Source organism: Stegodyphus dumicola, chromosome 2, assembly GCF_044657685.1.
Source record: "Stegodyphus dumicola isolate Sdum_Otavi_A_Nest chromosome 2, ASM4465768v1".
Lineage (NCBI taxonomy): Eukaryota > Metazoa > Arthropoda > Arachnida > Araneae > Eresidae > Stegodyphus > Stegodyphus dumicola.
The window spans coordinates 103,546,992-103,691,170 of NC_140769.1; the positions used below are offsets into that span (position 1 = coordinate 103,546,992).

At 33.9% G+C, this 144,179-nt stretch overlaps 1 protein-coding gene and 1 long non-coding RNA gene across 2 annotated transcripts; one reads left to right on the forward strand and one right to left on the reverse strand.

Annotated features, from left to right (window-relative positions):
* Window positions 1-22,965: 22,965 nt before the first annotated feature.
* Window positions 22,966-28,747, reverse strand: LOC118183643 (histone H2B-like). Its single transcript, XM_035353238.2, has 2 exons — window positions 28,590-28,747; window positions 22,966-23,396 (listed from the first exon to the last, which is right to left on the reverse strand). The coding sequence occupies exons 1-2, from the start codon at window positions 28,703-28,705 to the stop codon at window positions 23,129-23,131; spliced, it is 384 nt and encodes a 127-aa protein (XP_035209129.1). The 5' UTR covers window positions 28,706-28,747; the 3' UTR covers window positions 22,966-23,128.
* Window positions 28,748-41,089: 12,342 nt separating this feature from the next.
* LOC146998532 (uncharacterized) lies at window positions 41,090-82,133 on the forward strand. Its single transcript, XR_015039320.1, has 5 exons — window positions 41,090-41,198; window positions 61,911-61,957; window positions 65,286-65,345; window positions 72,385-72,423; window positions 81,931-82,133. It is a non-coding gene; the product is annotated as an uncharacterized LOC146998532 (long non-coding RNA).
* The last annotated feature ends 62,046 nt before the right edge of the window (window positions 82,134-144,179 follow it).

The window sequence follows — 144,179 nt, forward strand, 5'->3', positions numbered from 1 at the left end:
TTTGTTTCAAACAGAGTTGAGTGAGAGAAATTAGCTCATCAATTTCGATGCAAGAGAAATGAAATTCGCGAAGTCTGGTTTCTAGACGTCTTAATGCACCCTCCACTGGGACATTGGTGAATAATGATTTTACATCAAAAGAAACCATGAGTAAATTACGAGGAGAAATGTTTTTAACCTTTTTTACAAACTCTATTGAATTTTTTATGGTGTAAATGTTATTGTCTAATAGAGTGGAAAATCTAGAAACTAAATATTTAGCTAATGGATACGAGGCAGTACCTAAATTTGATACAATAGGGCGGAAAGGAATACCACTTTTATGAATTTTGGGAAGAGCATATAATCTGGCACAATTCGCAACAGATGGGATAAGTGAATGTTTTAAGTTGCTTGAAATGATTTGCGAAGATTTGATCGCAGTTTTTATTTTGGATAAGTCCGAAGGTGCAGGATCTTTAGGGATAGGATTATATGGTCCTTCGTTTAAGAGTTTAGTGACACCATCGATGTAAGTGTTCTTATCCATGACGACTATCTGGCCACCTTTGTCGGCCTTTGAAATGACAATATCCGGGTTAGAATGAATCTCGCGCATTGTAGCTCTTTCTCTCGCAGTTAGATTTGGTTTCAAAGGTTTATTATTGAATTTCACATTATGAGCGATAAGATGCCTAATCATTTCTTTCTGTGAATCTGAAACTTTACTGAACTTGAAAGCTTTTTCGATAGGAGCCAAAATCTTTGGAATCGAGGGTTTACAGGTTTGTGAGAAGTTAAAATTATATTTTAGATTTCTCTCTTGTTCTTCTGAAAGACTAACATTAGAAATATTAACTATTGGCTTGATGTTTACAATGGGAAGATTTTTTGAACTACTTGAACAGGAAGACTGTAAAAGAAGTTTTTCGAATTTAACTGCAAGGATGTTTTTATGACGGTTAACTGCATTCTCCGTTCTAGACCAAGACTTTTGTTCAAGGGCAGTGAATTTTGGATATGTTTTAGCGATGAGCAATAATAAAGTACACACAAAATAGCAGAAAAATCCCTCACTGAAATGAATAGAAAACAAAATGTTTGTAAGCAAAATGCATGAAATCAGACATGCAAAGCACAATATCCAAATGTACAAAACATAAACATAACTTGAAAATTGCAAAAAATGTACTCACCGAAACTCCTACAATCACAAAATGGCGGCCCTAACATATCCAAAATTCGCTAAAACATATCCAAAATTCACTGCCCTTGAACAAAAGTCTTGGTCTAGAACGGAGAATGCAGTTAACCGTCATAAAAACACCCTTGCAGTTAAATTCGAAAAACTTCTTTTACAGTCTTCCAGTTCAAGTAGTTCAAAAAATCTTCCCATTGTAAACATCAAGCCAATAGTTAATATTTCTAATGTTAGTCCTTCAGAAGGACAAGAGAGAATTCTAAAATATAATTTTAACTTCTCACAAACCTGTAAACCCTCGATTCCAAAGATTTTGGCTCCTATCGAAAAAGCTTTCAAGTTCAGTAAAGTTTCAGATTCACAGAAAGAAATGATTAGGCATCTTATCGCTCATAATGTGAAATTCAATAATAAACCTTTGAAACCAAATCTAACTGCGAGAGAAAGAGCTACAATGCGCGAGATTCATTCTAACCCGGATATTGTCATTTCAAAGGCCGACAAAGGTGGCCAGATAGTCGTCATGGATAAGAACACTTACATCGATGGTGTCACTAAACTCTTAAACGAAGGACCATATAATCCTATCCCTAAAGATCCTGCACCTTCGGACTTATCCAAAATAAAAACTGCGATCAAATCTTCGCAAATCATTTCAAGCAACTTAAAACATTCACTTATCCCATCTGTTGCGAATTGTGCCAGATTATATGCTCTTCCCAAAATTCATAAAAGTGGTATTCCTTTCCGCCCTATTGTATCAAATTTAGGTACTGCCTCGTATCCATTAGCTAAATATTTAGTTTCTAGATTTTCCACTCTATCAGACAATAACATTTACACCATAAAAAATTCAATAGAGTTTGTAAAAAAGGTTAAAAACATTTCTCCTCGTAATTTACTCATGGTTTCTTTCGATGTAAAATCATTATTCACCAATGTCCCAGTGGAGGGTGCATTAAGATGTCTAGAAACCAGACTTCGCGAATTTCATTTCTCTTGCATCGAAATTGATGAGCTAATTTCTCTCACTCAACTCTGTTTGAAACAAACACATTTTGTTTTCCAAAATAAATATTACAAGCAAACTGAGGGATTAGCCATGGGAAGCCCCCTCAGTCCCATCCTGGCTGATATCTACATGCATTATTATGAATCAAAATTGTTTGAAACTTTAAAATTCCCGGCATGGTTCCGCTACGTAGACGATACTTTTACCCTGTTTGAAGGTAATAAAGATGATTTGAATAAAGTTCTTTCAACAATGAATTCTATTGATCCTGCTATTCAGTTCACTTTTGAACTTGAGACTTGCAATTCTCTTCCGTTTCTCGACATTCTGGTCACACGTAACATATCCAGCTTCAGTACTACAGTTTACCGTAAACCTTCATCGGTTTGCCTTCCACCACACTTTAAATCATGTCATCCGACTAAACAAAAGTTAGCTTCATTTTATTCCTATGTTTTCCGTGCTCTTCAAGTTTGCTCCTCCAAACTAGCCCTTGATGAAGAACTAAATTATTTAAAAGCAATAGCTATTGACAGGGGCTTTTCACCCAACATTATTAATCAAGCAGTTAAAAAATTCTCATCTCAACACACTAAAAGCCACACTCTTATTTTAGGAGATTATAAAAATTCTGTTTTCATTCCCTTCTTTCCATCAATTAGCTATAAAGTTGCACATATTTTGCAGAAATTTAACTTTCGGTTTATTTACTCTCCCATCAATAAAATTCCAACTTCTATACTCAAGGACCCCATTCCGGATATGAATTCCTGGGGTATTTATAGGATTCCTTGCCAGTGTGGTTTAATTTACATTGGCCAAACTAAGAGAGCCTTAAAATTTCGCGTCAAAGAACATGAGGCATATGTTAGAAAAAAGGAAACACAGAAGTCTTCTGTTGCTCAGCATTGTTGGTCCGAAAATCACACTTTCAATTTTCCTGCTGCCAAAATTATTCAAAAAACATCTTCCATTGGAGAACTGGATTTTCTAGAGGCATTTCACATTCATAAAAATCTTTCTGTTCTAGTTAACGATCCTAATTCCAATCCAAATTTGCCTTCGGCTTTTAGAGAAATTATGTTTTAGTTCTGGTTTCGCCAACAGATGGCGCCACTTGCTTATTCTTGTCCAGGCTTTCTTATCTTATCTAAACATTATTTCCTATCTTGTTCATTTGCGGTTTTGCAGCTGAAGATGATGGTTCGGTAAAACCATCGAAACTAGTCCTGTGAAAATTTTTTAAATATAACGCTGATTTTTGTTGTTTGACTTCTGAATTAGTATTTATTCGGCGTGTTATTGTGTCTTAATTATAGAAGCCCCAAACAGGCTTACATTTTGCTTTCTTTTTTGCACGTGGTGTGGCCGCCATTTTGTGATTGTAGGAGTTTCGGTGAGTACATTTTTTGCAATTTTCAAGTTATGTTTATGTTTTGTACATTTGGATATTGTGCTTTGCATGTCTGATTTCTTGCATTTTGCTTACAAACATTTTGTTTTCTATTCATTTCAGTGAGGGATTTTTCTGCTATTTTGTGTGTACTTTATTATTGCTCAGTTAATTTAGTTTGATTTTCTGCACTGTTTATCATGCCTTCATCCGTTAATCGTTTCACTAAATTACGCCTGAAACGGCAAAAATTCCTGAATCATCTTGACTTTTTACTTAAATGTAAATGTAAAAAATTGATCCCCAATTTTATTCAAATCAAATCTAATCAAAAACCTTCGAGTCGCGTTTCAAGAATTCTGTTAAATTGCAAACTTGCCTTACTTCGGTCCGTGATAAGGGATACACGTCAACAATTGTCCAAAATTGAACATGAACTCTATAAGCTTCATCTGGAACTCGCTAAAACATATCCAAAATTCACTGCCCTTGAACAAAAGTCTTGGTCTAGAACGGAGAATGCAGTTAACCGTCATAAAAACACCCTTGCAGTTAAATTCGAAAAACTTCTTTTACAGTCTTCCAGTTCAAGTAGTTCAAAAAATCTTCCCATTGTAAACATCAAGCCAATAGTTAATATTTCTAATGTTAGTCTTTCAGAAGAACAAGAGAGAATTCTAAAATATAATTTTAACTTCTCACAAACCTGTAAACCCTCGATTCCAAAGATTTTGGCTCCTATCGAAAAAGCTTTCAAGTTCAGTAAAGTTTCAGATTCACAGAAAGAAATGATTAGGCATCTTATCGCTCATAATGTGAAATTCAATAATAAACCTTTGAAACCAAATCTAACTGCGAGAGAAAGAGCTACAATGCGCGAGATTCATTCTAACCCGGATATTGTCATTTGAAAGGCCGACAAAGGTGGCCAGATAGTCGTCATGGATAAGAACACTTACATCGATTGTGTCACTAAACTCTTAAACGAAGGACCATATAATCCTATCCCTCAAGATCCTGCACCTTCGGACTTATCCAAAATAAAAACTGCGATCAAATCTTCGCAAATCATTTCAAGCAACTTAAAACATTCACTTATCCCATCTGTTGCGAATTGTGCCAGATTATATGCTCTTCCCAAAATTCATAAAAGTGGTATTTCTTTCCGCCCTATTGTATCAAATTTAGGTACCGCCTCGTATCCATTAGCTAAATATTTAGTTTCTAGATTTTCCACTCTATTAGACAATAACATTTACACCATAAAAAATTCAATAGAGTTTGTAAAAAAGGTTAAAAACATTTCTCCTCGTAATTTACTTATGGTTTCTTTTGATGTAAAATCATTATTCACCAATGTCCCAGTGGAGGGTGCATTAAGATGTCTAGAAACCAGACTTCGCGAATTTCATTTCTCTTGCATCGAAATTGATGAGCTAATTTCTCTCACTCAACTCTGTTTGAAACAAACACATTTTGTTTTCCAAAATAAATATTACAAGCAAACTGAGGGATTAGCCATGGGAAGCCCCCTCAGTCCCATCCTGGCTGATATCTACATGCATTATTATGAATCAAAATTGTTTGAAACTTTAAAATTCCCGGCATGGTTCCGCTACGTAGACGATACTTTTACCCTGTTTGAAGGTAATAAAGATGATTTGAATAAAGTTCTTTCAACAATGAATTCTATTGATCCTGCTATTCAGTTCACTTTTGAACTTGAGACTTGCAATTCTCTTCCGTTTCTCGACATTCTGGTCACACGTAACATATCCAACTTCAGTACTACAGTTTACCGTAAACCTTCATCGGTTTGCCTTCCACCACACTTTAAATCATGTCATCCGACTAAACAAAAGTTAGCTTCATTTTATTCCTATGTTTTCCGTGCTCTTCAAGTTTGCTCCTCCAAACTAGCCCTTGATGAAGAACTAAATTATTTAAAAGCAATAGCTATTGACAGGGGCTTTTCACCCAACATTATTAATCAAGCAGTTAAAAAATTCTCATCTCAACACACTAAAAGCCACACTCTTATTTTAGGAGATTATAAAAATTCTGTTTTCATTCCCTTCTTTCCATCAATTAGCTATAAAGTTGCACATATTTTGCAGAAATTTAACTTTCGGTTTATTTACTCTCCCATCAATAAAATTCCAACTTCTATACTCAAGGACCCCATTCCGGATATGAATTCCTGGGGTATTTATAGGATTCCTTGCCAGTGTGGTTTAATTTACATTGGCCAAACTAAGAGAGCCTTAAAATTTCGCGTCAAAGAACATGAGGCATATGTTAGAAAAAAGGAAACACAGAAGTCTTCTGTTGCTCAGCATTGTTGGTCCGAAAATCACACTTTCAATTTTTCTGCTGCCAAAATTATTCAAAAAACATCTTCCATTGGAGAACTGGATTTTCTAGAGGCATTTCACATTCATAAAAATCTTTCTGTTCTAGTTAACGATCCTAATTCCAATCCAAATTTGCCTTCGGCTTTTAGAGAAATTATGTTTTAGTTCTGGTTTCGCCAACAGATGGCGCCACTTGCTTATTCTTGTCCAGGCTTTCTTATCTTATCTAAACATTATTTCCTATCTTGTTCATTTGCGGTTTTGCAGCTGAAGATGATGGTTCGGTAAAACCATCGAAACTAGTCCTGTGAAAATTTTTTAAATATAACGCTGATTTTTGTTGTTTGACTTCTGAATTAGTATTTATTCGGCGTGTTATTGTGTCTTAATTATAGAAGCCCCAAACAGGCTTACATTTTGCTTTCTTTTTTGCACGTGGTGTGGCCGCCATTTTGTGATTGTAGGAGTTTCGGTGAGTACATTTTTTGCAATTTTCAAGTTATGTTTATGTTTTGTACATTTGGATATTGTGCTTTGCATGTCTGATTTCTTGCATTTTGCTTACAAACATTTTGTTTTCTATTCATTTCAGTGAGGGATTTTTCTGCTATTTTGTGTGTACTTTATTATTGCTCAGTTAATTTAGTTTGATTTTCTGCACTGTTTATCATGCCTTCATCCGTTAATCGTTTCACTAAATTACGCCTGAAACGGCAAAAATTCCTGAATCATCTTGACTTTTTACTTAAATGTAAATGTAAAAAATTGATCCCCAATTTTATTCAAATCAAATCTAATCAAAAACCTTCGAGTCGCGTTTCAAGAATTCTGTTAAATTGCAAACTTGCCTTACTTCGGTCCGTGATAAGGGATACACGTCAACAATTGTCCAAAATTGAACATGAACTCTATAAGCTTCATCTGGAACTCGCTAAAACATATCCAAAATTCACTGCCCTTGAACAAAAGTCTTGGTCTAGAACGGAGAATGCAGTTAACCGTCATAAAAACACCCTTGCAGTTAAATTCGAAAAACTTCTTTTACAGTCTTCCAGTTCAAGTAGTTCAAAAAATCTTCCCATTGTAAACATCAAGCCAATAGTTAATATTTCTAATGTTAGTCTTTCAGAAGAACAAGAGAGAATTCTAAAATATAATTTTAACTTCTCACAAACCTGTAAACCCTCGATTCCAAAGATTTTGGCTCCTATCGAAAAAGCTTTCAAGTTCAGTAAAGTTTCAGATTCACAGAAAGAAATGATTAGGCATCTTATCGCTCATAATGTGAAATTCAATAATAAACCTTTGAAACCAAATCTAACTGCGAGAGAAAGAGCTACAATGCGCGAGATTCATTCTAACCCGGATATTGTCATTTGAAAGGCCGACAAAGGTGGCCAGATAGTCGTCATGGATAAGAACACTTACATCGATTGTGTCACTAAACTCTTAAACGAAGGACCATATAATCCTATCCCTCAAGATCCTGCACCTTCGGACTTATCCAAAATAAAAACTGCGATCAAATCTTCGCAAATCATTTCAAGCAACTTAAAACATTCACTTATCCCATCTGTTGCGAATTGTGCCAGATTATATGCTCTTCCCAAAATTCATAAAAGTGGTATTTCTTTCCGCCCTATTGTATCAAATTTAGGTACCGCCTCGTATCCATTAGCTAAATATTTAGTTTCTAGATTTTCCACTCTATTAGACAATAACATTTACACCATAAAAAATTCAATAGAGTTTGTAAAAAAGGTTAAAAACATTTCTCCTCGTAATTTACTTATGGTTTCTTTTGATGTAAAATCATTATTCACCAATGTCCCAGTGGAGGGTGCATTAAGATGTCTAGAAACCAGACTTCGCGAATTTCATTTCTCTTGCATCGAAATTGATGAGCTAATTTCTCTCACTCAACTCTGTTTGAAACAAACACATTTTGTTTTCCAAAATAAATATTACAAGCAAACTGAGGGATTAGCCATGGGAAGCCCCCTCAGTCCCATCCTGGCTGATATCTACATGCATTATTATGAATCAAAATTGTTTGAAACTTTAAAATTCCCGGCATGGTTCCGCTACGTAGACGATACTTTTACCCTGTTTGAAGGTAATAAAGATGATTTGAATAAAGTTCTTTCAACAATGAATTCTATTGATCCTGCTATTCAGTTCACTTTTGAACTTGAGACTTGCAATTCTCTTCCGTTTCTCGACATTCTGGTCACACGTAACATATCCAACTTCAGTACTACAGTTTACCGTAAACCTTCATCGGTTTGCCTTCCACCACACTTTAAATCATGTCATCCGACTAAACAAAAGTTAGCTTCATTTTATTCCTATGTTTTCCGTGCTCTTCAAGTTTGCTCCTCCAAACTAGCCCTTGATGAAGAACTAAATTATTTAAAAGCAATAGCTATCGACAGGGGCTTTTCACCCAACATTATTAATCAAGCAGTTAAAAAATTCTCATCTCAACACACTAAAAGCCACACTCTTATTTTAGGAGATTATAAAAATTCTGTTTTCATTCCCTTCTTTCCATCAATTAGCTATAAAGTTGCACATATTTTGCAGAAATTTAACTTTCGGTTTATTTACTCTCCCATCAATAAAATTCCAACTTCTATACTCAAGGACCCCATTCCGGATATGAATTCCTGGGGTATTTATAGGATTCCTTGCCAGTGTGGTTTAATTTACATTGGCCAAACTAAGAGAGCCTTAAAATTTCGCGTCAAAGAACATGAGGCATATGTTAGAAAAAAGGAAACACAGAAGTCTTCTGTTGCTCAGCATTGTTGGTCCGAAAATCACACTTTCAATTTTTCTGCTGCCAAAATTATTCAAAAAACATCTTCCATTGGAGAACTGGATTTTCTAGAGGCATTTCACATTCATAAAAATCTTTCTGTTCTAGTTAACGATCCTAATTCCAATCCAAATTTGCCTTCGGCTTTTAGAGAAATTATGTTTTAGTTCTGGTTTCGCCAACAGATGGCGCCACTTGCTTATTCTTGTCCAGGCTTTCTTATCTTATCTAAACATTATTTCCTATCTTGTTCATTTGCGGTTTTGCAGCTGAAGATGATGGTTCGGTAAAACCATCGAAACTAGTCCTGTGAAAATTTTTTAAATATAACGCTGATTTTTGTTGTTTGACTTCTGAATTAGTATTTATTCGGCGTGTTATTGTGTCTTAATTATAGAAGCCCCAAACAGGCTTACATTTTGCTTTCTTTTTTGCACGTGGTGTGGCCGCCATTTTGTGATTGTAGGAGTTTCGGTGAGTACATTTTTTGCAATTTTCAAGTTATGTTTATGTTTTGTACATTTGGATATTGTGCTTTGCATGTCTGATTTCTTGCATTTTGCTTACAAACATTTTGTTTTCTATTCATTTCAGTGAGGGATTTTTCTGCTATTTTGTGTGTACTTTATTATTGCTCAGTTAATTTAGTTTGATTTTCTGCATTGTTTATCATGCCTTCATCCGTTAATCGTTTCACTAAATTACGCCTGAAACGGCAAAAATTCCTGAATCATCTTGACTTTTTACTTAAATGTAAATGTAAAAAATTGATCCCCAATTTTATTCAAATCAAATCTAATCAAAAACCTTCGAGTCGCGTTTCAAGAATTCTGTTAAATTGCAAACTTGCCTTACTTCGGTCCGTCATAAGGGATACACGTCAACAATTGTCCAAAATTGAACATGAACTCTATAAGCTTCATCTGGAACTCGCTAAAACATATCCAAAATTCACTGCCCTTGAACAAAAGTCTTGGTCTAGAACGGAGAATGCAGTTAACCGTCATAAAAACACCCTTGCAGTTAAATTCGAAAAACTTCTTTTACAGTCTTCCAGTTCAAGTAGTTCAAAAAATCTTCCCATTGTAAACATCAAGCCAATAGTTAATATTTCTAATGTTAGTCTTTCAGAAGAACAAGAGAGAATTCTAAAATATAATTTTAACTTCTCACAAACCTGTAAACCCTCGATTCCAAAGATTTTGGCTCCTATCGAAAAAGCTTTCAAGTTCAGTAAAGTTTCAGATTCACAGAAAGAAATGATTAGGCATCTTATCGCTCATAATGTGAAATTCAATAATAAACCTTTGAAACCAAATCTAACTGCGAGAGAAAGAGCTACAATGCGCGAGATTCATTCTAACCCGGATATTGTCATTTGAAAGGCCGACAAAGGTGGCCAGATAGTCGTCATGGATAAGAACACTTACATCGATTGTGTCACTAAACTCTTAAACGAAGGACCATATAATCCTATCCCTCAAGATCCTGCACCTTCGGACTTATCCAAAATAAAAACTGCGATCAAATCTTCGCAAATCATTTCAAGCAACTTAAAACATTAACTTATCCCATCTGTTGCGAATTGTGCCAGATTATATGCTCTTCCCAAAATTCATAAAAGTGGTATTTCTTTCCGCCCTATTGTATCAAATTTAGGTACCGCCTCGTATCCATTAGCTAACTATTTAGTTTCTAGATTTTCCACTCTATTAGACAATAACATTTACACCATAAAAAATTCAATAGAGTTTGTAAAAAAGGTTAAAAACATTTCTCCTCGTAATTTACTTATGGTTTCTTTTGATGTAAAATCATTATTCACCAATGTCCCAGTGGAGGGTGCATTAAGATGTCTAGAAACCAGACTTCGCGAATTTCATTTCTCTTGCATCGAAATTGATGAGCTAATTTCTCTCACTCAACTCTGTTTGAAACAAACACATTTTGTTTTCCAAAATAAATATTACAAGCAAACTGAGGGATTAGCCATGGAAAGCCCCCTCAGTCCCATCCTGGCTGATATCTACATGCATTATTATGAATCAAAATTGTTTGAAACTTTAAAATTCCCGGCATGGTTCCGCTACGTAGACGATACTTTTACCCTGTTTGAAGGTAATAAAGATGATTTGAATAAAGTTCTTTCAACAATGAATTCTATTGATCCTGCTATTCAGTTCACTTTTGAACTTGAGACTTGCAATTCTCTTCCGTTTCTCGACATTCTGGTCACACGTAACATATCCAACTTCAGTACTACAGTTTACCGTAAACCTTCATCGGTTTGCCTTCCACCACACTTTAAATCATGTCATCCGACTAAACAAAAGTTAGCTTCATTTTATTCCTATGTTTTCCGTGCTCTTCAAGTTTGCTCCTCCAAACTAGCCCTTGATGAAGAACTAAATTATTTAAAAGCAATAGCTATTGACAGGGGCTTTTCACCCAACATTATTAATCAAGCAGTTAAAAAATTCTCATCTCAACACACTAAAAGCCACACTCTTATTTTAGGAGATTATAAAAATTCTGTTTTCATTCCCTTCTTTCCATCAATTAGCTATAAAGTTGCACATATTTTGCAGAAATTTAACTTTCGGTTTATTTACTCTCCCATCAATAAAATTCCAACTTCTATACTCAAGGACCCCATTCCGGATATGAATTCCTGGGGTATTTATAGGATTCCTTGCCAGTGTGGTTTAATTTACATTGGCCAAACTAAGAGAGCCTTAAAATTTCGCGTCAAAGAACATGAGGCATATGTTAGAAAAAAGGAAACACAGAAGTCTTCTGTTGCTCAGCATTGTTGGTCCGAAAATCACACTTTCAATTTTTCTGCTGCCAAAATTATTCAAAAAACATCTTCCATTGGAGAACTGGATTTTCTAGAGGCATTTCACATTCATAAAAATCTTTCTGTTCTAGTTAACGATCCTAATTCCAATCCAAATTTGCCTTCGGCTTTTAGAGAAATTATGTTTTAGTTCTGGTTTCGCCAACAGATGGCGCCACTTGCTTATTCTTGTCCAGGCTTTCTTATCTTATCTAAACATTATTTCCTATCTTGTTCATTTGCGGTTTTGCAGCTGAAGATGATGGTTCGGTAAAACCATCGAAACTAGTCCTGTGAAAATTTTTTAAATATAACGCTGATTTTTGTTGTTTGACTTCTGAATTAGTATTTATTCGGCGTGTTATTGTGTCTTAATTATAGAAGCCCCAAACAGGCTTACATTTTGCTTTCTTTTTTGCACGTGGTGTGGCCGCCATTTTGTGATTGTAGGAGTTTCGGTGAGTACATTTTTTTGCAATTTTCAAGTTATGTTTATGTTTTGTACATTTGGATATTGTGCTTTGCATGTCTGATTTCTTGCATTTTGCGTACAAACATTTTGTTTTCTATTCATTTCAGTGAGGGATTTTTCTGCTATTTTGTGTGTACTTTATTATTGCTCAGTTAATTTAGTTTGATTTTCTGCATTGTTTATCATGCCTTCATCCGTTAATCGTTTCACTAAATTACGCCTGAAACGGCAAAAATTCCTGAATCATCTTGACTTTTTACTTAAATGTAAATGTAAAAAATTGATCCCCAATTTTATTCAAATCAAATCTAATCAAAAACCTTCGAGTCGCGTTTCAAGAATTCTGTTAAATTGCAAACTTGCCTTACTTCGGTCCGTCATAAGGGATACACGTCAACAATTGTCCAAAATTGAACATGAACTCTATAAGCTTCATCTGGAACTCGCTAAAACATATCCAAAATTCACTGCCCTTGAACAAAAGTCTTGGTCTAGAACGGAGAATGCAGTTAACCGTCATAAAAACACCCTTGCAGTTAAATTCGAAAAACTTCTTTTACAGTCTTCCAGTTCAAGTAGTTCAAAAAATCTTCCCATTGTAAACATCAAGCCAATAGTTAATATTTCTAATGTTAGTCTTTCAGAAGAACAAGAGAGAATTCTAAAATATAATTTTAACTTCTCACAAACCTGTAAACCCTCGATTCCAAAGATTTTGGCTCCTATCGAAAAAGCTTTCAAGTTCAGTAAAGTTTCAGATTCACAGAAAGAAATGATTAGGCATCTTATCGCTCATAATGTGAAATTCAATAATAAACCTTTGAAACCAAATCTAACTGCGAGAGAAAGAGCTACAATGCGCGAGATTCATTCTAACCCGGATATTGTCATTTCAAAGGCCGACAAAGGTGGCCAGATAGTCGTCATGGATAAGAACACTTACATCGATTGTGTCACTAAACTCTAAAACGAAGGACCATATAATCCTATCCCTCAAGATCCTGCACCTTCGGACTTATCCAAAATAAAAACTGCGATCAAATCTTCGCAAATCATTTCAAGCAACTTAAAACATTCACTTATCCCATCTGTTGCGAATTGTGCCAGATTATATGCTCTTCCCAAAATTCATAAAAGTGGTATTTCTTTCCGCCCTATTGTATCAAATTTAGGTACCGCCTCGTATCCATTAGCTAAATATTTAGTTTCTAGATTTTCCACTCTATTAGACAATAACATTTACACCATAAAAAATTCAATAGAGTTTGTAAAAAAGGTTAAAAACATTTCTCCTCGTAATTTACTTATGGTTTCTTTTGATGTAAAATCATTATTCACCAATGTCCCAGTGGAGGGTGCATTAAGATGTCTAGAAACCAGACTTCGCGAATTTCATTTCTCTTGCATCGAAATTGATGAGCTAATTTCTCTCACTCAACTCTGTTTGAAACAAACACATTTTGTTTTCCAAAATAAATATTACAAGCAAACTGAGGGATTAGCCATGGGAAGCCCCCTCAGTCCCATCCTGGCTGATATCTACATGCATTATTATGAATCAAAATTGTTTGAAACTTTAAAATTCCCGGCATGGTTCCGCTACGTAGACGATACTTTTACCCTGTTTGAAGGTAATAAAGATGATTTGAATAAAGTTCTTTCAACAATGAATTCTATTGATCCTGCTATTCAGTTCACTTTTGAACTTGAGACTTGCAATTCTCTTCCGTTTCTCGACATTCTGGTCACACGTAACATATCCAACTTCAGTACTACAGTTTACCGTAAACCTTCATCGGTTTGCCTTCCACCACACTTTAAATCATGTCATCCGACTAAACAAAAGTTAGCTTCATTTTATTCCTATGTTTTCCGTGCTCTTCAAGTTTGCTCCTCCAAACTAGCCCTTGATGAAGAACTAAATTATTTAAAAGCAATAGCTATTGACAGGGGCTTTTCACCCAACATTATTAATCAAGCAGTTAAAAAATTCTCATCTCAACACACTAAAAGCCACACTCTTATTTTAGGAGATTATAAAAATTCTGTTTTCATTCCCTTCTTTCCATCAATTAGCTATAAAGTTGCACATATTTTGCAGAAATTTAACTTTCGGTTTATTTACTCTCCCATCAATAAAATTCCAACTTCTATACTCAAGGACCCCATTTCGGATATGAATTCCTGGGGTATTTATAGGATTCCTTGCCAGTGTGGTTTAATTTACATTGGCCAAACTAAGAGAGCCTTAAAATTTCGCGTCAAAGAACATGAGGCATATGTTAGAAAAAAGGAAACACAGAAGTCTTCTGTTGCTCAGCATTGTTGGTCCGAAAATCACACTTTCAATTTTCCTGCTGCCAAAATTATTCAAAAAACATCTTCCATTGGAGAACTGGATTTTCTAGAGGCATTTCACATTCATAAAAATCTTTCTGTTCTAGTTAACGATCCTAATTCCAATCCAAATTTGCCTTCGGCTTTTAGAGAAATTATGTTTTAGTTCTGGTTTTGCCAACAGATGGCGCCACTTGCTTATTCTTGTCCAGGCTTTCTTATCTTATCTAAACATTATTTCCTATCTTGTTCATTTGCGGTTTTGCAGCTGAAGATGATGGTTCGGTAAAACCATCGAAACTAGTCCTGTGAAAATTTTTTAAATATAACGCTGATTTTTGTTGTTTGACTTCTGAATTAGTATTTATTAGGCGTGTTATTGTGTCTTAATTAAGGTTTGTTCTTGTTAATTAAATACGTTTTATTTGTTTATTTATTTTTTTTTTTGTCTACAGGAATTTATTGCTGCTTTAAATTCAATAGCTTTCTTTTGAAGCCTAAAATCCACTAAAATTTTTTTAAAGTTTACATAAATGCAGATTATAATTTTAATGAAGAACAGCTTTTTATAAAAAATTGATATTTTTAGAAATAAACACTGCACAAAATTGCAGGAAATTCTCTCTCTCGTTTAGAGGTACATAATTTAAAAAATGTTGGATTGCCAAATCAATGTGAATAAAAAATTAAGAATACACAAGTCGACCTATATTTCGCAATGTACTGCTATTTTAAAGATTTCATGAAATTTTAAAATTTCGTTAGAAAATTCCATATTGGCTATTAAATTCATCAGAAAATCAAACTATCTCATATTTTACAATCTGTTTTGGTTCTTAGCTGATTCATTTAATTTTATCCATTTAACAGTAGATTAATACACACATATAAGAAAAATGAGAGTTTAAGGGTGGAAAATGTTTTTCCTTGTCAGTCATTTAAGCTTAAGATTTACGACATCGCATTTTCACTACAGCATGGCTTGAGAGACCGATTGTGTAACTTGCATGGGCACTGAGTTTGTATCTTAATACAGCTAATTTTTTACTAATGATAAATTTATTTTTATATAACCTGACCTTAAGATGCTGAAAACGTAAAATGTAGGCCATGTTTAAAAAAACACAGTTGTATAGGTTTAAAGACATAAAGGTTAAAGCATTACATATAACACGGATAGTAAATTTTTTTGTCCGAAACGGAAGAGTCATTTGAGATGGTTGCGAAAATATATGATAGACTTAAAACTGTAATAGATTCTTTTTGTCAAGTGATTTTAAATGATAGTAATGACTCCGAAACTCCATATCAAGTGCACTTCTGGCCCACCAATGGCCGAGCGGTAAAGTCGCTGAACACTGGTAGTTCGGTCCGAAGTTTGAATCTCGCGAACGGGCTGGCTGAATGGGCGTTTTCGTGGTTTTCCCCATGTGTAACGTGTATACGAGCCAGTTTCCCTTAGAAAGTCCTTCACGAAGGCATCGCTCCCCTTAGGCAAATAGCCCTAGTGTGCTTTGCCATAATTAAATAAACCAAATCAAACGCACTTATGAAATGTAATGTATAAGAATGAACTGAAGATTTGGTGCCACTTTGCATTTCACTGTACCACCTATTTCAAGAGCCATGATAGCTTGCTATACCTACACTTTTTTTAAGGTTATCTTGCTTAGATAACTATGGGCAACTGCAGCTAAGCTCTATAGCTGCAATTGCCCAAACATGCTTTGAACACGGGGCTTAACAGTATACGCTGGAATCTTTACTAGATAATTCTATATCATTTCCATCACTAATATTTTGTACCACAACAGAGGATTAATGATTTAGTTAATTGCATAACATATATATTACTCTACTTGTCAGTAGTCAAATACGGCCGTACTCTATATCATACAACTGAAACAACTATTCTTAGATACTGAGTCTACTAGCACTCAGCAAGGAAAAAAGTTCCTGCTCTTTCCAGTTCATGATCATGTCCCGAATTGGGCCAAACTCGTGTTGAAATCCGCAAATAGAATTCTCCAGATAAGACAAATATCAGGGGAGAAAGTATAGATGCACTTTGCATCTGGGTTGTAAACGCGGGTACTCACTGAATATACACTATGACCTCTTAAAATTGTTTACAAAATTAAAGTTCATGCGTAGGAACTTAAGAGTCACTCAGTTATACCGTTAGAGTAAAAGAAGTGGGCGGAAAGTTGGGGCAAACTCTTATCTTCCTCGAATATTTCGTATCTTAGAATGTTAGCAAAGTTGGCTGGGTTGCATTGAAGTGCTCTGTTAACGAACGTTTCGTTGAGGCGGGTAATAAAGTCTTTAATCGACCCCAGCCAGAGGTCCGCATGGAGGCTTCTATTACGTATAAACCAAGGGGCTCCCGTTATTATCCGACAAAACCTAGTTTTGCAAAACCTGGAGTTTTTCAGATCTTTGTCAGTGACATTAGCCCAAGCAGGTGAAGCGCACGTCATAATTGGTCGGAGACACTCTAAGTTCAGAGCAAGTTGTTCACTTTTTAAGAGAGGAAAAAGTTTAATAGTTACACCAAACGCTTTACCGCGCATCTTGGTCATGTGACCTGCCAAGGTAAAATTCTGGTGGAGCGTGATTCCAAGATATTGCACGTTATTTACTCTGAGAACCGGGGTGCCGAAAAGCTTAACAGTGCTTTTAATTTCATCTTTCTTGCGGTATCTCCTGATAAGTAGGATTTTGCGGCCTGGACACTAATCTTCCATTGGCTGCACCAACGTTCAGTGGTAGAGATCTTATACCGAAGCTCGTCTATAGCGTGATTAGATCGCCGAGCTTTGCAGATTATTTCTATGTGATCAGCGTAGCTGGCGAGGAGTGCATTAATGTTATCAGTAAAATATGGAAAGTCATTGACATAGAGTATATAAAATAAAAATGAGCCGCCTGGGGAGATCCAGTTTTATGAGCTCGTACAAGAATCCTCGGTGGCAGAAGCGGTCAAACGCTTTGGTCATGCCTAGCACTAGGATTGCGGTGTTCATCTTATTGTGAAGTGCTGAGGAGATAAACTTTGTGAGTTCTACATGCTGGGAGGTGAGGTGGAAAGACCTTTACGAATTCCGTGTTGATGGTGTGCTAGGCAACTGAGACAGTCAAGCATCTGATTGCAGATCAGTCGTTCCAGAATTTTATTCTAATATAACAGATTGATCGGTATATAGTTAAAGAGGTTGAATTGCGGTTTCCCAAGCTTGGAAATCAGGAACATATTCGCGTGCTTCCAAGCTTGCAGAAAATAATGAATTTGAAGACAAGCTTTAAGAATGCTAGTAAGCCTACAGATGGTATCGAATGGCAAATTCTTTAACATGTAGTTACCTATATCATCACATCCCTCAGATTTTCTGATTTGTAATTTTCTGAAGAATGCAATTCACCTCGTGTGGGGAAGCAAAGCAACGTTTCTGCTTAGTAGCAACCGAACAGTAAGAGGGCTGAAAGCTTAAAATTTGAACCCTGGTAAAGCTACTGACGAATGGGCTGGCTGCTTGAGAGCTTTCGTGGTCCCCCCCCCCATGTATCGAGGGAACACATTCCACAGTTTCCCTCAAACAGTTCTCCACAAAGTCATCTTTCTCCTTAGGCAGATAAAGCCAATGTACTTTGCTGTAATTAAATAATGCAGTTCAAGCAGCATACACTGCCGTACGACATGCATTATGTCCGTTAAGTATATGCCTCATTGCACAATGACCTTGTGAAAATAGATGTATTGTGTTTACAGTCCGTAGCTGAAAATATTAATGTGGGCAAGATATTATGCTCTGTTCTGGAGTTTTAAACATCTGCGAAAATGGCCACTTTGCACCTAATGTTTTTTATACTCATTGAGCCCCCTTAAAAATTTCTTGTCAACAGTTGTTTTCCCTTATAAGTACTAAAAATGGAGGTGTTATGGAGCCTTGTTACATCAAGCTAACTTTGATCAAGTTTCTGACGGAATCTGGGCCGTATATATATCACACGTTAAAAAATTGCGATGCTGTTACCCAGTTTAAGCACAGCAAAATATACCTAAGATGAATTGTTCCTGTTTCTTAATCTAACTATTTGACGACTGGTCTTTCGCATCGTTAAAAACAGTAAAGTTTACCGACATGTTTCCAAAGTGTGCACTTTACGTATTTAGAACGCATATAATAAACGATTTCAGTAAAAATATTAAGGACGTATCATTTTCTCAATAATATTCCGCAGAGTATCTTGTCATTTTACCTTTATCCGCAGTATCATAAGTGTTTATATTGTAGTTTTCACAGAAATACTGAAATTAATTTCGTCAAAGCCAATAACTGAGAGGATAAGACCGTTGAGCACTGGTCGTTCGACTCGCATTCAATAATAGGTGAACGAGTATGGGAGGTTTCATCGTTTGTAACCTGAATGCAAGTCAGGTTTGCCTCATGCCTCAGAAAGTTCTCCACGAAAGCATTCATTCTTTTAGGCAGATATCGGGAGCATAGTTTGCCATAATTGAAGAACTCCAACTAAATGTCGTTATAAAAAAAATCCAAATCCAGTCATTTAGTTAACAGGGACGGTTGTTTAAGACCAAGGGAAAAAAGAGGATATTCAAATACGCTCATATTTCAGCTCGACTTCCTTTTAATTCGGTAGATTATTCCTTTCAATTTACTTTTATTTCATGATAATTTATGAATCTATATGCTATGTCAAGTGAAATTTATAAATTTCACAGGTCAGATATGCAAGCCTTTTTCTCAGCTTTCTCTTCTGTTAAAAGGCCTTTTCTTAGTTGCTTACAGTACCAAAGTTCTTTTTTGGTTAGAAAAACTTGTTTTCGAAAACAATAACTGCGTTTTCTATTTTATGAAAAAATGAAATTCTAATTCTATAAAATGGATATTTTTCTATGAAAAAAATTTTTGGATCTTTATACTTGTGATCAGTTTTATGGATAGTGATCAAGTTCATTAGAAATGTATTATTTTATCAAAAAGAGCTTAGAAGTTCTGACACATAGCTATATTTTCCATTAAAACCATTTCCTAAACTTGCTAGAATATAAAATTTTAAAAACGGTGACAAAGTCAACATATCTTTTGTCATTGCTTGGTAAATGAATTACTTGAGATATTTCTAAAAATAGTAACAATTATATCAAGATGTCATGTATGGCTAATGAATGTTATTAATAAATAAATAGTTCTTGAGCATGTTTAGCAATTTTAACACATTTTAAAATATGCATGTCGTTTCTACAGTAAAGGTGAAGAATTGTTAAAGGATATTTTAGAAATAAAGAGTTTAGAAAGAAAGCAGAAGATTTTGCAATTGTTTTTGAAATTTTAATTGAAGTTGATTTAAACGACTGCAGTATTGCTCTAAAATAACTAACAAACGTTTCTCAGTTCCAGCATTAAATCGTAATTTATAATACGTAAAATAAGAACAAAAAAACAGGTGCTTTTTAATTAACTTGTAATAACAAAAATTCGCAGACAGTTTTAAACGGCTGCGTTTTGCAATTATAATTTGCTTTCACTTCATGTAATCATGCAAATTTCTTGTCAACAGTTGTCATGTCTTGTCATTCATTCATTATTTAGAGATAAAAGTTTTAAACCTATCAGATTATATAAAGCTATTTATTGTTTTACGAGAAGACAACTAAATTTAATTATCTGTATTTTTAATAAACATACAAAAATCGGAAAAATAAGTCCCTTGTCATTGAGAGCCCATCAGAAACCAAGCGCTGAACACTGGCCGCGTTTCAAATCCTGGCAAACGGGCTGGCCTGTATGGACATTTTCGTGGTTCTCCCCATGTTTTACGTATATACAAGCCCTTTTGGCAGATACCCTCGAGTGCTTTTCCATAATTGACTAAACCAAACTGTTGTCGCTCAGATAAAAGGAAAGCAAAAACTATATGAAAAATATACGAAAGCTCTGGGCTATTTTGGAAATTTAGTTCTTGCATGATTAGCAACTAGAGTTACTCACCATTTAGCAATTTTGAGCTAAGCGAATGAAGTTAATTGAAAAGAGCGACTAATAGTTACTGTAAATTCTAATGTGATTTTTAGACTAATATTTTAAAAGATGCCTGCCTTGTTAAGGGATTCAGTTTCTACAATTATATTCTATGTATTTCACCACACATTTTCATTAGTTTCACTAATAAAAATGTACAGTTAGTGAATAAAGTCTGCGTACATCAAGAAAAGTAATATAAAATCCAAATTTTAAGGTGCGAAAAGGGTAGTTTCTTAAAGTTTTATTTTTTAAATATTTAGTTTCAATAAGGGACTTTGAAATTATTTAACTGTAATATTTTCATATTTAATAATTTATGCACACTAATTTTTAAAAGATAAGTGGTCAGAAATCAAAGCCAACGCGAAGGAGGCGGGGGATTTCTTATCTAACTTTCAAATTTCAAACTTCAGAATGCAAAGAAGGTTACACTTTCAAGGTCATTGACTTCCGAAGCAAATTTCACGTTGATTGGAAGTTGCTATTTCTATTTTCTTTGACGAAAATGACAACCAATAAAGAAATTCCTTTAGTTACGAGACAACTCATTATCAAATTGAGAGATGGAGGTAAGACTCTTCGCTATATTGGTAAAACCATTTTCTAGTGTGCAAAGAGTAATTCAAAACTATCTTGACACTGGTAGTCTTGCTGTAAAACCAAGATGTGGGAGACCGAAGAAGCTAAAGCAGAGAGAAGGAAGAATTCTTTTACGAATTAAACAAAATCCTAAACTTTCTTCTGCAAGCATTGCAAAAGACATTTTTTTTAGCTAGCAACAAGGAAATTTCTTCTGAAACTGTACGAAAAGTGCTGCGAAAAGTTCGATTATCATGGACGCAAACCTAGGTCTAAGCCATACGTTTCCGAGACAAATAGAAAGAAAAGAATTGCTTTTGCCAAAACATATTTAAACTCTTCGCAGGACTTCTGGAACAATGTAATTTGGTCAGATGAAAGTAAATTTACAATATTTAAAGTTAATGGCCACCCTTTTATATGGAGAAAACCAGGAACAGAACTGAATCTGAGAAATTTAAATCCAACTGTCAAACATGGAGTTGGCGGTGTGATGGTATGGGGGTGTATGTCGTCGAAAGGAGTTGGAAATTTTCACATTATTGATAAAGTCATGGATAAGTAGGTTCATCTGGATATTCTGAAGAAAAATCTATGAGACAGTGCCCGAAATTTAAACCTTTCTAATACCTTTATTTTCCAACAAGACAACGACCCGAAACATACAGCTAAAATTGTGAAGGAATATCTCCTCTATCACACTCCAAGACAGTTGTGTACTCCTCCACAATCACCAGACCTCAATCCAATCGAACATTTGTGGGCAAAATTGGAGAAACGAATTCGAAAACACATTACGTCGCGAAATAAGCTAATTAGTAAATTGCAGGAAGAATGGGCGAAATTTACGTCGGATGACACTGAAAAACTAGTTCAGTCAATGCCCAGACGTCTGCAAGCTGTTTTGAAGAATAAAGGATATCCTACAAAATAGTGAAGTAATGTAAAAAACTTATTTTGCTTTATTTTTGAAAGTGTACGCAGATTTAGTGGAGAGAATTTCTGAGTTTTTTTGACAAAATTTATTTTTGAAAAATGTAGATACTATTACACTGATATTATTTACATTTTATTTAAGCTTACAATTTTAGCTAATAGAAGAAAAAAATGCAATGATTAAAATACATTTTTCTATGCTTTAAGTGTTTTTTTAATTTAAAATTTAGTCTGTACGCAGACTTTTGTGACTAACTGTATATTGTTTTGTATTTTATTTTATAGTTTTGCTTTGAATTTTTGTTCTTATTTCTTTGGCCTTGTTAATCTACACAATTTTTTACATAGCTACACCTTTTTGATATATAATTTTTGCAATGTTCCGGTTCTTACTTTTGAGTATTTAATATATATACGAGACGTATATACAGACTTTCTGTTGAAACTTGGATAATTATTTCTTTGTTTAGTTGCCTTTCATGAGGCATATGTTTGTAACATAACAATGTGATGTCAGAGGCTAACTGAAATTTAAATATCAGGAAAATTTAACCTTAAGAGGTATCAACAAAACTTAAATGAAAATCTCGATATCAGAAAACATTACGAAATGCATCGCTATAAACACCAAGAATTCATAGTGCCATAAATGTGGAATAGTCATAAGAGGGTGAAAATAGCATTCTCACGATAAAACTCAATAAAATGAAGGGAATTCAGATGTAAAATGTAGGTTGTAACAATAAATCACCTTGTAATTAATATAATGGGTAAATAATGAATGAAGTGATACTTTCTTGTAAAGTTTACGAATCTCTTCTTGAAAGTAAGATAACAAAAGTTCTTGGTAAAGAAAGATGACATTTCTTGTTAAATGCTAGCCAAGCTTCACCTTTGTTTTCTCTGTTCAGAGATTAAAGTTGGTGTGCGAATAAAAATATGTATACCAGTTCCATTATTCTGTTAACAATGGAAAACATTTAGGAACGATGGGAAAGAATATTCAAGCATTTTATTAACAATAATAACAGTTCCGTTATCCTTATTAACAATGGAAATCTGAAGTATCAAAAGAGTATAGGAACATTCAGATTGTCAGCAACTCTTACCGATCGGTTAACAATATGCCTGTACAACAAGCGAATTCTGTACAAAAAACTATGCAGATGCGCATGTGTATTTTGACACTGCTTTTGTGCCCTCACTGATGGCATGTTTGGCAAGTTCTCCTGGTAGCAGAAGCCTTACGGCCGTTTGAATCTCTCGACTGCTGATCGTGCTCCGCTTGTTATAGTTCGTCAAGCGACTTGCTTCGGCAGCCAGACGTTCAAATATATCATTTACGAAGTTATTCATTATAATCATAGCCTTGCTTGAAATACCAATATCCGGATGAACTTGCTTCAAAACTTTGTAAATATAGGTACTGAAAGAAAGAAAAAACGTGCAATGAAATAACTTTAGTAAATTCAACTAAATTTTAAAATTAAGCTTAGAATATAGTTTATGTACAAATAATTCCTTTTAACCGCTCATGTGAGCTTTGATCTACAAAGGGTTAAGCATTGTAAGTTATTTTTCAAAGGCTCTAAAAGTAGGAAAAATATTTGTTGCAAATATGCATAAACTGAATCCTATTTTAACTAATTAGTACTTAATGCAGGTTTTATCTGCTCTGAAACACACACTAAAGAGCAACATTTAAGGATAATCGATGAGGGTCCACCAGTGGCTGAGCGTATAAGATGGCTGAATACCTATAGTTTGGGCAGAGCTGAAATTTCTTCGAAAGGGCACGTTACATGAGCATGCTTTTGCATAATGAGAGTTCTGAAGAGAACGTTTCTAAGCAAACTGCTTCACATTGCTGTGATGTAAGAGTTGATACTTGAGTCAGTTTCTTTTAGAAAGCCGCTCTAGGAAGTTATTAATCCCTTTAGGCAGTTAGCTGTAGTATTCTATGCCGTAATTTAATGAATTCAATCCAAATCTTGAAAGGAAATGTACGTAGCATCTACGAAATACAGAAGTTTGTATAGCATCGAATCGAATGTTACACGAACAACGATTATTTAGTGGATAGTGGAGGTAAACACACCGAGAGCTATTTGCCAGAGAGGAATATATTCGTACAAGGCTTTCTAATGTAATTTCATATTCATGCAACACATGACAAAATTACATTTAGAACTAAATAACTGAATGGTATTAGTAAAAGAAACCTACGTGTTCGCTATTTAGCTGCCTGTAATTTACTGTACCACAAGATTAGCAATATATTCTACGAAAAATTAAGAATCACGTTTACTGTTGTAAATTAAATTCGAAAAATAAAACTTTAATTAGAAACATTTGTCAAATGCCAGTTACATTGGCCGTTAGGCCATTAAACTCCTTGCTTGCCAATAGCGCTGAAATCTACAAGAAAAATCTGTCAGTGCTTTATACTCGTCCAAATGTTCCGCCGCCCACTATCACATAAAACACACAACGGCGAATCAGCTAGTCCAATGCGAAATAAACGATTCTGTAGACAGTCATGTCCCGTCAATAGTCTAAAAGATGCAAGCGCAACTGTTCGCGGGTGGTCAGGAACAAAAGCTGGGTTTGATGAAAAACACTCCAAGGCTTGCCCTCACTAGCCCGAGTGGCAAAATCTCTAAAAGAAATTAGAAATATAGATAAATCATAATTTCGTTCCGAATAAATAACTTCAGACCCTATTTGATTAAATTCCATACTCAGCACTTGCTGGTTTTCAAGCCCCCAACCAGTGGCCGAGTGAGTATGAACGCTGAGAATTAAACCGAGGGTTCAAACCCAGGTGAATGTAATATTCTAATCATTTCTGCATATTCTGCGCTGTATTTTCTCATCGGTAACGTGAATAAGTATTGGGTTTCTTTGTAAAGTCTTCTGTGAAAATATCATGTCCCCTAGGCATCCCGTCATTGCGTGGTTTGCCGCATTGGAATAATCTAACGTAACCTTTTTTTGTGCCTCACACAAATCAAAAGCGTTCACTTTTCTATTTAAGACAAAGTTTCCAGTTTTGTATATCGACATTTCTGACAAAATACTCTGAATATTTGAAAGAATTAAAATGAATTTTTTTCAGGTGAGAGCGAGCCATTGGGGGGGGGGGGGCTAAATTTTTAAAAGCTTTAGCTTTGTGCTTAAGCAGTTTATCTTACAGAAACCAAATCACCACGTGTTTCTCGGCCATCCGTGCATAGTATAACTAAAGATCGAATGAAGGCAAAGTGAATAAAGTCACAAACACCAGGAGATAGACATGAATAGGTTATCTGGATGGGCGTTTTCTCGTGTAAAACGTGAATAGAAACATTTTTCTTTGAAAGCTCCCAAGGAAACACTTATTCCCTTAGCTAGTCCTCTCGTATTAAATAGCTTAAATAAGAAACATGGTTTAAATTACGCTCACTATATACTGATTCATAGGTTCCTCATCTCTAAAGTTCGATATATATAATGTTTGCCTTTATTATGAAAAAAATTATTAATCGATACAAAAGTTCTACTATAAAGTTGCCGTTATGACAGTTTCTCAATAAATTTGATCAAAAAAACGCTTACGGATAATTTTCATGTACCATGCTTAATGAGTATTCAGTAAAATAAACAAAAAGCTACATTAAAAAGCAAATAAAAATTAAAATTTTATTATAATTATGTTTTGTAGACGTATCTCATTTGATTTAAATAGACAAGAGTCTTGCATTTAGGCACACTTCACATTAAGAAGACACTTTAATGTGATCTCCCAAAAAGGTACTGAGTTTTGGTGGGTTTTTAATTATGGCAAAACATTTGAAGTCTATCTACGAGTATCTAACGGAAAGGAGGGGCCGAGTGGTAAACTCTGATTATTATTAGTTCAGTCCGGGGTTCGAATCCTGGCAAACGTGATGGTTGCATGCGCGTTTTCGTGATTACCCCCCCCCCCATGTGTAACGTGTATACGAGACAGTGTTTTAGCAAGATCCTCCACGAAGGCCTACCTGTCATTAGGCAGATAGCCCTCGAGAGCTTTGCTTTAATCTAACAAAAAAGGTAAAGGGAGTATTACGCATTGTTAGAAAGAGTCTCATTTTCTTTGCTTTTAAGAAATTAGCACTTTTAATTAAAACCTAGCTAATTATTTCACTTGCTTCAGCTAAAAGATCAAGATTGTAAAAGGATTATTAGACTCATGTGGGTACAAACTAAATTGATATTTTTGTGAGGCTGTGTCTGGTAATCAGTGCAGAAATTTATAACTATTTAAGCAAATATATTTTGAATAAAAATCCAAGGATCTCCATGTTACTGTATAAAATAATTTGCATTTGAAGAACCATTAAACTTTTAAGGACATGACTCTTAGAAATGAACGACTCGATGAAACTCGTAGATATAACATTAAAGGAAAGCAGACAGTAATTCTTCGTTTATAAAAATGATCGATTTTGGAAATTACTTATGGCAACATTTAAAAAGGCCTTTGCATGTTATGTCTTAGTTCGTAAGTTCTAATCTTGTCGGGCAAGATTTGAGAATCAAAATACCGCAGAATATTTAAATGTAAAATAAAATCAAATTGACTTAATTATCGAATGAGAAGAAGAAACTGATTATAAAATAAGGAAATGAAGGAGAAACGAAACCAAAACAAAATACCTTGAACAATTAAATATTTAGTTTCGCAAATGTGCTTCTAGGTGAAAGTAGACCGCTACATATTTCTGCAATTTCTTTTTTTTATGAAACTCATAAAAACCAGGGCTCACCAGCGGCCGAGCGCTAAAGACACTGAACACTAGAAATTCGGTTCAGGATTCGAACGCCGATAAAGGGACTCGCCTGTAGGAGCGTTTTCGTGGTTCCCCCCCTCATGTGTAACGTGTATATGACCAAGTTTCCGTTAGCAATTCCTCCTCGAAAGCTTTGTTGTAATCAAATAAACTATAAAAACCAGCACTTTTAGAGATACGGATTATGAAATTACACATATGGACCTTAATGAGTTAGTTAGCAAAATTAGGTCTCCCAGAACACATAACGAGTCGTGAACGGTCAAGAAAGTATGGAGATTATCGTCTCTTGTACTACATGTATGCCACTGAGATGGAAAGCGACGAGAGACTAACGTCAGGCCGCAAAAGAAAACAAGCAAACATCGGGAATCAAAACTAGGTTACAAAGTTGAGGTCTAAGCTTGCGAGTTGGAAGTGGTCTGATCAACTTATCTGCGCACTTTCAGAGAATGTTCGCAAACATTCTTATGCTGAAGGCAGAAGAAGTAGACAGTTCTGCAGGAAAAATTCTCAGTAAAGCTAGCATAAATGAAAGTACAGTTTCGATTTCACTTTCTCGGTTAAAATATACACTACACTATTATTAAACTTGCGAAAATGAAAGTGTTTTTCCTAATCGATGCAAGGAGAAAGAACATCATTATAAAACCTGAAATTATTCATTTGCAAACAAAGAGTACATTCCGATGATCAGAACCCTCGTATCCAACATTCGGCAGAGTTGCCGTGTTTTTGGTGTATTTTCAAGTACACATGCAAGAATAGCCAACCCAAGCAAGCGCATATTATGTACGTGTTTGTACCGAACATACATATTTTAGGCTTGAAATATAACCGTCGCTTCTGTGAATATTTTGCACCAAGTTTAAAAGTGTAATTATCTACCATAAAAATTTCTTAATCCTAATAAAACGATTTTTTTAATTATTTATGAACAGAATCGTACAGTTGGGGAAAATGTTTGCCCAAGTCAATGAAAATGCGAATAATCAGAATATACTAAAGAAAAGAAATTACTAAGACCATTTAACTAGATTTTTGATTAGGAGGTATATTATCGATGTATAATAGTTAAAACAATTATTTTAGCGCACAAAAAAGACTTTCAAAAAATTCGCAGAGAGGTGGTGGGGTAAGTAGCAGAAATTCGAGAAACCAAGCGTGGGCTGGAATTTATACTTAAACATTTCGATGTCGAAAATTCGCACACACGACTCGGGAAAGCGGATGTTTATTTGAAACAAATCTAACACTAGATAACCATCAAGTACTTAAAACGTTGTATAATGCATATTTTAACTGAAATTTGCTTTTATAAACCAATCAGTCATTCTATAAATACTCATCACCATTTAGTTAGAACAACATTACTATTTAATATTTATCTTAATATAAAATCTAAAAGCTTTCAGATTTTTTTTTTAAATCCTTAACTTCAGATTATTTATTATTTCTCAGAAGGTGACGCTGTACAAATTAGATTAGGATGTTTTCATAACGGCTTATTAAAAGAAAATATTTTCAGCAAATTATTTATTCTCACCAAATAATAAGCTAAGTAAATTTTATTAAAGGGACGCATTTGTGAATATTTAACATCAAATGCAGAAAAAAGTAATAGATTTCTGTACTCATGCTGAATGTTTATGAATAAATAAAATTCCTTTCTATCTAACGGAGTAACTTTTTTATTTAAACATGATTGAAGCTCGGTTTTAATTTGCTCCATTAGTAATATTATAAAGTAAAGCTGAAGAAAACTTAAAATTTTAAATAAAAATTTAAGATTCCTGTCACCTTACCTGTAAGATTCTTTTCTTTTGTTCCTCCTAATTTTCTTGGTTTGGGTGACAGTATGATCATACTTCTTCGAAATCCTAGGTTTCTTTTCGCTTTTGGTACTTGAAACGGCAGACATTTTCACATAACTTGGAAGAACACCGCAAAACTCTTTAAATGTAATTCATCATGCTGGAAGCACTAAAATTTAGCCAATGAACACCCGTAACGTTAAACTGAATACAATTTGAATAAAAAGGCTTGAAATACTGAGCAAAGCGTAATGTAAATGCAACTTGGGCGTATTTTAATAGTTTAATATTATTCACAAGACGGGAAAAGAACATTTCATTGGCTTAGGTCTACAAACGTCACATTACGTTGAATATTTCCTGCTTCTTTCTCTGATGCCTTTGAAAGATTTCTCGAACCACCAGTGTCAGACCATTTGCCCCCCCCCCTCCTCTATGGCGGGCCCAAACCGTCCACAGACTTTGGCCACTACAAAGGTGGTAGCCAGAAGGTTGGCCACTTTATTATGGAGGCACCCAATAGGTGGGCCACCTTTGCCTCATATGGGGGGACGGACAAATACAACTATGCCTTCTCCAAGATTCTAAATCGGGCCCTTTGGTACCACATCGACTCCCCTAACCACTATACCGTCTAGGCGGCCGATAAAAGAGTTTGTTTCTCAGCCTGCGCTTGTTATTGTCTTGTTCACAGTACATGGAATAATGTCTGCCAGAGAATACTCCGAAAAGAGGTTGGGCTTCTATTTTTCAGCCCCCAATTTTGAGGTAGAGCACTCTTGGGGGATTCGGGGGTCTCTCATCCCTCTCCTACCAATCCATACGAGAGAACTTTCGGCTCGCCGCATATTTAGAGCGGTGCTATGTCAATGTATAGTGCCGCACCGACACTATACATTTACAAACCTCCATATCTTCTCCGGGATTCGAACCGGGCCTTTCGGTACCGTAGTAGGCTCCCCTATCCACCATACTGTCTGGGAGACAGCCTGGTTTTTCATGTGTTAGTATAAAAGAACTGCAGCTGTGAATGGTTAGCAAAGGTTGACTGCTTGTCCGAAATCAAGAGATGGGTCTCGAATGTCTTTGTTGTTTTCGTATGTCTGTTCCCTTTCTTATGGGCTTAGTGAGCTGTGCAATGTTCTCCATGATTAAATACTAAATGACTGATGGATTCGCTCATTCTAACCAAATGTTTGAGAAGCAAATGTCCGCCATTTGAAAGGAAAGCATGAAAAATTACAGTCATTGCACAAACGTTTTACGATTATTAATATTTTCAAATTTCCGTTTTTAATATTTTCGAATCTAATATCTTATCTTTCGAATTTAATATCTGTCATTTAAAAACTGGAAATGAAAAATTTTTAACATGAAAACTTTTTATTAACATATATCTCCGTGTATCTATCTATTTTAGAGAATGAAATGAATGAAACTGAATATATTTAGGAAATAAGTACTCGCAAATAAAATCTGTTAGTGAGGGATTTTTACATTTTACTTCTGAATTTATTCAAATACAAATTTCCTGAATACTGTTTAATACATGCATGCAGCAAAATCGTAAAAGAATCTGAATTTTTCAGAATTTGCAGATGTTTTCGTGTTGAAAGTAAAACTGAATGATTAAACTTCTATTATACTATTCACCGTTTAGTTTGTTGTATTTTTTCAGACAAACTTAAAGAAACTAAAAACTAATTAAGGAAGAGCACAAAATAGATGCTTTTGCTATCGTAAACCTTATGTAAAATAAGAAACCTTTTAAGAAGCATGGTTGAAATAATAGCCGGTACGTTTTTCTGACTTTGAGGGCCAATGGTGACAGTTCGTAGGGGTAACATCTAAAGACACTTTCACCATAGCCTTACTCGTAGTAGCTAAAGGGACTATTTAAGATTCATACGGAGTAGTATCGCATGCTTATTCACAAAGCCTAGAGATCGTTTCTGCTGCTGTTTGCGCCGATTGGTTAAAACGGGAAACGTAGGGTTACAGAATCTAGTGCTTGGCGACTTTTGGTTCATCGTCTTCACAATTTGTATATGAGCGTCGTGTACGAAAAGGTGTGCATAACCTACCGGAGAAACGGCAGCTCAGCGATAACGAGGGCGAGAAAATTTCTCAGACTTCTAGGTCGCCGGTTCTATCCCTGCTCGTAGCTTTGATTAACTCTGTTCTGCACGGATTTATTTTTATTTTAACTTTATTGAATGACTTTGTCATTATTTGTCTTTTCGCCTTCGGGTGCGGTGTTAAAAATTAAACGCCTTTATTTTTTCTATTTTTGTTAATGTTAATTTTACTTATTTTTATTTACTGTTTTGTACTCTTCGTAGCAGATACCAGTAGCAAGATTACGATCCAAAATCCCGAAAAGCGTTTCAATAGAAATAGCGCATGATGGAATAAAATACAATTTTAGTTATACTTACTCATAATTTATATAAAAAGAATAGGTATCCTACGCCCTTAAATGTTTACTGAATGTTTTCATTTGGTTAATTTTTTAATATTCCTTTATTTGTATAAATTAATGCCCTATGGAAATTTACACAACAGACTCTTTCTAGCAGAAATGACGAAAAAGTGCATATGCTACCTCCATGTACACAACTTTTTCTTCTAAAACAGTTACGTACTTTTAAAAGTTTAAATTCAAATACAAATAAACTATTAATAAGATCAGTAGGTTACTTAAAATATATTCCACACAATTGCTCTAAGCTTTCATTCATAAACTAAAAAAAATATCGAATGAAATAAATGCTGTTAAGGCGATAACTCGCCATTCCAAATATGACCGCCAAGCAGATGTTTCCTCCAATGAGAGCAGCCCGTAGAGAAATGGTCTGTAGGCTTTGTGAATATGCGTATGGCATTTACTTGTCGTTGATAATAACAACCATTAAATGGCCTACGCAGAACACCGTTGCTAGGAAAGCAGATCTCGTTTCATCATCGAATGTCTGCATAGTCATGTTATTATAGAGACGAGTCAGAAAGCAATTGCAAATTCATGTAACACTTTTTCTTTAGAGTAAGTATGAATTACTGAACATTTTAATTTCCTACGTGATTTTCCCCTCTTCTGAAAGGTCCACTAGTTTCTTTATTCGGTTTCCAAAGCCAGTTTCTCAGAGACATGTTGTTTTTGTTGTGACTTATCTCACTTGTCTGACAGTGACATCAGAATAAGCAAACGAAATTCAGCGTGGCAAGAAGTGGCATATGGTGCTCAAGACAAAAGACAGATTGCGCCTGTCTTTAACGCAATCTGTCTTTGGTCTTGAGCACCATATAAGTGACAGTACATCCCCTCTCTTCTCCTACCACCAATCTCTCGACAGGACATTCGGCTCACCGCATATTTAGAATGCCCACATGAACCACGAACACTATGCATTTACAAATATCCACGCCTTCTCCGAGATTCGAACCTGGGTCCTTTGGTACCGCAGTAGGCTTCTCTAACCGCTATACCATCTGGGCGGCTCGCACAAACATTATGCAGCACAGTAAGCGGAATGGGAACCACACTGCCGAAACTTTGCAGTACCTCAAATCATTATGCACTCTCTCTGCTCTGAACTCCGTGAGGAGAAAAGGTTTACTTTTACGTTTAAGCTGATATTATGCACTACCCCTTCTGAAAATATATATCTGAATTTTTAGCCAGTTCTAAGAATTTTGTTTAAAGATTTTATGTCTAAAAGATATGCCTTTTGAATGAAGTTTTTGTGAGGAGTACTGACAGCTGATCATTGATAAAAGTTGATTTTAAAAGTTGATGATTTTGTTAGTTACTCTTGTTCTACTAATTTGTAAACATTTCTTTCAGTAACTGTGTTTACTTCCTACTGAAATGGAATGCAGTGATAAATTTACACAGCTTTTATTTTCTCTGTCTACTAATGAATGAAACTGAATGAAACTTTTCTCCTTTGTTCGTGCAGCTTTGAAGAGAAGAGTCCATAGCAATGGATTTTTGAATTTGACAATTGCTTTCATACGATGTGCACTTTTAAGAACACCAAATAATGAGTTTCCTTTGTACTTCTATCGTATTTTTAAATTCCTACTATTAGCTCACACTCTCCCTTATCTTGTTCAAATTTTCAATCGTTAATAAAATACTATTATCGTTAATAAAATATTATTATTTATCCACTCAAGTTCAAATACATTTTTTAAACTTGCAGTGGATGACACTTGATGTTAATGCAGTTTTTTTTTAATTTAAAAAAATTAAAAATTTTTAACATGTGAAATTTTAATATGTCACATGTTAATATGTTTAATATGTCACATATTAAAAATAAAAATTTTTTAAATTTTTAATTAAAATTATTTTTATCTGTATTTAAATTTTTTAAAAAATATTTAACAAATTTTTCTTTTTTGATTTAAGTAGGAAATAAATTAATTTTTTTTGTATTACCTGTTTATAAAAAAAAATTAAATAACAAATAATTTTTGACTCTAAAATTCGGTCACGGATTCTGAGGAGTACACACTTTCAGGCTTAAGAATCTCTAGTCTATAGAACTGTTCTCATTGATACCAACTACTCAATTAGACGCTGAAGAGCTCTGTATGGATAGTCATTGAAAATTTTCTCTTGCGAGCGGGTTACAATAGCCGGCCTTCTCCTTTTTAGAGTTGCAACGTATTTTAAAAATTAACTTTACTTTCTTATTCCCTTAATTCATTTGATTTAAACGTTTTCAGGCTGACATATTCAACACGCCTTGGCTTGGAAACGATGAAAGAAAATAAGAGGGTATAAACGAAATAAAACCAGTGATCATTAGAGGAAAACGTGATTTCCTTCTCTGCGTCTGTGAAACTATGTTTTAAGGCATGACAGGCTGAGGAAACGTGTCATTTTAACGAAAGAATCTCGGAAATCTTGTTTAATTTTTATTGTATTAAAAATACACAGAAATTTAGAATTTAGTGTGTTGAAACTCGTTCGCCCTGATATAGAATTCACGAAGAATTTAGGCATAATAAATACACGTAAGGGTAGCCATCATTAGCGACTGAGGCTTAGAAAGTAAATTCCATTGCAATTTATTCTACTGATTCGAAATATAGTCTAAGTCTAACAGATTCACCATAGTCAAGAGGAAGAGATGCCTGTCATTGACTAAGACCCTGAATTCCTTTTGGCAGCAAAAAGATTTTTATTACCTCTTGCTAAAGATATTTACAAACAATTTTCTCCAAGATTCGAATTCGAGCTTTTTGATATGGCAATCGATTTCTCTAAACCAGCATACCTGACAGGGGGAAATTTTACTCTCCATGCACAATACTTAGTGTTCACTTCTTGTTTAGGTCAATATTAATGGAAACTGCGTAAATTATTAGCAGCACAGTTAAACACTTAGATTATATTATTCAAATTAACTCCTTTCATGCAAGTGAAAATCTACAAACAGATCGAATATAAATAGATCAATATATTCATAAATATATAAATTCATAAATAGATCGAATATATTCGGACAATGGAAAATATTGCCTAAGAATTGCACAAAATTCTCGGAAAATATTATTATGCGATCGCATAAAAATGATTTGTATTCCAGCACGTTTTCTCGTAAAATTTCGAATTCAAAATAGCAACCATACACTTGTAAATCGCCATTAAATACTTAAAAAAATTTGCTGCCAGAGATAAAGTTCATTAAATGTACAAAATGTGAATTGACGAATTAAAAAGGAGTCAGAGAAAACTGTTTTTAATTATCAATTAATCTTATCCTTGTTGATTTATAACCGAGATTTTAAATAAATTACTCCTAAAAGCGTTAAATTAGGCGGAACTCTAATGATAAAAAGGTTCATACTCGTTTCGGGATGATCACGTAATTTCCTTTCGAGTAACAAAATAAATTATTTTACGTAGTTTTAATAATGATGTGAAAAACACAAACATATTTAAAGTCAATTAAGTATTTTTTTAACTAAGCAGACAATTAAAAGAAAATCGCAATTCACTTGTGATGAATTAACGAAATTTAGTTATAAACTGAAGTCGATGAAAACCCAAGAAAGCGCAGAAATTTAAATTATAAGATAATTAGAATATTTAAAAAAACTCACTGGATAAAAGTTTCGTTTTTGTTTATGCCTCAGTCTTAATATTATTTAAAACTTTTAAGACATTTTTATTTATGTTCTTTAGTAACAAAAACCTTCAGTTCAAAATACCTGGGTTTCAATGGAGATATCCATTAAAGCCCAGATTAATATATATGCTTAATCAAGATAAAAATATTACATAGCCCTAAAATTGAATAAAAGTTTATAGAGAAAACGAAAACGGGATATCAGCTAATTAAGGAAAACAGAAAATAATGCCACGTGAAAGATACTTTTGTTTTGCTTTTCTATTTAGTTTTACAAGCGTGAAAATATAAAATTCAATTATGACTATTTTTGTTTCATAATCTTTCATACTAGCTGCATATATCGCATAGTAAGTAAATTTCTGAGGTTGCCACATCCTTGGTTTTGTTTAGTTGATTATGGCAAAGCACACTAGGGCTATATACCTAAGTGGAGGTAGGTCTTCGTAGATGACTTTATAAGGAATATCAGGGTTTGAAATTTCTTGTATGAAGTATGTGCACTAACATCTAGATCTCGGACCTTTTCTTTAGTAGCTGCATTTATCGACTGAATTATTCGGACACGGAATTAATTGCAAACTTCGAGTTATTTCTAAATTAATTTCAGCGATTTGATTTTGAATTACTAATCTGATCATGATGAGATGCAGTGAATGATGGCCCTTCACTACTTAGGGTAGAATGTATTTAATCCAAGTTCAACGTTACTGTCGCAGGTTGGTTAACCAGTTACGAATCTTATATCTACTGGCCTAGCAATGGCCAAGATGAAAAGGCAGCTGAATATTGGTTGTTCGATATGGTTTGAAATCTCGGCAAACAGGCTTGCTGCACGGAAGGTCATGTACGAGCTAGTTTCCTTGGTACTTACGCTTGCAACCACCTTATTGAAGTCACCAAATTTCAGAATACACCAAACTGTGGCAAACATTTTTAAGATAACTATGCTGATAATATTTTTCAATCAAATTTCTGGTAATTTTTCTGAGGTAAAATTTCTGGGGGGAATATAATATTTTGTAACAAAATTATTAAAAGGAGCAGTTTGGAATCTGTTTTTAAAAATGAAATGTCGCGAATATCCCCAACATGTATCTAATAAATAAATTTTACTTTTCCATCCGTAAAAAATCAAACTGTTCCAAGGTACGCACCTACCAACTTAATAAGTAAGTTGCGTCTCCTTTAGGATCTCTTTAAAAAATGGCGTTCTCAGATTTCTCTGTCATAATCAGTTAATTTAACTTGATCTAATTTAGTCTTAGCTTTACTGTACCGTTTAATTATGATCAAAAGTTATACAGTCCAAAGTGCAATGCCCAATTTCATTTGAGGGAAAGCATATTTAATTCTCATTTTGTAGTAAATTATCTTGATCTTTTATTTACGTTCTGCATCATTATGTAATAAACTGGCAGTAGCTGTGGCAAAAAATAATTCGCTTAACTAACATTTAATTAGCAGCTGTACATCTGCATTGGTATTTATAAGAAGTACTGGAGATGGGAATGCAGAAAAAAATTACTATAACTGTTTTTCACATGCTCAATAAATAAACTTTTAATACTGTGAATTATTTGATTCCTAGAATTCAATGGAATTTGCTTTATAATAAATATTTGTTGATAAAAACTTCTTAAAAATTTTATTTTGTAGGTATAAAATAGCTGTTTCATTTTAAGAGATACTTCCGTTACAGGCTAAATGAAATTAGAAATAATGATAATATAGCAAAATCTGGTTTTTAGATTTAAGGTAGCCCGAGAAAAGTTACCATATTTCTGTTAAGATAAAAAAAAAAGTTCTTCACATATCATTAGTTCAAAGTTCTCAGCGATCTCAAGAAATTAGTTGCGATTAGTGATTTAGCCCAGCAGTGTTGCTTGAAATTTTATAAAATGTGACATTGAAATATACGGATGGAAGTCCGTTTTTGAAGTATAGATAGTAAGTATTATCTAGTCTCTTTTTATAACAAAATCATACAAGCTGCCTCCCTTTTAGTTCTTATACGCTTCACTTGGAATTTCCCAGCTTCACCCTACTTGTCTTTTAGAAACAAACCATAGATTTCTTTTCGTCATTCACGATTATTCCTCAAATGAATACATGCACGTATGTATACAGGGTGAGCATAAAAGAAGCTTTCCAGTATGAACCCCTTGCAGACTAATCGCTCAAACAGTCGAGATGAAATTTTAGGTGTTGTTATTTGAAGGTATGTGCTCGAGATTGTGATGCTTCAAATCAATAGAGCTCGCACGTTTACGGTTACAGTGAAAATATTTTGAAATTTTCGAATATCAATGCCCACTTTTTCCTACATAAAGCGCATTGAAAACCCGAAAATAGTGTTGGAACGATACACGTATGATAGTAATTGCTGCTTAAAGCATTTGCAAAGAAAATCATTGTAAAGAACCAGTGATAGACAAGACAAGAAAGGAGAGAGAAAAGAAGTTTTACTGGAATTACAAGTTTTCAACATGTACACCTTCGCAGACAATAACGCATTGCATGCGGGAGATTGTTCATAATAATGACGAACGAACCATCGCAGGAGGAATTTGTATAATTTCATACCTTATGGCATGTTTCAAGTCCGACAAATCTCTTGGATTTTATACGAACACCTCAGATTTCAGATAACCCCAGAACCAGAAATTCATGGGGTTCATTTGGAGAACTGCGGTGGCCATGAAACTGCGAAACTGAAAGATAGAGACGACTGTATCTTGGAACCTTGTACACGTTAAAAACTTCGAATTCCAATAAAGTCCAAAACAATTTTTCAATTGAATAATTTAACTGACGATGTGTCATTGAGACTGAAAAGATTGAAATAAAATAAGGCAAAAAGAAGTTATTTTTTTATAAATAAGCTTTGATTTAAAATTCATAAAAGTAATTAATGAACCAAAAGAAGAAAAAATAATAAATCAATCAAACAGTTTTATCGGAACAATAGATTAAAAAAATTTCTTTACAGAATTCATCTACAATTCAGATCACGAATGATAAAAACGTGAGTACTTAAAGCAATTAATTCTAACCATCGAATTATTTTACTAAATAATATATTATATTTATAAATTTATCAACGTTGCCCTACTTTATTATTTTTCATGATATAAAATTGTAGGTGGATTCTGTAAAGGCGATTATTTAATGTCTTGTTCCCACGTAACAGTATGATACATTTTCGTTTTGTTCATTATTTAATAAAGAAAAATTTGTTAATATTTTTTGATTTTAAGCAGCATTAATATTTGTAGAAACAAGCCATTAAAATAGAACTACGAAGATTATGAAGAAATACAGGAAAACAATTATAAATCAAATCAGATTATTAAGGTATAGGTTTTAGCTTTAAAAATAATCATAACAATATAAATAGTAATAATTAAAATAATCCATGCGAATTTATCGGCATTGAGATTTTTCTGAGAGCTGAAACCATCTTATCTCTAAGGCGCATGTAAAGCAAGATTATATCGCTAAATTTAGGTGACAGGTAATTTATTGTTATTATATAGGCAAGACCTAGTTTCTTTGAAGTTGTGTTTGTTCCCCGATGCTTTATAGCAAATTAGTATTATAAAAAATAACATCGTTATCTTTTTATAAAACAGAGCATAAATCTGTAGTGCACTTATCTTTTATATGCTCTGTTTAAATTCTATCTGTAGTTAGGAGCAGGGACCATAAGTTAAAAAAAAGTCTACATTTTTATTCTGAAAAAAATGTAAACTATTTTGCGAATGAAAATATTTTTATTGAAAAACGAGTGAAATATTTTATGCAGAAATAATATTTTGTCATCATGGTTAATATAAAATAGTACTGATATTTCTAAAAGCACGACATTCATATAAAATTCTAGAAAACGTGTGGCTTTCTAATATATTTTGTTAGCCTAGAAGGACTATTAATTTCGTTTTGGAATTTTGTGTTGATTCACCTTTCAGACTGTTGCCACCAACTATAACAACCCTATATTATATTTAAGGAAATTAAATAATGAAAAATCTACGTAAATGTATTTATGTTTCTCGCATTGTGATAAAAATAACCATCAAATTTTGAATAACGTAATCCTCCAGGGAACATGGACATTCGGAAGCAGTAATTTGGAATTTAGAATTCGTTTTATTATATATTTCATATTTTGTCAGACATTAAAGAATTTTTAATTAAGAAACACAACGATTTCAAAGCATGGAATGGCAACACTGTACGAAATAAAAAGTATTTTTATATCTAGGGCGTGAGACTGTGTATCGGAAATTCTAAAGATATGCTCATTTTAAAATTATTTTGCGATATTGCTGTTGAACTGAATTCTATGATTTAAGTGCAAAAATATATTTGATAAATAAAGGTGACACACAAAACGTTAAAAAAAAACGCCCCTTTGCTCGTAGTGTAAAATCTGAAAGCTTTCAGATTTTTTTTTTTTACAAATTAATTTGTAAATGACTTTTCTGTTAAAACCTAATAGTGGATCGGGAAAAAGAAAGGAGTGGTTATTTATGTAGAGGCTGTTTATATGAAACTGATCAAAACGAACTCTTTAATTCATTTGTGTTCCAGCAGATTAGCAATAAATGAGACGTGACAATCATTTGTAATATTTTGTCACTTACTGGATGTCATTAGCCATTATGTAATTAACAATATGCCAATCGATAAGGAATGTTTTGGATTTGATATGTTTTAAAAGTTTTTCCGAAAAATTTAGTTGCATTTAAAATTTTGCTAAATATTCTCTCTTTGTATTCTTGGCCAAAAAATAATTATTCCCTTTACTGCCAAATTAATAACTACAGCTTTGATTAGTATGGTAATTATCAATACAGGCCGTTGTATAGTTTGGTACTGATTTGAGCTCCGGATAAAGCATAGATGTTTGTAAAAGTGTAATACTTTTGCGGCATAAGGACACTTAAGAACTGACGAGACGAAATGTCTCTAGAGAAGTTAGTGGTAAGAAAAAGAGAATACGAGACATTCATATTTTGTCCCTAAGGATATTCTCTATTACAGTGGTATGAAGCATGCAGGGAAGCATCATATCCAGCTGAATATCTAAGAAATTTACTTGTATAAGTACTGTTTATTTGTATTTAATCTAGTTTTCGGATGTGACAAAATTAATGACCTGGCGAGCTTATTCTCAGTTTTTGTTTCTGTGTTTCTATAGTTTATACAGCAAGCGCTATAAAAGAACTTATAGTTGCTTCTTTAGAAGCACATTCAGAATTACACCTCTTAATATATAACGACTAAAACATTTGGTACTTACGTATTATTGCAGCCACCTTACTAGAAGTCACAAAATTTTCAGAGTGGGCCAAACTTTGGCGTCGCCATTTTAGTACGCATTCTTCTTGTTGTTCTCCAAGTTCCAATGATTTTTGTAGACAAATCGTGGTACTCTTCGCCTTAAACTCAGTTTTAAAGTATGCGTTTGGGGAATTTGGCAGAGAAAAAGAAACTGTTGTAAAATTTCTGTAGAAATGCAGCATTTTGCAGCAAAATGGCTAAAGAAGCACAAAGTAAAGAGGTTGCTTTCGATGCCAAGTTTGTGCAAATCTCTCCTGCATTTTATGTGAAAATAAATTGATGTGTACACGGGTAGAAGAATAGCGGAAAATATTATAAAAGATAGTAACGTGCACAAATTCGCAGATTTAGCAGATTTTTATATATTTAATAAGCATATTTTTATATATTTAATAATTAAAATATTTATTTTAACTTTCTAGGGCCTATTTCCTTTTGCTGTGTTGGTACTGTTTGTCGAATTACAATAAATATGAGAGCTTGTGAATCCTTTTTAAAAATGTCGCAAAAAATCGCCAAACTTCGCCAAGGTGGTTGTGTGATATATAATTACAAAATATATAATTTTTACACTAAAAAATTTAAAATATCAATTGTTTAATTATCTAATTATTTTATAAACGTTAAGGATTAAGTAAGAATTAAAAAAATAGGTTTACCAAAAGGACGATAAACTTCATCAATGAATTTGTTTTTCTCCCTCTCCCTTGCTTTTCATGTACACAGTTCCGATTTCAGTATCCTGCACCAGCTACTAAATGATATGAAGCTATGCATTTACATCTAGTACTTGCTGCTAAAAACGACATACAACCAAAACAAATTCAGAAACAAATAATTTTTTTCTTTTGAGCGAAAATTTAAGTAGTTGGTTTTGACCGAAAATTATGGGTTGCGAGCTCTGTGTTTACTACTACATTTCCCCTTTAATCAGAAACCCGCATTCACAAGATGTCAAGAGATAGCAAGGTCTTCAGAAGTGTGCATCATATAAATTCAGTCGGAAAACAATCGTTTCTCAGAAACGAAAGCACACTGAACATTGAAGGTGTCAAAATGAGGTATATCTTGGTTATTATAATTGCTGTGGCAATAACTTGTTTCAGAGGTAAGACCTATTTTTGGTGTTATAAGAATATCATCTATTTCAATAATCCTCAAAATTTGTCGTTTTAGAGAATCCATAAAATTAAAATTTTTCCCTTTTGCTGAATCCTTACTCTCCGCAAAAGATAAATATTAAAAAATTAATAAAATTCTCTCAATGATGCTCAATTTTCGTGTGGAAATGGAAAGGAAAGTATTGTTGCATTATAACTTAACTCATGAAGAATTATTTGCTTCGTATTATTTTGAAAGAACAGGAAATGAAATTAAAAAGAACTGATGAGTTATTTTAGAAATTAAAGCGGCTCACGCGCTATTAAAAAACTCTTCCAAATTTAAATTTTGACGTTTGGAAGTGTAATTTTGTATTCGAAAAATTATTTATGAAAATCATATTTAAAAATGTTAGTAAATAATTTGAAAGAAAGTATTTTAAATTTAAATATTGTATTTAACAATAAGAATGAAACATTTATTAAAATCTTAAAAGGTAGATTAAGTTTGATCTTTGACTAAGTATGTTTCTTTTACAGAATAAAACTCCTGGCTATATATAATTCAAAACAAGAATGAAAATTAAATTAATTAAGTCGTTGGTGACTTAATTGAAAACAAAGTTTAAATTTCTTATTGTTGGAAACGCGATTTTTATCAGTCTTTTAAATGACAGTTCTTGATATTCGTCAGTTTGATGCAGAGAGCGAATTAAATAAAAGTGGAAATTGGGAAGTAAAATGTTGTTTATACTATATATAATCTATTTTTCTGCTTTTAAAAATAAGGTATGACTGTCTATTCACAGTATTTGTAATAAAAATGTAATATGCTGTTTTAAAGAATACACTATTTTTATTGTGAAATGTTCCTTATGAATAATTTTCTAGAAATTTGCAAAATTCATGTATGTGAAATTTTGTATAGTACGTGAAATTTTATAAAGAAAATTTCCTCAACACTGCTGTTACACAGTACACAGTACCAGTACCTGAAACACAGTACCTGAAACACAAAATTGCTTCCTTACATAATACCGGGCATTCTTGAATACACCTTTTGGTTACTACACGCGTAATAAGTAAGTAAAATTCTTTGGTATTTATCGTGTTGTGCATAGTATATTTGGATTTATTTTAAGCATTTTGCTTTTACTTTACTTAAGAGTAAGACAAATGGTGAGATATAATATCGTTACGAAATGTCCAGGTGCGGTAAGACAGCTTCCCCGAAAAGCAGGTTTAGGGTTTCCAAAAAATGGCAAGGGAAGGTAGTGTTGCCACATTTCTCTAGGACTCGCCCATTTGGCGACAAAATTGGAGATATGCCATGGACGGATGGAGAACCTTCTGGAACGAATTCATACCAGTTTAGCCCAGAATGTTCTCGAACACAAGCCAAAAACTATATATAAACCCTGCTGGTACGCAAAGAGTTAGTCAGTTAATACATAGTTAGTTAGTATGTGCGGAGTCGATCGAGTTGACAGTCGGTGAGCGAGTGGGTCGTCGAGTGCACCGAAAGAGTCTCTTAGTGTATCGCGATTAGTGCATAGTCGAGAGAATGTGTTGAGCTTCGGGAACGACTTAACCGAGGAGTCGGGAGATGTACTCTAGTGCATTGCGAGCTGTAGCGGAGAGAGTCTCGAGAGTACGTGGTGTTCCAACAACGACCGAGCAGAGTCAGGAACTGTGCTCTGGTGCTTTGCCATGAAGCTGTCGTCAACGTAGCCTGATAGCCTGAAGGCTGTGTCGCTTACTCTTCCAGCGTGTTTATAGTAGTTCTTCGACGACTGTAAACATGCTGTCCTGATTAATATTGGTTAAATAAAGTATAATTATAGAATAAAGTAAATAAGCATATACTTCATCAAGTAGTGTAGTCGTAATTCACTCCAAATCCGCACGAACCCCGTACTTAACGTCAAGAGGAAGGAAATAATAAAAAAGGTAACAATATGTTTAATATTCAATTCTAATCCTGATTTTTTAATCCTGACTTCAACATGTTCATGATTTTTTAATCCTGACTTCAACATGAATTCAACATGTCCATGAAAGTCCTTACGAGGTCTTTATTTTCAAAACCATTGTTTATAGACCTATATTTCAAATTTAAAATGGTTTAAATGATGCAAATTTGACTGTCTTTAAAATTCTGCGTGTTTTGTGAAAATCAAATAAATCAAAGTAAACTAATATCTTATCTGTCAAAATAACAATCCCGGGACTGATTTAAAAATTGAAAACTTACAGTACAATTAATGTTGTTTCAATAATTCTTCAAGCTCCAAATTCATATTAGGGAATATAAAAAATCGAATGCATTCAGTCATTTGATTTATCTAGGAAAATTAGATAAAATATATAAATTTTATTGACTAGAAAAATTATAATCGAAGAAAAACATTCTATAGATATTTTTGACACATTTATTTACATTTAAATGAAATTAATTCTAAATCTCGTCCACCAAAGGTCCAATAAAAAAGAATCTTGCAAATAGTATTTCGGCCTTCCAACGAGCGAGCTGACTGCATGGATGGGCTTGTGAGTTTTCTATATGTAACTTAAGTTGGAACCAGTGTCCCTTATGAAGTCCTTTGAGAAATATCCTTTCCTTATCTAAAAAAAATAAAAGGAACATTTGCTGTGATCTCGCTTTATTGGATAGACTGGACTGTTGGAAATATGGCAAAGCACTTTACGCTCTTTGCCTGAGGAATGACTTTAAGGAGATTTTTCTAATGGAAACTGTCTCGTATTGACGTTACACATGAGTAAAACCACGGAAGCATCCATGCATTCAGGCCATTTGCCAGTGTATAAATCTGCATGAAACTACCGGTACTTAATGGTCTTTAACGCTCGATTGCTGATGGGGCATCCTATCGTCGGAAATAGAGCCATTGAAGAAATTAAAAATAATTAGATATCTCTGCAGCTAAATCGCAACTTTCTGAGGTAAAACTAATTAAACTTTTATAAAATGCTGAATTAGGAATTTTGGGTTTAGTTAAATAAATACATAGAAGGGCTGAATGCACTTTTAAATGAATTCAAGTTCCTGAAATTTTGTGTTAAAGAATTTATAATGCTCTAAATAAATAAACTTTATTACCTGGGGCACATATTTAATCCGTTTCAACGCTATTTCCAAGGATAACTAAATCTTGCATTTAAGTCATTTTAATGGTCTAAATATAGCAAATTAATTCCAACTGATTTGCTGAATTCCCTTTCCTAGCGTCTGGTGAAGAGCTCTGTTTCTATCTAGGCATTTTACAATTCTTTATTTGCTAAGACAAATCAACGGATGGCTTAAGATTTGGAATACCAACTATAAATTTAAGAACATTTTTATTGCTTATAAAAGTTAAACTATCTTCCGCGAAGTGCAGAAAATATCTGAAATGTTTATCTTATGGTTATTTGGAAATAGAATTCGATTTCTTGAACTCCCGGGATGGTGATAAAATTAAAAGTTCCTTTCGAAAATATTCAGTCAAGCGAATTATTAAATTTTTGAAGCAGAACTGTTTGCTTTTAGATGACTAAGAGAGAAAAGAAGATATTTTTAAGCTCACTATAAACTACCAGAACTGCAAAATGGGGAAATTGGAAAAACATCTATGATTCCTTCCTTATTTACAATTTACAAAAAGGTTCAGGAAACTTTTAGCACATAGTAACTCTTCTATAAATATATCCAGATTTACGGAATATTTTGAAAAAAAAAAAAAAAAAAAAAAAAAAAAAAAAAAAAAAAAAAAGGGGGAATGTAAATAATATAAAGATACATAGGAATGAAGTAATTAGTATATGAAATTATATGTATACAGAAAACTGTATGCATTAAATTATGAAAAAATGAAATCAAATTTTCTTTTTAATTTCTCTGCATGCCAAAACAAATATCAAATTTTATTTTTGTGCTTAAGCGTTCTCAGACATCATTCTAATGATATTATCAACTTTGTATTATCACCTTTTTAGGGAATTTAAAAGGTCCATGTAATTAAAAACTAATTAATAGATCATGAAAAACATATACATCATTAAATTTGAAGAGATTATAACCACTATTTTTATATGATATAAAGCATATAAAAATGTTTCATGGAACAAATATCCATGAAGAACTATATGTGTTACTACCATCAACCGTTCATTATGTGTAAGATTCAGAAGGCATAATAAATTTAGAGGCCTTTATTATACAATTTATTAATCACTAGAAATTCAAAACCTGTATAGCATTGATAAAACTCGTTTTGTATGAAACGTTGGTTAACTGATAAGTTACAAAGCTTATTTTTTAAATCTTTCCAAGCCTCAAATTTCAAAAATGATTGCTTTTCAATTCTACGTTCAGTATCTCCAGTGAAACATAAGAATATGTATAAATTTAAAAATTGATAAAACTGCCTTTGGTAATGGTACCAGCAGATTGACTGATAGCTGGAATTTGAGAGAAGAAATTCCTCTTGACGGACCGTGGTTTGGTGAGGCATTTGAGAGTTAACTATCAGAGAACGGTTGATTGCCTCCATGGAAGCTTTTCTTACAAGAGAAGCTATCCGACTTCCTGACGATAATCACCACAAATCGTTCCGGGGATCATGAACACAGCCGCTGCAAAGTGTGGCATTTAGAAGTCCTTAGCAGCTATAGAATAGGGCGTATAAAGTGGCATAAGTGAGCAATATTTGTAATCGCAGATGCATCCTGCTGTATTTGTGAGTTTCAAATCGTTGTGGGATAAACTGCAGCCCTGGGAAGTGGCAAGCGTGTCATACGGCAGTGATTCATATTTGAGTCATGAGATACAGAGCACGAGCGTGTTCGACCATTAACTCTTTAGAACACTAAGTGTCTTCAAGTAATAACTATGTTATAAGAATAGCCAGGTTTGGGTTATTTGGGATAAGGTAAGTTACACAAGATAAATAATACAATTGATAAGAAGACATTGTGGATGAAGTTTTAAGGAAAATCGACTTGTATTCATATTATACATAGCGAAAACTAGAAAAACGTACTTGCAACCAGCCTATTTGCCGGGATTTGAACTTAGACTGAAATAGAGTGTTCAGTGATCCTACCGGTAGCCCACTCATGAGTGCGTACGATAAGCTAATTATCATGCTGTGGTATAAATATTAGTAACAATGATGATATAGAAATAGTAACAGATTACACGTTTTCAACGTACACTGACAAGTGCTTTGTATCGGAGTTGTTTACCTTGAACAAAACAAAATTCTTAATATGCTCGAAATTAGAAAGCAACACGAAATAAAGTGAGGATCTTAAGAGAATTGATAGAATCTGAGTGATACGGTGACAAAGCGACGCAATGCTAGAATGTAACAAAATTCGACACGAATTATCTAGCATATGCACTTAAGAAAGCACATAAAACCGGACTCGTTGATGATTCATTGTCTCAAACCTCATATGTAATATTACATTTGTCACTCTATAGCTGCAAATACTGAGACGGTTCATGCCGTTTTATTCTCCCTGTTTGAGCTCCTGGGGAATTTCGAAATCCCATACTTTGAACCAGTTGTTTTGTTAACTTGCTTACTTCACACCCCATGAAACTGTTCGTAACAGGAAGTTCGACAGCAGCTCTGTTTATGAGTGAAATAAATGTTAAATATGGAGGAAAGTATAAAAATGTCATAACGTAGGTAGTTCTGTCGTCAAAACGGAACCAGAGGCAATTAGCGCTAAGGCAATTGATGATCATGAGCAGGCGATTAGTGATCTAGACAAAGACTACTTGAATTTGATATTTGTTATGTATTCAAATTAAAGTTTTCGGTTTAGATTACTAAATGATGGCAGTACATATGATATTGCAAAGTTTCAATTAATGAGGGCAAGAAATTAAAGGATATTTTACCGTTCTTTGACTATCACCATTCTTTTCTTATAGAGATGTTTTAAATAACTTAAACTCAAATAATACATAATAATAAAAACGCCCATTCAAATCCAAGCTCATCCTATCCTCTTTGGTATGATTTCTTTAATCTAAAAGAGGAAACAACATAAAGCTTTAATTTAAAAGGGGAAAGCACATATAGTAGCTGTCTGTCTAAATTGGGCTATATTAAAATCTAGGTGAATACACAGTTTGGCTAAAGAGTTTTAGAAAGGAGCTCATAAAAAGTGTGTTAAAAATTTATTTTACCAATTATTCTAGACTTAATCGTTATGAAGTTGTACATCGGTTGGCACGATCCACAAATCGTTCCATAGCGTGATGGAATGCCTCTTAGCTCCCTTGTAACGTTTTGTTGGATCGTCTTCATATCATCGAATCGATGGCCTTCCAGGTTTAATTTCAGTTTTGGAAGCATAAAGTAATCTGGTGGTGATAAGAATGGCGAACAGGAGGGGGGGGGAATGTTAGTACAGCTACTTTTGTTTTCCCCAAACACACGAATAACAGCTGGACTGTAGTGCGGCGCGTTGTCGTGCAGTACGAGAGAGTTTTCGTTTGCATGAAAGACCGTACGCACACGTGCGATGCATTTCAGTAGCCAATCCAAAACACACATGTAAAACACCGCATTCACTGTCTTCCCTTTAAGAACGAATTCCTAGTGCATTAATCCCCTACAGGGTAAAAAAACCACTAACAATAGTCTTCAGTGTTGATTTCTGGAAACTCACTTTCTTTAGCTTTGGCAAGTTTTGGCCAACCCACTCTGTCTTTTCGTTTCTGAATCGTCGGCGGAGCAGCACGATTCATCACTATGATGACGTTTTTTTTAAAAAAAAGTCTGAATCGCGTTTCTATTGTCAAGAAGATCCTGACAAACCGCCACTCGACCATTCTTTTGTTCTGTTGTTAATGAATGCGGAACAAAACGTGCATACAATTTTTTTTCCGTAAATCCTCACCAATTGTTGTACAGACAGTTTCTTTATCACTGTTTAAATGCTCTGCTAGCGTTCTAATCGTTAATCGACGATCTTAATTTAACGCAGCACAGAAAGCTTCCATGGTTCTGCTTGTACCAGCATGTCCCATTTTCGTCATCTCTACCTCCTCGAAAATCTACCAAATCACAAAAATACGTTAGACTGCGACAACTATTCTTCACTGTAAGCGTTCTGAATCATTTGATAAGTTTGCTAGCAATTTTGCCACTTTTGAAACAATATTTTATCGCATATCTTTGTTCTAAATACTATTCCATTACAAACACAACTGAAATTCAAACTCAAGCGATAATCTTCATCTTAACAACTCAGCTTATCCTAATGCGATTAGCAGTATAGAATCAAAAGGTTTTTTACTCCACAGTTCCGTTTATTGCAAGCAGATAGCGCTATTCAGACAGTCAATATTCAAACAGTCTAAAAACAGTCTAAAACTTTTTAAGCAGACCTTTTAGGCTGGGTACAAAGTTGAAATGTTTTTCTCATGTGGTGAGTGAATAAAAGGCATTTTCATTTAAAATGATCATCCAAGAAATCCATCCGGTTCCTTAGACTGAAAGTGCTTGCATGTTTTTCCATAACACAATTGAGTTTATTAGAAATTCAATTCCCACGAATTTCTAATAGAAAATGGTGTTTAGTCACGTTTCACATGAGAGGTAACAATGAAAACTGCCACATGCAATCAAGCCATTTACTAAGATTTGATCCTGGGTCGAACTACTAGTATTCAGTGATCTTAAGCACATGTCCACTAGAATAAATAAAGATATAGATCGCATTTAAATAACTTGAATTAAGATACAATCATAATAATGCAACCATGAATAATCCTCAAGAATAGAAATACATGGCTTTCAACAAAACCAAAGTAATCATACTTTAATCCTAATATTTTTTTTTTCAATGGGCGGGCGCTTTATTTAATAGCCATTAGCTTTGCGCCACTACAAGGACCGGAAATAGTAGTTTTTTTATTATGGAGGTACCTAATAAATAGCTACCGTTGCGTTCAATGAAGGGACGGACAGTTGCAACCCTGTCTTCTCCGAGATTTGAACCCGGACTCATTGCTGCAGCAGCACGGGTCACTAACCACTATTCCGGCTTGGCGGTTTAATGCCAATATTAATTTGTACAATAGGACTTTATTATTATGGGGAGGAAAAGGTCTGTGAAGCATATATGGAGACTTTTCAATTAAGAGGTTGCAGACGTTATTATTTACATACCTGATCACTTGACTTTATAAATGCTTGCAGAGTTAAAGTAATCTAAAACACTGAGAATTGCAAAAGTTTTGATATAATTGTTATCATATTTTGATCCGTGTGGTCTTATGTATTAAAAGCAACGCTGCTATGTAATATGCACCTTATGAAGGCTTTCAACATGAAACTTTAAATAAGCTGCATATCATCACGTAAAAATCATGCCTCCCACTGCTCGATAACAACGATGTCAAATGCCTTAACATTGGGCTCGAGTTTGAATTTCCGAGGGCGCGCAGTTGTTTGTAAACGTAGAGTGTCTTTTCATAATGAAGACACTTAAAATACTCTTTGAGCTGGATAGGATTACGATAAAGCACGCGAGGCTGTCTGGCTAAGGCAAAATATGCTTTCGACGATGGAGTTTAGAGGGAAATGAATCGCATTCAATTTGACATGGGTAATCACAAAATTTCCTACGTAACAAACACAAGAACCATGGCCACACTTAGTTCTGTTATTGAATTGTCATAAAAATTCACGTGATTTCGGAGTTTATGAATAAAATAAATTTAGTATGTGGAGTTACTCGGTTATAGCGCTGCAGGACGCGAAAAACGTGCAGTGCCCTTGCCGGGATTCGAACAACTGGCCTCCTGAATGCAGGTTGAGTATGCTTCCAGTTGCATCATGAAGGCAATTGGAAAGGAGGGAGAATATAACTTGTAAATTTATTCCTGTATATTATAATTATTCTGCAGTTTTACATTCTGGAATTATTTCTAAGCAATCACATTTTCGTACAATGGAAGAAATTATGTTTGAATTTACTCGTTTTCTGGAACTGTTCACCTATATGAATCACAAAAATTCATGGAAATTAACATATATTTAATACTTGAAACATTAAATCTAGATTGAACATTATTGTAACAAAGAAATACTAAGGAAACATTTTCTGAGAATTTTGTTTTAATATTGCTACGGCTTGTGAAAATGGCATCAGGCTTGTGAAAATGGCATCACTGAAAACGTTGTTTCGAGAAAGCTACAAATAAAAAAATAAAATATAAAATGAAGGACAAGTATTTTATTCATTCTTCTAGCATATGTCAGCTTAAGAAATTAATTGAAAATTAAAAACTATGCAGAATTCCTTATTGAAAATATGTAAATAAGATGCAATATATTAAAATTCAACCAATCAACATGCAGCTAAAACTAAAAAAATCCAGGAGGATGATATCAAAGCTCTCTGCAGGACAATATAATAATAGGGGCATTTCTTAAATTCTTAGAGCATTTTTATTAAAGCTTGGCGCCTGTGAGGAAATTAATTGCTATTCTGCTCTTTCATTTACCTGTGCCATAAAACCGTGTTTAAAGATCGGTTTTAGAACCTCTTCGGATGAGTTCTTACGACTTTAAATCTACGTTCTAAATTCTTACGAGACGTTCTAAATTCTTGTGATATTGGTTTTGAATAACTGATTTCAAATATGTAATAGAAGTAAATATAGTTAAAATTACGGAAGATTTAACCATTCATTAAAATTTATTAGTTTTATTATTTGAAATGATGCATCTCACCATATTAAATACGCAAAATAAAAGCAAGAAATTTAGGAGCTTTCAAACATAATTTTTTCTAAAATTAATTCTAAAATTGCGGTAACGAGGTAAGGTTAGCCTAAACTAAAATACTGGTCCAAACGAATTTTTATCTTTATATTACTACTGTATTACTGTAGGCTTTACAATGCATAGTTAGAAAAACGTATGTTATTCCCCACAAGACCAACAAAACATAACAGAACAGAAGCAGTCATTCATGCTATACAAATGGTTAAAAAAAAATTGATTAAAGCAAAGATCATGAGGCTATCTGTGTAAGTGGGAGGGTTTTCTAAGGAAATTGCATAATTTAAGTCAGGCAAAGCACACAAAAGTTATTTGTGAAGGCACAAAATTATACTAGGCTATAGCACAGTGAGAAATGTTTCCGTCTAATACGTTTTAAGGGAACTTGGCTCATATTCGCATTGGAAAGATCCAGGAAACAACCCATGCAGTCATACTGTTTGCCAGGACTTTCGCTATTAAGAATATTCCCACGCTTAATCGAATATTATTTTTTCTTGTTTTTTTATGATGCATTACAAAGGATTTAAAAACAAAATTACGCATTTAAAACCAAGTAATATTCTAAGTTTTCCTCACTAATTAAAATATTAATTTTTAATATTCCTTATATATCTCAATGCGTGACATTTCTAGGTCACAGATGAAGTTTGTTACAATGACTGTCGCATACAAAATATTGTGATATGAATTAAAATGGATAGGGTATTTTTCTTCCTTCGGTTTATTTCTTTAATATAAGTAAACAGGATGTATTAGCTGTTTCTTTAAAAAATATTTTTGCGAAATAACAAAGCTATGTTGAAATCTATTTAAATTCATGTATTCGAAAGACAGAAAAAATAATAATACAGAAAAAGTCTAGGAAATAGCCTAGACTTTTTCTGTATTATTATTTTTTCTCTCTTTCGAATACACCAAGCAAAGAGCCAAACAGTCGCCATTTTTCAGTCATACCCTATTAAATTTAAGTAGCAGAGTATTCTAACAATAGGACTTTTGCAAGTGAATCTAAATTAGATGCTTTGTTTAATGTTAAGGATTACCATCAAGCACTGAATGCTTGGATTCTTTTTTGCCTCATCTATCAGCGATTTATTTGAAATAAATAACTCCGCAAAGGAGTCTGACCATAAAATGAAATAAAATAAAAATAAAAGAAAAAGAAAAGAAAAGTCTTCAGCTGCAATTTGTCGTTTGTTGACTTAGTTATATCAAAAGGAATGTTTCGACTGGCAAAAAAATCTAAGAACTTTAAGTTGATCTTGTTTAACCAATGTTGGATGCGAAGGTATGTATGATTGTTAGCAAAGAGGTGTAAACTACAGCTCATAACAATTCATATTTGAAAATTGTTATTTTATTTTATAGATCTGAATATCTACATTACAGCCTTAACGTAAAAGAGCCTGAAATCGAAACTTTAGTATATAATATTTCTTATAATGCACAAAACCACTGTACCACCGAAAAAAAAAAAAAAAAAAAAAAAAAAAATCTGATTCTAGAATACAGTTACGGAACATCTGACTTAGGGCCGCTCAACCGGTATTGTGGTTAGTGACGCTGACTGCCGTAGAGATGGGCCCTGGTTCAAATCTCGGAGAAGTCAAGATTTAACTTCCATCCCTCATAGGAGGCAACGGTGGCCACCTGTTAGGTGCTTCCATAATGAAATGGCCACCTATCAGGTGCTTCCATAATGAAATGGCCACCTATCAGGTGCTTTTATAATGAAATGGCCACCTATCAGGTGCTTCCATAATGAAATGATGGCCACCTATCAGGTGCTTCCATAATGAAATGGCTACTACTTCCGACCCTTGTAATGGCGCAAGGCTGTTAAATAAAGCGGCCGGACATTAAAAAAGATCCGACTTAGGGTGCAAAACATAATTAATATGGTACACGTCACTGGGTTTTTAGATGATTATTAAACAACAATTTGTAAAGAATGCCTGTTTTAATAAATAAATATATACGGATAGGCGTCAGAATAACAGTAATTCCAGCAATGAGCCCAGTGTATACACGAACTTGCAAAATATTCCATTCCCTTTTCCTCTGTTATATTGGACTTAGCCTGCATGTCTTTGCAGGCTTTTTGCCAGTTGTCATCTGCTATGAGATCCTGAAAGTAAATACCTTTTTAAAGATGTCCTAGAGACAAGATGTGAAATTTAAGAGAAGGTGGCTCATTGCTACCGAAGAAATAAGTCATCGTGGGGTGGAGTGCATTACAAATCAGTATGTACCATGAACGATATTCTTGGTTAATTAATATAAAAATATTTATATAAATTCAATGAAGTAGAGAAATAAACATAGTTTGGTGGCCATGTGATTTTTCACAGTCCTCCATTGGCATTGATAGTAGTATATCAGAGTTAAGACGGCACATAAAAAGGTGTTTTGATAATTCAATTTTCCATGAAAGTTAAAGTCCTGTGCGAGGAGAAATTCTAGGTTAAATAGAAAAATATATGCATTATTTACATAGTCACAAACTATTTCTAAATTTAATTTTGAAGTCACGTCACGTGATATGAGTGAAGTCATTTCATTGACTTTGATCGAAAAGCATGAGAAAACGCTAATATTAAAATAAATACACTTCTAAAATGAACTTTCAAAATAGAAGCGAAGAGTTTTTTCAATAGTCCCGCAGAGTCGGGATTCTTCGCGCGCATGCGCTAGAGAGAACACGCGCGCGAGAGAGAGTGGTCAGGCTGTAGCGTCAGCGTCAATGTTGAAGAAATGTGGTGAGAAGATGTTGGCAGCCTACAGCTGATGACTGAAGTAGCAATTCTTCTCGAAACGACTGATTCAAACTTTCTTCAATCATTAAGTGCATGCCAGAATAACCAACAAAGTATCATCTTCAATCATTAAAGGCATTTGTAGCTACTTCTTTTACAAAACAGTGGCTATTTTAATAATGATGGTGGAGGGAAATGTTGTCTAGCACGGGAGCAATGGTAGTCAGATCCGGACGGGAGCAGTGGTAGTCAGATCAGATTATTCCGTATAAAGTAGAAAAGTTTCAAACTCGCTTTTAGATAATCTTTAATGGCCGCCCAGACGGTATAGTGGTTAGAGAAGCCTGGCTGCGATACCGAAGGGCTTGGGTTCGAATCCCAGAGAAGGCATGGTTGTAACTGTCCGTCCCTTCATAGGAGGCGATGGTGGCCTACCTATTAGGTGCCTCCATAATAATAAAGAGACCACCACATCTGGCCTTGTATAGATTAATGGACTGTGTTACACTGTAAAATGTTCACAATTTGCCATTGGGAAAAAAAAATTAATGTGTTTCATAAATTAGTAGAAAAATTTAGAAATGTTGATAAATACCAAAACTTGATAAGGCCGGCAAGAATAATTAATGCTCTCAGTCATCCCCGACATTGTGAGCCAAATCACGCATGGAACTGATTTTACCATTCCATCTCCAAGTTTCACTCTGACCTCGAGACAATCGGAATGGTGTACTTAGGTATGAGTTCTCTACGCCTAAGCTTTCCTAAAAGTTTATAAATCGGTACAAATGGATTCATTGCTGAATAACGTATATTTTATGTTGCGCACTGTTCCAAATTTTTTTCTTACACTGTCAGAAACAGAGCATTTAACATGGGTGTCGATTATCGATGAATTTGCTATTGCAAGACAGTGAGTATTAACATAGTGAAGCTTTCGTAAAAATGGAGATTAATGACTCGTACTTCAGGAGAATTAAATTCTGTCATAATCTGAATGTTCGTTTTACGTATATTTTTAATATTCTAATATCCGTCTCGGTTAATTTCTTCTTACCTCCCCAATAACTTCAACTGTACAAAAGTTTTCACTTTTCTAGACAGAAACCCAGATACGATGGCGCTCGATACATTACAACCATATCTGTCTCAGTAACGACAAATCAGTCAGGGCAGCAACTACAGTTTGCTTTCATTTATAACCCATTTTTGATCTACAGGTTTCAGTGTTTGAAGTCAGGATTTCTAGTACTGCTAACGGTCAAACTTCATCCTTTTCTGCTGTTGATAATATTCAGACTCCTTCAGGTTTGGGTATCTAGCCTGAAGTGTGCATAATAGCTTGAAATGTGGACTGCAATATTTGACAAATGCTAAACTGTTTGTAACTAAAGAAGAGATTTTATGCCAGTATATTACCAAGATTGATACCTTATTCTAAACATGCGTAATTTTGAATTAGTTTGGCCTAATCTCATCACACAGGTGTACCCAAGACTTTAGGGAGTATTGCAACAAAAGATAGAAATACTTTAAAAACGAAACGACAGGTATTTTATAAAGTTCAGAGCAATGAAATGTGCTACAAACTTGTTTGTTTTCATCGTGTTTTGTGAAGTTTAATATAAGCAAAAGTACAGATTATTTTTAAGTTTTAAGTTTAACAAAACATTATTCGCGCAAACATTAAACGAATTTTCTTTCAACGTTTTAACAAACTTAAAAATAGCATACGGATGCATTTTAATCAGTTATTAACTTGCCTTTTGCTTCATTCTAAATTTCATTTGGCTAGTCTACCTGAGCATCAGTTTACATGAGGTGTATGAGGTGAAAATAAAGATCCTGCAATATCGATTACAGGATCCATGCTAGAAAATCATGTTAATTGGAATCATGGAAACAAATACAGGAACTCACTTTGTATTCAGATTATAATGATGTTGCACATTATTCATAGTATAATGATGTCATTTAAATGAATACATTACCATACATCAACGCTATCAAAGTAAAATTATGTTGCTAGCAATATGAAAGTTGTTGTCAGCTCTTTTCTTAACCAGACAATTAATTTTCAGTCTATCCTATTCGCTGAGCAGTTCCCAGAATGTAAAAGCGATACTTAGTGTTCTATAACCAGCTTCTAGTCTTGCCGCAATCTCAGCAGGGCAAAGCCGACGTTCCTTAGTTATCCAAATACGTAAAGTACTGCTTGAGTGTCCAGCCTACAAGAGGCCTACTCTGTGCTGCATGCCGGATCACTCTGGTATTCTGGGAAATGAGTTGGCAGATATCACAACGAAGAATGCGACCAAAGATTTATCTCTTCTGAAGCATCCCGTTTCCAGTCGCCTTTGTGATATAGTCCACCCTCAAGTACCTTCGAGGGCAGTGATAGGAACGATGGAACTCAGCGGCGACAAGCAGACTCACCCATCAGTTGATGCAAAAGTTAGACAGAACTGCAAATCTGTAAAGCACCTCTCACTCAATTTCTAAGAGGTCAAGTCCCCTTTCTGTCCTATCAAAGGCGACTCCAGTATAGTGTCACGAACATCTATGACTGTGGCCGGCTCAGGAATCCCGACTACTAAATGTTTTACTATCCCTTTATTAGGGACCATCATTTCAAACTGGCGGCACCTGAACTCTGAACGGTTTGGGTGCTACTTTGGTAGACGGTTGCACGGATTTTGGCGATTTGCCTTTTGGCGAGTAATACAACTTATGGTAAACCCATTGCTGGATAAGTTATTTATGGTAACCGATACTTTGTTGTCATTTTATTAAAAAAATAATGCGTTTTATTATGCATAACTTCCGTGTTTTAAATATTATTTATGGCTTCTAAATATTAAAAATCAATTTAATTTTACATTTTTATTTGAAATAAAAGTTTTGTTATTTATAATATTTTATATAATTTTATGTTGTGGATGATGACGTCACCTTACTTAAAAAGTAATTGGTTTTATTAATGTCTATAAATTTAATCTAATGTTTTAAACATTATTTATGGCTGTTAAATATTAAAATAAAATTTAATTTTCCATTGGTTTTAAAAATGATTTTATTATGAATGATTATTTAAATAATTTTAATTCTATGCGTGATGTAATCAGCTCCCTGATTGGTTACAGAATATTTGTGCATTACCGCGCCATTTTAAAATTTTATTATTCATCTCTTCGAATTCCTCGGATTTCAAATGGAATGGATATCTCCGTTTCGAAGACGAATGTTGTTATTGGTAATTACCAAGAATTATTGGTATTGGAATAAAAAAATTGCCCTTTGAGACTTTATTTTGGCCAACCTGTCTTTCTTAATCAAAGATATATTTATAAATTGTTAATAGCGTCAGAGGAAATTTTGGAGGAAACCTCGCTAATTGCTTCTTCAATGAAGTGCGAGATATTTGGATAACAGATGAAGATGGTTAAAAGATCCGATTCAATTATGATTTCGATTTTTTGTGGTACTTATCAATAAACAAGAGGTTAAATTAGTCCAAAAAAATGTAAGTACATATGTTTCTTTTATTTTAAGTTTTATTATGTCAAAGTTAAATGTGGAGATATTATTCTAAATGGAATCGTAGACACGGGAGCACAAATTTCAGTAGTCCGTGAGAAATTAGTTGACAACATACCTTGCGAAGGAGAAAGTAAAATCGAGATATCTTCTGCTTTTGGTGAAAACGAAATTACTCCACTAAAGATTTTCCAGATGAAAATTGACGATGATTTTCACGGTAGAGTGTCCGTTACGTGTGCTGTTTCAAAAAAGCTAGTTACCGACTTGCTATTGAGTTCTTCAGCTTATGAAACACTCTGTGGAAATATCGAACTGTGGAATTGTGATCGTCATTGGGATGCACCCCCCTTAGAGTACAAAGAGACAGATGATAAACCCTCACCAGTTGAAGACAATACTACAAATTTGGCTGTTGTTAATCAGATTTCCCAAGAAAACATAGAGTCTCTGAAAACAACGAACAGAGTAAGACTAGAATTCAAGACACATCAAGAACAAGACGAAACTCTGAAAAAATGCTTTGAATGGGCAAATAAAAATCAAAATTCATATACTTTCGATGATAGCATATTACTTCATTCCGAATATATCTGTGGTGAAAACATTAAGCAAGTTGTGTTACCTTTAGAAAAAAGAAGGGAAGTCCTAAGAATGGCACACGAAATCCCTCTTGCCGGCCACCTCGGTGAGAAAAAGACAATTCAATGAATCAAGTACTCATTCTTTTGGCCTACTATTAAGCAAGATGTTAAAAAATTCTGTGAAAGTTGTAAAGAATGCCAATTGAGGAGAACAGTTACGTACAAAGATCGAATCCCAATTCAACCTATTGTTAGACCGGAAACACCCTTTGAAGTATGGAGCGTGGATTGTATCGGGCCATTAGAACCTCCATCCAGGAGAGGTCATCGGTTTGTGATATGTGCAGTTGACCTATGCACCAGATGGGCAGAAGCCACCCTCGTCAAAGACATAAGTGTGAAAACAACATGCAACGTTTTGATGAGGCTTTTTACTCAAACTGGATTTCCAAAAGTGATTTGTTCCGACCAGGGAACTAATTTCACAGCCAAACTCACCCGAGCATTTGAGAACATACTTGGTGTGTCTCCACGATTCTCCACTCCAGGACACCCCGAGAGTATGGGTGGTGTCGAGCGTTGGAATAAAACCTTAAAAGAGGTGATGAAGAAAAATATCCAAGAACACGGCAGAAACTGGGATTTGAATCTTCCCTAGCTCCTGTTTGCCTACAGAGAAGTGCCACATAGCACCACTGATTTGTCTCCCTTCCAGATGGTATATGGAAGAATACCACCAGGACCATTATCTTTGCTGAAAGAGATATGGACTGGTGAACGTAGCATTCCTGTTACAGCTTCCCGTTCAATTGAAAATTATCTACAAGATCTTTTAGAAAAATTAAGAAAAGCTCATGACATTGCATCAGAAAATTCCAAAATATCTCAAGAAGAGTACACTTCAAGATACAATTTACGTTCTCAAGAAAAGACTTTCAATGTTGGGGACAAAGTCCTTGTGTTAATGCCATCATCATCACATAAATTGCTCAACACGTGACAAGGACCAGCTATCGTGATCAAACTTACCAGGCCACACTCTGCCAAAATCGAAATGGAAAACGGAAGTATTAGAGAACTCTATATAAATAAGTTAAGGCCTTATATTGCTCGTGTAGATCACGTTGGTATCATTTTTGACCAAGATGAAGAGTTTGGAGATATCCACTATGCACCAGCAGATCTTATGAATAAATCTGCTGATGATATCTGGACCCATTTACAAAATTTGAAAGGCGACATAAAATATTACCAACTGGAAGGACTATTTAAAGTATTAAAATCTTATGTAGATGTTTTCAGTAGCAAACCTGGTCAAGCCAATGTTGATGGTCATGACATCAAAGTTACAGAAGAATGTAATCCAAAAAGATTGAGGCCCAACCGTGTTCCTGTTTCACTTCAAGAGGAAGTCGATCGTCAAGTTAAAGAACTGTTAGAATGGGATCTTATAGAACCCAGTGACAGTGACTGGCACATCCTATAGTATGTGTTGCAAAAAAGAATGGCGGCGTTAGACTGTGCATAGACTTCAGGCTTTTAAATAGCTTCACAATTCCGGACGCCTATCCGATGAAGATTGCTAAAGATTTACTATTCAAAATAGGGAAAGCCAAATTCATAACAGTTCTCGATTTAACCAAGGGATATTGGCAAATTCCTATGAAAGAAGAAGCTAAACCCTACACAGCATTTATCACTCATTCCGGCCATTACCAATGGAAAGTTCTCCCTTTCGGTTTGAAAAATGCTGGAAGTACCTTCCAAAAGTCGATGGATAAGGTGCTTGCAAACCATAAGAACTACTGCCGTTCATATATTGATGATGTGGCAATATTTTCTGAAATTTGGGATGGCCACCTCTATCACATCGACCAAGTGTTTCAGACACTGAGAAACGCAGGTCTAACCGCAAATCTAGAAAAGTGTGATTTCGGAAAGAGTCACTTGAAGTTTCTAGGACATGTAATAGGTTCTGGCACTCACTCTCCAGATCCTGAGAAGGTAGAAGTCATCAGAAATCTGTCTAAGCCTACCACTAAAAAAGAAGTCAGAAGTCTTTTAGGGCTAGCAAGCTACTATAGGGATTATATCCCAAATTTTTCTGAGATTGTTTTACCTCTAACAAACCTTACAAAGAAGAGTGTTCCAAATAATATTCCATGGGACTCTAAAAAAGAAGCAGCTTTCAACAAACTTAAAGAAGAGTTGATTAAAATGCCATCTCTGCATACTCCGGACATAAGCAAGCCCTTTCAACTCTATACGGATGCATCTGCTTTCGCAATTGGAGCGTGTTTAGCTCAAAACGATGAGCATGGCAAAGAAAGGCCTATAGCATTTTTCAGCAAGAAATTAACGCCCTGTCAACAACGATGGTCAACCATCGAGCGAGAAGCATTTTGTGTCATCGAAGCCTTGAAAAAATTTGACACATGGATTTTCGGTGCCAAAGTGCAGATTATGTCTGATCACAATCCCCTCACCTACTTGACCCAAAGCGCCCCTCATGGTGCTAAACTGTCTCGTTGGGCCTTAGCGTTACAAAAGTATAACATGACTGTGACATAACGCAAAGGAAGTTCACATGGGAATGCTAATGCTTTGTCAAGGTTAGCTGTTAACTCTCTCTCTCAATGAACTCTGAGCAGCATTGTCTCTACGGTGACGAATGTGCTTCTTGTGGGGGGGGGACTTGTAAAGATCGTGACTTATAAAGATCATGACGTGTAAAGATCGTGACTTGTAAAGATGATGACTTGTGAAGATCGTGACTTAAAGAGAACGTGAAATATAAATAATAGGACAAGAACTTGCATTTTACGGTGTGGCAACAAGAAGAGGATTCGGAAGATTTTTATATATTTTGTTTAGAGAGTTTAAGATTTTAGTATTTTAATAGTTGTAAGAGTTTTAACTGTAGTAGTTAAGAGTTTAAAAAATTTTAATACTTAAGAGCTGCTGCAATTATTTTTTTTTGGTTCTGTTCTAAAATTCAAATAAAAGTATTTTGGTCATTCTGAAAATTTAGCTTTGTTTTTCCTACAAGTTTCAATATCCATTATATTGAAATAAGGAAAGGATTTTTACTATTATTATTTTTTTGTTTTATATACCTTTATGTGTGTAGTTTATACAACTTTATATGCATGTACTTTGTATACTTCATTATGTACTTTATGTAATTTCCATATTTTGAGTTTTTATATAGGCACTGTGCGTAAAATGTGTTTCTAATGCGCAATTGTATATATTTGGTGTTAGGTAAATATCAATAACAGATATGATAATGGTCTATTTAAAAATATGCGTTATAGTATGAACTAGTATTACGTATATAGACAAACAAAACTAATGATATTGATAAAGACGATTATGTTTAGTTTGTAATACCGTTGTTGTGAAACACTTCAAAATCTATGCACGTAACGTTTTATACTCTTTTATTATTTTTCTTGTTTTGTTTTTATATCTCCCCCCCCCACACCCGAAAAAAAAAAAAAAAGAAATTCCACGGTGGTGACATTCAGATACGCATAGCTTGACATAGGACGGATGCCATCTTGGCCGTGTACTATCTATATCGAAAAACATGATCAATGTGCCTGAAGCAAGAGATATAGAAATGTTGGGGACATTATTAAAAGTGAGTATTCTATTGAAGGAACGGAGGCTAAAAATCAAACTTAGTTCAAAACTATTTGGTAATTCGCATAACAAGACTAGTTTTGAAAGAAACAGTACAAACATACATGAGAGAAGTCAGAAAACCTTTTCTAATATTAAGGTATATAATAGAATTATTTCCTAATGTAATTATTTCGCTATGTAAACATTCACATTGAAAAAGAACAACTAGAGTAATATTCTGATGTAATTTTTAATTTTGTTTGAATAATAGTGTTAATTTTTTGTTGCAGTTGTTCGAAAGAAAAACAAATATCCTTATAAAATGTTAATTTAAATTTAATTAGCGTATAGAAACTTCCATTTAAGCAAAATGAATATATTTCTATGTTTTTTAGAGACGAATGGATCAGATGAAGCAAATTCAGCAGCTGATCCATTAGCTGTAAGTATAAATTTATTTTCGTATTATTTCGTATAGTATTTATTATTTTACGTATTTTCTTAAAATTATTTTATTTATTTAAAGATTGAAAATGTAATAACGAATATGACTGGAAGCAATAACATATAATAATAATACGAACAACAATTAATGACGTACATGATAGCAAAAAAAAAAAAAAAAAAAAAAAAAAAAAAATGATGATGAAGTTCAAAATACCAATTGGCACTGAAATAAAAAGTTGTATCGCTGAGTGGAGTTTCTTTAGAGCTTAGTCAGCATTTATGAAAGCGTTCGTATTGCGGTGGCGAACGTAAACGTTGTAGTGCTTTTAATCGAGTTGAGAAAAGTGATGCTTGAAATAGGTTTATTTCGCCTCTGACAGGAACGGAGTGGAAACTGCAGTATTAATAAATTGCACTGAAGAAAAACTTCGGAACATTCTAAGAAATCTAAAATAAGAACAGAAATAATGCTAGCAGTAATTATCTTATACATATAAAATTTCTGCTTTTTGTTTCAACAACGAAAAGTTACTGATTATGTTATCATCTCTTTCTGTTTAATATACAGTATATGTTTCCTTATTTTGAAATACAAAATACTTCGGATTTTTCCTACATGCGGAAAATCCCATTAGCAGGGGATCGCCCCTCGAATGAAGGTCTAACATTCAGTCTTCTACAGCTGCGGGCTTGAACTTATTAAGGCAGGTTTTTAAACCTGCCTTAATAAGTTCAAGTTTAAGAAATACGAAAATTATACTGTTTGAAGCAATTAGTTAGTAAAGTGCTGAGTAAAGAATAAAAAGTTTACTAGTACTAATTGTTATTCTGATTTTTTTTACATTTAATATTATTAACCTTCAAATTGCAGACTTGTTCATTTCAATATGTCTCGTTACATCTTGAGTATGGGCTATATAAACTTGGAGCTACACGAACGTGAAACTATATTTACACGAATTTTTAAAAGGAAAACATATCTCATGGGAAAGTTTTGTCCTTCTGAAATATGTATATACAATCTGAAAATTATAATGCAATGTTTTGGCACATATAGGATACCTGACCTTCTTCCTTCAGGTAGTGAGAATATTAAAACATGGTTCTGTAGAATGGCGCTTAGTTATGTGCTGGAGGATTCCCATTTTTGATTAGGCTTACTACAGTTTAGTGATATATCAAAAACATGATGCCATAAACTTATTCTGAAGTGTTAGCTTTATCCAAGGCATGGGTAGATTCGTGACAGTGTGAGTGTGTTCTGATAAAGCTTTTTACCCTACTTCATTGTATCTGCAAAGTTGCTTAAGTTCCTAGTGTTTCCAAAAGTGCTAATGGATGATTTAAGGCTTGTTCCTCGGTAAGAAAAGTCAGATCCTAATGTCCCAATCATATTATGTTTTTCATTACGAGGGACTAGACGTCGAAAGAGACAATTCTCGAAACCTGAACATTTCCAGAAAACCCACGTACCTAGGTTACCATTTTCACTTACTACAAAGACTTGAACGTTAAGCAGTAATCGATTATCGTTTAGATTGGGTTCACGTGATCCTTTAGAAGCAGAACTTTCGTCTGATTGGTTGATCTCTACGCGGCAGAGAGCTCTAGCCGAAGCATTTTCGGCAAGGTGTCAAAAAGTAGCCGGTACATCGTTTCCGTAGTTAGGCGGTACTTCGCTTCCAGCGGTGCTCTTTTTTAAGGAACCCTCTCGTTCAAACCAGTGCTACCAGAATCTCGTTTTTTAGATAAGTCCCGTCTAGCAGGGACCGTCGCTAGATGACATAACCTCTTAAGACAGAACTTTTAGCAGGGTTGCAAAAGTTTTGGATTTCAATTCCGCTGGTAATATATTATACAATGGAATGAATGTCTTATCACGTGCAGTTATCTTTCATACCAAGGAAAGCGCCGATTTGCTTTTAGGAAAGTGAAATTAATATTGTGGTCATTGAGTTTATAAAAAAAAAAAAAAAAACCCGTGAAGCAAGTATTAAACGTACCTTTTGTATTCGCTTTCCTAGCTAGAAACAAATAAGATACACTTTTTTAATTTTAGGAAGCATTTTGTATAGATTAGCTGCTGAGTGGATTGCTGACGCCGATGTTATGACTGAATAACAGCTGCACCAGAATGCAAGGAAAGTCTCTGTTTTCCATCCTGGCGTCAACCAAAGACAAAACAAATGCATATTCTTTCTTTAAGCGTATTTGTTGACTAAAGAGAAAAAGGCGATGTTAAAGAAAGTATATTGTAAAATAAAGAAATTCTTTAGTTTTGGGAGTGCGAATATTGTGAGGGTCACCTTTATTTTATATAAATATTATCTGTAAAGTTGGGGTGCGGACATTATACGAGCGTATACGGTATTAGGTAACGAGCTGTTATTTCAGTGGAAGAAAATTAAGGAAAATTTAAAATTATTTCTAGAAATAAAAAGTAAAATTTCCCCGAAATAAAATAAAATGATTCAGCTTTCATATTGAAATTACATTTTATTTATATGGTTTAACAAGTATTAATCAACACTGTTAGAATTTCCTTCGGCGGCCGAGCGGTTAAAGCCTTTGAACACTGGTAGTTCTGTCCAGGTTTCGAGTCTTGTAGAGTAGGTTAGAGCATGGGGGCTTTCATTTATTTACCCATGTGTATCGTGCATACCAGCCAGTTTCCCTTAGAAAGTCCTCCCCGAGGCATCCCTCCCTTTCCGTGTAGTGCCTAATAGCGGAGCACGAAATGAAAAAAAAAATGTTTAGCTTTAAAATTAAAACGCATTTAAAAGTCTATTGCACGATTTTGTCTATTTGCTGTGTAATAAAAGTAAAATGTAGCAAGATATTGTCAAGAAATTCAGAATGATTAGATTAAAAAGAAAAAAGTGTTCAGTGTTTATGTTTAAAATTGGTTTCATAAAAGAGGAGAAAATCGCAGTTTAAAACCACAACGTACAGAAAATCGGACAGCAAAGATCGAAGAAAAAGAATCTTTTTCTAGTTGCTTTATTATTTTAAATATTTAACGACCTCAATTTCTAAAAAAAATATATCAAAGACATAAAAATATCTAAGTAAGAAAAATGAATGCGAGAATAAAATCAAAACGCTTGCTAAATGAGGCCATAAAGATGTTACTTTTTATACTCTCTGTGGGTTTTGAGTTTTTTACAGTAACGGGCGAATCTAAATATTTTTTTATTCGAGTTTGATTAGAGGATAAAACATTAAATGAACTACGTTAGTTAAAAAGAAGGAAAAAGATAAATTGAATAAAATTCGAGAAGTCGGAATAAACTTAAGTTTTTCTTTAAACGTCTCTTTTATAGGAAGATTGCAGACAGCAGTTGAACTCATGCTTGGATCAAGTAGAAGATAGAGTTCCTGGGGTATGTTATGTAATTGAATACGTTATCATTTTTGCTATAATTATTGTTATACAATTTGTTTTGTGATGCTTCTTTGGAGAAATGAAGCAACTCCAATGATGGAACACAGCAATAACTTTTATTTAACACTAAAAAAATGGCGACATACAAACAAGAAGAGAAAACATATTCTAACATTTAAAAAAAAAATTACATTCTTCGTGCGAGAGTCGCACGAGGCAGTCGAGTCTGGTTTCAAATATTGCCATTCACAAATACCTTAATGTTCATCTATTTAAATTATTTAAACTACAAGATTTTAATATTATTTAAAGCTGTTACAACCTCTACCCCAACGGAGAGACTTTTTCCGAAGGGAAAAGTTCTGTAAAATTTGACAGTTTAATAAGCTCGACTTGCTCAACTGCTTAAAGAGAAAAGGTAACTTCTCTGATAAATTTCCAAACTTCAGGCCAAAATTTTTAAGTTTTAAACAAATATTTTTACACCACATTTAAATAGGAAGAAAAAAAATGGAGAACGTTCAAATACATGAGTTGAGTATACATTAAATAAATAAATAAATCCTGAACGTGGTTACATACACTAAGAGTTATTACATTACTTAATTCTACTCAGAACATCTACGTTATCGTGCAAAGATCCTTTGCGATGAATGACCTTAAAATTATAAGGTTGTAATGAAAGTGCCCAGCGCATCAATCTAGAGTTACATTTGGCGTTGGATTGTAGCCAGACTAAAGGATTATGATCAGTTTGAATCAAGAATTCTTGTTGACCATCCAGATAAAAATGCAGTTTCTTGATAGCGTAGATGATAGCAGCGCACTCCTTTTCAGTAGTACAATAATTCTTTTCAAACTTAGTAAATTTTTTGCTTATATACAAGATAGGATGTTCACGTTGTTCATCATCTAATTGGCATAGTACTATACCCATGCCATTGTCTGAGGCATCGGTTTGTATAATAAACCTTTTATCAAAGTCGGGAGCATACAGAATTGGTTTCTTGCATAGCAACTCTTTTAAATTTTTGAAAGCTTTGTCACATATTTCAGACCATTGTATATTTCCTTTTTTTGTTACCCCCTTCAAAGCGTCCGTGAGGGGTGAAGCAATTTCCGAAAATCTCGGTATGTACTGGCGATAATACCCTACCAGTCCTAAGAAAGCACGTACTTCTGTTTTAGTTTTAGGCGTAGGTTACTCCTTTACAGCCAGGATCTTTACTTCATCCGGGGTTTGTTGTCCTTGTCCCACAACATGGCCTAGGTATCTCACTTGATCTTGTGCAAATTTACATTTTGATGGTTTTAGTCGTAAATTTGCTTTCTGTATTCTCTCTAGAACAGAAGTTAAGTTTTTAAGGTGCTCTTCCCAGTTTTCTGAGTAAATGGCAATGTCATCCAGGTATGGTACAGCGAAACCTTCGCATCCAGCCAGGACTTTAGTCATAACTTTGCTAAAAAAATATGGGGCATTTTTTAATCCAAAGGGTAAACGTAGAGGCCTGAAACTTCCAAAACTAGTTACAAATGTTGCATATCTTTGGGCTCTTTCTGTTAACGGAATTTGCCAGTAGCCTCTAGATAAATCTAATAGGGTAATATATTTTGCTTTTGCTACAGTTTCGATACGTTCTTCAATATTAGGCAAAGGATAGTATTCAGTTTTAGTAACAGCATTGAGTTTACGATAATCAATACAAGGCCGAGGATCTTTTGATGAAGATTCTATCAAAATCATGGGAGATGTATAGTCCGATTCTCCCGGCTCTATAATTTTAAGATCGAGCATTTTCTGTATTTCCCTTTTGAGAATTTCAGTCTGTCGGGGTGACAGTCTGTATGGCTTTATTTGTATTGGTTCGTTATTTAATAGCTCAATATCGTGACAAACTAAGTTTGTTAGTCCAGGATTATTTGAAAAACAACCAGAATATTTCCATAAAATCTTTCGTAAATCTTCTATTTGCTCGGATTTCAACCTTTTCTCGAGTTCATTCTCCTCTATGATGTCCGAAAAATTTAATATACTTGGATTGGAAGGTAAACGAGGAATGTCCATTTCTAAGTCTCCTTCCACTTCAGTTATCATATTAATCATTTCTGGTCTTTTGTAATATGGTTTAAGCATGTTAATGTGATATACTTGATTTGGCTCATTTTGTTCCTCGAAGCTTACAATATAATTGGTTTCTGAAATTTTCTGCGCTATTTTTCCAGGTCCTTTCCACTGTACTTCTAGTCTATTTTGACGATTCGTTTATAAAACAAGAACTAAATCTTCTCTAGCAAATTCTCTTTTCACTGCGTTTCGATCGTACCATATTTTCCTCCGTTGTTGAGCTTCTTTCGTGTTTTCTACGGCAAGTTCTTGGCATTTCTTCATTCGATTAATAAGTTCGAAAACGTAACTGACAACATTATTACTTTCTTCAATCGGTTCTAGCCACTGCTCATAAAGTAAAGTGACTGGCGTTCGTAGGTTTTTGCCATGAACTAATTCTGCTGGTGTAAAACCAGTGCTTTCGTGTGTGACTGTTCTGAGAGCAAAAAGAACTGATGGTAGATAATTCTCCCAATCCGAAGTCGCTCCTATACATACGACTCTTAACACCCTTTTTAGCGTTCTGTGGAATCGCTCAACGGGATTACTCTGCGGATGATACACAGAGCTTCTTACATGTTTAATGCCGAAACGCTCCAAAAATTCCTCTGTCAAAGCACTGACGAAAGAGGTCCCCTGATCTGTTTGGATCACTTTTGGAAAACCCATACGACTGAAAATCTGTAAGAAAGCATCAATCACAGATGGCGAAGAAATGTCTGTCACCGCAACAGCATCTGGATATTTGGACGACATGCACAGAGCTGTAATAATATATTTTTTCCCAGTCTTTGAAATAGGTAGCGGACCAACGGCATCGACATTTATTTTAGTGAATATTTCGGAAATTACTGGTACTAATGTCATTGGAGCCTTCTTTTTGTCATTTCCTTTTCCAGCGCGCTGACAAGCATCACAGGTTCTTACAAAATCTTCAGTTTCTTTGTAACACCTCGTCCAGTAAAAATATCTAGCAAGTCTGTCTTTGGTCTTTTTGACACCTAAATGTCCAGAAGTTCCTTCGTGGCACATCTTTATAATTGACGGCTTGAGTTTTTCACGTATAACGACAAGCTGTCTCTCAAAGCCCATTTTATCCGTCGTTTTTTTAACTAAAAGTTCTTTTCCTGTCAGACTATAGTTCTCATTTTTGCATGTACCTTTTTTAACTTCTTGGATGATTTTAGACAGTTCCTTATCAGCGAGCTGAAGTTGTGCAATTTCCTCTGAGTCAATGTTTACCAGTTTCATGAGAGTTTCATCTTCCGAATTTAGCTCCGGTAAATTATCTTCTTCTTCAAAAACATCTCTGGATGCTTTATTTTCTTCCTTCATCGGTTCCAAGATCTTCTCTTTGGCTATTTCTCTTTTCTTTTGAGCTTTGAATAAATACCTTCCTTTGTCGAGTTCATTTCTAATAATGGCAGCCTTAGTTATTACTCGCCCAAGATCGCAATTTAGTTCGATCTCAGCCAATGGTAAACAGGTTGGATTCAAATATAATGGCTGTTGCACCCACACATTTTCACCTGTCAGCATTTCTGGCGTGATGTATTTGCGACAAACTATATCAATATTAGCACCTGAATCCCTTAATATAGGAATTTTATGACCATTTACGTAACCCATACTAGTATAAGGTAATAGAAATTTATCCTCTGGTTTTGCACTAATTCTGTTAAGATTAGCAGGAGATTCAGTACTATTCTTAAGTTTTGGACATTGGGGCCTTAAATGTTGATAGGACCCACACTGATAGCATTGTGGCGTTTTTCGTTTTTCATATTTATCATCTGGACGTGGACTTCTAGGTCTATGAAACCAGCTTTGCGAATTAAATCCTGATGACAATTTTTTTTCAGTTTTATTTTTATTATCTGAACTCAATTTACCTTGAGTTAGTGCATTGAATCTTTCTTTCTGCCTATCCACTACAGGCCTTTTTTGAAAGTTTCCACAAACGTTTTCATAGGCATCAAGTTTTTCAGCTAATTTTTTAGATGAAATCATCTCTACCCATTCATCAAGAAAATGATCTCGAATTTCAGGAGGAACTCGACGTTTAAGTTGGTCAAGCACCATCAAATCTAGCAACTGATCAAAAGTCTTAACTCCTAGACCAGTCACCCATTCTTTGCAATAATTTTCTATTTCATAATTGAAATCCACCCATGTGGATTCGGTACTTTTTTGATGTTTCATAAATTTCTGCCTAAACTTTTCCGGGCTTAGTTTAAACCGTCTTAACAATAAATTTTTCACGTGTTCATAGTCTTTAGCTTTATCGGAGGGTTCTCTAGCTATTAACTGGGTTACTTCGTAAGGAAGTAGTCCTAGTAAATGAGATACAAATTCTTCTTTATCAATTTTAGCCCATTCTGCTTGCCTTTCAAACAATAGCAAATATAGACTGATATCTCCTTTCTTGTTATCGAATTTCTGCATAAGGTGACGCAGCTCCGTTTTCGGCCGGATCTGTCCGGTATTTTGAGACTTTGTCTCTGCTTCAAGTCTTAATCTCTCTAATTCATACTGTTCGTTCCTTCTCCGCTCTTCTGCTTCTTCCTGTCTCCTACGTTCTTCTCTTTCCTCTCTCTCTTTTTCTCTTTTCTCCCTCTCTTTCCGTTCTTCTATTATTGTGTCTAAGACTCATTTGAAGAATACCTCATCATAATCTCTACTTTCAACAATTTTCTGTTTTAAATCGACTATTTTCAAATCTGCAGTCACATGAACTCCCAGTTCAGCCGCGAGATTTTGCAAATCTTCCTTACGAGCTCTTCCCAAGTAAGACATTGTTTCTATGTTTAAAATTAACGAACACTGTGTTCTTTATATTTCCTCAAAATAGCTCAAATTAATTACTTTAATTAATTAATGCAGTCAGGAATCACGAAATTAAATGCACTCTGTTAAATACGTATACCTCAAAAATGAAATATTTAAATTATATGAAGTTCATTCTCTCTACCACATTAATGGTGACTAAAATAAGAATAACAATAGAGCAAAATATATATCTACTGTCTGGACAACTAAAATGAATATTAAAAATAATATCCAATACGTTAATAAAATAAGACAATTCAATATTAAAAGGAAGTAATAATCTGGTATCACTAATATTGCGTTCAGTGATGAACTAATAACATAAAGCAATTCTATATAAACATTAAGTAATAATCTGGTATCACTAATATTATGTTCAGTGATGAACTAATAAAATAAAAATACGCACGATTATTCGATCTCGGTCAGTGCCTCCAAAATAATTATGACTGTGATGCTTCTTTGGCGAAATGAATCAACTGCAATGATGGAACACAGCAATAACTTTTATTTAATACTAAAAAATGGCGACATACAAACAAGAAGAGAAAACATATTCTAACATTTTAAAAAAAAAATTACATTCTTCGTGCGAGAGTCGCACGAGGCAGTCGAGTCTGGTTTCAAATATTGCCATTCACAAATACCTTAATGTTCATCTATTTAAATTATTTAAACTACAAGATTTTAATATTATTTAAAGCTGTTACAGTTTACAATATGTCTTGTTAGAAAATGAATTTTTAATCACTAATAGTTTTATTGGTGGTAATAAAAACTAGAATAATTTTATTTAAAATATTATGCTGGTTATTTATAATGAATATTATAGTAGTGTGCTATATGCATCCCATAATCCTTATTCGACGCATGATTTTAACTGAGATGCTAATTGTTTGTAGTCAATCTAAAACGTTTGAAGACTAAATTCGTATAAATTTAAAAGTTGAACTAAAAGATATTCTTACTGCTTAATCTTCAAATACAAAATCTTTGTACCCCGTGTTGTAAAAATATACATTTCTTCGTACATTAATGCAGCCGTTTTAAAGCTATGGTTACGTTTTTCTGAATATTTTAGATGCTATTAAAATAATAAGCTTTGAGTAATACTTAAATTCAGGGGTGGGAAAGTTGTTTGTAGGTGCAAAATCTGGTGAGTAAGGGGGATGGTATCGAAATGTGCTAATTTTCTTTGCTAGAAACTCCTTGACGACAACTAAACTTTGTGGCAACTAATTTTCATGCAAGTGAATACAGTAATTCGATTCAGCATTTTTTCAGACATTATGCTCTTAGCCTTCTTCAAATTTCTGTAGTAGAAGTAATGCACAGAAATTTAAGCAAAGGGTTAAGCCATCCTTTCATTTTACAGTTCATATGTTTCTAAAATAAGCTGACTGATGATGTTAATAAATGACAACACCTAATGCAATTTATGTAAAAAAAAGCAACAATTTGACTATCTTTTGACAAATGTGCAAAGCAAATATTCTTCCAACCATCAAATCCACTATGTATACATTAAAAGCTCAAACTCAGTGCAAAAAATGTATTTTACAAAATTAAAGCTTTTAAAAGGAATTCTATATTTCTAAGTATCTTTTTAGGTTCTTCGGAATGAATGGATATATTTAGAAATCTTTTGGAGAGTGGTTAGTAAAATAATGTATTTTATTGCACTTTTCATTTAATTCATTGGTTAGTTTTTATTTAAAGTTGCACTTAATGAAACATTTTCGTAATTATAAAAATATCTAAAAAAATAACATGCACGTTTTGTTAGATTAAGCGTGTATGAACGAAGAACAATTTTTGTGCGGTATTAAATATTCTTTAATGGATTTAAAATTTAAAAAAAAAATAGTATATATCCTTTCTAAGAAATTTTTGTAATTTGACGGCTGATAGAAATAGCTTAAATAATATATTTTATTAGCTTAAATAACATATTTTCGGTAGCTTATTTTAAATAATAAGCTAAAAAAAGGTCTAAATTTGTTTTTAAAGTCCATTAATTTTAATGACTGTTTAATACATTATATAAGTAATTTTTAGAAAGGGAGAAGTATATGAAAACTTTTTTATTTTACTTTTACAGGCTTTTGATATGGATTCTTGCTGTGACGAATATAAAAAAGTAAGTTTAAAAACTTTTACTCAGAAGATTTCTGCGGAAAATGTCTTTCTAGCGTATGTGGAAGTTACTTTTCTCTATGTTTTTTACTACATTCAAGAATTGATGAATTTTCTTTATATCAAAGGACTGTTGAAAGATTTAAATTTCCTCGACAAATTTAAATGCAAATTTTCTAAGAAATATTCACGTATCAGCTTTGTAATGCGAAAAACTGTTTGTACACTGTTAGTTAACAACAATGTGGTTAAATGCCATATAACCCTCAAGTAAAGTCTACCATTTTGCTATTCAAAAATTGCAGTGTAAATTTCCATTTGCAGACGTTACCCAGTAATGCATATACTTTCTAAGCTTGATTATTAGTACTTATGCTTCCACTTTAAGTCAACATATTTGGGGATCAAAGCTTCTATAAAAAAGACACCTTAAAATGCAATAATTAAATGTCTTTAATTATCATCAAATAAAATATTTCTGTCTACATAGTAACACGACTTTCAGTTTTTTCTTCAATATACATGTAGGCATGTAGGACATGCATTCAAAACAGGCCCTTATTTTTAAACACATCATCTAAAACCGATTTTACTCTCTAATATCTTCACAAAATATTGTTTACCAAATGTATGATAGCAGGTCTTGTTTTCCAACCACTCACAATTTGACAAGTTATTAGTTTCGTCGTCTTCTCGTTATTTTGTTTGCTGTCACAGCAAAAAAATCTTTCTTCAGATTTATCCGTTGAATTTGAGAAGTTCATTATTTATTTCCATTTATTACTAAAACAGAAGTTTTAACGAATGTTGCCTGGGTCACATTTTCTCCGACTGATAATTGCTACGAATTATTCCCAGTCTACAAGAAAATCGTAGTCCATCCACCTCTCATGCAGTAATTTCAGGTGATAATATTTTCTTTATGCATGTAATAGGTTTGGTGTTAAATCGAATGTTAGCGCAATTATTTATAAACAAAGCATTGTACCCTTTATTTTGTATGGATGTAGAGCTTGGGGATTGTCTCTAAAAAAGAAAATTAACTCTAAACGCCTGCTTCGAGTTCAAAGACGAATTTGCTGCGAGTTATAAGCGGTTACCAAACTATTAGTTACAATGCTGTTTTCTCTCTTGCCGGATTTCCACCCCTGGATTTGTTTATTCTGACCTTTATAGATTACAAGAATAGCCTTGCAAATTACTCCAATTCTCACTTTGATCGTTTATTGCCCTTGTCTGTTCTACCACATCCTTCTGTAAGACAACTAGTACAGATTCTGGATAGTATGGACACTGATGTAAATTCATTCTCATTTGTGTTGTATACGGATGGTAGTCGGATTGATGATAAAGTTGGTTTTGCTTATCTTATTTTTGAAGATGATATTGAAATTGAGTGTCACCAATTTCGCATTAGAAATGAATGTACTGTATATATTTCTGAGCTTCTGTGTATTAATTTTGCAATCAAGTGGATAATTAGCCAGGATGGACATGGTTCCAGCTACTTAATCTGTACGGATTCACTCTCTTACCTGGAATCTCTTAAAAATACCTCTTTATGTAATGATATTATTGTTAATATACAGCAGTCTCTCGGAGATCTGGAGAAGAAGGGTATTTCAGTGTTTTTTACATTTGTCCGTGGTCATTCGGGTAATTATGGAAACGAGAGAGCTGATTGGCTTGCTAGGAATGCAACTAAAAATGATATTAATGTTGATGTAAATATTCCAAAATCTTATTTAAAAAAACATTCAAAGCTAAAATGATTGAGCGGTGGAACTGTGATTATATCTCTTCTGATAAGGGATCTGTTACAAAAACATTCTTCCCAACTATTTTTGAAAGACTGAAAAGTAAGGACTTGTTGCTCAATTTTAAAGTTACGCAATTTTTGTCTGCACATGGTAAGTTTAATGTTTATCTTGAACGATTTAAGCTGACATCTTCCAATTTGTGTAATTGCAATCTTAGCGTTCAGCAAAGTGTTTTCCACCTGCTTTTTGACTGCCCATTGCTTGATAAAGCAAGAAATCGTTTGAAATGTAGATTAAAATTAGTTGGAATTCATTGGCCGCCGAAATATTATGATTTTGTATCTTCGACTTCGGCCTACCGAGCTTTCAACGATTTTGTTGACTTTTATTTTAAAAATTGATAATGATTTCTTTATACATTTTTATACTTTTGTATTTACTTGTTTTTTTTTTTTTTTTTTTTTTTTTTTTTTTTTTAAATCCTTGTGTATGATTTCATTGTATTGTTGAAAACTGATGATATTACTTACAATTTTGCCTTTTTTACTTACGATTTGTAAGTCTCGTGTGATACTTTGTGGTGCACGAGGATTTCTTTTCTTTAAATAAAAAAAAATATTTTCGTTACATAATGTTAGTGAAAACATTAAACGGACGAGTTTTTTTCTTTTACATTCCTTGATTAAAATCTAGATGCAAGCATTACATATGTAATAGTTGCGTAATATTATTGATTTCGCTTGATACAAAGTGTTATTGATCAAACATTGACACTGACATCAAGGTGATTTAGTAATAAATGGAAATATTTGTTTCGAATTTCAAATAGAGAAAAAATACTCTATTGTTGACTCTAAATCATATAGCTTCCATTTAACTTAGACAGCTTCGTAACGTCTGAGGTGCTCTAGTTGACGGCCATCTTTGGATAATACCTACTATAACTAATCACAGCATTCAGAACGAATTATCGATTGAATTTTGATGCAGATGATGTCTGGACTTGGACATTATCGAAGATCGACTCCGATTTGTCGAATCGCGCCTTTTATAAAAAATGTGATGCGGTCAGCACTTGACTTCCTTGTACGGAATATTACGTTATACGCATTTTTTGCTGTATTTCATTTAAACTTATTTCCTCGAATTTCATTAGAATAGATTTCTCATTCAATGAATTCAGTTATCACTTCACGGCAAGGAAAAATTACATAAAATCTCAAAACACCTTCGTTAAGAACTGAAAGCTGTAGAAAAACATAAAACATCAAATACATTTAAAACAATTAAAAAAAACAATTTTTACAAGTAAAATTAAAAGTTTCTACGCAAAAGCAAACAATTTGGCCAGCAGGCAAAATGGCAGATATTTCGGAGCACGAAACTAAGAGTTTCCTTTTCATCCCACTCGGCAAAAATACACTGAAGATGCAGAAACTGGCTTAATTCACCATTCTGTTAAATTTCAAATGCAAACAAATATTTCCATGGTAAAACGAAATAGGCTTAAACAAATTTTAAACTATTGATAATTATACAAATATAGCATACAGATTTACTAAAGGCATAAAAACCTTACCCGGAAGATAAGAACAACATAATTGAATCTTTTTCAAAGGGAAATAATGCACAATTTACCAACATATAAGAATAAAAAAAATCTGAGCTCAGTGATCCGAGTAACAGAGTGCGTATATGTTTATATACTTTTGGTGCGGCTGACTGCAGCCACAAGGTGAGGTAAACAACTACATGTTATAGCAGTCCTATATATAAAACTCCAACATTCTGAGATACGTACGTACAGACGGTACGAATTAAAACTCTTTTCTGAATCCATTTTAAGTCAGTTTTATAATTAGTTTGGTTAAAATGTGTCCTTTATTCTATCTTTGTCATGTAAAAACGTCGTTACAATGCATTCGATGGCGATCAAAATGGATATTTTCGTTGAAATATGGTACCCGGAATAATACTTCTTTTTCTTCGTAGAAGGAAGTAGAAAGGCTGCATTAAAGTATCGAATCTGCAGAGAGATTACAATTTCTGCTAACACAACTTCATAATCATTCATACGAAATTTTTTCTGTGACTAGATCTAAATGCTATCTGCCGATTCAAAATAACACTGGTCACTGTGGAATTATAAACGACACAATTGCTGCACATCCCGATTAGGGAACACTGGAAGCAATAATTTAAATTGCTTTTGAAAGCTTTCTAGCATATTATCTGTTCATAAAAATCTCTCCAAAACAGATTCTTGAAATTGTTTATGTTACTTTGATTACATGTATATTTAATTAAAATGAATTTAATATTCTAACTGAATTGCTTTTCTGGGACCCTCGTTAGGAATTCATTGACTCCTGCTGATTGCTATTATTCACATGTAGTTGACCCATCAGAAGGGAATATTATTTATGAAACTTCAATGGTCAGACAGAGCTAAGAAATTTACTTGAACAATTTGTAACCTCTCCCCAAGATTTCCTCCGAAATTTATCAGAAACAAATTACCAGCTTTTACCAAATTCCTTCTCGCACATTTCCTTAAGCAAAATCTATTTTAAGTGCATCAGCCTATCATTCTGCAGACAACTGGTAATGTCCTGAAGCATCATTGTTATCCTTCTTGTCTGCTTAACCGATCAATATCTAATCCAAATGAAGGAGGCTCAAGACGTGTTTTCAAATCAAACGGAGTGATGCTTCATACTTAGCAGTGAAACTTCTCTATTAAAAGCTTTACTGGTAAATCGTAATAATATTTCATCACATACTTTAAGAGAAAATCTGCTGTACAGTTTTTGAAACATTGCTGGGCGTTTTGTACAAGTGCATATGTAATGACAAACTAGAAATTTTGTCCAGAATTATTTGATGTATTTTAAGGCGCATATTTTGTTGATCACATCTGTAATTTTCTTATAATGTTTAACAGAATTCCTTCTGGAAACGACGTAATTACTAGTGTCGATATTTTAACGAATAAATAGTAGAATGCGCTTGAGGATTATTTTAATGATAAAGTTAATGTATGTCAAACTGACATAAATATAAGGATTAAAAGCCGATAGTTTTAAAATTTAAATTACATTAAATGCAGATCGTTTTCATGAATATTATAAAGTATTTTTTCCCTCCTTTCCGCATGTCTTTGTGATGCAACTGAATGCCCCCTCGTAGCGATTCGGGAGGTCTGGAATTCGAATACCGGCAAGGGCACTGTAATAATCCAGGATCCATCATTCAAAATCTCCTAATGGCTTTACAAGTAGCACCCCAACTAAAAGGTAACGGAAGTTAATTCGTCACCACCAGGATTTGGCGATTAAGTTGTAGAGACATTCGGATTTTTTTTTTTTTTTTTTGAAGTAGGAGACTTGAAAAGTGAGCAATGCCCTCGCCGGAACTCGAACCGCGGACCTCTCGAATACACGCCGAGTGTGCTGGCCATTACACCATGAAGGCATGCTAAGAAGGCGGGAGAAATACTTTACATACTCTCCCTTAAAAAGGCGACTGGGGATTACGGGACCCAATCGTCAAATCCTGGCGGTGGAGAATAATCATCCAATCATCCACCAACGTTCTTTAGTTCGGGCGCCACTGTAGAGACATTAGGTTTACCAGTAAAGCAGTAAACGTGAAAAATGAGCAATCCTCTCGTCGGTTTTTGAAACCACAGACCTCTCAAATACGCACCGAGTGTGCTGGCCATTACACCACGAAGATATGTTAAAAAGGCGGGAGAAATACTTTATAGGGTATGCTCACCCCCAGTCTTCCTTTAAAAAGGGAAGTACATAAGATATTTTCTCCCGCTTTTCCACATCTCTTCGCTAAGTAACTGAAAGCACACTCGACGCGTATTCAGAAAGTCCAGATTTCGAATCCTGCTAAGGGCATTACACAATATTTCACGTCTCCAGCATCAAAAATCCTAATCACTGTACAATATATATAATGTTCAGTTACAATATATTCTAAGATGTATATTCAGCTATCAAGATATTTCTGTACTATTAACTACAGTTTTGTAAAGCTCTTCAGGGAACTAACTCATCGTTATTAGTTTAAAATGCATTATGAAATGGGTGAGTAATTGCTTATTGTTTGTATGGGTGAGTAAACCCAATCAAGCAATAAGCAATTGTGAGACAAGATATTCATTGGAATTTTTTACGTTTCGTTGCTTTTTCTAAATAGTCTTCAGTTAAGCTGTATGAACAGAAGAAATCAGGCAGTAATTGAAACTTATTTCTTAAACCTTTCTGACTGTATCTATTGCTTGTAGAAGATACGAAGTGATTTTAACCCAGAAAACTTCAAAGTCGTGAATTCAAGATCCTTTGTAACTAAAATCAGGAAAATTTTACATCAATAAATTTAAAATACTGGGAATGATTTGTTATGCATTTTGTTCAAACATGTTAACAGCTGTCTTAGCAAGTTTTAAAATACTTATTCATTTTTTGCATAATCGTTTACCGTAACCTAAAATGTCGTTTTAATCGCACTTCCCGCTAATATGGATATATATTTCATTAGTGTTTAAGGCAGTAAAGTAAAACATTTTTATCTGCAGTTTTTTTAAACATAATATGAGTTAATAAGAATACAATCATTTCCTGATTAGCCAGTGACGTATTAACAGACTTACGAATTAACCAGGCCCTGTTTAAAAAGTTGTTTGCTTATTACGAACAAAAGAAAAAATATTTTTGCGAACCATCATCGTAAAAGAAAGTTGTCTACAAAAAATGCAAAAAGAAAGGAAAAAATGTATGGAATAACAGCATTAATAGTAGGTTATGGCAGAGTCATTTATAATTAGTTTCTGTACTTCTAAAGATGTCTGTTTTTCTAGAATTTACAATGTATTTCTTTCGGTTTCAATAGTTATTTAATTTTTGAAACCGAATGAACTTATTCTTTTTCTTGTTTAAACTGCTTAAACACAAAAGTAAAATGTATAAATTAATAAATGCATTTTTTTGTAAATTATAATCCGGATTATTCTGTTTTCTCGTGTTTCAATATCTGATCTCGGAATAACTGTAATTTTGTTTAAACTTTGGAAGTCATTTCCGGTATTAACCTGGTAAACCAGGAGACGATTTTAATATTGGATTCATGCAGTGCACAGGATCATCAAAGTCAATTTTCAACAGGTACTTACGCATTATCGCAACCACCTTAGAAGAAATCGCCAAAGCTTCAGGATACACCTAGCTCTGGTGACCACGCGCGTAACAATTATTCAGGCAACCACGCGCATGACAAATATTCAGTTTCGAGCGTCGTCGTTTTAATACGAGTTCTTTTTGTTGTATTCCAAGTTGCAATGGTTTGGAAATCATAAGAGAAAATTTATGATTTTGTTTTCTTAAATTTGATTTTAAAATTTGTCCTTGTAGGATATTCCTATAATGGAAGAAAGAGAGGTGAAGTTTCTGCAGGAATGCATTATTTTGTAGCAAAATATCTAAAGAAAAAATGTTTTGAATTCTTTCTCAAAGCAGTCGCTACGAAATTTCCGCCACAGCAAAAGCTAGAAACGTTTGTAACAAGATCTACTGATTATCTTTTGGAATAAATATATAGTTGATTCTGAATGTAATAATACGTTATGTACGTAATATATAATTTTTTACAATAAAAGTAATTGTTCTTTTCTTCCGCAAAATTCGCCAAACTGCGCCAAGGTAATGGCAGTACGATAATACGTAAGTACACTTGAAATTTGCTAGAGCATTTAACGTCTGAGTATTGCTTATCAGTGCACAGTAGGTTATCGAAAAATAATTATAAAAGTACTCATGCTACATGAAGGATTTACATCCAAAATCTGAGATCAGGAATACAAATTTTGTATGCTACCTTTATCATAAACTACAGTAAAGGATCTTCAGTATCATATACTGTTTCAGAAATCAGTTCGACGAGTTTTGGGAAAGATCACTTGCGCAAAAGAGTTTTTGGTACTTTTCCGTTTCGCCGGCGCAAATCTCGCCAAGCAGACTTTACTGGCGACAACATACAGTATACACATAAAAATTGTTAACAAATATAATCTAAGGATCCTTAAAGAACAAACAAATGTAATCTAAGGGTTTTTTTTTTATTTTGAAGGCATAAACATTTTAATATCGTTTAAAATTTTGTAAAAAAGCCAATAAATAAAGACAATAAATTTGTAAAAAGACATTAAGAAAGTACTATGCTTTCATGGTCAACATCTTGATTCGCCGGTTCATATCACGTGACCCCAAGTAATCTCATCTCACGTAAACTACGCTACAAAAATCTAATTCTCTCAGTAATTATCTACGTTAATTTCAAGTTAAATCTTAATTCGGAATGCAACTGTAAATGCAAGAATTATTTCAATTCGTACAAATAGCTTACTCAGAAATTACGTAAGACCGCAGTGGTTTACTTCGCTAGTGCATTCTTAATGGAAATAATGAATTTAACTCTGCCTTTTCTATATTTCCGCTTTGGGGTGAGCAGTGTGATTGCATCCTAATTAAGTTAATTACCACGAATGGCCTTAGGGCATAAAATTGAACTCTCTGGGTTAAAATTCTATTCAATTGTATGCTAGTATTGAAAGAAACAAGCAATCTGATAAGAAATTGCTGCGATTTGTTTTGAAAATGAGGTGTAAAAGGTTACCAGCGAGGATATTCCGTTTGGGATCAGTTACACCATTATTGGCGACTTTATCGCCTGCGCCGGCAAAACGGAAAAGTACCGAGTTTTTCAAAAGGAGTTTATTCCTCTGTAATAACACATGCATAATTTTTTTACTGTGGGAAATTGAATAGTGCCACAATTCTGAAGATATTAAGTATATAAATAAGTACTACCAATGTATTAAAAAACATTTTCTCGGAGAATTAGATAAAAAAGAATCCACCAGAAACATTATATTTTTGATGGAGAATAAGCATAGGAAGGAAAGAAATAGATCCTAAATAATATATGAATATAATTCATATAAATTCATGAATATTTCGCTCTGTCTCTTTGTGCCTAAATTTCTTTTTATTTATATTTTTTTTCAGTTTTTTCATCAGCAAATATAACACATATTGCATTTATGAAAACTATGATATTTACTGAAAGCTTTGCTAAAAGAATTACATTATTTTTAAAGTAAAAGGGATTTGTATTGCTGTATTGCGCTTTCGAATGATCGCTTATTTCGTATATTACAAATTTATAGTAATTTAAGTGCACAGAAATTTTCTTTACCATATTAAAAACATTGCGTAAATTTTTACATAGGCTGCTTTTTGGATATTATTACGCAAATGAATGCTGTTGTCTGCATCATGTTAGATGAATAATAATAGTAATAATAATTTTTAAAAAAATCTGAAAGGTTTCAGATTTTAAATTACGTCCAAAGTTTTTTTTAACGTCTTGTGTGTTTATTACGACTCAAATATACACATATAAATATAATAATAAATTTGAAATATTTTATTATAATGATAATTTATTATTTTCGTAACTGTAAAAATCTACACATACAAATTAATTAATTTATTATGTGATCATATTAAAAACGATGTTTGCATTTTTGTTAAAGTGTTTTATATTATAGTCAAATTAATGTACTTATTTATAGAATTCTAATTTTATTGTAAATTTGGAGATGTCAAATGGTTTGTTAGATACTTTTTTAATATTTTAATATTTTTTGAAAGATATAATATGAAAATTTTATGTTTCAGTGTATGTACAAGATAGGACGCAACTGATTGTAGAGAGGATGGAATACTGGATAGTTTAGAGATTCTGCAATGCATTTTTCGCACAAGATGGCACTGCTGAATATGTATGACAGCTCACTATGAAGCAAAAGTCTTATTTGTGGAGCTTTCAAAGTATTTTGTAAAAATACCTTTAATAAACGGTTTTAAAAATTTAGACAAAATTGCACATTAATTTTTACTGAGTTTGCATTGAATTACTTTGCGTTCACTAAAATAACTTTTAGTGAATTTGATTAATAGACCGGTAAACTTTTATTTTCAGACAGAGTGAATGTATTCGAAATATTGTATAAAATATGAATGGAACTTCAACAAAAATGTTATTTAATTAGCATAATAGTAACCTATTGTTGTATGCTATAATTTTGTAGCGATTTAGATAAATCAAATGAAGAGGAAGAAGCTCAAACTTGAATTGAAATAAGTTGCATATTTACATATATAAAACATAAACAATTATAAACTCTCTTTAACATTGAAAGCATATACCAGCTAATCAAGATTACTCTCAGTAAAAATCACGTGCACGGTTCCGAACTAAATAATTGAACTGAATCGCAAATCCAATGTAATAGTATTTATTGGACTGATGCCCCTTTGGGCTAAAAATATTTAAAAACAGCCTATTTTTAGAATATCCGATAAGTCTGGAGCGCTGGAGATAAAAATGTTCCCCCCGTACAGTGTTGCCATTGCTCGCTTTGAAATCATTGAGTTTGTTAATTGAAAATTCGTTAAAATTTTACAAAATCTGGAATAGACAATAAGACAACCCCCACCCGAACAGGTGCCCATGTTCGGGTGGAAGACTACGTTATTCAGAATTTGATGATTGTAGGCACCGTTGTTTTTCACAATGGGAAAAAACACATGGATTCATGGAGAAACATATCTATATTCATGTAGATTCTTCATTATTTAGTTTCTTTAAGTATAATACAGGGCGATAATACTTGATGGCAACAATTTGAAAACTGATTCACACATTTGGAGCGATTCAGAGCAAAATTCCGTTTTGAGACTAACAGCCCTTCTAGGCTAATGCAATTTGGGCTAGTAACTGATATTATATAACAAAATATCTTTAATTTATTTGACCTAATAAATATTAACTATCGTAATAGGAAATGTATGATCATTCAAAATTCTGAAACTCATATTTTGTGCAATGAAATTACTTTTGAATAACAAAGGCGATTACTTCTTACGTAATGAAAGTAATAAATGTTTTGGAGACAATAACAGCTCATCTTTTTATAAGTACTTAAAATTTGTAATGTACGCGAAAATACTTAGGAAAAAGTTTTTCTAATTATTCAGTAAAAAGACAAAATTAGAACCCTTAAAACAAATTATTTGCATAACATAAATATAAAGAAAGAAGTAAAGTCATAATTTAAATTTAAAATGCAGGTACAGGGAACTATACTCAACAAACTGAAAAAACTTTCAAGCAAGACTGAAAATGAATTCTTCCAGGTACGTTAAAGTTATAAAGCTGCTTTGGAACATCAGAATCCTATTCCTTCTGTCGAAAGCAAAGCTTAAAAAACAAGCTAATGCAAATCTGATGTTTAGAATGAGGAAGAAACTGTCTTTCACAGTTTTTAATACTAGAAAAGCTTAAAGCTTTTCTTTTAAGAAGTGACACATTTCACTGAAAGCGGAAGCATTAGTAATCGTTCTCCTTGTTTTTCTTGGCAAATTAGTTTCTCCGCTTTGCTTTTTGCTGGTTTGATTTTCTATTTGGGAACACGTTAAATAATTTTTAAAAGTTGTCTTGCAGTGTCAAAGTAAGTTGTCTTGTGTACTTACTTTATGAAAGGTAACTCAGTTTTTGAAACAGTAGGAGCTAGTGAGAAGAACAACAGCATTGTACTTTTAAGAGCTTTTAAAAATTGAATTTTCCCTCTCTTCTTGGGCAGGGTTACAATTCATGCAATCTGCAATGCGAAACATTCTTAAAGATCCGCCAGGGAATAATCTTACACGTTCCATTTCGAACTATATTGAAAAATTCCTTTTTACCAATACCTATTTTATATGTAACTGTATTTTGTGTCGCAATTAAGTATTTTTAAATTTCATTGCTTATCTTGTGAGATTTATCTATTTATTTTTAACTAATTGTTAATTTTAAGTTTTAGTACTTTCCTATCACTCACCCACGCGTTTCATGCCAGAATGTAAATGAGATAGCCAGCGTTTATTCAGATTAAGGTAGAAAGAAGTGCTATTTAAGCAAGAGTTTCAGCAATTAGTTTTAACAAGCTGTTGGGAAACTTCAAAACTTCATTCCTCACATTGGAAAATGATGTGCACAGTGGAAAGTTCAAATCAACGCATCCAAATCACAACTTCTGATTATATGGAAACGAAAAAGGAACTTTCTGCTCAAAAAAGGACTTACTTTTTTCTATGAACCTGTTCCTGTCGTCTCCCAAGCAAAATGCTTAGGAATATTATTTAACGATCTCCTCACATGAATTCACCACGTTACTAACATGCGAGTCAGGGTTCTAAATGTCATTAAATGGCTTTATACCATCATTGTAAAATACTTTTCACTAGATTTGGATAAGAACAGACTCAGTTATCTTTCTGTTATTAGACCAATAATGATCTACACTTCAGCGGACTGGGCGACAATTACTCACCAGGAACTTAAATAAATTGCAAACGGCGCAGAACAGATAGCTGCGTATCATCACAGATGCCCACTTTGTTGTTAGGAATAAGTGCCTTCATGATGACCTCAAAGCAGAACCCCTAATGAAGTTCTTATGCAAGATTAACAAACAATTCTATCAGGAATTTATTACTTAATACAAGGCTAAAGGTATCCATTTTCAAAATAACACAACATATTTACTGTACGCTATATATACAGCTTAGCAGGGCTAAATTAGTTAGTATGTTAGATTTACAAAGCAGGCCTTACTTCTTCGGTACAAGGTCTTGGAAATGTCATCATGGCATTGTTCTCATCTGATCCAGTAAGGTACTGTGATTAAATGAGAAGCACTAAATATATCATGTTTAGTCCATGTTGTGTAATTTGAAGAAAAAGGCTAGAGGGCGCTGTTGCTCGCTTAGTTGTAGAGAATAAAGTTTGTTCATGTTGAAGGCGGCGGCCTAAGAATACGCTCTGTATATAGTAATTAAAATATTGTTTAAAATGTAAAAGTGTTAAAATTAGTAAACCCACTGAACCACCATCATCTGATTTAGAGATGCACAAAATTATTAAATGGTGCATCGGCGTAAGGAATTAAGGCTTTGTGAAGATTTTAGGTGTTCGATCCAAGTGTTTCGATTTCAATGGATATTTCATATTCAAGTGACAATGGAATTCCAAATAAAGGTAGGGAAATCTTAAATTAATTATTTAGTGAATATTTGTAGTACATTAGTAAGTATTTATTATTGCTGTCGTGGGTGTATTTAAATTAAATAAAATGGAAGAGAAGTTAGATAGATTGAAACGTAAACGTTCCACATTGAGATCGTCTGTTACTAGGTTAATTAAAGTGATTGAAGATAAATTAAAAATTGAAGGGGAGAAAAATTTGATTAAAGAATTAAGAGAATTGTTTGAATTATTAACCGAAAAGAAAAATAATTTAAGAACGCTTGATGATGAAATACAAGAGTTAATTGATGTTAACTTAATTGAAGAAGATTGTAGTATAAGCGAAGAATACAATGACAAATGTATAATTGCTTGTAGTCAAATTAAGCAGTTTCTAGGTACGGTTACCGCAGTACCGCCAGCGAGGAATCCCCAAAGTTCTGATTTAAACCAGTCTAGTGGTAATGGAATTTTGCATGTAAGTTCCAGTTCTAGTGGGAGTAGTACGTTGAAATTACCAAAATTAATGATTGATAAATTTTGAGGAGACCCCAAACAATGGAATGAATTTTGGAATAGTTTCGAAAATTCGATATATAAAAACGAAACGCTTTCAAAAATACAAAAATTTGTATACTTAAAACCGTTCTTAACGGGACAAGCTTCGAATGTTGTGTCAGGCTTTGAGTTAACAGAAAGTAATTATGATAGTTGTGTAGCATTACTAAAGGACAGATATGGTCGAAAAGACCTGATCATTAATTCATTCATGAATAAAATTCTCAATTTAGAAGCCGTTAAAAATTCTGCTAACGTAAAGGCTTTACGTAAATTATATGACGAATTAGAAGTTTCGATTCGTAATTTGGAAACTTTAGAAGTAACTTCTGGCTCATATGGACATTTATTAATTCCAATATTATTAAAATTAATTCCGGACGATTTAGTTTTGGAATTTAATCGGCAAAGAGGATCGAAAGATAAAGTTGAAGTTTCGGAATTAACACAATTTATTAAAACGGAAATAGAATGCAGGGAAGTTTCAAATCTAGTATTAAGCGAAAGGAAAAATCATGTGCCTCCTCGAGTCGATCAATCAAAATATGAAACTAGAAAATATGTAAAAAATACACCCACGGCTGCATTTCATACTGCAGTTAACCGAAAATGCATCTTTTGTGATAATTTGCACGAGTCATTTAAATGCGAAGTGAATGTTTCTGATAAATTAAAGAAACTAAGATCCGAAAACCGCTGCTTTTCTTGTTTTAAAAAATTCCATACATCAGAAAGGTGCAGAAATAAAACTAAATGTAATAAATGTGGCGGTATGTATCACAATGGATCGATTTGTACTAATAAATCCCTTGTAAACAAGAAGTCGGAACAAGGTTATTCCAAAAATGAAACTGAATCTCTGACTTTGAATTCTGACGAAAGAAATAAAGTTCAAAACTTAAAATTGATTGCTTCTGTTCCTCAAGGTGATAATAATAATGACTGTAATGCCAGGGAAATATTATTACAAACTTGTACAGTTTATGCTTGTTCTAAGTATAAATCAAAATTAACTAGATTAATTCTTGATCAAGGCAGTCACAGATCCTTTATAACGAAAAAATTGGCCGACCATTTAAAACTTACTCCAATCCTTTATGAAAGACTTTCTGTTTATTCATTTGGTGCGACGAAGGCAATGAATCATTCCTATCCGGTTGTTGAAATCGAAATTCAGAATTGGAAACAAAATAATAAAATAAAAATTGAATGTTTGATCTCGGATGTTATTTCCTCGGCGTCCATCAGTGTGCCTAGTAAACTAATTGCAGACTTCATGGAGCATATGGGGTTGCAGATCGCCGATTGCGCAAGAAAAAATAACATAGATGTTGAGATATTAATTGGAGGGGATGAATTCTGGAATGTAGTTTATTCTGAAAGAATTAAAATATCTGAAGGGTTGTACGCAGTCAGTTCTGTGTTTGGTTGGGTTGCCGCAGGAATCGAGAAAAATAAAACAAACAAAATTTGTTCTGAAAATTTAGCGGTAATGACAAACACTGTTGTGTTGAAAGATTTAAAAGGTTTTTGGGAATTAGAACATATGGGAATTAATGATTCTGATGATTATTCCGATATTGACTGCGAAATACTAGACCAGTTTGAAAGAAATTTGCAGTTTAAAAACGGAAGATATGAGGCAAATTTAATCTGGAAATACAGTCCAAATAATTTAGGAAATAATTTTGAGGTAGCTAAGAAACGATTCGCAAACCTTCACAATAAACTAAGTAAAACTCCGGAGATTTTTCGGGAATATAAAAATATAATTGAGAACCAGATATTAGAAGGAATTGTGGAGGAATGTCCAAATAATAATACAAATTTGGGATATTTTATGCCTCACCGAGCAGTGATACGACCTAGTGAAACTACTAAGGTAAGAATTGTGTACGATGCTAGCTCAAGGACAGAGGACACGAATTCGTTAAATGACTGCCTTGAATCGGGACCTAATCTAAATCCAAATATACTAGACATTATGTTAAATTTTCGTAAGTTTAAGATAGCGTTTTGTGGAGACGTTGAAAAAGCCTTTTTGATGATAGGAATTGCTGAAGGTGATAGAAAATTTCTAAAATTTCTTTGGTTTAATGAAAATAATGACTCCTTTAAGATTATGCAAATGTGTCGCGTAGCTTTCGGTTTGACTATATCTCCTTTCATTTTGGCCGCCACTATAAAATATCACATTCGAAAATATAAAGATAAAATGCCGGACAGTTTCCAAATGTTAAATTCTTCTGTCTATGTCGATGACCTATATTTTGGAGCAGGAACGGTTGAAGATGCATATCGGTTATCTGTAGATGCGGTTAATATATTTAAGGATGCTGGGATGAATTTCAGAAAATTAAGAACTAATTCTAAAGCATTAAACGATTTATGGGTCTCAGATGGGATTAAGGAATCAGACAACAAATTAACTAGTGAATCGAATTTCTTAGGCATGATTTGGAATTCCATTGAAGACGATATAAAGTTAAATTTAAAAAATTTAATTGACTTTTCTACTGGAAACGATTTTGCTACAAAAAGGAAACTTTTGCAAAGCATCGCCCAAATATACGATCCATTTGGATTTATTGCACCCTTTGTTATTCGGGCAAAAATTATTATGCAAGAAATCTGGTGTTCCGGTTCTGACTGGGATGAGGTCCTTCCTGCAGAGATTAAGGACAAATTCCACATTTGGCGGGAGGAACTTAATGATTTAACTGAAATATCGATACAGAGAAATTTCTTTGATAATGATCCAATGAATATAAGCCTTCACCTATTTTCGGACGCTAGTCCTAAAGCATATGGGGCCATCGCATATTTCAGATATTGTACGAGTGATTCTAAAATTAAAACTTCCTTTATCATGTCGAAATGCAGAGTTGCACCTTTAAGATCAATCACGCTTCCTCGTTTAGAGTTAATGGGAGCACTCGTGGCTGCTCGAATGTATAAATATTTGAAAAAATTGTTTGGTGATTTAATTGAGGATGTTTATTTTTGGAGTGATTCCGAAATCGCCATTACTTGGATTAAAGGTTCGCCAAATAATTGGAAACCATTTATCGCCAATCGTGTTACAGAAATACAGAGTATATGCAACAAAAAATTGTGGAACCATTGCGAAGGGAAACAAAATCCTTCCGATTTACTAACTCGAGGAATTAGTGCTCAGTCACTAATTAAGAATGATTTGTGGTGGCATGGGCCACACTGGTTGCGTTTTCCTATTGAAAACATTCCAAAACAAAAGAAATTAAAACCAAATTCAGAATCGTTGGAGTTAAGAAAAAGTATTATTTTGACTGCACCTGTAATTAACAATGAATCCCCAATTTTGCATATAGAAAAATTCAGTTCTTTAGGAAAATTACTTCGAATTACTGCCTATGTATTTAGATTTATTGGGAGGCTTCGGAAAAGGTCTACAGAGAATGGACCTTTAAGTGCTTTTGAGATTAAAGCAGCTGAACATTATTGGGTAAAAATTACGCAACGAGAATCGTATCAAGCGGAAATAATTAAGTTATCAAATAAAAAATCAATTCTCGATTCTTCCATCTACTCCCTTAATCCAAGGCTTGATGAGGAGGGAATTCTTCGGTTGAAAGGTCGCATTCAATTTGCAGACTGTCACGAGAATTTAAAACATCCTATTCTATTACCCTCAAAATGCAAGTTTACCGAGTTGATCATCATGGACTCGCATGAAAGGGTATTCCATGCTAGAGTTAATTCGACACTAACTCAGATCAGAGACAAATATTGGATCATTAAGGGAAGACAGCGTGTTAAGACTATCATCAGCAAATGTGTGATATGCAAACGATATAGTGCTCGTCCTGGGGTACAGGATATCGCTCCACTTCCTCCAGACAGAATCCAAGAGTCGCCTCCATTTGCTGTGACCGGGTTGGACTTCGCCGGTCCATTTTTTACGAAAGACAGGCAAGGTAAAGTTTACATGCTGTTGTTAACGTGTGCGGTCACTCGTGCCTTACATATAGAGATAGTAACTGATCTCAGCACTGAAAGTTTTTTGCTAGCTTTCCGAAGATTTTTAGCTCGCCGAGGACTGTGTACCACCGTGTACTCCGATAATGCCAAGACTTTTAAAAGAGCTGATAAAGAACTAAAACATATTTTTAAAACTTTGAGTGATTCATCTGTGAAAGAATTATTTTCTGCTAGAGGCATAAATTGGAAATTTATTATTGAGAGGGGTCCATGGTGGGGAGGGTTTTGGGAGCGTATGGTACGAACCATAAAATCCAGCTTGCGAAAAATTATTGGTCGATCATCCCTTACTGTGAAAGAGCTTGAAACAGTGCTCATTGAAATCGAGGCAATGATTAATTGTAGACCAATTACCTACGTGTTTACCGATCCCAATGAATCTTCTCCACTAACACCCTCTCATTTTCTGGTTGGTAGACGATTGTTATCCCTGCCTGCTAATAAAATAACATCAAATAATTTGACTGGGTCAAGAAATTCAATTATTAAACGATATAAATACCATCAAGATATTTTAAATCATTTTTGGAAGCGTTGGAGATCAGAGTATCTTTTTAATCTGAGATCTGCCAATATTTGTCCTCCACACTCTAACGCATCTCAGTTTAAAATCAACGATATTGTCTTGATTCATGACGACAAACATCCCAGAAATCTTTGGACAATAGGTAAAATTTTGGAATTAATGCCAGGCAGAGATGGTAAAATAAGATCTTGCATAATTAAAACACCTACTGGTACCTTAAAAAGGCCTATACAATTGTTATATAATATGGAACTTAACTAATATTTGTATTTTGTATTTTTAGGTTTGATTCTCCTGACCTTGCTGATAGGTATCATTTAATGTTTTGTAAAATTTTATGTGCTTATAATTATGTATGCATGTTTGTTATATTTAACCATTTCTCCAGGATTTATTGTCGAAATATTAATTGAATATTCCAGAATATATTATTGAAAGATGAACTCTCCACCGAGTTCAGGTGGGGAGTGTTGTGTAATTTGAAGAAAAAGGCTAGAGGGCGCTGTTGCTCGCTTAGTTGTAGAGAATAAAGTTTGTTCATGTTGAAGGCGGCGGCCTAAGAATACGCTCTGTATATAGTAATTAAAATATTGTTTAAAATGTAAAAGTGTTAAAATTAGTAAACCCACTGAACCACCATCATCTGATTTAGAGATGCACAAAATTATTAAAGTCCATGACACAATACAGTAAACGCTCGCTACAACGATACCCGATACAACAATAACTCCCTCTACCACAATAATGTTTTGTGGTCCCGGTGATTTTGCATATAAACTAATGTTAATCTCCCCTCAATATTGCTATATTCTCTAGAACAATAAACCTCTGTAAAACGATTTTTTCAATCTAAATTTCAGTATTATTTTCTCCCTTTATAATAATATTTTGATTTTCAAATGCTTTTTTTTTCGTTTTCTTTTGTTATTTTTTCCGTCTATTAAGACTCATTGTGGATATTCAACTTATCCCTGAATAAATAGCTATTGTTCAGATTTCAAAACAGATGAAGACCACCCTTTTGGGAATTGGAGTGGGTGAGGGGGGTGAAATGTAAATGTATGCCTAGTCTCATTTCCCAGTAAGCTTTGGAATTCTGATAAGGTTTAAGGACAGCTAGACCTGTCTGGTCACCTTGTCACAGAACAAGTGCCCTTTGTTAGAGGAACAGGGGGAGATGGAGGCGGGGTGTTGTTAAGTGACGTGCTGAAAAGTGAGTTCAAAGGTTGTTTTATAGTCTTTAACGATTTTGAGTTCTACGGAAACATTTGGTAACTCAGTTTTTGAAACAGTAGGAGCTAGTGGGAAGAACAACAGCATTGTACTTTTAAGAGCTTTTAAAAATTGAATTTTCCCTCTCTTCTTAGGCAGGGTTACAATTCATGCAATCTGCAATTTTCTTTCTTTCACGCGATATTGTTCCCTAATATGGCAGGGCGAAAGCAACTATCTTTTCGAGATAAACTGAACGTTATCAATGATATTGATGAGGGAATGAAGCAGACTGATGCGGCTAAGAAATATGGATTATCGCAATCTACAGTTGCAACGTTCCTAAAGAAGAGAAAGCAAATAGAAGATGCTGTAACTTCAAATGAAATTAATCCAGAGCGAAAACGACTGAAAGTTGCGACAAATGAAAACATTGATGCTGCTGTTTTAAAATGGTTTCAAGAGATGAGAGCAACAAATGTCCCAATAAATGGACCTTTATTATGTGCAAAAGCACGAAAATTTACAGCAATGCTAGGGAACGAAACTTTCAAAGCTAGCAATGGTTGGTTAATGCGTTTTCGAGATCGTCATGGAATAACTTTCCAAGAAGTTCACGGAGAGAAAAAGTCAGCCCCGATAAACGACGCAAATGAATGGTGGCAAAACAAGATGAAAGAAATTTTAGAAAAGTATGCTCCAGAAGACATTTATAATGCAGATGAAGCTGGGCTGTTTTTCCAACTCCTACCCGATCGAACATTGGCATTCAAGGGTGAAAAGTGTTATGGAGGGAAGAAATCAAAGCAGAGACTGTCTGTTCTTCTGTGTACAAATAGCATAGGAACGCATAGAACACAATCTCTCGTCATTGGTCTCTCGTTAGCTAATTAAGTACTTAAATTAATCAATCATATCATTGGACTGATCAAGTAACAGGAAGTTTGAAGGTATAATCTGCTACTATAGTGAATGCAATTTGAAGAATGAGACACATTATATTTATATTAGTTAAGCAGCTGAGAATATTTCTGTTCGATTATGGGTAAAATAAACAAAATGCGAAGGCACATAGCGAAGATATCAGGTCACATAGGGATATTGCAAACCAAAAGTGAATTACTGTTTTCGTACATTATCCGTATTCTAAATATCTATTATTCTCGGATCCACCTCACGATTCCCATCTTTTATGGATCACATATCCAAAATAGTGGAAGAGATATTAATGTCGTATAACTGGGGAAGCAGGGCTCAAACGCTGATAGGTTTTTCTTTTCGAAAAATATGCTTTTCACGCATTGTTATTACTGGCCTTGAAATTGTCGCGTTCAACAAACTGGAACAAGTATTGGCTAGACAGATATATATATAAAGAACATTGGACTCGTCGTATCAAAGAATGTTATCACTTCAAAGACACTTAGTTCGCTATTTTTGGAAAATCCTGCATTCTTTTTTCTATCTCAAGGCAAGGACATGTATTATGTTCTTTATTTACTTCAATTGTTATTGGAAGTATTTCTTTTATCCCTTATTACTGGAATTAACGAGAATAAGCAAAAGAAAATTTTTTCTTAAACTACCTTCGCGACATTGTTACTTACACTTTTTCGGCACATTACTTTTATTTGCTTGATTACGTTTTCCTTTTTATATATTCCTGGTTGCATTTAAGGATTAATTTAGTTCTTATCAGTAACACTCAGAAACAGAACAGTAGTTCTTTTACAAAACAGTAGTTCTTTTACAAAACAGTAGTTCTTTTTTATAAGAATAATTTGGACAATAATATTCCAACACATTTTGAAAGGAATTGAAGCAAATAAAATGTTAAGTTTATACTTCCTATAAGTAAAGTAAGAGATGGAATATAAGCTTTCACATTTTATTTTCCAAGTAAATAAAATGTTAAAGCTTATATTTAACTTCATTTCATTTCATCTCAGCTCAATAATTATTTTAAATTTGTCGATAAAATTCAGATAAATAAAAATGTTTAGAGTTTTTTTTTTCTTTCTACTTTTTAATACTGGTTGTTAAAAGTTATGTGATCAGAAGGCGTGATTAACGGCAATCTGAATTCTTTCCCGGCAGGCCTTGCAGTAAATGTTATGTAAACAAAGATTTAGAATTCTATATAACGTATTTATTGGCTTACTAAGTTACCTTTTTATTTACTGTTCTCGAATTAATTACGCTTGGAATTTTCAGTCTAAAATGTTCTTGTGCGTGATGTGAATAAAAATAAGAAAAAACTGGACAACGTAGTCTTCATTCAAGAATCTCGTTTAATTTTCTAGTGATGATATTATTATTTTTTCACTGGTCATTGAAGTAAATAACATCATTAACATTATTAACAATGTTATTTCCTTTTCATACTTTTACATCAGCAAAAATGGCTGCGTACCATTGTTGCTGATATAATGAGAGAGAATTGCCGATTTGATGCGATTGCATCATAAAGCATAAAATTAAAAAAAAAAAAAAAAATCTCATTCGACTATTGGAAAAATCGCTTTAAAGTGGCTCTTGTCTTGTGCACTGGGTCTACTAGGTTACGAGCAGCACGAAAGACACTCACACACACACAGACAGATGTTTTCTTTAATATACTATAGTATATAGATTATATATAAGAATTAAAAAAATATTTTAATATTTGAGAACGTCGTTATAAAATCCCTATATACGGACCTGAATCAAAGCACGAAATAATACACTTTTAATAATTTTCAACAGAAGATAGATAAAGATGAATTAAAAAAGATAAAAAAGTGCTGAAAGCTTACCTATTTATGTGCACTGATATAACAGGAATAAAAATAAATTTTCCTGCATTAGAAGATATTTAGATTATCATACCGCCTGGAATTGTTATCGGCAGATTAAATCTTTATTAGATTTTTGTTTTCTTACTTAAAATTCCTGCTGTCTGTTATAAATACAAAACTTCTCTGGAAATATTGAACATATATGAACAATACGAAAAGGCATTGGTACAAACTTTTATTGAAGATATCTTATAACACAGATGGAAATACTGTTTCCAAACGACATAGAGAAAGGAAACAATAAATAAAATATAGCATATCGGAAGATTCTTTTATCTCTCAAATAAAATCGAATTAGAATTTCAAGTTTTGACTATCTCAAACAGTTCCTTTTTCCCTTTGTTAAATTCGATTATAAAAAATTAAATAAAACGCAGACACTTGCAATGATACGCTGCGAACAAGAAACATCGCAAGAAGAAAATTTTTTAATCTGCTTTAATGGTAAATATATTTCCTTTTTTGCTTTCTTTGAATGCTTTTGAAGTTTTAATATTGACGTTTTAAGCTTCTAAAAGTACTGTTTACAAATTTATTAAATGTTTGAATATTTTATTGTGCTTTTTTCCTTTTCAATTCATCTTTTCGTTTCATACTAAAGGCTTAAACTGAAAAATAGACGTTTATTTAATATAGACTTTTACAGAATAATTCGCTTTTACTTTTGAGTTTCTGAATGTGATTAGTTAATTTAGTTATAAAATATGAAATATAGTAGTTTATTATTGTTAAAATGGCTTCTTATGTTTAATTTTTACAACCACTAAATATTCCATTACATTTCCCAGAATTCATTTAGCTTACAAAAGTGAATAAATCATTTCATGGGAATTATAACATGCTTCGTGAAATTTCAAGAAAACTGAGAATTTTTAATTTAGCCTGAATTCGATTTAAGCCAGGAGACATATTATAGTCATTTAAAATACTTAACATTATCTCACTAAGTGCCGTTAATAATCACACATAAATTAAGATTCTTACATTTAAGCTTTACCTCGCTTTTGTGCAATGTTTGTTTTATTATTTTATAATTTTAATTTATAATAATTTAAAATTTCTTTTATAATTCTAGAAAAATAATATTCAAAGAAAACTAATAGCTAATATTCTGCACTCTGTAGAATACAATAATAAGTAAAAATTGAAGATGCGCTATATAACCAGATACAAAAATAACCAGATTTTAGGAGCTCAAGAATTAAAATAATTTGTACAATATGCATTGATGTCGTTATTTTTCGAAAATTAGTACAATATCAACCTGGATATAAGATGTCAGATTACTCTGCATTTCTAAAGGTGTTTCAGAAATTAAAGGAACTTAATATAAAACGAAAATTGGGTATATGAACTTAATATACTGATAATATTTTACCAGAAAAGTTGGAACAGGAATTGTTCTATGTCACACGGAGTTTATACTACATGTCACACACCTTCAAAAGTATTAAAAGTCTCATTATCAAAGTATTTAACAGTCTAATATGTGTAATCACTTATTAAAATCAGTAAGTGATTACACTCTAATGTGTAATTGTCGTCATGAATCTCAAAACCAGTACTCTGCAGTCGTTGACTAAATGGTTCAAAAAGGAAGAGTGTGCCCAAAGTTTCAAATGACTGTGTTGCATTTGACAAACCTTTTTTTTTTTCTGGGAAGATTTAGCAAGATAAACTCATAGTATGTACACAGCACTTCACAGTACAATTACACAGCACAACTGTGTAAGTATTGATTTTCACAGGCTGTATTCAAGATATCGTTGACAAATATAATTATTTTCTAAACTATAGCAAATAACATTTATGTCTTTAGTAGTTTTGTTTCCAATCATAAAATACGAGAAGAACATAATCTGTTGGGGCAAAACGCTAAGAGCAATAAGTACTGGAATTGCGTCAATCTATTAGGACTAATTTCACCAACATACGCAACTACACTACTATCTATTAAAATTGTTACACCAGGAAGGAAAGCAAATAGCAGAAGGCATGGCTGAATTTGTAGGTGGTCAAGGATCAGAACTGGTGGACCATGAAGAAATTACTTTATAAAGTTGTCTCCTCTGGCAACAACAAAGGCTGCGATCTGGCTCATAGCGTCGAACTGAACTTGGACGACAGATGTTTAGCTTGAATTACGCACACAAGCTTGGATGACCCATGACATGGAAAAAGGCACCTCAAAAAGAGAGAATATTTTGAACGGGGAGATGGCAGTTGTGTTAGGCGAGGTTGCTGCGCGATGCATGAAATCATGCGAGAAACTTCTAATTTATTTATTGTTAAGAATTTCAGGGATAAACATTATGTATTAGCGCCGCCCAGAAGGTATAGTGTTTAGGGGAGCCTGACTACGATACCGAAGGGCCCAGGTTTGAATCCCGGAGAAGGCATGGATGTTATTGTCTGTCCCTTCATAGGAGGCAAAGATAGCCCACCTATTAGGTACCTCCATAATAAAGAGACCACCGCATCTGGCCTTAGAAGTGGCCGATGTCGACATAGGCAAGTGCCCGCCATTGTTAGAGCCCGTTGTGAAAACAAAAGTGTGACGAAAGTATGTGAAGACTTTCGATGATATTTAACGAAAACCGCCGTGAATAGGATTTATTCAAGGGAATCCTATTAGGATTATGCAGTAATCACATAAGAACATAATTTTGAGGAATCTAGATTGAATCTGAAGAAGGTAAATCCAAAATGGCATCGCATTGCTCTTCACAAGAATGTATCAAGGAAGTTCCAGTTTCTTTCATCAGAAGTTCACAGCACTTCATAGCACGTGAAACGACCTTTGAGTTATTGCTAGACTAAATAATTTGAAAATGGGTTTGATTATGAACAGCTGAAGTTCTCGTTCGAAATGAGGAAATAATTTATCATAGTTTGAGAGATTTACTTCCCAGTTTTAAATCTTAGTGTCAAATGGAAATCAAAAGCATTTCATCGCTTCTTACAGTCCTAATTCTCGTGGACATGGTTACCACATCTAACACATCCTCGTTAGTTAGAAAAATTTGTTAAGACTTTTTATGCTTCTTGTTTTCGGCTTCATCATTGAAATGATCTGTGGCTTCTTACAGCCGTAATGCTTGTGACCATGGTCAATACAATTAGCCCAAGCTTCTTTGTTAGAGCAGTCAGTTTAGACATAGTATAAGTACATTAATTGTAACCTCTTGCTACATTGAGTATTCTGTAAAGATATGTACTGCTAAAATGGAAGCATGTAGAAATCTAATCCATAAAAAGGAGTTGCTTATAAGCAGCTCATTTTATGAATAAATGTCTCAGATTTTGGGCATTTTTGTTGCATACATAAAGGCAGAAAAGTTATGATTTATGAAAAAATGATGTCAAATGGCCTTACAGTCTTACATTTACTTAAGGGATTGGACTGAAGTAAATCAGCAGTTGAATTCATATATGAATTATTTGAAATAAAACAGAGAAGGTTCAGGTTGCACGATTTCAAAAGTACGATTTTCTATTTTGCTCCAAAAGTGAACAATAATCTGAAGGAAAAATTAAATATTGCTTTCCCATTAAATTTTTCGAAACGCTTCCATAAACATGAGTTATCGTTTCCAGTTTTTATTTCTAGTAGAAGACATTAAATTTCCGATAACAGTTTTGCTTTGAGTCTGTATATTTTTTGTAACTACGTTTATTTATTATTTATGCCAAGGCTATTTTCCATTGCTTCTCTAACCTGATTAATTTTAAAAATTGTATAAGTTTTTTCCATTTCGTAATGAATAAAAATATGAAAACTGTTTCGTAAATTTTACATCTCGGTTAACAACGAAGAAAGTTGTGCTTTAATTTTTAATTGTTTCATAAAATGTCACTGCACTTTATATATGGATATAAGTGTACTATCGTTTTAGTACCTTGCTAGATTTGGGTTCCGATTGTTTACATTAAATTTGAGCTTACTAACAGAGTTGGTAATCTGAGTATTTTTATTAATACATAAGAATAAAAAAGATAAATTATGTTCCAAACAGCTGTATTTTAAATATTCTCTTTTGCCAAATATAATTCATGAGCACAATGATAATATGAAATATAGAAACATTTAAATAAGAAATATGAAATATGAAAAAATATATGTGTATGGATAATCTCATTAAACTATTTCTTCCATTATTTAATTTCGCTCTATTTTTACTGTAAAAAGAATGTCTTTAGAACAAAAACACTAGGCTATCAGAATATCATTTGCATCAATGCCAATGAAAGCTCAAAATCTGTAAAAAGGATTACCGAAGTGTTTATGAATAATTTACCTTTTTAGCTGCTTTTAAAAAAATAACATTGAAAGTGACATAAGAGTAATACTTCTTGACTCTAAACATTAATTCTAATTTTTCGGCTAAAATGGAGAAGAAGGATTATAAATCGCAGTAAAATAAATTTTGTCAAATAATGCTGTTATTTATCATGCTTTCAGTGAGTTTTGCCGTTTTCTGATAGTTCTCGGTTTTTAATACGATTTAAAGAAGAAAGATATTTTCAGCCATTAATTTAAACTTATATTCCATATATACTAGTTGTTGTTTGCTTTTTAGTTAAGTAAAGGAATTCGTAAAATACTTCAGCGATAATTAAAAGATTAAGTTTTCTTTGAATAATATTTCGCTTTTATTTTAAAATTCATTTAATACGTGATTATAATTTTTCTTCGGTGAAAATTATATAAAGACCAATTTACGTATAAAGAGATTACGTTAAGTTTAATTTTTACTTAAGTCTGTTTTAATAAGCTTGTTATAAGATTCTCATAAGAAGATTATCAGTTGTAGTTTTCTTTTAGTTTCATTTCTTGAGCTTCTTTCTTATTATCTTGTAAGATACTGATTTATTTTATCTAAGCAGTTATTTTATGTTTCGAATCTCTACTATTATTTCTACTACCTTTTCGTTTTCCTGGCCGAATGCTAATTTTAGTACGCGCGTATTCAAATGAAACAGAAAGATATGGTATTTAAAGGGAGTTTTTCGATTGCTTAGAAAGAGCGTGTTCCTCTTGCTGAAGGCCACGTTACTAATTGAAATTCTACTTTAGCATTCTGTCTTGGGGGGCTTTATTCTTGCCAATCGAGCTTGAGCCAAACTTGCTCGTTAATAATTTGTGCGTAGCCTCTGGTTTACTTACGATTTAGCTCAGTTTTAATTTCAAATTTTATCTTTTGAGTTATGCCAAAAATGCTGGGCTGGTTTCATAAGCACAAGAAGTATCTTCTGTTCAGTTAATTGAGTTCTTAATAAAAGAGTCTTTTACGTCCTTTTATGCTTCTGTTGCTTACCTAGGCATAGCGAAAATTCACTTAAATTGCAAAAGAGACTCTAGAGTATTTCACTTAGATCTCAATAGTGTGAGACTCTGCAATGTCTCGCTTAGGTCACAAAAGAGTGAGACTCTACAATGTTATGTAAAATTTTTTTTAGAACAGTATTGCAGTATCCTTAGGTAATACGGGCCCACCAGCGGCCGAGCGGTAAAGACGCTGAACACTGGTAGTTCGGTCCGAGGTTCGAATCCCGCGAACGGGCTGGCTGCATGGGCGTTTTCGTGGTTTTCTCCATGTGTAACGTGTATACGAGCCAGTTTCCCTTAGAAAGTCCTCCACAAAGGCATCCCTCTTTTTAGGCAGATAGCCCTCGTGTGCTTTGCCATAATTCAGTAATCCAATCCTTAGCTAATACAAATATTAGTTATCTTTTAATGGGAAGAGAAACATGGCAGTTTAAAATACAAAATTAGGCAAAATGCAACCTTCGATTACCGCAAATTAAAAAAAAAAATGTCGATTTCAAATGCGACCTGAAGTAAGTTATCCTTCTTAGAATCGTCTCAATTAACCCTTTTTGTTCTCTGAAGAGGGAAAGGAATTTATGCCCTATTTAAAATTTATTTATCTGTGTTAGAATGGATTCGAAATCTCAAAATACTTTTAAATACACGCCAATCAAATTGCTTTTTCTCTTAATTTGAAAAATCGAAATTGCATTTTCGCCTTATTTCACTTGATTTAAATAAACTGAAGCGTATTTAAAAACCGACAGTAACTGTATAAATGAAGAAGTTGTATGTAATATTTAGCAACAACAAGCAAAAATTGATCGCTGAGTACAGTTTTGTTCAAAACCTTGAATGTTATTTAAAATTCACGCCAATTAAAATTGTTTTTTGTCCAATTTCAGTGATCAAAATTATTGGTTCACCTCATTTCGCCTAACATAGCAGTTACTTTCTTTTAAATAAACGGAAACATGTTTAAAAACTAGCAGTATCTATAGAAATTAAGAAGTTGTATGGCATAGGTTTCGTGAACTAGGAAAAATTATCGCCGACGACAGTTTTATTCGAAATTTAGTATGCCATTTAAAAACCACGCCAATCAAAATTGTTTTTTCTCCTCATTCCGTCTAACACAACAGTTACTTTCGTTTAAATAAACCGAAACGTGTTTAAAAATTAACAGTATCTATATAAATGAAGAAGTTCTATGTAATAATTAACATAAACAAGCAAAAATTTATCTTTGACTATAGTTTTGTTGGAGCTCAGTCCAATTTTGTCAAAGCTTAGTTGTCAGAGTAAAGAACGCAGCATAAGTTGAACTCGACATGGGAGTTACAGAGCTATTCCAAACAAGAGGATTTAGGACTAGGAAACTCATGACGCATAAATTGTTATGCATGAGTATTTCAAAAGTTTCTGAGAAATACAATTAGAGAAACGCATTTCTACGTCAAGCAGTACAACTTCTGTATTTATAACTATGATGGTTATTATAGTGGTGAATACAGAAGTTGTAATTGTATTTATCACTATAACCATTTGATAAAGCTAGACCGAGCTAAAAAAATCTAGAGACAGCTATAATTTTTGCTTATTTGTACTAATTATAACACTGAAATCTTTCATACGTTTATTATTATTAAAGTGGAAATTCCTCAGCCAACAATATATAAGTTATTTTCTACCTCCTTTCAGTGTTCCTTTGTGGTGTAACATAATAGCACGTCCGGCTAACAGTCGGGTACTCCGGCGTTCGAATCACTGTGAGAGCATTGCACATTTCTCATGTCTCCTGCATTCGTAAACCTTATGACTACAAGCACGTAATGAGAAAGGTTTGGTTTTTTGAGGAACAGTTTATAATAAGAGCAGGCTTGGCTATGTACTGGTGCTTCAAAAAACCGCATAATTAAGTACCCTTCGAATGAATAGTTGCTGACACAGGACTAAATATGGATTTCCAAACTAGGACTGATTTACTTGTGCCACACTCTTCGCTAAATATTTGCGAAGTTTAACTTCTTGTTTTGATCCCATAATATCAGCAAGAGCAAAATAATGCTACGAATTTGGTATTTAAAAAGCTAATGTTAGTTCAATTATAAATTAAATGGTTTTATTTCTCGCGCAGTGCAGCGCGTGACGAATATTAAAAGAAAGCTAAGCCGGAAAATTGAAAATACAAGAGCGCGTGCATTAAATAAATAAATATCTCTTTTTGATTTCGAGAAAGTACTGGAAAATTCTAGCGCGTGATTTTAAAATCTTATAAAAGGAGGAAAACATCTCAGTTTGTAGGAGTTGCTTAGTTTGTTGTCGGTTAGAAAACTGCTCTTGTTGATTATAGCGAATTCGCGGATTAGCGTTCTTTAGCTGTTTTGAATTACGTTCTATTGGATATTTGAGTAGTTAAAAGGTAACTACTGTGAGATATTGTAATACTGCATGATAATTTGAGAAAATGTAAGCATTTTTGTTGTGATAATAATAAATTTTTGTTCATTGTTCCTCGGACTTGTGCATTCATTTCATAACGAACCCGTACGCACGCAACAATTTTTGGTGTCAGGAGTGGGGTTTGAATGCCAATAACAAGAGGGATGGAAGAACAATTGAGACAGCTCATTACTGCTTTTGCTGCGTTCCAAGAAAAGATGGAAGCTGGCCAATCATCTTTTAAAGAAGAAATTAAGGAGAAAATGGATGCTGGTCAAAAATCCGTACAGGAAAAGATTGAAGCGGGACAGGAAGAAATGAAATTGGGCCAGGAATCCCTTAAGGAAGAAATGAAAACGGCACAGAAACAAATGAAATTGAGAAGAATCCGTTAAGGAAGAAATGAAGGCCATTCAAACTGGTCAATTAACTTTTAAAGACGAAATAAAAGTTGTTAAGGAATCTGTTAAAGAAGAAATAAAAGCTGTTCAAGTCAAGATTGAAGAAAGTCAATGCGAAATGAAAAGAGAAATTGCCTGCATAATAGAAACCAAATTCGATGCTATGGAAGGCAGAATAGATGTGGTTGAGAATAAAGTGGGACAAATTGAGGAAAATGTTTCTTCTGTTAAAGAAGAAATAGAAGAAAGAGTTTGTTCCGTTCAGAAACAAATCGAACAACAAATTGATGACCGGGTTTCTGCGGTTGCCAAAGAACTGGAAACTTTAAAGAAATTCATAGCGACGGCTGGGAGTAAGAGTGATGATTTTAAATTCTTACCGATGCCTGCTCGTCCATCTCTGAAGCTATCCACATATGATGGGAACACATCCTGGCAAGTGTATAAGACCCAGTTTTCTATCGTGGCGGATGCGAATGGATGGGATTCCCAAGCTAAGGCCTGTCATCTCGCCGCTTCTCTGAGAGCAGACGCAGCGGATATCCTGCAGACGCTTCCCGAAAACAAAAGGTTAGATTTCGAAGCTCTGTCCGGCGCCTTGGAGTTGCGCTTTGGGGAGAAGTGTTTAAAAGACTACAGCAGGCTCCAATTAAAATCTCGTCAACAGAAGCCTACCGAAACACTTCAGGAACTCGCCACGGATGTTGAAAGGCTGTCACATCATGCCTTTTCGGAGTGCCCGACAGAAACAAGGGAAATCCTGTCCCTGCAATATTTCATCGATGGCATCCGGGACCCTGAAATACAGAAAGCACTGCGAATGGCGGATGTTAAAGATCTGAAAAGCGCTTTAGTGTATGCCATGAAATTTGAGGCAGTCCAGCAAGCCACCCGTCGAGACCGCCATCCAGTCAGAGCTGCTCAAGTCCAGGACCCAGGGGACCAATTGATGGCTCGTTTAGGTGATTTATCCAGACAAGTCGATGCTTTGATACGGAGTAGCAGTGAGAACAAAGTGGCTGTAAGATGTTGGAGATGTGGTTCTGAAGGTCACCTACGACGGCATTGCAGAACACCCCAGGGCACGGATAATGAAACGGATGAGTTGACAAGACCAGTGAATGCCTTAAGACGGAATAGTGGTGAAACAAAACCGACCCTAAAGTGCTGGAATTGCGGTGTTGAAGGCCACCTACGAAGGAACTGCAGAACTCCCCAGAGCACGGAAAATAAGACATACGATTTAAACAGACAATTAAATGCCACGGAAAGGAAAAGGACTGACAAGAAACCAAAGTGCTGGAACTGTGGAGCTGAAGGCCACGTACGAAAGAATTGCAGAACACCCCAGGGTACGAAAATTGAGACAATTTCTGAGCAACGACGCAAGAAACAAATTAATGACCATATCAAGGAACGGAGGTTGCCAGATAATGAAAAACCCTGTTTTAAAGCGCTTAAGATCTCTATAGTGAGTGGCAACAATAACGGACTGTCCATCAATGGGAATATCGATGGAGTTCCTTGCAATATGATCATTGACACAGGAGCTAATGTTACCATCATTAGGAAAGATTTAGCTGAACAGTTTAAAGATAAACTTATTTGGACGCCATCCTGTGTTACCCTTCAGACTGCGTCTGGTGACAAGATCGACATAACTGGGAAGTTAAACGTAAACATCACGTTTGGAAGTGCCGCCTACCATCACACGGCATATGTGGCGGATATTACTGATCCATGCATACTCGGATTGGACTTTTTAAGGAAATACAATTTTTCCTTAGATTTCAAAAACAATAAGCTGCTTTCAGCATCTGATGGCATGATTATCCATCCTCAAAAGGGATCCTCGCCTGGAAATGTCGACGCCTTGTCCGAAAGATCGAGCTCGGGAAGCTGCCGAAATCATAACAGGGTCGAAAGGAAACTCAAGACTGCTATTCTCCATCCCAGAAGCTCTTCGGTCGAGACCTTCGTCTGCCTTGTGACCGCCTGTTTAGTCGCCCTACGGATGCGCCTTCATCGCCTGAGGAACACATCCAAGATGCCCAGGCCCGGTTTGAGGGGATGCACCGTTCTGCACGAAAGCGAGTCAACTTGGCGACGGAGAAAATGAAGACCAGATGCGACACAAGAGCTACTAGACAGAGATCCAACAAAGGAGACAAGGTGTGGTTGTGGAACCCAATTCAACGAAAAGGACTGAGTCCTAAATTACAGTCACCTTCGGATGGTCCATATACAGTGCTGAACACGAATGACGTCGTGGTTCGGATCCGTGAGTCTTCGAACTCTTACGACAGGTTAGCTTATTACTATGGCCATAGTACATAATGTAAATAATTGTAAATAGTACCAGACCATGGTCCTTTTTGTTTTTAAATGTGTATTTGATTTGTTTTGTATTTAGTATTTGATAGCATTTGATTTGTTTTTTTGTATTGCATTTATTGTTCATGTTGTTTATTATTGTAATGAAATGCTTATTAATGCATTTATGCCACAGTTGTAAGTTTAGCTTCCTGTCCAGGGATTGTACTGCCCGGGACGTGCAGTCCTTGGGAAGGGGGCAGTGTTACGAATTTGGTATTTAAAAAGCTAATGTTAGTTCAATTATAAATTAAATGGTTTTATTTCTCGCGCAGTGCAGCGCGTGACGAATATTAAAAGAAAGCTAAGCCGGAAAATTGAAAATACAAGAGCGCATGCATTAAATAAATAAATATCTCTTTTTGATTTCGAGAAAGTACTGGAAAATTCTAGCGCGTGATTTTAAAATCTTATAAAAGGAGGAAAACATCTCAGTTTGTAGGAGTTGCTTAGTTTGTTGTCGTTTAGAAAACTGCTCTTGTTGATTGTAGCGAATTCGCGGATTAGCGTTCTTTAGCTGTTTTGAATTACGTTCTATTGGGTATTTGAGTAGTTAAAAGATAACTACTGTGAGATATTGTAATACTGCATGATAATTTGAGAAAATTTAAGCATTTTTGTTGTGATAATAATAAATTTTTGTTCATTTTTCCTCGGACTTGTGCATTCATTTCATAACGAACCCGTACGCACGCAACAATAATAACAAATGCATATAACATATTCAAATGATAATAACATAATGAATAATTCAATGAATAATAACAGATTAAAATGATTGAAACAAAACAAATTAATCGCCTACTTACAATAAAAAGAATTCGAAGTGCCATAAAAAAATTTTGTGTGTACATAATCACATATTACTAAAAATTACGCATAAAATTTAAAACTCGAAGTTTTTTTGCCAAACCAAATTGATTTTTATATAACAGCTAAATTCGATCTTTCTTTCCATTAGGTGAAAGTATTTACGATATTGATATTTTATCAGATATGCTGTAAAGCAATTACATACTTATCGAATCAAGTTATATGAAAATTCAGCCATGCCTTCGCCCTGGGATTCGAATTACTGTTATCCTATTTTGGTATTTTCTTCCCATAGCCAGTTTACGTATTACAAAGCTATTTTCTTTTAGTTCTTTCAAATTTTTAGTAGCATCAGAAGCTATTTAATAATTAGAAATTCCCTCATTGAGGTTCATTGCAAATATTTAAATTTTGAATACTTTTATAGAAAGATGTTGCATGTCTAAAGTCCTTAGTCCTTAGGCTTTTTTGTTCTAGCCCAATGCGGCAATTTGCCCAGAAGAGCTACTAATTTTGTTTTGGCATTTTGCGTCAAACTGCGTTTGACTTTTCAAATTGTGGCCACCAAATATTAGAGCCCTGCATTATATTTAATATAACTAAATAATGAAGAATCTTCACGAATGTATGTATGTTTCTCGCACTGTGTAAACAAATGCATCTAGATGCATCAAATTCTGAATTACGCACTCCTCCACTCAAATATGGCAATTTGGAAGCCCAAATTTGTTTTATAAACCATTTCATATTTTGTAAAACATTAAAGAATTTTTGATTGACAAAGTCAACAAATTCAAGGCGGGCAATGACAGCACTGTACGAAAAAAAAAATTATTTACAGCACGCGAGACTGTGTATCGGAAATTTTAAAATTATGCTCTTTTTAAATTATTTTGTGATATTGCTGTTGAATTGAATTTTATGGTTTAAATGCGAAGAACATGATATTTAATAAAAAAAAGGGTAACACGCAAAACGTTAATAAAACACCCCTTTGAGCATAATGTAAAATCCGTAAGCCCTCAAATTTTCTATATATTTTTTATTTTATTTTATTTATTTATTTTTTTGAAGCAGGAGACGTGAAAAATTAGCGCTGCCTGGCCAAAATTCGACCTGTGGACATCTCGAATACATGTCAAGCGTACTTCCACTTACACCACGAAGGCATGCGGAAATTAAGGAGAAGCGGGCCCTGAACAAAGAAAAAAATGGGACAATTCTACTTAGGCTATATATTAGCCTAAGCAAGACTTAGGCTAATATACAGGGTGTTCCATAGATCATGGGTCAAACTTGGAGGGGTGGTGGAGTGTACTAAAGCATGCATTTTTTGTATAGGAATGTAGGGTCCAAAGTGACGGGCTAAGGCAGGAACGAAAAAAAAAAAAAAAAAAAAGACACGAGAGGAAAATGTGTTTATGTACAAAGTCAACGCAAAGTGCTTCTGTGTAGCAATACAGTATTCACAACAAATGTTCAAAATTGCGACCACCAGCAGTAATACATGCTTGGTAACGTCGCAGAAGGGATTGACGAACATTTTGGAAAACGACAGGCATTTCGCGCACGCTTGCAGCCGCAATGGATAGTAGTGCAACGAGGTCCTCCAGTGAGTCGACGGGAGTCTTGTAAATGATGTTCTTTAGATGGCTCAATAAAAAGATTCCAAGCTTTATAAATCTGGCGAACGGGGTGGCCATCGAACGGGTCCACCACGGCCAATCCATCGGCCCGAAAATGTCCCATCCAAGTAATTGCGGACCCGCATGTGGTTATGGGCTGGTGCACCATCATGCTGGAACCACATGCGATCATGAACGACAGCCTGAACATCCTGCAGCAATTCCGGTAGCACCTCTTGCAGAAAAATATGATAACCGAAGCCATTTGTACGTGCAGGTAAAATGTATAGGCCTATGAGGTAGTCGTTAACAATACCCGCCCACACATTCACGGAGAAGTGGGTTTGGAATGCATGTGAACATGTGCCGTGTGGATTATGAGTTGCCAACACGTGCATGTTGTGGCTATTGAAGATGCCGTCCTGTGAGAAAGTTGCCTCGTCCGTGAATAGCACATCCGATGGGAAATCCGCCTGCGCCGCACACTGCTGCAAGAACCAATGACAGAAATGAACTCGAAGAGGGTAATCTGTCTCTTGCAAAGCTTGGATTCTCTGCAAATGGTATGGGTCCAAACCATTTTCATGCAATACTCTCCAAATGGTAGAATGACTCAGCTGCAGACGATGTGCAATAGCTTTTGTACTTGTCTGAGGTGGTTCATGCACAATGTTCAAGATGGATTCTTTAATGCGAGGTTGTCGTGCACTTCTTCTTCCACTCCTAGTGTCAGAGGTGGCTTCAAATGACCCGTTTTCACACAGAGAACCGATGCAACCTCTCGAACATTGTGTGCTTCGGCATACGCCTGTTCGGAAACCGTTCCTGGTACAACCGTAGCGTTGCTCTGCCGTTCCCATTAGCAGCACCATACATGAGATGCATGTCAGCTTTTTCCCTGTGCGTAAACTCACCCATCACGCTCGACATCAGAGTTGCGAATGATACTCTGATGCATCGGATCGTGGTTTGTCCGGCTCACTAGCGCCCTCTACCGCTGCATTGCTAGCCAGTCACAGCTGTAGTTCCTATTACTGTTAGTGTTTCCTTTTTTGAACATTTATTGTGAACACTGTATTGCTGCAAAGAAGCACTTTGCGTTGATTTCGTACATAAACACATTTTGCTCTGGTGTCGTTTTTTTGCGTTCCTGCCTTAACTTGTTATTTAGAAGAAAAGACTAAATTGCATTACGCGCAAAGAATTTTTTCTGCCTCACGAGGAATTAACAACGAAGATTAATTTATCATTCATGAAAATTTTATGGCGCATCTGTTGACTGGGGAAATAAAATTGAGATTAATAGTTCCCTATGTCAAACGTAGCACAAAGATCCATTTTTCAAGGAAGAATTTCTTAGCAGATTCTTAAAAGATCTTGTTTATATCGGAAACTCATAGCCGAAATGAAATACTATAACTATTTAACTGATGAATTGAATTTCTTTTGCGAAAAGTTTAAAGATAGGAATATTCTCAAAGATACAAGATTTTACTCACATTTCACAGATGTAAAATGATACACTGAATTTTAATTAGCTGACTTAATTAAAAGAATTCTCCTGTCGTTTTAATTTTACCTTCTTAACTTCAAAGTTCCTGTTTATAATTTTTAAAGGAACTGGGACGTATCCGTCAGAGTGCAAAGATTTTCAGCGAATTTTAACTAGTCAAAAATAACGTGGACTCATATTTCACAAAATGCTTTTTTTCCGGATTGATTCTGTTCGAATATGAAAATAGTTACACTCTAATTCCTTTTGATGTATAAACTGAATATGATTTAGCAAAGTTGAGTGTGTAGTTATGGTGTGTGTGTGCAAGACAGGAAGAAACAATGAAGTAAAAGTTAATTTGCAGTATATTTGGTCTGAATCCTGGTATATCTATCGTTCAGGGTAATTATATGTTTAGTGTACATTTTCCTAAACTTTTAAATTTCTAGAATGAAATGCACTATTCTTCTTCGCAACTAATAAATTAAGGGCTGACAATTACTTTCTGATAAGCATTAGAATATTTTGAAATTTCTTCGTCTAAAACGGATGTTATTAACTTAAGTTTTGGGATAAAGACTAAGGGGCTTGACCCTTCTTAGGTAGCATACAATTAGACCAGAATCCCAAAAGACAACTGGTGAATTTTCAATGTGTCTTACAGGAGAAGGATGTGCGAACCCTTCATTAAGCCAAATAAAGTTTAACAGTCGGCATTAACTCGTGTGCAGGACTTCCTAAGGGAAACTGGCTCGTATACATGTTACACATAGAGAAAACCACGAAAAAGGCCATTCAGCCAGCTCGTTTGCGGGGGATTTGAACCTCGGACCGAACTACCAGTGTTCAGCGACTTTACTGCTCGACCGCTGATGTGTTTAAAGATAATTAATGAACCAATGAAGTTAATTTCAACAAAGGCATCATAGTTTAAAGAGCGCAAGCTGGTTCTGACCGCAATCGTCGTAAACAACCCTAATGGCAAGAATAACTCAACGCCGCAGAATATTGTTTGCTAGAGAATCAAAGTCAGCAACGTGTTCTTCAAGCAAGTAGAACACGCTTTGATTTTACTATTTAAACTTTCCTTTTAATACTTCCTTCTTTCTACTGAATTTGGATATCGCGAGAGCTAGAAAGTGACATTCGGGCAGGAAAATGGAAACGAGGCTGATAAAAAGGAAATTAACATAAAATAACGAATTAGCACAAATGATACTTTATAAGAATAAAAACGTGCTTTATTAAACTTTAAAATCAGAGTTTTCGCACACAAATGTAATGTCATCTAATGCAGAAACCGAAACAGAATTGTGCAAAAATTCTGCGGAATGAAAATGCTACTAGAAGGAGGTTACATCAATGAATAGGTTTCTGAAATTTAAATCAGATTCCTAATTATTACTTTCCTGGAACTTACTGCAAACAATATATTTGATATTATATCTTCAGACTTCCTTTCGTTTCTTAGTTTTATACAAACACTTCTAAACTTAATGTATGGGTTTAAGTCATTAAAAGTAAATAAATATTAGATAATATTTATCACTTTATAAATGTTTAGGGTACTTTATACAATTTAGACTACTGTCATCTATTTAGAATAGTAAAATTATAATGTAGTTATACAACCGAAGTTATACGACGAAAAACGAGTAAATAGGGTTTTACCTTTGCATGCAAGAATCTAACATAGGAATTTTAATTAAATGGGATCATTAACTAATCAGGATTTTTTAAGCAGGAAAGTACAGAACGAAGAATATAGTTTTTACTTACAATAGCAAGTTTTCCAATAGCGAAAATTTTGGCTGTCATATTTCAGCAAGAATATCCATTTTGAGCGTTCCTGAAGTCATTTGGACTTTTTTTTGCGTGTATACGTACGGACAAAACATAGGATTCTTTTCTCCAAATGAACGTAAAATGTATTCAAAATGGATTTTTCGTGTTGTCTGAACGTATGTAGATATGTAACTAGCATAACTCGAAAACAATTAGAGGTAGAACGTTGAGATTTTGTAAATGGGACTGCTATAAAATCTAGTAGTGAGCCTCCTCCTTTTGTTGCAATCGGTAGTATCAAAAGTGTATGCATATAAATTCACCCCTGCCCTTTACCCGGCTTAAACTTCTTACCCGGCCTTTATGATTCGCAATAGTTGGTAGTCATATACTTCCAGTTACAAAAATGTTTTAAATGACAGAAATATCCATGTTTGGAAAAACGCCAAATTTTTTAAAAACAATTTGGACAAATAACGAAATCTAAATTTTAATGTGCTCTCCCGGACCTTATACGTGTATCTGGGAAAGTATCACAGTCGCTATGAAAAAATAAAATTATGATAATTTTGACTCCCTTGCAACAAAAATTGGCCGAAATATTTAATTTAAAAAATTTGCAATTTCTGATGTCATTTTCAACTTGCCTTGACGGATATTGGTTAATTAAGTTAAAAGAGTTCGAGAAAGTAAGTTTGAATGAAGTGTATCAAAAATGTGTATAATGTAATAGGCCGTAGAAGGAAGTTAGGTGCTGTTCATGTCAGATTTTTTATATGTAAAAAAGAGAATAACATTAACATAAACGTGCGGCATAAAATGGAGTTATTTCAACGAGTTTGATGACTCAATGACGTTTTATCAAATACATGTTTTTATAAGAAATTAATAACTTTTTTTATTTCTTGCTTGTAGCTATAATGCGTTTCTCATCAGAATATAGCCATTTTAATTAAGAAGCTGAGCCCTTTTATTTAAATTTCAATGACGTAAGCTTCTCTGGTGAATATGAATCTGAGATGTCGGCTTCTACTGTAAAGATTTGCTCTCGTTTCTCTATTAGCTCTTTGGTTGTCAGCTATTGCTCTTGATAAACTCATTTCTATGCTCTAATACCATCACTACCAAATTCTAAATCTAAATCTAACTGCATAGCACAAATGACATTCTTTTCTATTAAATGAGTGACTTGATCATTTCTTGGCGTTGTTTTAATTTTTTATTTGTAAAAGAAATGACATAGTCTCTTCCAGACAACATTCAAGTTTTTTTGGAAGTTTCATTCTAGGATTCCTCAACGAAAATAAGGAATCACGTTACTTCGTGTTTACGAGATCAAGTTTTTATTGTATTATTGAAAGAAATATTTAGAACAGTAGCCTTCAAACCTTGACAAAAAGGTCCTCCATGAAGGCACCATCCACCTTAAACCCTTGAGGACTTTGCAATAATTAAATAAATCAAACCAAACTTTGACAAAGCGAAGAATTCGTACAAATATTTTTTCAGTTTAGGAAATCCATGAAATTATTGTATTGATCTCGGAGACCAATCATATCTTTCCTGATCCCCCTACAGCCCTTAAAAAGATCAAACGTTGCGTTACACTGCGTATGGAAAATAAGAAAATATATATATTTATTTTACTCATGAAAACTGATCTATATTATTTTATTTTAAATGACAACAGAACAAGTAATATAATTTTTTAAAGGTCATTTCCTACTTAGGCTAAAAAAAATTATTTTAGAAATATATTTTCTCGTTTCTAATTTATGAAGCTGATGGTGGTCTATAATTTCTCATTCTATCCATCTCTTGTAATGCTTCATTATTACAAGGAACCTTTCCAGTGAGTTTCTAGCAGTCCAGTTCTTCAATTAATATTTCATCTAATGATTTCACATGACTCAAGGCGACATATGCTTGACCTGCTGGTGTTGGTCTTTCTTTAATCATCGCTATCGTTGCGTTGTATAGTTTCTTTCCGCATTCTCCGTTTGTGAAGCCAGGGACATTTTAAAGGGTTATATTTTAAACATATATTATAATCACGTTAACATAGTAATATGGGGATAATTTTCGCTACATAATGGGACATTTCATCCGCTTCATCCAAGCTTATAAAACTACCACTCTTTAATTTCATACACTTGAACCAGTTAACTGTGGCGCCCTCGTTTAAGAAAGCGCACCGTTTTGTATCGCCAGAATGGAGCCATGACAAGTATATTCGTCAATCACAGAGTAAGTTGCGCTGGTAAGATATTGGATGGAAAAGATGGGTTTATTTTATAAAATTGAAAATTGTATTACTAATGTTTACTTATTTGGTTAACATAAGCATATATTACATACATTTTAAACTAAAAAATAAATTAAATTAAATATTATACATATAAAAGTAAGAATTTAAATTCCTGCTGTAGAGTGATATTCAGCGAAACAGGGTACTATACACAATGGGACTTTGCAAATCGAACACCAGTAACGTGATTCCTTCCTGATCTTATGTTTGTAGCAATGCAAACACCTTCGCGTAGGTTTTTTTTTTTCGATGTTCCGGGTATATAATCCGGAACATGATTCCCGCCTAATTGGCTTATATTAGGTCTAAATGGCCGAGTTTGCGTCGATTTATTTCTTTCAATTGGATACGTCGCAAAAGTGTCTTCAATAAATTTGAGCAAAAAGTTGATACGCGATAATGTTCCATTATTTTTTTTATATACTATGAATGCATTCAGACACATAATGTCTAAGAAATGGAGAATATCTTTCTATAGTACTTATTAAATCGTTTTCTTGCTGCGGAGTACGCTATGATAATTCCATCGCTCATATCCACTCCACCAATTTTTTTATTATAACCAATCATTAGCTCCGGTTTCTTTGTTATTATTTTTCCTTTCTCTGTTTCTATTACGTTGCTTTATACACTCGTTGCTTACACTGCTTTATATGTATCACGAGTATAATCGTCAATAGACAAAATGGTGCCGCTTCTCCATGACGAGTACATTCGCCAATCACAGTTAACTGGTTAAACATCTTTAGAACTCTGTGTTACTGTTGCCACTTATTTTTGTTAAATATTACAATACCATTTATAACAGTCATCTCTACATATAATAAAACAAAGAGTCTGTCTGTGTGTGCGTGTATCTTTCGTTCGCGCTGCGCGTAAGCTAATAAACCCACGGCTACGATATTTGGTACATAGGTGCATCTAGACAAGAGCCAGTTCACTTCGAAGCGGATTTTTTCGAAATTCGAATTCGAATTTTTTTTTTATTTTCTGTTTTGTGACGAAATCGTCTCATTTTGACACATAAGGGGCGAAAAGCGAGATTTTACTCTACACACTCCATTTTCACATCGTCATGAAACGTAGGCACTTAGCTATTTTACGAACTTAAAATAAATTTCGTGTTTCAATAAATTGATTAAATACGAATTTATTTAACAAAGTGAGCTTAACACCTTTTCAACGGGATTTTTTCTAAAAAGTTTATTTTTAAAAATGTACAGTTTATTTTTCTTTGATTTTTGGACACGTTAAACGTTCATCCTTGCGACAGCTTTTACAAAAAGAATTTGGGAAAAATTATAATATTTTGTATTTAATTTTTTTAAATGAAGCTTCCGAGTACACTTCTCAAATCTCACATCTTTAAAAATGTGATTTTGGCAACAATTTTCCTTTCTTATTGTTGTTGATAGATTTTTGATGAAATCGTATCATTTTGAATAGTTTCTTTTAGAAATATGGGTTTGGCAACAATTTTTCATCGTATTTCTTATGTCACTGTTTTTAAGAGATTAGCATATTTCATTGTCCTTTTTTTATATATATAATACATTTTTATTGATGTTTTTTATACAGTTGTTCTGCAGAGTAAAATTGTGAGCGGAATTTTTTTGTTATTTTGAGTTTCTTTCATGTTATTTTTTGCTTATTTCACTGTTTGAAAGATATTGAAAAGTTTTGCATGATTTTTTTTCTTCAACGGAAAGTTGGTTATTTTTTTATTAGGATCATTAATATTTGTATTAAGGGATATTGCTTATTTCATTGTACTTTTGGTATACGTAAAAACTTTTTTTTATGAAGTTTTTCTGCAGAGTAAAATTCTATGCAGTTTTTAAATTTAACGTTTGGTGTTCCCTTCAGCCATTTTTCCGGTACATTTAAAAGCCAGACGAAGGCTGGCAGCGAAGCTGCTAGTGTACTAATATTTATAAGTTGTTATAAAACTAATTTTCACAGTACGTGAGAATTCCTAATAAACGGTCATTATTTATAAGTCTTATAATAAATTTAATAAAAACAGCATTTCTTTAGTTGCGATAAACAGGAATAAATAAGTAGGAATTGAATTTAATATGTGAAAAAACTGAATTAATATCAAGTGTTATCCACTACAAGTTTAAAAAATGTATTTAAACTTGAATGGATGAAGAAAAACGATTTGAACAAAATATAGGAACAGAATTGAAAATTTGAACAGGATATAGGGAGAGTGTGAGCTAACAGTAGGGATTTAATGAAAATAAATTCAACATATTCTTTAGTTAGCTCTTTTTATGTTAATTTTCCAGTTCCTATATTTAAAAAACGTTTCGAATGATTTAACTTTCGGAGGCATGTAAGGTGTTCTAGGGAATCTCAGATGTATAAGGATGTTAGTCGTTTTCAATGTTGAGTCATTTCTTCCCTTCAACTCAAACTTTAATAACGTTAAGCTCGACGTTCGCCAGTGAAAAATTTGTATAATCCTGAAAGCATGTCTCAGTTGCAATTAAAAATGAAATCCATTATAAGTTCAAGAGTGCGAAAATAGCAACGAAGCTGACAGCTTATTAAACAAAAGGAAGGAAAAAAGAAGAAACTGAAAGTTAAAAATCCGAGCTCAATGCAAATGCTATAGAGCAGCAAAATGTTTGTAAATGAGATGCATTAAGGTTATTAAAGGTTGAAGAAGTTAATTAACTCAGCAAATAATCATTTCTAGATTACCGCAAGAAACTAAGAACATGTTTACCCCTTCTCTCTCTCTTTCTTCTGCGAAAGGGAATTACTTTCTAAGAAAAATATCTTTACTTTGATTTCTCACACAATTCTCCCCGAAATGCATAAATCTACTTCTGTAGAAATAGAAAATATTAAAAGTAACTGGTCATTTTCTTTAGATAATCCGAAAACATACAAAATATGGGTTTTTTAACTCCAGTAACGAGCTGTATGTGGGACTCTGGCAGAATTTTAAAATTTTGCAAAATTAACAAAGCAGTGCTGCTTCGCCAAATAAAGACAGTAGTATATAGTTTCAACTGCTTCTCTATATTGAATCTGCAATTAATTTCTTTAACTTAATATGCTTCTAAATGAGTTACAGATTATTGTGTATTGCTTCATTCATTTCCAATACACTCAATATTTTAATAACTATTCAATCTGTACTTCATTGAACTTTTAACTGATTACAGAGGAATAGATAGTTTATTCTAAGCACACTCGATAAGAAAGCTAGTAAATTAAAGTTAAGAACTAAATTACTACAAATGGAAAAAAGGGACATTTTTAGTCATCAAATACAAATTTTCTTTAGTCTGCGGGCCAAAAATTCCTTTTGTTTATAACTTTAGATTATGAAAATTTTCTGCGCAAAGTTTCATTTTGCAATTTGTATTTTATGTACTATATGTTGTCTCTAGGACTCACTGGAGCATTTCTGTGCCTACATGAAGCAACCGATGAAGATGACCGGTAATGCTAGCTTGCAGTTTTGCAAGCTAGACGCGGCGGCGACGACAAACGGAACGAAACGGAGTTTATGTATCGTAAACAATTGAAATTAGGCCCACTAGTGGCCGAGGTGTAAAGTCAATGAATACTGGTAGTTCGTATTCTGGTGAATGGGATGGCTGTATGGGCATTTTCTTGGTTTTCCTCATGTGTAACGTGTAAACGAGTCGGCTTTCCTTAGAAAGTCCTCTACGAAGACATTCGTCTCCTAGGCAGATAGCCTTCGTGTATTTTGCCGTCTGTAATTGTGCAACTTATAATTCGATTAAGTTTTCTAAATGTAGTTAATACAGATTCACTGCTTTGACATTTTTTTAACTGCACTTCCTCTACTGCATTCTGCTCTGACTTCATACCATTCATGCATTCATACTATGTATTCTTCATTTCTGAGTCAGTTAACATTAGTAATGGCAGAAGAATGCGAATTTGAGCAGTCTGTGTCATATCTTTTGCTAAAGGAAAAACTGATTGTTTTATTCATTAATGGAAAATTTAAATTTGGGGGTAGGTTAAAATTATATTTCATAAAGACCTCTATATCTTTATGAAATTATCTTACGCGACATCTTTTAATTCTCTTAAAATCTAAATTCAGACTATCAGCCGTATTTGGAAATTTTAATTTCAAACTAGCATTTTAGGGATAGGTAATATTTGACATAACATCGAGCGAACAGAAGTTATGTACGAAAAGATTAAGCTGCGTAAAACTAATTTTACGCAGCTGTAAATACGTATCTGAAAGTAAAATACGTATCTGAAAACAACTCTTTTTTTAATTGCTTTCTTAAATTAAAATATTGCAAGAAATGTCATTAATCATAAAGCAAGTAACTTTAAAACAGCCAAATAATGACTGAGCTTAGTATTATAGTATAAAATATATAGTATAGCTTAGTATAAAATTAGCTCATATAGTGGCTATGTGTCATCAATAATTGCGGCAGATAAAAATAGTTAGTTTGGTACAGTTTGTTTGATGATGGCAAAGCAAGCAAGGGATATCTTCTTAAATGGAGTTTTTTCCGTCGATGATTCTCTAAGGGACATTTAATCGAATCTACATTACATACGTAGAAAGAAATTCGCCAGAAAGTCAGCCCGTTGCTGGAAATTAAAACACGAACTAAATTCCTATTGTCCAGCGATTTTTGTCGCTCAACCGCTAGCGAGCTCCAAAACCACTGATAACTATCAAAATAGCTCCAAAATAGTTCTTCTAGACATTTTTTATTATAGGAAAATACTCACCATTTAATTATCTGTTTTTGAAATTGGTTCACATGACCTCTCCCCTGCTTATTTTTAAAAGTCGTTGTAATGTTTACTATTTCAAAAAGTAAAATAATGTTTTTTTAATTGGCATAAAAAATGCAAATTTTAAAGATGTAGTGGTAACTTGTGTTTTTATTATTATCATTATATTTATCATAGATATGAAAATTCGGGACTTGCCTAATGATGAAATATTTTTCGTACAATTTCTTAAGGAACGAGGAATTATTCAATTAACCATTCTCTTAAACAACAATTCGTTTCATTTATGCATGGCATTTAAAATTAACTTCTAATTGAATTTTGTCTTCATCAGCTTGATACGAGTCGTTGTACTTTCGTTGACTGGAACAGTTAAATAAAGGAACCCTTTGGACATCTGAACATGCGTTAATATGAAGAACGTCAATTAAAATAGACAGCACTGGTAATACTGTCGAAGTTGCGAAAGTCTGTTTTCGCGTCGAAAAAACAATGTTGTCGTATCCTTCCGCCCCAGTAGATGTGCGGCGGGATTTTCTAAGAAACGAAAAAATGTTTTTTAGTTGCCGTGTCGGTTAGAGTAGATTGAAGCTACCTTTTGTACTATCGCGAAGTTGTTGTTTCATTTATCGCCAAGTTGTTGTTCCGTTTAACGCCAAGTTATTGTTTCATTTATGGTAACCTTAGTAGTTGCATACTATGAAAACTCTATTATGACGTAATCGGTTGCATGATTGCGGTAAATTTTGAATTATGGGATGTTTTGTAAGGGTTTTTGATGTGAGTTGGTTAGGAAGTTCATCGCTTGTTTTGTTGTTTAGACAGTAGAATGGTTGAATGTAGTAAGATTAATTGAACTTTCTGTACGATTTGGAACGAAAGGGGAAAGGGCATTAATTGACTGGTGTGTAAATGAAGGTTTACTTAATAGCCATTTTCTGGACAGTCCGGAAATACGGAGGATAATTTTGACTCTCATTTTTGTGAATTTATGAGGCGACGCCGATATACGGATTCGAGTTCAGATAATTTTAGGAAGTTTTTGGATGCTGTTAAGGAATTTCGTGTGCCACAGATTGAAGACGAAGAAATTTCTAAATAAAGTAGGTGGATATTTGTTTTGCGTAGTGCTTAGATGCATAAGAGTTTTTCCTTTTGGCTGATCTTTGGAATATGGTAACTGGTAGTTTGGCAACATTTCGGAGGCGATAAAGGTTACTACCCAGGACTTTCGTAATAATGTGAGAAGTACTCAGTTCCGATTACGCATTATTTTGTGTGAGGAAATGAGAGATCATGAGATATGTCATGTGACATTAATGGACGAATTACAGTTCTTTAATCGGAAAAGGGGGAAATCTGGAAATTTTGTATTTAGCTTTATTCTGTGTTGTGTGAAACAGTGTTGGTTAATTTTTGGATCCCATGGCCCTAACTAAAGTGAATTCGAAATGGGTATTTAGTGGGATTGAAAGGGGTGGTAATAAGTGTTTTTTTAAGGTTGTGCGAGATAGAAGTAAAGATGTTTTATTAAGTTATTTATTTTACCTGGTACCTTGCTGTGAACTATAAGTATGATTTTAAAGATCCTGAAACAGGCGCACATACGCTTGCTTTTTATTTAGCGGAGGAAATAAGAAAAGTTTATCGGCCACGTAATCAAGATTCTGAAGAATATTAGGTAAGTTAGTATTTTTAATTATTTGAGGATATTATTTTTATGCATTGTTCTAAATGTAAGGAGTAAATAAAGTAATATGGTATTATTGGAAAATTGTTATTAGCAATGATTTAGTTTAGAGTAATTAGGATTGTAAGCTAATTTTTATTAATTTAATGTATGTGCTTATTTATATTTTAAGTAGTGTTTTTGAATTTAATTATATTTTAATTAAATGATAGTTATTTTGTGAATTTTATGTTTGTAGGAATTTGGTATACGTTTCAGTTGAAGTAAACGTGCATGGAAATAATTTAAATATTTGACACTAAGTATTTGTAACCATTTGTAATGTCTGCGGTATGAATTCGTTGGTGACGTTTATAATATAATAAATAATTTAGAGGTAAAAGTTTTTGGATATTTTATACGTGGAAATGTTCATCCTTGGAAAGGGTATATACTTTTTCGCGATCAGGTAATTTCATATATGTTCTTTTTACCGGATTTAAAGATTCACAGAATTTTTTTGCATTTTCGTGCAAATTTTTGTAATTTATGAGAAAATAGAAGTGTACATGGATAAAGTTAAGAGTGTGTGCAATGCCATTTTTGTGCAATTCTGGGATTTTTTTTAAGTAAAAAAAAGTCGACGTGTAAATGGTTTATGTGTATGTGCTATTCTGAAAAACGCGCAAGGAGTTTGCGATTGTGCACTTTTTCTCAATTTTGCAGTTAATATTTGTCATGATTAAGAAGTTTTGTTACATAAAATTTCTAGCATAAGTGTAATTCGGCTAGTAGATTGTTGGAAAAAGTGTTCAGTAAATAAAAAGAAAAGAAACATATCTTTACTTCGTGAAGACAAAATGGGCGAAAAAAAAATAGAGGGTTGCTGTAGCAGAGTTGGTCGCCAAATTTTCGCCAAAAAATCGCCAAGTTACCATAATCCAAAGAACAATCTTCCTTTTTTATGTTATTTTATTGTTTGGTTTAAAATGTAATTTATTGAGATTATGTATTTTTTGTTTGCCTCTAATGTAGAATTGGCTGCTCCTTTGACTTTTTAAGTGAAAATATATCAACGTGTACATGGACAAGTCAAGAGAGTGCGCAATTGCAAGTTTGTGCAATTCTCTGATGTTTTTTGAAGTAAAATCGGTCGACGTGTACATGGATAAAGTCAAGGGAGTGCGCAATGCCTAGTTTGTGCAATTCTGTTTTCTTTTTAAGTGAAAATAGGTCAATGTGTACATGGATACCGAGTTTGTGCAATTCTTTGACTTGTTTTTTTTGTCTTTGTAAACTCGCAATCTATGTACCGCCAAAAATCGCCAATTTTCGCCAAGTGGGACCTGCAAATATACTTTTATCGCTGTATCTAACCAGTCTACCAGAACTTTGCTTAAAGTTATTGAAGAAAATATTCCTGATAGCACTATAATATACTGAGACTGTAAGAAAGGGTATAAACACTGAAGAATTATCAGAAGCCGGATTTGAACATTTCTGCGTGAATCATAAATATAATTTTATTAATTTCGATATTGGTGTCATACAAAAATTATTGAAAGGTTATGGTGGCAGTGCGAACTGATGAAATAAACGTCAACGCGGCACTGACCGTAATTAAATAGATTCTTATTTAATTGAGCTTACGTGGAGACAAAAACATCCTAAAACCCAAACGTTTTTCAGACATTTCAAATGATTTCCGTAGTTTATCACTCCACGTTAATCTTCATTCGCTAACCGAATTATGCTTTCCGTGATTTTTTTCGAAAGTGGTTTAATTTACATTAAACGTTTCTAATTTTACGAATCCTTATTATGTTTCTTTTTCTTTTCCTCCTTGCATTATTCTTCAACTTCATCATATCGTAAATATTTTGGCGATTATTTTTGAATGCGTTGAATTTTTCGCCAAATCTTCAGCTTTTGGCTATATATGAATCCGGTCCCGATAACAGAACAGTACTGAATTATCTATAGAAATATTTACACTGCAGTGTTACTTTTAAGAGGTTATCACACTTGGCTACAATCCCTGCTAGACGGGGACTGTAGCCAAGTGTGATAACGACAAACGAGATTCTGGTAGCACTGGTTTAAACGGGAGGATTCCTAGGAAAAAGAGTCCCGCCTAGCTACGAAACGATGTTGCGGCTACGCGGGACTTTTTCAAACCTAACTGAAAATGTCTCGGCTGGACCTCTTTCCCGAGTAGAAACAAACAATCAGACTAAAGTTCTGTTTCTGAAGCATCACGTGATCCCAATCTGAGCGATAACCGATTAGTGTTTGGGATTCAAGTCTTTGTAAAGTGAAAATGGTAACCTAGCTAAGTGCGTTTCTTGGAATTGCGAGGGTTCTGAAAATTGTCCTTTTCGACATCAAGTCCCGCGTAGCCGAAGCATAATGCGATTGAAATTTTACATTTAATGTGTTGATTTGATAACTTTTAACAATGTAACAGCATTGAAAGTAAAATCATCAACAAAAAGTTATTAAATTGTGTCAATCCTGTATTGCTTTTGTTTATTGAAATAACTAACGTGAGAGATATATTTATAATGTTTTGAGAAGTTTCATAGTAGTCGAAATGAAATAAAGAATGGAAATATATTATCTAGCTGAAAGTGCGAATTTCGATTATGTATCTTTATATACTTGGAAACTGTTTTGCACGTGTTGCCTTATAAAAAATTTCGAATAGTCAGATTAATGAAATGATGTAGGAAGTCATAGAAATGACCCAAATGATATACTGATGAAATATTCTACGAGTGAAAAACCCTACTAGCCCATTCATATTCAGTCAAAATCAATAAATATCTAGAAGAAGTAGTTAAGTTCCAGCACCATTCAAATGAAATTATATGGCTTTGCTAAATGAGTCTATAAATATTCGCATTTTCTTGAAAAACTCCGTCATTTTTTACATGTTTTGAGAGAGATATAAACCACAGAAAGAACTTTTTATGGATTTCATGCATATTCTAAGGAAACCTTGAAAAGGTTTTAAAATTTTACTTTTTGAGGAAACTTTCAAAAGGATATGTTTGAGTGAATATTCAATAGATTAATGAAATAAAAGTTTGTTTTTACCTTTTATTAATTTCTTCGCATAGTATCTAACGAAGATTTAATTTTGCGTGGAATAAAAATTACGTTTTCATTATTTTTATGTATTTAACACTCGTATATGTTTCGAAGGAATTAAACTAAAACCCCATATTTTATCTCTTGAGACAAGTAGTTATAATTAGAAGAAGAAATTTATAAAGAAAGTAAAAATATTGGTAAAATTTTTGAAAAGTTTACGTTGCATTGCGTTATCAGGAAATTACCATCTTCAGTTCTGGCTGGTGTTGGCACTGCAACAACATTACTTACCCTACATTCACGGTAAAAATCTACCGGGTACACATGTATGTAGTTTCGGATTTTTAGTGTAAAATAAAAGTCAGTTTTTCTATACAAAAAGTCATGTCACGTCAAAAGAATTGTCAATGGCCTTAATCTTTCATTCTTTTCGATGTCCTTTTGCCATCTTTCTTTAAACTTCATGATTCTGCGCTCATAGAACTTCTGATTTTTAACAGCAAAACACTCAACTAAGTACGATTTGAGGTTATCATTATTACTGAAATTTTTACCACTTAATAACTTCGAAATAAATTACAGTCTGATGGCGCAAGGTTGGGGCTATATGGGGGATGCGACATCACTTCCCCACCGAGCTCCAGTAATTTCGCACTTGTTGTAGAAGCTGTGTGATGTCTCGCATTGTCATGGTGCAACACGATTCCTTTGCTATTTGCCATTTCTTGCCTTTCCTCTTTGACTGCTTCCTCCATAAGTTGTTGGCAGCAAACATCTGAATTGATCATTTAATTGCTTGAAAGCAGGGCAAAATACGCATCTTTGTAATCCCACCAAAATGACATCGTAATCTTTATCTGATATAATTTAGCTATCAATAAGATGTGTGCTGATTTATCATGTTTGGATCATGATCTTTTTTGGTTTCTATTATTGTAGACATTCCATTTTTCATCACCATTGAGAATTCATTTCAAAAAAGGGTCGATTGCATTACGTTCGAAATGCGTATCGCAAATACCGACTCGTGGTGTTAAGCAAATTTTTTTCAATTTATGCGGAAGCCAAATATAGAGCTTCTTAATGAGTCTAAGACATGCTATATGATTTTAAATTACTTTTTGTAATACATTTAAGCACAATTTCTCGCACAATTATGTTACGATTCGATTCAATTATGACCCTAATTGGTACTTACTTACTATGACCACTACCTAGATATATCACCAAAACTGGCGACCCTTGTAAGTTAAACTCTAACATAGGTTATAAAGGGCGCTAAAATAAAGAGTATTATCCCGCACTAGTTGCGCACTTGTTATTACCACACCTTTTTTTGGCTACATTTACGCGGAACCTTTCGGGTTAAACGCGTGAAACTTTTTGTGATTATTATTTTTCCAATGGATATCAACATTTTCCAACTTCCTTCTAATGAAGAAGAAGTGATAGAATTTTTCAGAGAGTCTATAAAGGTCTATTTTACCCAAAACACACGTTTTTACAAATGTGAAGTTTTATAATTGAGGATTTTATTGAAACTTTTTGTGATTATTATTTTTCCAATGGATATCAACATTTTCCAACTTCCTTCTAATGAAGAAGAAGCGATAGAATTTTTCAGAGAGTCTATAAAGGTCTATTTTACCCAAAACACACGTTTTTACAAATGTGAAGTTTTATAATTGAGGATTTTATTGGATATGCAATGTAAAAAATTGTCAACACATTTTGATGTCCGAACTGGTACGTGGTTTCAAAACAGTCGTATTGAATTTTTAAAAGCTTTAAGATTTATTTACTTTTGGGCATATGAACAGTCGTTCATTAAATGGTGCAAACATCAATTGGATTTATCCGATAAGACTGTTATTGATTGGAATAATTATATACGTGAAGTGTGTGTCAAGAATTCGGAGGATAATCGAAATATTACAATTGGAGGAACCGGAATAATTGTCGAAATTGACGAAAGCCTTTTTACGCGTTGAAAGAATAATCAAGTTTGTATCTTGCCACAGCGGTGGGTCTTCGGTGGTATTTGCGGGGAAACAAAAGAAACATTTCTAGTCAGAGTTTCAACAACATTAATGCATGAAATCCAAAATAATATTGCTAAAGGCTCAACAATAATGTCAGATTCGTGGCCTGGATATCAAACAGAGGCCCAAGTAGCACGTGATGTAGCAAAAAGACGTTACTAGGACCACTTTGCAAACTCTTGGACCAGTTCGAAACCCCTTTGCTACGTCATGTGCTACTTGGGAAAGCTTATTGCTGCCGGTTTTGAACATCGATACAATTTTGTTGACCCGTTTACGCACACTCATACTCAACACGTTGAAAGGATGTGGGGTCCCGCTAAATGGAGGAACAAGCGACAACATGGGACAAGCTGCCATCATTTAGATATCTATTTAGCTGAATTTATTTGGCGAAAAAAAACAGGAAACGTGTTTCCATGCTATTTCTCGCCACTTTCCGCACCATTAACTTCAACGTTTTCTTTTAATCAGTTTTAAGAAAGTTACTTTAAAATTTTTTAATTGGTATTTAGTATATAGTTTATATATATATACATACGTTTATTTATAATATGTATATATATATTCGGGATTTTTGGTTTTTAAGTTTTTGTTTCTTTATAATTAGGACTTTTATTTTTAAAGAATTTATAAACATAAACCAAACAACGCCAAGGTAGTCGTCATAGTACGTAAGTACCCATTAATTTTTTCATCAACAACTTCAGAATGTCGGTCAAAACGTTGGGACATATTTAAATGAAAAATCTCAACGAAATAATTTAAACCTATTTTGACACAAGCATTTCGTTAAGCAATCAACACCATAAATTGCACCGCAACATATCGGTAACCTATGCTTCATTTATCGGTAGCTAAAGCTAACCTTCAGATTGCTGGTCACTGATGACATGATGGACATTTGTGACGACATAGATGGCAACCGATGTTCTTCGATTTGATTTTAATTTATGTCTAAATTTTCTGCATTTTTAATAATTTTAAATACATACATTGTGATTCAAAGATATCTGGCAAAAATGTAAAGGCAGTTTGAGGAGGTTTTACGGTGCAATGTGAATGCAGAAGTGGCGAGTTTGAATGGTACAGGGCTTTGTTGAACGTCGGGCAAAGCACTCTGGTAAAGTAAATTTTCACTCAAGGAGGTACCCTTTTTTCCTTTAAATAGTTGCTCAATTTCAGCAGCAGCCACGTTCACAAAATACATGTCTGTGAGTTCCGCTTTCGTGTAATCCCGAGAAATTCTCACAGGGAATAACGATTTATGCCAGCTGTATGCTTTTACCTACCGCTCAACAGCGCCATACTTTACTTTAACGCACCATTTCTGCACACATATTCCATTACACATCTGTTTATTTCAGTCTCTATTACCTGTCTATATATTTTTTAATCATTTTGTATTATTTACAATATGTATATTCAAATTACTGATAATCGTTGTTAGTATTTGCACTATTATTTTAATTAATAAAATATTGCAGGAAATTGTAGGTATTTGCTGGAAAACTCCTTGGATATAAATCTTTTCTTCTGCCAAAATCACGTATTTCTAAATCGCATTCTGAAATGTACTTTACTTTACATTAAAAGATTTTCCATTTTGAAAACTGACAATTCTTTTTAAAGCAAGCTTGTTAAAATTTTACATCTACAGAATAACAAGAAAAGCGACACCATTATCACTGCTCAATAATGAAGCGTAATGTATCAAAACTATCGGATATCATTTCATTCAGCTCTTTATTCAGTACTGCTCTACCGTGTTAAGAGGGCTGGAGTCTTTAAAGCACCTCTCGAGGTTTGCGTTTTCACTGCGACTCTATGTGAAGACTCTAGTCCACGAAAGCGAGCAGGAATTTGAATTCCACCCATTGGAAAGGTTTCTAGGCTTTAAGCTTATTATAGTACAAAGTGCTTATTACAGTACGGAGTCTTATGTCTCAAAGATAATAATTTATAAGAGTATGTGAATAAATTAAAGGGATGTTTGTTATGTTAATGCTGTTTGAAAAGTAACAGAAAGTGATACATGAATGAAACAAATTTACAATTAGAAGAAAAAAAAAGAAAAGACTGAAATGTTTCAGATTTTAAATTACGTCCAAAGGCGAATCTTTTTAACGTTTCGCTTATTAAATATCATGTTTTACGACGTACTCAAATTATAAAATTCAGTTCAGCAGAAAAATGAGCATATCTTCAGAATTTCTGATACAGAGTCTCGCGAGCTGGAGATAAAAAAAAATTTTTTTTTTTCGTTACAGTGTTGCATTGCTCGCTTTGAAATCGTTTAGTTTTTTTAGTCAAAAATTCGCTGATGTGTTACAAAATCTGAAATCGATAATAAAACAAATTTCAAGTTCAAATTAGGGCTTACCCATGCCCATATTCTATGGAAGATTAAAGTGATACAGCCTTTTAAAGTTTTCGACGCTAAATGCCAAAACGAAATTAATAGTCCTTCAGGACAAATTGCCTTTTTTCGACATACCTTCACAGGGATTGAACTTGGATTGGGTCATAAAGGTATATTTTGCAGTCAAATATATGTAATATTTTCACGGAAAGGAGAATTGCATATGGTAAGCAGGAGATATGAACAAAACTTGTTACACCCTGTGAAACAAATACTTTAATACTTTCGTAAGAACATGCTTACAGAAAAACTTTGCATCTATGAATGAGCATGTGCGTGTAGGTGGGTGAGTATGCTGTTCGAAATCTGAATGCTTGATAACCACTATGAAGGTAGAAAAGTGCATTTTAGTTTAAAAAATTCACAAATTTTGCTACCTAATTCAGACATAACAACTAAAAATGAAAGCTAAATTAAACATCTAAGACATCGAAATTAAATAGGTAATATATTGACAAATATACAAGGATTTAGTTCATGGTAACACATTTTGACTGTGTAACGAAGTGTTTTACGTCCATCACTGCATTCTTCTGCAGTATGTACTTCTGATGTATAAATATCATAAGAATAACAAGCTATATGAGTAGAATTAATGTAGTACTCATCTTTAATGTATTTATTTGTTGATTTTAAATGTCGGGTACACAAGTTTGAAGTCCATGGCTGGTAACGATCATTATGAAGAAAATGTGCTATCAAGGTAGCAGTTTTTCCCCTTCGCCATCATCTGTCCTGTCCTCCTGGACATAGTGTACTGCGTTTATTTCTACTTGAAAGCACCCTTCTATGGGGTGCGAAGTTCTGACAGCCGGTACACAACATGAACTTTTCATGCTAATCTCGGCATACACCGGAAGTTGGATTAAGTTGATAATATTCAGCTCTTGATAAGTTGTTTGTAATCGGTTGCGAGGTTGAGACCTTGCGAAGCAAAGATGTGCATTTGAGTGTTTGGCATCAAAGTCTGAGCTCGAATTAACACTCGAACGCCAAGTTTTCGGTTTTATCCGTTTTGTGCGCTCTCTGTGAGTTTTTCACTAAACTGATTGCGAAAAATTTGGTCTCGTTCATTCGCTCTCCCAGCACTGTTGTAATTTCAGGTTGTAATTCTAATATTCCTCTTTTTTTGCCTCGCAGAGTGGAATGCGACCCTATGTTCTATGGTAATTATTGCACACCTGGATGAGTACTATCACCCCTCTTAATTTATAAAAGCAATTTAGAAAGATAGATATCATAATAATGCAATAATTGCAGAAACAAATTGCGTTAAGATGATAATTTTGATAATTATCTGATTGTGAATTACATTAAAAGTATCAGATGTCGAAGGTATACAGAGATACACTGAAAATTCAAAAAAGCAGGTTTGTGGTAAGAAACGTCTCCTTTATATTAACCCTAGTAGCTAATCTGCTCAAGTCAGTCGAAATGAAATTTCGGATATTGTTGTTTGAATATACATGTTTGGGACTGTAATGATTTAAAACAATAAAGCTCTGACGGTTAAGATGAAAGTAAACAAAAAATCGAAATTTTAGAGTAACATTGCGTTTTTCCTACGCGATGAAAAACTATAAATGCTGTTGGAACGATATAGATATGACGAAAATTGCCGGCTTAAAATATTTTCAAAGAAGGACATTATAAGCGATCACAAAAAATTACATCACAAAAAAGAGGGAGAAAAATCTTTTAATGAAATAGCAAGTTTTCAACTTGCCCCAAATTTGCAGACGATAACGCATTACATGCTAGAGATTGTTGACAACAGTGACTAATGTAACATCGCATGGTACGTTTCAATTCTGACAAATGTCGTGGATGTGATGTGTACGCCTTAAATTTCATATAAACCCAGAACGAGAAATACATCGGAGTGTAGTAAGGGTATCTCAATGGCCAAGATGCTGCAAAGTTGTGAGAGGTGGCTCTGACTTGATACACTGTACATGTCAAACACTTGCAATTCCAATAAAAGTTATCTCTCCGCTTCTTATGTTGTCATTTGTCCTTTACAATAATTTTTTTTGCAAATGTTCTACGCCGGCAATGTTTGTCATTACATGTATCTTTCCAACGCCATTTATGGTTTTTCAATGCTCTGACCAGTTTGCACAGTAAAAAAGTGCGTGTTGCCATTCAAACGTTTCAAAATGTTTCACTGTAAATGTAACCAAGAGAGCTCTATTGTTTTAAATCATCATAATCTTAAGAGCATATCCTCAAGTAACATTATCTGAAATTTCATTTCGATTGCTTGAGCTAGGGGGTTCCTATATCGGGAAATTTTTCTTTATAACCATTCTGCCGTAACATAATACTCACAGTACACTAAACTAAAATTATGATTTCTTAGTTTAACATGCAATTTGCGCTTTTCTAGTTATACACCGAATTCTTTACTTTGTAGTCAAAGGAAATGAAATTCATGTTACTCTATAAATTATGGCAAAGTAATCGATGACTCTCGACACGTCAGCTTATTTTTAGAAGAAGGAGCAGATGGTAAAAGCAGAAAAATCCTCCAGATTTCGAGTTTTCTTTCTTTCTCCAAATGAGATGACGCGTTTGTTTCCACTTGAGAAGAGTAGAGTAAACAAACTATGACCACTGTAGTTATTTACGAAATCTTTATAAAGGATTTTCTGTAAAGAATCTTTCATGAGCGCTGCGTCAGATTCTTCTGTTTATGCTTTTTACGTTACACGTTTCTTCCTTAAAGTGTCATCTGAAACAATAAAACAGAAAAATACCAGATGCTATTTTTATACTCGCAAATAAAAAGTTGAAGGAAAGAGGACTGTTTCAGTTGATTATTCTGAGACAGAATCTTGTAAAATTCGTTTCGCTCGTGAATAATGCAAGCAAACCTTTTGCCTTATTTAGAAACTTAATAAAGAACTCAAGGTTTAAACTTTGTACTAGGATAGAAATATCAAAATTACGTCAAATTGAATTTTAAAGGAACAGTTTTATAGCTGAAGAAACGTAATTATTTAAACGGTTTGAAAATTTATTGAAACAGAAATACTTCTAATTGTATCTTGAAAAAAAGTTTTAACTTAAAGCAGGTTCTGAAGTGTATGAGACCCGCCAGTTACCGAGTGGTTGCTGAAAACAATTAGACCCATTATGGGCTCGATTCCAGGCGAACACATTGGCTGAGGTTTTCTCCATGTGTAACGTGGATACGAGATGGTTCTCTTAAAGAGTCCCCCACAAAGGCATCCATCCTATTAGGGAGGCTGCTTTCAAGTACTTTATTATAGTGAAGTAAACGGAACTAAAACCAAATCAGAGGTACATGATGCTATCAGATTGAAATTTGAATATGAGTCGATAATTACATAGTAGTATAAAACGAACTTGAAAATTTTAAAACTAAGTTAATTAATAATTACAAATTGAACGGGACGTACAACAATTAACGTAGGATGTTATCGCAGTTGGCAAAATCTTACCATCCAACATTATTTTCAATTGCTGAATTCAATTTCTAAGGGAAACTGGCTCGCATACATGTTACACTTCAGAAAAACACGAAAACCGTTCGCCGGGATTCGAACCCCGGATCTAACTACCAGTGTTCAACGACATTACAGCTCGGCCGGCTGGTGGGCCAATAGTATGTGTGTGTGATTATGGCAAAGCGTCGAGGGCCATCTGCCTAAGGGGAGGGATGCCTTCGGGGAGGACTTTCTAAGGGAAACTGGGTGGGCCAATAGATAGCTTCATAAAGGCGATGCTATTAAAGAATCAGTTACAAGCCAAGAACATTTTCGGTTCAACTTTCTTCTCACTGATTTCAGTTCAGCACGTTGTAATTGTAAGTAAAATAACGATTATTTTCATTATTACGGAAAGTAAAATAAACATTACTTTCATTATATTTCTACGTTTTAAAACTTGCACCATTTAAGAATGGATTTCAATAGTTAATCTATAACGTCATGTGTACGTGATAAGTATTCAAAGGATATTTAAATTACGTAAGACTTAAGTTTGAAAAGAAAGGTATTAATTACCCTTTTCTACATTAACAATGTTCATTGCATTTCAATGAAACGTATGTAAAATAAATATTTAAGTTTCTTAACTTTGAGTGCATTCGTGTAGTGTTTACGTTGACTATGACATGTTAAACAAGTGAGTTTATTGACTGAACAAGTGATGTATTGACTGAATGGAGATTGGGTATGAACTTTTCTGATCAAATACTGCAAAGCGTAATTTATCTGTTTTCAGCTAGCCCCAATTATGTCAGTTTTGTTGAAAATTCTCGGAATTATGATTTTGTAAAATTCCATTACCATTCACGCAATGCTTGCTTTTTAAAATTACAGTTGAAGACATAAGTTCGTTCGCAATTATAAACCTTGCCATTTTCGGAAACACGCAATTCAAGCTCATCACGCTACTCCCGTTTTCCAGTAGGAGGTACAATCTAAAGGGCTGTCAACAGGAAAAGGATTTTAAGGAACACAATTATTGCCACAAAAAACAAAATAAAGATTCAGAAAATACATGTAATAAAGTGAAAAAAGCTGGAGACAAAATCCCTTCATAATTCTACAGCATATGCATTTCATCCTTTGTAAGCAGTAGTTACATATTGCAATAAATAGCATATACCTGTTATTTAAATGTACATTAAGAAGCAAATATTACACTCGTTGTGTTTTAAGAAGCCTAAAGTACAAGACAAAGCTCAACACTTTTATAATATGAGCCTTAAAAGATTCTTGTAGTCGGAGAAATATCAACCAGCGGTAAACGAAGCTTAATCTAACGTATTTAGTAAGGACACGGAAAGCGAGTTGAGTCGAAGTTGCAAAGAAGTTCATATCTGAATCAATTTTCGCATTTAATTCAGTTCTAATTTTGGTAAATCTATTAAGGCAGCGATTCTCAACCGGTGGTACGCAAAGAAATAAAGTATTTTTAACTCTTAAATTCAAAAATTAAATACCCCAGCATCCTGTTTAAGGCTTTCTCTAAAACTTGTAGGCCCACCAGCGGCCGAGCGGTAAAGTCGCTGAACACTGGTAGTTCGGTCCGAGGTTCGAATCCCGCGAACGGGCTGGCTGCGTGGGTGGTTTCGTGGTTTTCCGCATGTGTAACGTGTATACGAGCTAGTTTCCCTTAGGAGGTCCTCCACGAAGGCATCCGTCCCCTTAGGCAGATAGCCCTAGTGTGCTTTGCCATAATTAAATACACCACCACTCTAACACTTGTAAGTTTATACCACCTTGAGCTTTGTTCAACGTCAATAGCCGCTCATAGACTTTAGCAAAATAATCCGTTTTTATTTTCACAAATATTCTTTTAGCCATAGACATAACAAAATTTGCCATATATAATGTTTTTAAAAGGAGTGATAGAAATGGATGTCGTATTTAATAAAAAAAGTAAGTTCATATAAAAAGATAATAGAAGTGTCTCATTAATTATTTTAGAGTTGATCGATTTATTAGCATGTGCGCACAATACGTCGCCACAGTTTCCGGGCTTATTGCTCTATTTTTCAATTAGAATAAATTTTTACGCCAATTTACGGTCTCTAACAACAGGTATTTTGTATTTGTAATTCCTTAATTTTCTACACGATTATAGAATACAGTCGTTTGTTTTTGAAGAACTTGTTATATATTGTACTTTAAATACCTTTGAAAAAATAATAAAACAAACCTAGATTTTCAAAATTGAAAAATGGCTAGGTTTGACCCAACGGAAAAGTGATGATTCGCAGGGAATGGATCCAGGACAATCTACTTGCACTTAAGAATATTGAAAAACAAACAAAAATTGTTTTTAAAAATAATCATTTGGGTTTACTTGGAATGGAGATGAAATGGACCCTCAACGTCAATGTGCAGTTTGCGATGAACTAAGAATGTGCTGTTTGCGATGTATCAAAGCATAAAACCATCACTTCTTAAAAGAAACCTTGAATCTAAGCATACCAAGTTAATGAATAAAGTTGAAAATTTTTTTAAGAGAAATTTATCGATTTCAATAAGAGTAAACAAGTAATGAAAGGTTTTGTTACTTCAAGTGACAAAGCTTTGGAAGCTAGTTACACAGTAAGCGAATCATTCAACGGGAAAGCAGCTAATTAACTTAATGATATTCCGTTGTCAAATGATACAGTAAGTTGGCGAATTCGTGAAATGGCAGATTCCGTAAAAGAGACACCTACTCGAAAAATTAAACGCAGTGAGTATTTCGCATTATAATTGGATGAAAGTACTGATATAATGAATTTTGTTCAATTATTAGTTTACATATCTTTCGGAGAAGATAAACATTGAAGAAAATTATTTTTGTGAATCTCTTCATGATAGAGCAACTGAAAATGAAATTTTCAAAGTATTTGACAATTTTATGTCTAAAAATGGTATTTCTAGAAGTACGTGCCTTGCCGTATGCAGTGACAGATCTCGGGAAAACATTCCGGATTTATTTCTAAAATAAAGAAAGTCGCACCCGAAACTAAATTTACTCACTGCTCCATTCATCATGAAGCTTTTTAGTAACCAAAGCAATCCCCGAAAACCTGAAAATCGTTTTGAATCAATCTGTGAAATTTGTTAATTTTATTAAAAGCCAAGCTTTAAAATAGAGAATATTTACGATTTTATGCCAAGAAATGGGCAGTGAACATGAAGCGCTTTTGTTACATTCCGATGTAAGGTGGTAATTCAGAGACAAAGTTTTAAATCGTCTTTTTGAACTCCGATCAGAAATTCCGATTTACCACTGTGACTCAAAATTTGAGTTGCAAAAATGTTTATTTAGTGAATTATGGTTGGCGCGTTTGGTATAATTTAGCTGATAGTTTTGGAAAGTTAAATGAATTTAGGATTACAAGGACAACGTTTTAATATGTTTACAAATTAGAAACAAAATAAATGCAAAGAAATTATAATAATAACTCGAGCTAATAATCTAAGAATTGTATAATAATATTTTAGGCTTTTTACTGCTTTAGAAAGTTTTCTAACCAAAAATAATTTGAAAATAAAATATTAGCATCCGACATTAACATCTAATCGTTTAGCTGAGCATTCTGTAGTTTTGTGTGGCTCAGCACACTTGACACATCTAGGTATCAACTTACAAATATCTGATGAATGATGGAAGTGTTGGCAGTTGTGACACTGCAGAACACTTCCATTAGATTGGTACACAGTAAATTTAACATAAAACCCCATAAATTTTACAATGTCATAAATTTGTTCAATCCCCGGGGTGTTTTCCAGCTGCAAAGCCTGGAAAAGAGGCATTGGCGCTTTCGTTTCTATTCTGTGCATCTGGGCTATATACGAAGTTATACGAGGGCTATTTCTTTTTAATCTCCGATCGGCTATAAAGAAAAGACGAGAGAATATACAAAAAAGATTTTATTACCAAAAGTAACGTACAATACAGGTTATTTCTCTACATAATCACCTTGACGATTGAGGCATTTGTCATATCTGTGAACAAGCTTTGCAATACCCTCTTCATAAAATGTTCCCGCCAATGATTGGGAGTGAGTTGTGACGGTTTCTTTCAGGTCCACGCCATTTTAAAAGCGCTTCCCGCCAAGCCACTGCTTCAGTTCAGGGAACAGATGAATGTCACTCGGCGCTAGGTCGGGACTGTATGGTGGATGTTCGAAAATGTCCCATAGAAATTGTTGAAGGAGCTGTTGGGTTACACGACCGCTGTGAGGACGGGCATTGTCGTGGATCAGAACAATTTCAGAAGTCAGCATGCCTCTTCGTTTGTTTGGAATAGCTCTCCGTAAACATCGCAAATATTTCACAATATGAATCTGCCTTAATTGTTGTTCCAGGCTGCATAAACTCCACAAGCAACACACCTTTTTGGTACCAAAAAACAGTTGCCATAACCTTACGGTTGTTAAAGGTTCGTTTGAACTTTGTGGGACTCTTTGGAGAATTTGTGTGGATCCATAGTTGTGATTGTCGTTTCGTTTCGGGCGTGTCATATTGAACCCATGTCTCATCACCTGTCACAATGGATTTCAAAAACTCTTCTTCGTCAGTATTGTAACGGTCAAGAAACTCAAACGCTGCAACCATTCGGAGCGTTTTGTGGTCGTCAGTCAACATCTGCGGGATCCAGCGAGCGCAAACTTTTCTGTAGCGCAGCTGTTCAGTAACGGTAGAGTACAGGGAAGATCTTGAAACTTACGGAAATTTCATCGATAATTCACTTAAGGTGAACCTTCGATTTTGCTTAACCGCTTGGTCAACTCGTTCAACAATGTCGTCTGTAGCGACAGACTTGCGTCCTTGACTCCCTTCATCATGCACATCAGTTCGGCCATCTTTAAACTTTCGGCACCATTGACGAACAACGCCATCGCTCAAAAAGCTATTGTCATACACACGACTCCTTCTTCGATGAATTTCCGCTGCACTGTTCCCTTCTGCCTGCAAGAAACGAATAACAGCTCGCAATTCACACTTGGAGGGAGAATCAATAGCAACAGCCATGTTTACGTGACTGCAACTCAACAGAAAATGGAGTGTTCAATACGCCAGTGACAGCGTGTGTGGAGGGGGAGATGCGCAGTCGCCTACTACGAACACCAACCACCTGCCGCATACCTGGCCATCATACTGTGCGATCGGAGGTTGAAAAAAATACCTACGTACAAATCATCTGAGATTTCCCCTTTAGGGCAGTCAATGAATCATTTTCGTCCAGTGCTTCTTCTTGTACATTCGACTCCCAAATTCTGAATCATATTACGTTGCTGGCTTTAAAATTGCTCTACCATGAAGACGGTGGATAACAAACCTCAGATTTGTCTGGAAGGAACTACATGCTAGAATATGCAAATGACTAGCATCCCAACGCGTGTGCACAAAGCCGCGATGAATAATGTTATCTGCTTTGAGCATAAAGCTTAGAAGACAGACATGTTGCTGTCTTTTGACCTTGGAAGACATCTGTGTACCCTGAGTCAGAAACTTCTGTCAAAGAAATTCTTAGCTTCTGTCATGTGCAGGAAGACAAGTACCCGCATGAACTCGAAATGTGTGATGACGTCTCCAGCATTGACGTTCAGCCCTGCAAACATTTTTCCTGATATCCTTGACGTTGCAGCAGACACAGGCGCGCCTACAGTGGTGCTACGAGCGACGATACTGGATACAGAAGCCGCAGTACGTAGTGTTTACAGACGAATCTCGGTTCTGCGTACAGCATCATGATGAATGTATCCGTGTGTAGAAGCAATACCGAGGCGAACCAACATTATCAGCTTACATTTGTCGTACGGACCGAGCACCTAGATTTCGGTTATGAGGTGCCATAGAGTACATATTTCTGTCACTTTGTGTTCGCTTCCATTGTACGCGGCATGCGATATAAAATAGCTAAGTCCCGAACACGGAAGTGATCTTCATACTTTTCAATAATTTCTTTTTCTCCTCCACGGTGATTCTAATATTTTCTTCAATGCTTCTTTATTCCCATTAACTAGCGTAAAATGCACTATAAATGAATTGATGAAATACCCGAAAAATACAAAATCATCAGTAGCACGGATCATTTACTGAATAGTAGCAACAGGAACACTGACGCTAGTGGGAAATCGTAGCATTGTCTCGAAAGAGGTGAACAAACGTAGCACGCGTAGTCGTGACTCATCGAGCTCCAGACGAATTCAAAGCAGATGTATACCAAATAAATATTTTAGTGTCCAAACAGAACATATACAAGTCGGACGTATTTCAAAGCTGAAGTAGACCGAGATATCACTGCGTAAGAGGTTGGCAATCTGTCTTGGTGAAACTTCATTTTACCGCCTAGCTTTAGCGCTAATGCTACGAGTTTGTGAGATTGTCCTTGATTTAACAATAAGTTTGTAATCGTAAGATAGCAAAGGTAAACTGTTAGGTTGTTGAGACATTAGGTTATTTTGAGGCCGGAGAGATGACAAATATGCAACGCCTTCGCCGGAAATTTAACCACGGATATCTGGAATACGCGCCCAGCGTATTCCAGAGATCCACCACAACACGGAGGCATGACAAGAAGGCGGGAGAAATGCCTTATAAGGTTTTAAACCCTTGACTTGTAAATAATTTGAATTACATTTTTTTTGTGCGTCAGCCTGTAGGAACCGGAATTTAGTTTTATTCAATGTTTAATTTTCTGTAACAGTAACTTCTGTGATTAAAATTTAAATAAATCACTTAGTTGCTCTATATTGTTATTATTTTTTAATGTGCAGATAGATACAAGTTAAAGTTATTTAGTGTACAAAGTAAAGAGGAGTACAAAGTAAAGAGGAGTACAAAGTAAAGAGGACCCTTGGCAGTCTAAGAAAGTTTAGACTAGTTTTTAGATGAAGATAGACTGCATTTAATCTGATACTAATAATGATTGAGTAACTCTACATATTCTGCTCCATTTAAAACTGTGCAAAAAATTTAACTGCTTTTAATCTCTATTAATTTTTTTCTTCATATTTCCTCGAATCAGTCTAATAAAAACTAAAGAAGAGATGTTTACCTATTATTACCTATATGCGTTAAAATTCTATATTCAGAAGGCATTGTGACAGGAATTTAAATCTAAAAACATAAAAGAATAAATCATAGCTATTAAAATATCGAATTGATATTCAATGATCACTAAAATGATCACTTTACGCACGTTTAGGTTGATTATAAGATATAATGAGATGAAGCTAGATCAATATTTTACGATACATAATTTAATTTACGCCATTTATTAGAATGTTCATTTAAAGATGTGTAACAAACACAAATAGGTATCCTCTTAAAAATTGCTTCCCTTTAATCAAGCTTAGTTTCATTAAATAGACGAATTATGTCAATGAAGCAATTATTAAAGTGATGATATATCTTTAGAGGCGAGAAATGTTACGAATTAATATCATGACTGAAATTTAATCCTATCGTAAACCAGTATCTTATTGCCACGAATTTAAAGTGCTTGCTTAATTTGCATAGGTTTAGGAACTTATTTTATGGCTCACTGTCAAAATAAAAAATTGACCTTAGCAGTATTTTACTAAATTAGTTATCATTAAATAAAGTTAATCTCGTTTCTAGATAGCCCAAAAGTATTGCTAGAAATGGTTTTATAACTTGATTAATTTAAACGCCTCCATCGGGAGAGCTTCAGGATTGGCGCTATAAAAATAGACTGGATTTCCTCTTTTAACGACGTCATAAACGAGATTATGATTTCTCGATATAAAACATGAAATTTGATTACGTTTTTGAAAATTAACTGCAGCTCTAACCATTAAAGGTCTCCATTATGTTTTGTGATGTCGTAAAGTTTCGAAACTGGAAGGGAAACGTTATAAAACAGAGTTTCACGAAATGTTCCTACTTTGATTTTTAATATCAACAGGGCTTGAATTTACGGATAGGTGAATGTAAATTACTGCAGCTCTTTGTAATGAACGATCAAAATAATTTAACTAAACCGTTTTTTTAAATTCTTCCTTTGTTAGAGTATTAATAATGTTGCTTTAGAATTGAAAACAGCAAGACGCATTGCAAGAATTAATATCTGAACTTCACGTTATTCCTTGTCAAATCATTTCGGCTCTTTTAGATTTTTGTAAATTTTCACCAAATACTCAAAATTTCGAATCAACTGAATATAAATAACAAATGAAAATCTACAGAGAGCTTTTACACATTTTTAGAACGATTTCGGTGAAGAATTAAAACAAAAGCAAATGTTTCGAAATGAAAATTTCTGGCAAGAAATTATTATTTGAAATGAGAAACTTTGCCTGCTAATTTTAAATTTATTCTTTTTTCAAAATGTCACAAGTAAACGATTTGGGGATTGAAGGATATGCACTTACGCTTTTCAAAGAGAAATATTCCTGACTCCTAATTAAAAAACGTTGTAAAATGCATGGTATTAAAATTGTTAAGTGAAAAATAAGCGAGGTTATTAATCGGAGGGAGGAAAATCGTCAATTACTTAATCACTATTTCTACACGGAAGGATATTCCAAACGAATACCCAAAAAGGCAAGTACTGTTTCTAATGTTTCTAAAGTTATATCGTTGGTAAGAAGAGAAAATCCACCGAAGCAGAAATCAACTTAAAAGAAGTCTTTAAATACATTTGTAACAACAATAAAAGAAATAATTAAACAAAATTTAAAACTTCAAGTAAATTAAAAATACAGTGTTCACTAGCTTTTGCCGAGGTATGTGGCTCGACTTATAACAATTTGTATAATACTGTATAAAAACTAGTTATCAAGAGTTAAATAGAAATATATTGTGACCCTTGAAGAAAGTCATGGACTCAGCTAAGTGACCGAAAAAAAGTACATTTTTATTACAGAAAAAGAAGTTTCTGTGCGAACTTTCTTCCGTCAATGCAAAGAAAGTTTCAGTAAAAAGTTTATGATTGTTGCAGGATTCTTTTACAACGAGAAATTAAGATTAAGAAAAGTAGACAAAATGTTAAATTAAACTCAACGTACTATCCAGATAAAATTTTAAGTCCAATATCTACAGAAGAAATTCCAACCCTTTATCTCAATGGCTTTCAAAGAGGGAAATTTCATCAAGACAAAGCAGCAAGACATACTTTGAAAAAAACCACTGCATTTCTTTGAAAAATGAAAACTGATGCAGGTATGGCATATAGTATATATTTTCAGTGTATTTCTGTGAAGTTCCCCGACATTCACCTATGGACAACTATGCTTTGGTTTCTCCGAAAGAGCTCTTTCTAAGAGCAAATTCACCACCATTAATGGATTCTTTTGAAGGTTTTTGTGTTGTTCTCATGTGTAAACATAGGTATCCTTTTCATCATTTTCAGTCCTGCATCTTCGGAAGAAAGTTCTGTTTGACCTGCGAAATTATAATTTGGCACATTACTCTTGTTTATTTTTGTTGCCCCTTATTTAATTGTTTCAACATTTAATTTTTTGTCATGCTTTTTTATTACATATATAAGAACTCTAATGCAATTTACATTGCGAAAAAAAAGGACAATTCTATATCTCCCGTTCTACTGGGGCGACGACGAAATTCAACTTGCGTTTTTCGTGTCTCAAAAGCGCGACGTAGAATATGTATTACAGTTATATATAGCATTGTTCTAGTACAGGTATTTTGACACAAAATAGGACTTTTCCTGAAATGAGATGCCATTATTTTTTTCATATTTCAATTCAAGGACTCAACATATGCTAAATTGCCAAGTTTTGTAGAAATCGCTCGAGTAGGTTTTAAAAGATTAGCTTTCAAAATTTTAGCTCTTTAATGTTAATTGAATTTGATATATATTTTTTAATCTCTCTTTTTTTTTATTGACGTATTTGATTCTTCCTTTGATATTTCGAAATTTATGTTCATTCCAAATACAATTCGCCCATTTTTTATGATTTATTTTTAAAATTTGTATTTTTAAAATAATTTTTATAAATTTTTGAAAAATATTTTGAATTATAATCTATAACAATTTTCCCATCATCTTAAAGTAGATGTATTTCTAAGCAAACCTGCAAAAAATTAGAGTTTTCTATTTAAAATTTCCGAAGATATACGTGAATTTATAGATTGGCGCGTTTTGAAATTTGGCATATTTGTTGAAAGCGATAAAACATCAATTCTGGTTTAGATACCCTTTTTAAAATTATTTGAAAGTTTGCAGTTTGCAAAAACTTCGCAGTTTGGCGTAATTTGAGTCGTAGAATCGAAATATGGAAAACAAATTGGTATGTTATTTCAGAAAAAGTCCCATTTTGTGTCAAAATACCTATGTTAGAACAATGCTATATATAAATATAATATCTATCTTATGTCGCGCTTTCGAGACATGAAAAACGCAGTTTGAATTTCGTTAATCAGCCCAGTAGATCGTTAATAAGCCCTTTTCTTTCTTTCTTTCTTTCTTTCTTTTTTTTTTTCTGCGCAGTGTACATACTTTAGCCCCTATTATCTTGAATCTTCAACAAAATTCGAAATTCGAAAACTAAACTCTTCGCTCTTTTTTTCGTTATTTATACATTTTGAAACCTAACCTGAAATAGTTAAACTTTTTGACTCAAAATTTTGAAAAGATTAATTTCCTTGAATGCAACAGCTGTATTCATTACAGAAAGAACGCTAATTTTCTACTTAAAGTAGACTTGGATTCCAGCGGTGATGGCGTAGGTATCAATTGTTTTTTGTGGAGAAAACCTAATGATTATACATGCTAAATTTGAATTAATATTCTCCCCTTTACACTTACTTTGATTTAAAACAACTCTTTAAAAATATACTTTACCTAGTTCTCAAGTATTTTTTGTTAAATTATATCGAAAAAAATGAGATTTGATTCAGAAATTTTAATGGCGTTCATCATTTACTGAATTTTATTTGTATCTTCTTAAATAATAGAGATGTGTTTTTAAAACCCGTATACATAAGAATGATTCTTAATAAATACAAATTAAAAGTTTTGTTTAAACTGTAAACTTTCAATACGAAGTAAATGTTTTTCGTCCTTTTATTACTTGTATATATAAAATCTAAGAAATATAAAATACTCAGCAAAGCTCTTAGGATTCAAGTTCTGATTTGTATTAGATAAAATTTAAGCTTTTTTTTTTTTTTTTTTATCTCTAATGTTAACAGGGTGTCAAGAGAGTATAAGTGACACATTATTATACCGGATCACCCAAAAATTTGTTAACATTTGAAAAGTCAATAATTTACCGAATAATGTATGTAGAGATGTAGACACATGCTTGAAATGAATGGGGCTTTATTGAAAAAAATGCAAAAGTAAGGCCAACATATGGCACTAGGCAACATTAGAGACGCTGAATTAGAATCGTGTATGAAATGAGCCGCAGTTAGAAAGGAAATCGGTCCCGTTATGACTTTGTTATCCTCACCTTCGGGTGTTTGTCAGGTGCGATGTGGATTTATCACGTGATCGGACATTTTTTCTTCCAGGAAATCCTTAGTTCTGCTATTCAAACTGTCAGTGTGACTGTGACAGGCACGCTGATATGTTACAAAATCACATCATCTCTAGTCTGGCTGATAAACATTTGTTAGAATGCATGACTTTTATGCAGGATCGAAGTCCATCCCATATTGCTACACGTGTGAACGATCTCTTGCACACATCGTTTTTCAGGATCGCGTGCTGAGCGGCCATCCGTCTTGCCTGTCCTCTCATTCCAGATCTCGAATCGCGTGATTTTTATTAAAAATAAATTGTTATGCTAATTATTGATTTTTTATCATATGAAACGCCATCTATTGAGCGTTTTAAGCACTTTTTTACTTCCTTGTAAAGTAAAAGGGAAGTATTGTAATCGCGAAAAGTTTCAGGCAGGATATTTCAATGAAATATCCATTTTGACCGCTTTCGAATGCAATTTAACGATGTTTTTGCGTGATATCTGTACGTAAGACAGAATAAAATACTCTTTTCCTCCAAAAAATCATAAAACTGCTTTAAAATGAATTCTGAAGAGATCTTTTCGTGGCGTCTGTACCAACGTATGTACGTACGTACGTATCTCGCATAAATCAAAAACGAGTCGCCTCAAAACGTATATGTTTGTAAATTGTACATTTTTTGCTTTAAAAATGATTGAATAATATTGTTCTTATCTTCCGGTTAAGGTTTTTATGCCTTTAGTAAATCTATATGCAATATTTTTAGAATAATCAACAATTTTAAAGTTGTTTAAGTGCGGCTAAGCCTAATATTTTTTTTTGATGGCGGCCATTGCTTGTTTACATTTGAAACAGCAGGATAATGGATTTGTTGCTAATCTAGAGAAACTTAGCTTCGCAACAACAAAGATAACGCCTTCATTTAATATTGCGAATTAATTCATGCTTATTCCTTTCTGGAATTTTTTCGAGGAAATAAGTGTTTAAGATTTACTTCGAAATTTTTAATACAGATATTTTGAGTTTTTATGTATTTTTGCCTTGTCGCGAAGTGAGAACTGAATTAAATGAATGAGAAATACTCAATCGTCTGTGAAAAACAGTTTCTTTTTTGTTTTGTTTGCTTAATTTCTTTTATACATCGTTCTAGCTTTATTATGGTATTTGAATAGAACATGTGGCAACGATTAGGTAATTCTTTAAATGATATAAATTTTGTGCATTCTGAGTATAATATGTTTGCAAAAAGTACGTTCCATCTTACTGGATTCAACTCATCATTAAAGACACCCTACTTATAATATATTAGTAAAGACCGTACTAGGACGATTGCCTCTTAATTGTGTTATGACATAGACATAGTAATAATATGAACTAAATATAATATAATACTGTTATGTTAACCTAGCGCCAGAGTGTCTCTATGGTAAACAAATAGAGTGAATTTTAAAGAATGCATTTATTCTATTGTAGTTCATGCGCTGTCGGCGAAGTAGATTTAATTCAATCCAATAAGTGCAAATGAAATGCAAGAAAAAGTGCGTATAATTTAATATTCCGTACAAGGAAGTCATGTGGTAAGTAATTAATAATGTTTAAATTACTAACAAAAACTGCGTTCGGAATCTACGCCTTAGCAGTAGTATCTCGAAACGCCAATCCCTAGAAATTTTATGTTAATGTAATTAAAAGAAGGGGAAAGAAACCTATTTTTAGTGTTAAATTTTTAATTAAATCAAAATCTCGAATCTGTGTTTGTTAGAAAACCTATTTAAGATTATAAGTTTTCAAAATACATCTGTATTTTTTAAGAAACAAGTGAAGTTTAGTAAATGAAGTGGCTAGTCTATTCTTTAGCTTACTGGAGTTCAGTTTCTGAGTATAACACGGAGAAAATATTTGAATAATAGCTCATAAAGTTTTACATTTTCCGCAATATTTTCGAATCGAAAGAAAAAAACAGTCAAATATGCAAGCAGATATTAACATTATATCAACTATTACCACAAATAAACAATAAATACAGACCACTAAATTCTCTCTCTAGAAAATTATGACTATGACCTTCAGGCCACAAGCTGGTATTGCCAATTCATATTCCCTGAAAGGTTTCAGTTTATGCCAAAAATAATAAATAAAATGATAACTGAACAAAATATTAGTATGTAATCAGGATCATATCTATTTACGTTATATACTGATGAATATCGTGCA

Bases quoted from the DNA above. Each gene is read 5' to 3' on its own strand.
- LOC118183643 (XM_035353238.2), bottom strand. From the start codon at position 28,705: ATGTCTGCCGTTTCAAGTACCAAAAGCGAAAAGAAACCTAGGATTTCG. The intron at 23,397-28,589 runs GTAAGGTGACAG...TCTTTCTTTCAG, and splicing joins AAAAGAAAAGAATCTTACAG to TACCTATATTTACAAAGTTT.